Source organism: Bufo gargarizans, chromosome 6 (assembly GCF_014858855.1).
Source record: "Bufo gargarizans isolate SCDJY-AF-19 chromosome 6, ASM1485885v1, whole genome shotgun sequence".
Classification (NCBI taxonomy): domain Eukaryota; kingdom Metazoa; phylum Chordata; class Amphibia; order Anura; family Bufonidae; genus Bufo; species Bufo gargarizans.
The window spans coordinates 69,123,260-69,249,887 of NC_058085.1; the positions used below are offsets into that span (position 1 = coordinate 69,123,260).

Consider the following 126,628-nt stretch of genomic DNA (forward strand, 5'->3'; position numbering starts at 1 on the left):
GATGCTTGCAGGCCATGCAACATACTCCGTCTAGTATGTCAGTTAAGCGAATACATTTTAACCCCTTAACGATGTGGCCTATTTTAACTTTTTGGATGCATTTTTTTTTTTTCCGTTTCTTCATCCCCTGCCTCTGAGAGCCATAACTTTTGTTTTTCCAGACAGGTTGAATTTTTTTTTATGGCAACATTTTGGATTACATATAATGTACTGAAAAACTTGGGGGGCAGAGACAATACAGTAATTAGACATTTTGGGGGTTTATTTTTGGCTTTAATTTTTACAGTGTACAATAAACGTTTGAATAACTTTATTCTGTGGGTCAGTACATTATTGTTATTTGGCAATACAACATTTTATATCGTTTTTATGTTTTACCCCATACTTTCAAAAACATCAAAGTATTTTTATGTCACAATATTCTGAGAGCCATGACTTTCTTACTTTTCCTTTGACGGAAATGTGAAAGGGCTTGTTTTTTTGCAGGCTGAGTTGACGTTTATATTAGTACCACTTTGGGGTACAGTAAAGACTTTTTATTCCATTCTTAGGGAGGCGGGATGAACCATTTAAGTTTTTGTATAGTTTTGTCGTCCTGTGTTCACTGTGTGTTTATTATGGAAGCAGTAATACCAATGATGTGTATTTTAACACTAGATCCCCTATGATACAAATAAACTATATAGAGAAAAGTATTGGGGCACACATCTTAATCATTGAATTCAGGTGTTTCATTCAGTTTCATTGCCACAGGTGTATAAAATCCAGCCTAGCAGCCATGTAGTCTGCCTTTATCAACATTTGTGAAAGAATGGCTTGTTCTAAAGAGCTCACCGAATTCCAGTGCAGTTCTGTATTCGGATGCCACCGCTGCAAGAAGTCATTTTGTAAAAAGATTTCCCTGCTAGATATTCTACCATCAACTGTCGGTGCTATTATTGTAAAGTAAAAGGAAACCCAGCAACTCAGCCATGAAGTGGAGACCATTGTAAAGTTACAGAGCAGGGTCACCGAGTGCTGAGGTGCATAGGGCATAAGGTAGCAACGTACTAAAGACTCAATAAGTACAGACTCCAAACCTCCTCAGCCATAAACATCAGCACAAAAACTGGGTTTCCATGGCTGAGCAGCTGCATGCAAACCTTACATTTGCAAGCACAATTCCAGGTATCTGATGGAGTAAAGCACGCCAAAACTCGATTCTGGAGCAGTGGTAAGATGTTCTGTGGAGTGATGAATCACGTTTCTCTATCTGGCAGTCTGATGGATCATGGACAGGTGTGGGTTTGACGAATGCCAGGAGAACGATATCTGCCATTAGACTGCATTGTGCCAACTGTAAAGTCTGGTGGAGGATGGGTAATGCTTTGGAGGTGTTTTCAGGGGTTGATACTCTAGGCCCTTAGTTACAGTGAAGGTAAATCTTAATTCTTCTGTATACTGAGACAATTTGGACACTTATATGTTTCCACCTTTGTGGGAACAGTTTGGGGAAGGACCCTCTATGTTCCAGTGCACAAAGTAAGATCTATAAAGGCGTGGTTGGGTGAGTTTGGTGTGGAAGAACTTGAATGGTTCATGCAGAGCCTAGACCTCAGATACCTTTGGAATGAACTAGGATAGGAGGGGCTGGATCACAACTTCTGTTCAACATCAGTGTCTGACCTCAGAAATGTTCTTCTGGATCAGGCATCCTCAAACTGCGGCCCTCCAGCTGTTGTAAAACTACAACTCCCACAATGCCCTGCTGTAGGCTGATACCTGTAGGCTGTTTGGGCAAGCTGGGAGTTGTAGTTTTGCAACAGCTGGAGGGCCGCAGTTTGAGGATGCCTGTTCTGGATGAATTCCACAGACACCAAAATCTTGTAGAAATCTTTGCTTAAAGAGTGGAGGATGTTTTAGCTGCACGGGGACCAACTCTATATTAGTGCCTATGGATTTAGAATGGGATGTCATAAAAACCTCTGTAGGTGTAATGTGTAGGTGTCTCTATACACTCACCTAAAGAATTATTAGGAACACCTGTTCTATTTCTCATTAATGCGATTATCTAGTCAACCAATCATGTAGGGTTGTGGTCCTGGTCAAGACAATCTCCTGAACTCCAAACTGAATGTCAGAATGGGAAAAAAAAGGTCATTTAAGCAATTTTGAGCGTGGCATGGTTGTTGGTGCCAGACGGGCTGGTCTGAGTATTCACAATCTGCTCAGTTACTGGGATTTTCACGCACGACCATTTCTAGGGTTTACAAAGAATGGTGTGATAAGGGAAATACCAGTGACAGGTGAACCTAGTCTGGAGGCTCCAAAAATATCAAATGGATCCAACCGGACGTGATTCAAATAACAGAAAACACTACAAAAGGCGCCACTCCCAAGGATGTGAAGAGGATAAGTGTGGTGGATAATGCCCCCTTAGGCCGGAGGAAGATATTAGAAAAATTAAAAATATATGACAAAGGTCTCATGTTCCTTTTGAAGCAGTGGAGACCTTTGTGAAAAGACCCCTGAAGAAGGAGGATTATAAGACCTCCGAAACGCGTTGGGCTATTTTATTGTAATAAACTGCATTGATCAGAAGCCTTGTCGTTGGCTGCCATCAATTGATATCATCTGACATGAGATCCCGGCTAGGGGGGGCAGTTGGTCACGGGTGTCTTGAGCTTTATCCTGTGACTACCCCCCCTGTGAAGTGAGTACTCCTACTCTCATCCACAGGAATCTCCCCTTAGGAGAGTATTCTACACTTTTTTTGTATCCATTATATATTATCATATATTTTTAATTTTTCTAATATCATCCTCTGGCCTAAGGGGGCATTATCCACCACACTTATCCTCTTCACATCCTTGGGAGTGGCGCCTTTTGTAGTGTTTTCTGTTTTTTGAATCACGTCCGGTTGGATCCATTTGATAATTTTGGAGCCTCCAGACTAGGTTCACCTGTCACTGGTATTTGTCTATTGGGAATGAAAATATTTTTCATTTCCCTATAACACTTGTGCAGCCTTCCCCAAATAGTCATTGAACAGGCACGTAGTTTGTGGTGCTATTTTATTTTATAGTATATTTATACTTCTCCTTCTATCTACACTTACATCTTCTCCATCCCTCTGGCGCCTTTTCCCCAGGACCTCCAGTCCTGGTGGAACCACTCAACCTCTTTTTTCTTCTCTCTCATTGCATTCCACGTGATAAGGGAAAAACATCCAGTATGCGGCAGTCCTGTGGGCGAAAATGCCTTGTTGATGCTAGAGGTCAGAGGAGAATGGGCCGACTGATTCAAGCTGATAGAAGAGCAACGTTGACTGAAATAACCACTCGTTACAACCGAGGTATGCAGCAAAGCATTTGTGAAGCCACAACACGCGCAACCTTGAGGCGGATGGGCTACAACAGCAAAAGACCCCACCGGGTACCACTCATCTCCACTACATTGAGGAAAAAGAGGCTACAATTTGCACGAGCTCACCAAAATTGGACTGTTGAAGACTGGAAAAATGTTGCCTGGTCTGATGAGTCTCGATTTCTGTTTAGACATACAAATGGTAGAGTCTGAATTTGGCGTAAACAGAATGAGAACATGTATCCATCATGCCTTGTTACCACTGTGCAAGCTGGTGGTTTAATAAAATTCATGAAAAATAGGTTGCAAATGAAAAGTCACATCTCTACTGCACACAGATCCCAGCCTGTAAAGTAGAGCCCATACAGTCATAAATCTGTCAATTAAGTCAATACATTAGCTCTAACCTTTCCCTTGGTTAGAATAATGCTGCATAATATATATGAGCCTATGTTCCTTTTGGTGGCCATCTTCTATAGTCCTCAGAGCTCAGGCGGCCACATGGCACCCACACTGGTCCTCCAGTCAGAACATGTTACAGTAGTATGATCTTTTCCACATCACATCCTCCAGCAGAGAGAGAAAGCTAATTATGGGGCTGTATTAAACTGGGCAAACAGAAGGGATGTCAGGGGGAGTAGACCTCGCAAATATGGTTTTTAATGGGTTCTTCAGATGTAATAGGGTTGTACAATGCTATATAAAAAAAAATCTACTGTAATAGTCCAGAAACAGCGCCCCACTTGTTCATGGTCTGTGATTGGCATTGAAGCTCAGCTTAACTGAACCCTATTCAAGAGTGCTGCTGTTCCTGGAAAATAACAGCAAGTCCTTTTTGACAATTCTGGAAACCCCTAAAGGGAAAGTATTATGAAGAAATTGTGTATTGTATCAATCAGGTTTTTATGTTAAACAACTTTTATTTTTTAGAATTTCTGTGGTTATTTTTAATTTTCCCCATCACTATCCATATTTTTTGAATTCCTTTGCATTATTGTACTTCAAAATATGCCAATGTTTCTGATCTGTACAGATCACTTTTAACCTGTTCCGGACATAGGGCGTACCGGTACACCTTGATTTCCCGATCGTTAAGGACACAGGGCGTACTGACTGATACGTCCTATGTATTTCCGATCACCTCCGCTCGGCGGGCGGTGATCGGAACCCGGTGCATGCTCAAATCATTGAGCAGGCACTTTGGCTAAATGCGAGGGGGGGGTCCTGTAGGCGATCGCAGCAAACCACAGGTCAATTCAGACCTGCGGTTTGATGCATTTCCGGGTTATTCGGGTCTCTGGGGACCCGATAACCCAGAGAAGGATGGTGATCGGTGGTGTGATAATACGCCACCAATAACCATCCTTAGATCCTGAGAGGTGATAGTGACATCACCTCTCAGGATCGCTCTTATTGGTCGGCTGGGCGGGCGGTTCATTCAAATTATCGCAGCGCTCCTCTCCTCCTCCTCTTTTTCAGTCTGGAGGCCGAGGAGAGAGGAGTGCTGCATCGTGTCTCAGAGTCAGCACCCCTCATCTGTTTAGAGCCCAGGATCCAGCACCCCATCTGTGCCCCAGCATCCCCAGGTATTTAGGGAAAGGCTAGGGACAAGTTAGATTAGGCAGGGATATTTAGGGAAAGTTAGTTGAAGAAAAAAAATAAAAAATGTTTTGGTTGCATCACCCTAAATTGGGTGTCTGTGTGACTCTAGACCCCCCAGGGGTGCTGCAGCTTGCCCCTCTGCCCCGCCTCCCACAACTTTTTTGGGGACAAATTTGTACAAGCCTATGTACCTGGAAGGGAGGTCGCGGTTGATGAGTCTCTCATTGCGTTCAAGGGGAGACTCCTTTTTTTCCGCTAGTATGTTCCCTCTAAGTGGGCGAGGTATGGCGTGAAGCTGTACAAATTTTGTGAGAGTACCTCAGGGTACACTTACAAGTTTTGTGTGTACGAGGGGCGAGATTCCCGTATTCAACCCCCAGAATGTCCCCCCCACTCTGGATGTTAGCGGGAAACTTGTGTGGGACCTTATGCACCCACTGCTAGATAAGAATTACCACCTGTACGTGGATAATTTATATACTAGTATCCCCTTGTTCCAGTACCTGGGACTGTGCGTAAAAATGAACGAGGCCTCCCTACCTACCCCCTCCAGGTACCTATCCCAAGGGGTGAGACCCGTGCCCTTACCACTGGAAACCTGTTGCTGGTCAGATATAAGGACAAGAGGGATGTCCTTGAACTGTCCACAATTCATGGTAACGGCATCACCCCTGTCCCTGTGCGAGGTACCGCAGCAACGGTCCTCAAGCCCGATTGTATCGTCGACTACAATCGGTATATGGGAGGAGTTGATCTCTCTGATAAAGTCCTCAAGCCATATAACGCCATGCGCAAAACCCGGGCATGGTACAAAAAAGTTGCGGTCTACTTGGTACAGGTTGCCTTGTACAACTCTTTTGTGCTGTCCCGGAATGCTGGCAACACAGGGACATTACTTCAGTTCTATGAGGCAGTCCTCAAGGCCCTGACCTTTTCTGACCGGGAAAGGGCAGGCCGAAGTACTTTCGGGAACTGTAGGTGCCCGGATCGTTCCTGGCCAACACTTTCCAGGTGTGGTCCCCCATACTGGAAAGAAGGGATGGACCCAAAAAAAGTGCAGAGTGTGTCACAGGAAGGGAATACGGAAGAACACCACAACTCAATGTGACACGTGCCCCGATCATCCGGGCCTCTGCATTATTGGTTGCTTCAGGGTGTACCACACTTCCATGGAGTACTAAATTTATACCCCAATTTAGCCACTGACAATCGGCTAAAAAACTGGTTCTCAGACTTGAGACACTAAAACAAAAATTTTTGTTTTCTAAAATATTATTTAGTAAAACTAAAATAAATAAAAAAAGTTTACATATTAGGTATCGCCGCGGCCGTAATAATCTGCTCTATAAAAATACCCCCCCAACCCCTCAGATGAACACGGTCAAAAAAATTAAATAAAAACGGTGCAAAAAAAGGTATTTTTTTGTCACCTTACATCGCAGAAATTGTAATAGCAAGCGATCAAAAAGTCATATGCCCCTCAAAATAGTGCCAATAAAACCGTCCTATCATCCCTCAAAAAATGAGCCCATACCTAAGATAGTCAACTAAAAAATAAAAATAAAATGACTCAGAATATGGATATACTAAAATGTTTTTTTTTTGTTTATAAAAAGATAATATAGTGTAAAACATATTTTTTTTTAAATAAGTAGACATATTAGGTATCACCGCGTCCGTAAGAATCTGCTCTATAAAAAATACCCCCCTAACCCCTCAGATGAACACGGTAAAAAATTAAAAATAAAAACGGTGCCAAAAAAAGCAATTTTTTGGAAATTTTTCCATTTTAATTCTTTTTTTTTCCAATAACAAAGTAAGGGTTAACAGCCAAACAAAACTTAATATTTATTACCCTCATACTGCAGTTTACAGAAACACCCCCATATGTGGTCGTAAACTTCTGTATGACCAAACGGCAGGGCGGAGAAGGAAAGGAACACCTTATGGTTTCTGGAAGGCAGATTTTGATGGTCTTTTTTGGGGGGGGGGCACCATGTCCCATTTGAAGCCCCCTCGATGCACCCCTAGAGTAAAAACTCCATAAAAGCAACCCCATCTAAGAAACTACACCCCTCAAGGTATCCAAAACTGATTTTACAAACGTCATTAACCCTTTAGGTGTTCCACAAGAGTTATTGGCAAATGGAGATGAAATTTCAGAATTTCTATTTCTGGTAACCTTGCCTCACAAAAATGTAATATAGATAAACCAAAAATCATATGTACCCTAAAAATAGTCCCAACAAAACTACCACCTTATCCCGTAGTTTCCAAAAAGGGGTCACTTTTATGGAATTTCTACTCTAGGGGTGCATCGGGGGGCTTCAAATGGGACATGGTGTAAATAAACCAGTCCAGGAAAATCTGCCTTCCAAAAACCACACGGCGCACCTTTCGCTCTACGCCCTACTGTGTGCCCGTACAGTAGTTTATGGCCACATATGGGGTGTTTCTGCAAACAACAGAATCAGGGCAATAAATATAGCATTTTGTTTGGCTGTTAACCCTTAGTTTGTTACTGGAAAAAAATGGATTAAAATGAAATTTGAGAATTTAATTTTTTTAGCAAATTTTCCATCTCCATATGCCAATAACTCTTGTGCAACACCTAAAGGGTTAACAACGTTTGTAAAATCAGTTTTTAATACCTTAAGGGGTGTAGTTTCTTAGATGGGGTCACTTTTATGGATTTTCTACTCATGGGGTGCATCAGGGGGGCTTCAAATGGGACATGGTGTAAATAAACCAGTCCAGCGTCCAGCAAAATCTGCCTTCCAAAAACCATACGGCGCACCTTTCCCTCTACGCCCTACTGTGTGCCCGTACAGTACTTTACGGCCACATATGGGGTGTTTCTGCAAACTACAGAATCGGGGTAATAAATATAGCATTTTGTTTGGCTGTTAACCCTTGCTTTGTTACTGGAAAAAATGGATTAAAATGGTAAATTTGCCCAAAAATTTTAATTCTCAAATTTCATCCCCATTTGCCAATAACTCTTGTGCAACACCTAAAGGGTTAACAAAGTTTGTAAAATCAGTTTTGAATACCTTGAGGGGTGTAGTTTCTAGAATGGGGTCATTTGTGGGTGGTTTCTATTATGTAAGCCTCGCAAAGTGACTTCAGACCTGAACTGGTCCCTAAAAATTGGGTTTTTGAAAATTTCAGAAAAATTTCAAGATTTGCTTCTAAACTTCTAAGCCTTGTAACATCCCAAAAAAAATATCATTCCCCAAATGATCCAAACATGAAGTAGACATATGGGGAATGTAAAGTAATAACTATTTTTGGAGGTATTAGTATGTATTATAGAAGTAGAGAAATTGAAACTTGGAAATTTGCAATTTTTAAAAATTTTTGGTAAATTTGGTATTTTTTTACAAATAAAAATAAAATGTTTTGACTTCATTTTACCAGTGTTATGAAGTACAATATGTGACAAAAAAAACTATCTCAGAATGGCCTGGATAAGTCAAAGCGTTTTAAAGTTATCACCACATAAAGTGACACTGGTCAGATTAGCAAAAAATGGCCTGGTCCTTAAGGTGAAATAAGGCTGTGCCCTTAAAGAGTTAAGCAGTCACATCATTATGATCACAGGCAGGATTACAATGGAAGATAACACACACACATATATGACAAAAGTCATCATAGGTAATGGTCACGACTTGTCTACCATGACCTCTGCACAGAGCATGTCCAAAAACACGCTTCCATAGTCAATGGTCCATGGTCCATGTAGTGAATGATGTATGCATATTTCTGAATATATATCTCAAACATTCCCTCAAAAAAAAAAAAAAAAAAAAAAAAGGAAAATAGCTGAAATCTAATGATTTATCTCAGTCCATCTGCAACATTGTTTAGGCCTAAAAGACCCAGAGGGGCCAAGATGGTAAAACTCATTTAGAAATTATTGTAACATGTGGGTTTGTTAGATTGACTAGATCTAGTCTGATCTGGCCATCGGCCCATACAGCCAGCAGGACACAGGTCATTGTGGTGCTGGACTATACGAGCCAATACATGGAGTCAGCTTATGAATGGCCAGGTTTCTATGAAGGCCTGCACATGAATGGTTTGATTTATAAGCTGATTGCATGTTTATGAAGACCAGGTTGGTGACGATGGCTACCAGCTAAAACCTGTCAGCATGGCTGATGTGGATGGCCGGCTTTACTCTGTGCATGAATTACATAAATGTTTGTGTACAATTATTTCAGATTTACAGTTGCAAAACATGTGTAAGCGCTTATCGTCAGAGTCCTTCAAGAAGCCAGTAGTCTGAAAGAGATGAAATTAAGGCAATTAAGTGTTTGGCTGCCGAATTCAATGATATGTAGTGTAAAAGGCAAGTCTCTTGAAGACAACCTATTTGAACGTGAAGCAGGCGCAGCAATTAGCTGAACGCCACAGGTCTGGCTTCTCTCATCCCTGGCAATCATCTGTGATTGCTGAGGATGTTGTGCCTGGACAGAAATGCAATATTACTTGGTGGCCGTTCAAATGTAATTCATGTATGAGCTGGTTTTCCAGAGAGAGAGAGAGAGCTGCTCTAGCTTATAGTGGGGCATCCAGAGTAGGGTAACACAACAGCCATGATGTCCATATGCTCTAATAAAAATGTGTCCAGTTTTTAGAATCCTTATTGCTCCCAGTAAATGGCTGTAATCTGGGGAAATGGGTGTTGGAGACCTGGAACCAAGTGTGAAATTCCTCTGCAGCACCCCCACAGGTCAATCTAAGCATTACGATGGATAGTCTGTGCAATACCAGGACATGCTGGGTACTCCACACCAAGGCACCCTTTCTGTAGCTGCTTTCTGCAGTTATAGATATGCATTCTGACTGTGATGGTTGGATAAAGAAATGATAGGTTCAAAAAACGTGCATCAGCTATTCAGCACTTGCACACACTTGTCATTTCGATTGTACGCCATATTTTATAGAAGTTATTCCAGGCAAAGCTTAGATGATAAATACATGGTAACTGGGGGACCCATCGCTCACTAGAACAGGAGTCATGAACCACCACCACATTGAGGAGTCTGAATGGAGCAATCGTCATACATGCATCATCTATGGGGCTGACAGAAACGGTCAAGAACTTAAACTCCTATTTACTGTTGGCATGCAATGAGGAGGATCATTCTAGCGATCAGCCAGGGTCCAGCGATCATACACATAAGGCCTCATGCACACAGGTGTGCCGTTTTTTGCGGTCCGCAAAAAACGGGAGCCGTCTGTGTTGCCTTCCGGAATTTGTGGAACGGAATGGGCGCCGGCAATATAAATGCCTATTCTTGTCCGCAAAGCGCGGACAAGAATAGGACATGTTATATTTTTTTAGCGGGGCAGCGGAACGGAGCCACGGATGCGGACAGCACACGGAGTGCTTTCCTCATGTTTTGTGGCCCCATTGAAGTGAATGGGTCTGCAGCCGAGCCACCAAAACGGCGGCTCAGATGAGGACCCAAACAACGGTCGTGTGCATGAGGCCTAACACATACAGGAGCTTTCATGATATCTCTTTCTAAATCGATAGACATCAATATAGAGTTGGTGACCCCTTTGCTCTTCTGGGAAGACTTTCTACAAGATCTTGGAATGTGTCTGTGGTTATTTTTACCCCTTTATCCAGAAGAGCATTTTTGAGGTCATACCCTGATGATGGAGGAGAGAGCTTGGCTCGCAGTCTCTGTTCTAGTTCGCCCCAAAGGTGTTTGATGGGGTTGACGTTGGGGCTCTGTGCAGGCCAGACAAGTTGTTCCACGCTAACTAAGCCGACTATGCCCTTCTTTGTGCACTGGGGCACAGTCATGCTGGAACAAAAAAGGGCCTTCCCCAAACTGACTCCACAAACTTGGAAGCATTGTCCAAAATGGGCCATTATCCGCACAAGTGAGACATAGGACACGGAAACCTGTTCCATTTCAGTGGCTGCACCATACGCATGCTGCATTCAAAGGTCATAGCGGAGTACTGCCCAGTGGCACAACGGTATGAATAAATACCATTGCATACCCTACAGTATGTGTATCTGAATATAATCTATGGACATAAGCAACTCTGAAGAACTATTTGTATTTTTTTAGTCTTTCATTCGAGTGCAAACTCTACTGGTTTCTCTAGAAGCAAAGAAAGCGGTCAGACGTAGAAATGCTAACATGACATTATATTTAGAGCAGGAAATTACATGAACAAAGCTGACATACAAATTCTTCTATAAGGAAACAACCCTGTAGTAATCTGACAGCAATGTGGACGTCAGATGTTTCAGTACATCAAACCAAGTGGCCTCACGTCCTAAAATGCCCGGCATTTAAGTAACATCAAACAGAGGAACATGATGAAATCTGTGGTGGTAGTGAAAAGGTTAACACCAGCATCTCAAACACAAATGCTAGAAGCACAACACAGTGACAGGTCCCCCTCCCCTACTATCCGGGTGCAGGCAGCGGCCTCTGATTGGATAAAGACACAGCTACCTCATAAAAATATGAATAAATAGTGAGAGGTGTGGGGAATCTGTGCACACTGATCTAAGGAGCAGGACATCAGGTTTCTCTTAACCACCTATTCACAGTACAGAGCAGATATGTCACTATCTGTCAAGGAGAAGAATCATATCAGGCTGGTGTTCCTAGGAGCAGCAGGTGTGGGGAAGACCTCACTCATCCATCGCTTTCTGCAGGACACCTTTGAACCCAAACACAAGAGGACGGTGGAAGAGTTACACAGCACAGAGTATGAAACCACGGATGGGGAGCAAGTGAAGATTGAAATCTTGGACACCACCGGCAGCTATGAATTTCCAGCTATGAGAAAACTAAGTATGAGGAGTGGAGATGCTTTTGCTCTAGTTTACTCGGTGGACAACCCAGACTCTTTTGCGATTTTGAGAAGGTTACGAGAAGAGATCCTGGACATAAAGGAGGAGAAATGTCCACCTATGGTGGTAGTTGGCAACAAAAAGGACAACGTTGATGCCCAGAAGGTTTTTTGTGATGATGCTATGACTACAGTGGAGCTGGAGTGGAATTGTCGTATACTGGAGACCTCAGCAAAGGAGAACTTGAATGTGACTGAGGTATTCAGAGAATTGTTGAGAGAGGTCAACCTTCCCAGTCGACTAAGTCCTGCTTTGCGAAAGAGGAGAGAGACAATCCCTAATGAGCTAAACAGCAAACCTCCGATGAATAAGACCAATAGCTGCAGCATCTGTTGATACTTGACTCTTGTAAAGACTTTGAGGAGAAAAAAAAAAAACTAAGTGGAATGGGTGGGTAACAAACATATCTGGAAAAAGGCTGTCCATTCTAGAATTCATTGCCATAGAAATAGGTGGTGTTCGTAGACAGGGAAGGAGGCTCTGCCTACAAAACTGGTTTTCTCAAGGCGATGCCAGTGTGAACTTATTCTATGTCCTTAGAGAGATCAAAGTAGACATTTAGATAACTCATACCTTGTATGGGACTGCATTGTTTCATTGTTGTTGGTGTTACATGAGTAATGCTACATATCACTGTAATCACAATGTTCTAGCTGAAGAACCATGTACTTTATAATAAAGGGATTGGAAATGACCTCAGCATTGTTTCCTAGGAATAATATTGCAGGGTGGTGCGAGCAAAATAGATAATGTAGTACACTGCGATATGATTTCACATGGCTTGCTTAATTTATGGTGGATGACCTGGGAGTTAGATATTCATTTTGTATGAAATTGTAATGCCTCTCAAACCAAAAATGACATATTGATCCAAGTTGCAGCGTCAATAAAACCTGGAGGTTCTCGTTGTAGGACATAGATCAAGTGAAGAGCTGTAATCTGCCTCCATTACTCAATACAGAACGCCGCCATCAATTCCAAGGTGCAGTACCTCTAATAGGGGATGAGCATACATTCAGTATCATACCCAACCCTACTTAAAGGGGTTGTACCACAAAGCATAATATACACTTTTTAAACAGCAGAATGATATATGGGATTAAATGTATTCATTTAAATGTCTGCGATTTCTATGCTCAGGAGCCATGTATGCGGTGACGGTCAATGACAGTCTTATCAGTATGCCTGCTCAGTCACTAGCAGGACCGCTCACATGACGCCTAAGCACAGAGATTTAAATGAATAAATTGTCATACTGAATCATTTTCTATAGATCTATGCTTTAATTTGCTCAGCTCCTCCTGCTAGATAACATATAGCTTTTTCATGGTGACAGGTTGCCTTTAAAGGACATCTGTCAGCAGATTTGTACCTATGACACTGACTGACCTGTTACATGTGCACTTAGCAGCTGAAGACATCTGTGTCGGTCCCATGTTCATATGTGCCCGCATTGCTGAGAAAAATTAGGTTTTAATATATGCAAATGAGCCTCTAGGAGCAATGGGGGCGTTGCCGTTACACCTAGAAACTCAGCTTTCTCTGCATCCAAGTGAGATCACGTTTTCACTGCCTGGCCTTGTCAATTAAAGTGCAGAGAGAGCTGAGCCTCTAGGTGTAATGGCGACGCCCCCGTTGCTCCTAGAGGCTCATTTGCATATATTGAAACCTAATTTTTCTCAGCAATGCGGGCACATATGAAGATGGGACGAACACAGATGCCTTCAGCTGCCAAGCGCACATGTAATAGGTCAGCCAGTGTCATAGGTATAGATTCCCTTTAATTCCAAAGCGCTGTGTCACAGCCGTTAACTCTGGCTGTGACTTTCTGTCTTTGCTCTCACTGCAGTTCTGTTCCTGTGTGTTGTTTATGGTTCTTTATGGGTTAACTCCCCTGTGTGCCTATTAGGAGTTAATCCTCTCTGCCTGCTCCATGGGTGTGGCCTCTCTGCTGCACTGACGGAATCTGTATATTTGGCGGAGTTCCCCTTAGATCTGGGTCAGCTCTTCTAGTATGTGTTTGTCTTGTCCTTCTCTTGGTTTGTACTTTGTCTCTCATGCTGCTGACCCATGGGATCCGTGTCTGTCCATGTTCTGTGAGTTCGCCTTCTTGCTCATTGTCGTCCTTTCTCCTGTGTTTCTGTTATCAGAGTTGCCAGTTATGTTTGAGTTCCCCTGTGTGTATTATGTCTTTATGCCTCTGCCCTTATTTGTCTTGCCTATCTTGTATCGTGCCTGTCTTCCCCTATTTCATATTCGTTTCTCTGTATGGAGGGTTCTGTCTCTGCGTTAGGGGTTATTCTGTTCAGCAAGCCCTTGCTGCACCTTTCTTTGCTGCAGGTGCCATGGGCAAGGCCATGCAGTTTACTACTGGTGGAGCAAGTCCTCCTCTGCTCATTGCCACTCCTGGTACCTTGCGATGTACTCCTGCTTGTGTTATTAGTTGCCTTGTTTAGATGTGCCTGTCTATGTTATGTTTGCCTATGTACCGCCGGTACCTGTTGTCCGGTCGTTCCTGCTGTCACAGTCTAGTTCACGCTCCAGAGTGGACCCTGGCAACTTCCTGCTGCAAAGCCTAACCCTACCATCTGGGGCCCTAGTGAATACCAAGAGTTGCTTAGTCATGCCCCTCTGGAGTATTACTAGACAGTGGCACGGTGGGGGTTTTCTCCCACTGTGCTGACGGTACATAGAGCTCATGTTTTGTCTGTGCTGCCTTCTCTGGCCTTTTGTTTGTGCAATAAACTCTTGTGTGTCTGTACCTGATTTCCGTTTGTTTATTGCTTGACGACGCAGAGGTCTGTCGCTGGATCTCCAACTCGTGACAGAAAACACAGGAGAAAGGACAACAATGAGCAAGAAGGCGAACTCACAGAACATCGACAGACACGGATCCCATGGGTCAGCAGCCTGGGAGACAAAGTACAAACCAAGAGAAGGACAAGACAAACACATACTAGAAGAGCTGACCCAGATCTAAGGGGAACTCAGCCAAATATACAGATTCCGTCAGTGCAGCAGAGAGGCCACACCCATGGAGCAGGCAGAGAGGATTAACTCCTAATAGGCACACAGGGGAGTTAACCCATAAAGAACCACAAACAATACACAGGAACAGAACTGCAGCGAGAGCAATGACAGAAGGTCACAGCCAGAGGTAACAGCTGTGACACGCTGTACATCTAATAGGGGTATACATACATATCATGGATCTTATTTTCAGCAACAACAAAAAAAAGGACATGCCCTTGAGCTGCCAGCTTCTAGATTTGTTAGAGATTGTCATGTACTAGATGATGTCTGATTTTCATTTTTTTACATCAATCATGGGAGGACCTCTTTCAGTCAAAAGAAGCAAATTTCAGGAACTTCATCTATGTCTCTGCAGAACTGACAAATGTAATAAGGTAGTCATTAGAGAAGTTTTCTTCCTAACTAAACAATAGCTCTAAAATTTAAACTCAAAATCCTTATTCCGTCCCTGAACATCTTAGTGTACTTTCATAAAATAAAAGACAGGCACACACCAGCTGGTACGTCTATAGTAAATACTTTATGTTCATTAATATTATTTGGTTAAAATAGCATATAAAATATAATAAAACTTAAAATATAATAGTTATTGAGGTATCCACTGGTATGGACAACTTGGTAACAGAGGTTACGTTCTTGTAGGAAAACAAATAAATACCAATCTATACGCAAAATAATAAGTGTCTTATGATATCATATAAATCAATTAAAGTTCTCCTCTCCAAAGGTGCTCCTGCAAAAAGTCTTTGATAAAGACCAGTGAATAAAGTTTATAATGAAAGATTATAAAAAATGCAAATAATGCAAAAAGTGAAAAAGTGAAAGAAATGTGGAAAAATGTGCACATATACAGAAACTTGCAACACTTAGTTGTTTTCCGGCATCAGTAGTTGGTTTTGTATATCCAGTGACGTTACTATGCTCATACAAATGTTTCCAGATACCCAGTCCACACTCGCAATGTTCCAAGGTATAGATTAATAGCTGAAAATCGGGTTAGGTGAACGGGGCGTCCCCCTCTACCTCCACCCTCTTACCTTGTCTTCAGAGTGTGCTTGGACTTGTAACGTTACTTTATAACGCTTGTTGGATTTCCTTGTATAGTTTGTCCCGATACTTTGTGTCTGCTGGCTCTCAGCGTTCCACGTGGAACCTTTACCATATTGGAAGATAAGGGTGAGCCACGATATAAATTGTACCAAATTTAGTGTACTTTCACACTTGCGTTAAAGTTTTCCGGTATTGAGTTCCGTCCTCGGGGCTCAATACCGGAAAAAAACTGATCAGTTTTACCCTAATGCATTCTGAATGGAGAGCAATCCGTTCAGGATGCATCAGTTCAGTCCCTCTTACGTTTTTTGGATGGAGAAAATACCACAGCATGCTGCAGTTTTCTCTCCGGCCAAAAATACTGATCAGTTGCCGGATTCGGCTTTCCGGTCTGCGCATGCGCTGACCTTTAAAAATGAAAAAAAAAAAATTATACTGATCCGTTTTTCCGGATGGCACCGGAGACAGATCCGATATTCCAATGCATTTGTGAGACGGATCCACATCCGTCTCACAAATGCATCCGTTTGCGTCCGGGTTCCCGGATCCGGCAGGCAGTTCCGCGACAGAACTGCCTGCTGGAATCCTCTGCCGCAAGTGTCAAAGTACCATTAGATCTCCATTGTTAAGTTTCATTCAAGTAGATTACAGGGAACCTGTTAACATGATAATGCAGTGCAATCTGCATGCAGAATGCTGTAGAGCAGGAGGAGCTGAGCAGATTGTTATATGGGACTGATTTCTGGGAAAAGATTCAGTAAAACCTCTGCACTTTCTATACTTAGGAGTCATGATTGACAGACTTTCTTGTATGCTTGCTCATAGAGTTAACTGTCAGTAGGACTGCTCACATGGCTACTAGGAACAGAAAAAACAGAGATTTAAGAGGACCTGTCCCTCTCCAGACATGTCTGTTGTAACTACTTGCATTTCCCAGGACATAACTATTCTTATGATTCTATGTTGGGCCATTCCTCTGTTATTTCTACTAGAAGTTATGATCAAATTGCCAGTAGCTTGCAGTAAAAGAACAGATGGGTGTTACTAGTTGGAGGGGGATTGGGTCCTTGCACAGTCTGGCTCCTGCAACACTGATTGGACAGTCAGACACACCCGCTACTGGTACCACCCAACAGTACCCTTACTGCAGACTGCTAGCAATTTATTTGCAAACTTCTAGCAGGAATAATACAGGAATGGCACAACATACAGTCATAAGAATAGATGCTCCAGAATTGATATTCCATGGGGAATGCAAGTCAGGAAAGGTGACAGGTCCTATTTAAATTAATACATTGTACGTCATACTGAATCTACTCCTATAGTACTATGTAGGAGTCAGATCCTTCTGCTAGATAACATACTACCAGCAGATTGCACTGCATTGTCATGGTGGCAGGTTCCCTTTAAGGCTTCAATGGATCCCTATGGAGGATGTATAGCAAAGCAGGACCCAATAAACCCAGGGACGTTTATTACTGGTGTCTTGCTACAGCATGGCAGCACACAATTTGAAGGATCCATCTGCATGAGCCCATATTCTGTATGAGTGGATGTAACTCAAGTATTGTGAAAGAATGAACTTTATTTCAGATAATAGTAACTAAGATTGCGGCTGATGTTTAGCTCAACATGCCATCTTTCTGTACACTGTTCTGTGCATTATTGTGGGTTTAAAGAGGTTGTTGCTTCCTGGACCTACAGGAAATGCCCACTCAGCCAACCAGTGGCCACAGTGGTGACCTGTTTCAGCTGGTGATTGGCTGCAGGGACATTTCCTGTTTGTGAAAAGGGACCAGGAGAAAGAGGCCACAGGGAACCATCAGAACTGGGGCGGCAAGGGATTGATGGAGGTATCACTACTCCGTGAGCATTCCGTTTCCGTATGTCCGTACAGCCGTTCCGCAAAAATGATAGAACATGTCCTATTCTTGTCCATTTTGCAGACAAGTATAGGCAGTGTTACAATGCATCCCCTCAAAAGCGATGCAATACGGATGTCACGTGGACATCATCCGTGTTTTTTGCAGATCAGAGTTTGGCAGACCTTTCCTTTTCACAAAGCTGTAGTAACATAATAAAATTCTGTCTGCCTGCAACCACTTAAAAAAAAAAGGCTATGTGGCCCGACACATTCAAAATTACTTCTGCCACTTTTCTGCGTCTAGCTGGCGTACATTTAAGATTCTGCTGCACAGACCCGCTGTGAACTCTCGCCACCTCTAAGCAGTTAGATATGCCAGTCTTGATAAATCTCCTACTAAGCTTACACAGTCTAAAAATTAAGCAGTATTAGTAAAACTGCCATAGTCTTTCTTTTTCTTCTCCATTTAGCCCAGACTGCTATGACGACTTCTCCTGATGTATAAAGACATCTTTGGCACCTAACTTCTGCAGCCCATTACCACCCTCTATAGTAATACAAATACATTCTGATCCAAAAGCCCCAAAATAAATGCACTCTCTGGACACCCAAATAAATTCAGACCTCAGACCAGACCTATTAATAAATAGATCCTAGACTAAACCTCAAAATTATCCAGACCCAGACCAAAATCTGCATGAGGCTTCCTCATCCACCCTGCAATCATGACACCCCACTGACTGCTAATGCATATGGATTCATACTGCCAGCAGTGGTTAAAGGTAGTGAGATTTTTCTCTATTAGGCCTCATGCACACGACCGTTGTTGTGTTCCGTTCCGCAAAATGGGGTTCCATAAAGGAAAGTTAAAAAAAAGTCTAAGACAGGATTGCCATGCAAATGATAGGAAAAAAAAGCGGACGCGGATGGCAATCTTGTGTGCCTCCACGTTTTTTAACGGTCCCATTGACTTGAATGGGTCTGCGAACTGTTTTCCGCGAAAATAATTGGACAGGTTATATTTTTTTGACGGACTGGAACCATGGATTACGGACGCGGATGGCAAACTGTGCATTAGCCGAGTTTTCAACGGACCCATTGAAAGTCAATGGGTCCGCAGAAAATTACGAAAAACTGCACAACGAACACGGAATATGAAAAGTTAGAATTTTTTATAATCATCTAGTACAGTGGTGGCGAACCTATGGCATGGGTGCCAGAGGCAGCACTCAGAGCTCTCTCTGTGGGCATCCGCAGCCTGGAAAAAGTCTATGGTGTACCAATATGCCTTAGACTTTTCCTGCCATTCATCAGCGCAGGGCGCACTATGACGGCACAGGCAGCGCATTGAATGTAGACAGGCTATTATAGCTAAATGATAAAGTACATGAAAGATATACTATATTGGTATTCAGGTTAAATTGCCGTGTTGGCACTACTGCTGTCAACCGCCTGAATGCCCATAAAGTACAGTGTGTATACTGCCCTCTAGAGGTCCTGCATACTTAATACACTGTATTCAAAACAAAAAAACGAACTGAATTACAAGGATGAATCAGGAAATCTCTTCTACAGTTGTTTAAACCCATATGGCATATGTAAACACTGGCAATGGCTTCTCTTTATTGAATAAAAGTGGTTTCACACAATGCTTTTGAAAAAAAGTGCAACGTTTTGCCGTGATTTGTGGTAAAAACTGCTGCGGCCAGATGCTTGCTAATAGCTAGCAGAGAGTGATGAAATGCGCTACAAACAGTGCATTTTTATTTAGTTTTCTAGCGGGCTGAGGAGTTTTCAGACATATTCCTATAGACTTTACTATAGGAAAAAAAAAACTGTCCAAAAAGTGTGACAACAAAAAATTGTTGTAAAAAAACATGAATTTTAAGGGAATCTGTCACCTATTTTGAGCATATAGAACTGTTAACATAGCAATGTTCAATAAAGTACCTTAATTCCTGCATGTGTCTTCTTTCTTTTATTCAAGTTTTCATTTAGATCAAAAAGTGATTTTTCTGATATGCTAATTACGCTTCAAGGTGCCCAGAGGGGCGTTATTACTCTGCTTTAGTTCCCAGTAACGCCCCTCTGCAGTGCCCAGCCCGCCTTTCTTCCAAGCCCAGCACACCTCCTCAGAAATAAATTTACTCCCACATCCTTGCCAAACGGCACCGCCCCCTCTACTACATCATGTAATTTATTCACCCCCCCATCCTTGCGTCCTCCTTTCTTGCCCTCCGAAATCCCGCGCAGCCGCAGTATCGCTGACTGCCTCCAGCTCGTGAGGGCAACAGCCTCAATAGTGTCACTGGGCATGCGCCGAGCCCAGTGACGTAATCAGAGCGCTGTTGCCTCAGGAGCCGGAGTATCGTACAGGCGCAGGCAGTCAGCGATACTGCGGCTGCGCGGGATTTCGGAGGCCAAGAAAGGAGGACGCAAGGATGCTGGGGTGAATAAATTAAATGACGTAGTGGAGGGGGCGGCGCCGTTCGGCAAGGGTGTGGGAGTAAATTTATTTCTGAGGGGGCGTTACTGGGCACTAGAGGAGAGTAATAACGCCCCTCTGGGCACCTTGAGGCTTAATTAGCATATAAAAAAAATAACCTTTTGATCTAAATGAAAACTTGAATTAAAAGAAAGAAGACACATGCAGGAATGAAGGTACTTTATTAAACATTGCTATGTTAACAGTTTTATATGCTCAAAATAGGTGACAGATTCCCTTTAAGTTAATTTTTTTTGCAAAGCCCAAAAACTGGCATTGTCCCTTGAACGCAAGATAGGGGATAAGTGTCTGATCGACAGGGGTCCGACTGCCGTGACCCCCATTTTGTGTTCCCCTGTTTAACTGAAGCGGTACACACACACACACACACACACACATCTACCGCTCTATTTAACCCTATGGGACTGCCAGAGATTGCCAAATGCTTGTACTTTGCAATCTCCGGCATCCCCATATGTCTGAAGCTCCATTCAATCGGGGGACTATTTGAATGATCAGCAGGGGCCCATTCGTAGGACCCCTGCTGATCAGAAACGTATCTCCTATCTTGTGAATAAGGGATTAGGAATTAAAAAAGCTGCTCTAGCTTTATTGTACATAAAACATGGAGGCGATACTGCGTTTTACGGGTACTTATCCTCAGCTGAATGGGAAAACTGCTGACATTTCTGCTGTATTAGTTGGTGCTACTGCCGGGGTGTACACAATCTGGTTAATTTCTGTGTAGTTTATGGTTGGGCGCGATCACATAACCACATTGACAACATCTGCTGTCCTTCAAACCCTGGCCCTAACTTAGAGGTGTGTCTTGGTTACACAATCTCCTAAAGGCTATGACTGCCTTTGGAGAGAGATTTTTATTGCCTTGGCTGTATTACAGGATAACATCATATTTACAGTTGGTCTTTATGATTTTGCTCCGTTTGTCTTGTGCAGCCTGCATGTATTCTCATACACTGCAGGCTGCTCAGTCCTATTCAGTGTACAATTCTTCCTACAAGCTCACCGACGGCTCGGCAGCCTCTGTCTTTGCTCTATTAAATGAAAATCTATTCTGATGTCTTTACAACTAAATAAAATAAACTTGAATCAAAAGGATATAAACTTTGAGTGTTCAGGAGACTAGACAGAGAGCTTGTCCGAAGGATTTCACACCGAATGGGACTAAGCAAACTGCAATGTAAGAGAATACATACAAGCTGCAATTAAAAAGCCTCTACAAAAGGGGTCCATAGCCTTTAGGCTACCTGCACTTGGTTTTTCCTCACAGACTCGTGCAGTAAAACCGCAGCTTAAGGCTAGGTCTACACAACGACATTTGTCGCGCAACAATTTTTATAATGGCAGTCTATGGTGTCGCACTGCAACATGCGACATGCTGCGACAGCCGCAGAAAATCCATTCGAGATGGATTTTTCTGCGACTGTCGCGTCGCAGTCGCAGCATGTCGCATGCTGCAGTGCGACACCATAGACTGCCATTATAAAAATTGTCGCGCGACATTAGTGCAACAAAATGTTGCGCGACTTTTTGTCACGCAACAAATGTCGTCGTGTAGACCTAGCCTAATACAGTACCAGCAAAGTGTATGAGATTAGACAAATCTCATGCACACTTTTTTTTTTCCCGTGTGGAAATCCGCAGCATGTCATTTGTTTGTGCGGATCTTACCCTTTGCAATGCAGGGGTGAGACCTGTGGAAAATCTGCATCAAATCTGCACCTAAAACTGCAAGTAACATGTGGATTTTGGTGCGGAAACGCATAGAAATTTGCACTAAATTTCTGTTTTGAAATCTGCACTCATGTGCAGTTATCATTAATCCCTTTCTGACATCCGCCGTACATGTAAAGATGTTGCCCACCCCAGAGTGAGAGCCATAGTCACCAGATGCCTGCTGTTTCATATAGAAGGCACCTGTGGCTAATGTTCACAATCGGTGGTAATGCCAACCGTGGACATTTAACCACTCAGATGCCGTGGTCAAATGTGACCACAGCATCTTAGTGGGCAAAAAACCGGAAGAGTGCGCTTCTGGTTCAGGTGTACTTTCCCCCAGCAGAGATCTAATAATGAGCCGGAGCCTGTACTAGGCTTTCAGGCTCATTATTAGTATATCCCAGTTCAGGCCACTAGGTGGCAGCACTGAGCCGTGATATAGCGATTTCTATTCAGAATAATGAAGCAATTTCCATTATTCTGTATAAATTGTAATCTGATAATTGCAAGTTGCGGTCCACTTGGGGACCTAACAGAAAGTAAAAAAAAAAGTTTTGAAGAATAAAATCAAAATAAACAATTCAAAACAATAACATCATGGGCATCGCCGTGTGCGAAAAAGCCTGTACTATACAAATATAATGGGGAAGAAAAAAATTGCTGATTCGCAGTTTTTTCATCACTTTATCTCCCCAAAAAAATTGAATAAAAAAAGTGATCAAAAAGTCATACACATCCCCAAAATGGTGTTGCCAAAAACTACAGATGGTCCCGCATAAAATGAGCCCCCACACATTGCCGTAGACATAACTATAAAAAAAAGTTTCATCAGATCAGAACATGGCAATGAAAAGAAAAACGTTTTTTTTTTCAGTATTAAAACGCAAGAAAAACTATACATATATGGTATCGCCGGATTCGTACTGACCTAGAGAATGAAGAGCACAAGTCAGTTTTACCCCATAGTGAACGATGTTCCACCTCATTTAGAATTTTTATTCCCTTTTTCCTCTTCCCACTACATCCTATGTAATAGGGAAAGCTCTGGGAAAGCAGAGAGCGAAAAACAAAAATGCAAAAACGGAAAATCGCTATGTCAGGAAAGGCTTCTGCAATGTCACAAGATTTATTTCCATCCAGTGTTGCATTAATTTTTCACCAAGATCTTGCATTGATGATGGTAGAGTCTGACTGCTGCGCAAAGCCTTCTCCAGCACATCCCAAAGATTCTCAATGGGGTTAAGGTCTGGACTCTGGACTGTGTGAAAATGATGTCTCATGCTCCCTGAACCACTCTTTCACAATTTGAGCCTGATGAATCCTGGCATTGTCATCTTGGAACATGCCCGTGCCATCAGGGAAGAACAAATCCATTGATGGAATAACCTGGTCATTCAGTATGTTCAGGTAGTCAGCTGACCTCATTCTTGGAGCACATACTGTTGCTGAACCTAGACCTGACCAACTGCAGCAACCCCAGATCATAGCACTGCCCCCACAGGCTTGTACAGTAGGCACTAGGCTTGATGGGTGCCTCACTTCATCTGCCTCTCTTCTTACCCTGATGCGCCCATCTCTCTGGAACAGGGTAAATCTGGACACATCAGACCACATGACCTTCTTCCATTGCTCCAGAGGCCAATCTTTATTCTCCCTAGCAAATTGAAGCCTTTTTTTCTGGTTTGCCTCACTGATTAGTGGTTTTCTTACTGCTACACAGCTGTTTAGTCCCAATCCCTTGAGTTCCCTTTGCATTATGCGTGTGGAAATGCTCTTACTTTTACTATTAAACATAGCCCTGAGTTCTACTGTTTTTCTTCAATTTGATTTCACCAAACGTTTAAGTGATCGCCGATCACGATCATTCTGGATTTTTTTTTTCCCCGCCACATTTCTTTCTCAAATACGATGGGTCCCCACTATCCTTCTAGTTTTTAATAATGAGTTGGACAGTTCTTAACCCAATTTTAGTAGTCTCTGCAATCTCCTTAGGGCTCTTTCACATCTGCGTTCTTTTCTTCCGACATAGAGTTCCGTCGTCGGGGCTCTATGCCGGAAGAATACTGATCAGGATTATCCTAATGCATTCTGAATGGACAGTCCGTCCTTCTCAGGATGTCTTCCGTTCTGGAACGGAACGTTTTTTGGCCGCAGCAAATAGCGCAGCATGCTGCGCTTTTTGCTCCGGCCAAAAATCCGGAACATTTGCCGCAAGGCCGGATCCGGAATGAATGCCCATTGAAAGGCATTGATCCGGATCCGGCCTTAAGCTAAACGTCGTTTCGGCGCATTGCCGGATGCGACATTTAGCTTTTTCTCAATGGTTACCATGGCTGCCGGGACGCTAAAGTCCTGGCAGCCATGGTAAAGTGTAGTGAGGAGCGGGGGAGCAGCATACTTACCATCCGTGCGGCTCCCGGGGCGCCCCAAGCGCATGGATGACGTGATCGCATGGATCACATGATCCATGTGCATGGGGCGCTCTGACGTCATTCTGGAGCCCCCCGGGAGCCGCGCGGACTGTAAGTATACTGCTCCCCCGCTCCTACTATGGCAACCAGGACTTTAATAGCGTCCTGGCTGCCATAGTAACACTGAAAGCATTTTGAAGACGGATCAGTCTTCAAATGCTTTCAGTACACTTGCGTTTTTCCGGATCCGGCGTGTAATTCCGGCAAGTGGCGTACACGCCGGATCCGGACAACGCAAGTGTGAAAGAGGCCTAAGATGTTTTCTCTGCTTGATGCATGCCAATGCTTTGACCCTTCTCAAACAGAATAACCTCTTTTCCAGGACCACGAGATGTGTCTTTCGACATGGTTGTTCAAGAAATGAGAATCAACTCATTGCACTAGTTGGGGGATAAATAACTTGTTGCCAGCTAAACGATAATTGCCCATGCAGTAATTATCCAATAGGATGCTCATAACTATTTGCTTAGTTAAATCAAGGTGGCGACTTTTTTTTTTGGACAGCCAGTGTATATTATAACCGGCCACAACCACCCTGCATTTAAAGGAATTGTATGGGATTTCTATACAAGGGGGTGCAGTGTGGTCCTGCAGTCATAGCGTGGTTGCTAAAGATAGCTTTGCCAACAGATTTGGCTAAAAAATGCCTAGCCCCACTAATTGAGGTGCCCATTTCAGCCATATATCACATAATTATGATGTGGCTGAACTGATATTCACATACTGGGAGAAACATGGCTGCTCACTATGATAATTATAGCCAAATGGATTTAAAGGGGTATTCCAATCTTCACTTTTCATACTTACCTTCGTTGAGCGCGACGTTCACTTCCTGGATTCGGCTGGGCTCGAATGACGTCTTCTCCCGGCCGAGCTGCACTTGTGCAGAAGACTGAAGATTTTCTCCCGGCCGGGCAATATGCTGAACGCGCATGTGCCATGGTGACTTATTCCTGGCCTGTATAGTACAGAGCCGGCGTGCGCGGCTCTGTACTATACTGGCCAGGAAGACGTCATCATGGCACATGCACGGCGGCATGTGCGTTCAGGACATGGCCCGGCCGGGAGAAAATCTTCACTCTTCTGCGCTAGCGTGGCCAGGCGGGATTCGGCAGGAGAGGTGGCCGTAACTAGGGATCGACCGATATAGATTTTTTTTTTTTTTAGGGCAGATACCGATAACTTGTGAACTTTCAGGCCGATAATTTATACCGATATTATGAATGAGACAGTTATCTTCATTGGTGGCGCAATGGCCACAGCCCCTCCCCTCTTTTTGTCCAGTCCTTCCATTGGTGGCAGCACGGGGGGGAGGGAGACACTGCAGAGAGCGCTGTCAGCAGCACGATCTGTGTTCCCCATACGTTATTGGAATATCGGCAAAATAGATGCCGATAACGTTCAAAAATCCTCAATATTGGCCGATAATATCGGTAAAACCGATAATCAGTCGATCCCTAGTCGTAACCATTGGAGACGACAGACAATGATCAGGTAAGAGGGGACTTATTTTCTCAAAAAGGGTGGGAATTGGGTAAATAAATGTATTTACAAAAATGACCACTGTCAAATCATTAACAGATTTATTTTTATTTTTTGTAACCAGTGGGTGAAACTTGAAAAGTTAGAATATCATGCAAAGTTCATTTATTTCAGTAATGCAACGTAAAAGGTGAAACTAACATATGAGATAGACTCATTACATGCAAAGTGAGATATTTCAAGCCTTTATTTGTTATAATTTGGATGATTATGGCTTACAGCTTATAAAAACCCAAAGTCACAATCTCAGGTCCCCTTTGCTCAGGGGGTATGGATTAATTAGTTGACTAGAGGGTGACACTTTGAGCCTAGAATATTGAACCTTTTTTTTTTTTTACAAAATTCTAATGTTAAAGGAATCTGTCCCCTGCTTTTAGCATTTTAAGCTGTCACCATTGCCATGTTCACTAAAAGTATCTTATTTCCTGCAGTTTTCTTTTTTACTTTATTTAATTTTGGCATTTTGATTTAAAAAAAAAAAAAAAAAAAAAGGCGTTTTCTGATATGCTAATGAAGCTCCAAGGTGCCCAGAGGGGCATTTTTTTCCTCTGGTGCCCAGTGAACTCCCCCTGCAGTGCCCAGCCCGCCTTAATTTGAATCCCAAGAACGCCTCCTGATCCTTAAATAACCTCCCACAGCCCCGGCAAACAGTTCCGCCCCTCCCCACGTCATCTTCTACCTTCTAGAAATGCCCCGTCCTTCTTCCTGTCGGCGGCCAGAAATCTCGCGCAGGCACAGTACCGCCTGTGACCTGCGCAATCATCAACCTCCTCAGGACAACAGCGCTCAGATTACGTCACTGGGCTCAGCGCATGCCCAGTGAGACTTTTGAGGCTGTTGCCCTGAGAAGGTTGATGATCGCACAGGCAGTACTGCGCCTGCGCGAGATTTCTGGCCGCCGACAGGAAGGAGGACGGGGCATTTCTAGAAGGTAGACTATGACGTGGGGAGGGGGCGGAACAGTTTGCCGGGGCTGTGGGAGGTTATTTCAGGATCAGGAGGCGTTCTTGGGATTCAAATTAAGGCGGGCTGGGCACTGCAGGGGGGCGTCACTGGGCACCGGAGAGGGAAAAACGCCCCCTCTGGGCACCTTAGAGCTTCATTAGCATATCAGAAAAAGGGCTTTTTTAAAAAAAAAAATCAAAATGACAAAATGAAATAAAGTAAGAAGACGACTGCAGGAAATAAGGTACTTTAGTGAACATAGCGATGGTGACAGCTTAAAATGGCAAAAGCAGGTGACAGATTCCCTTTAAGTTGCATTACTGAAACAAATAAACTTTTGCACGATATTCTAATTTTCAAAGTTTCACCTGTATGTGGGGAGGGCTCCGATTCACAGTGCTGACGTCGGTAACTACTGGTACCGCTAGAGAGCATCGCATGACCTCATTTACAAAAAATGCAAGAAATAATCCCAGCAAACGTGTTGCTTTTTCAATCTGCGATATTCTTTTATTCCATGTTTAAGAGAATATATATATATATATATATATATATATATACACATACATACATACACACACACACCCAGAGTATACTGTATATATAGCTTATACATGGAATAAAAGAATATCATGGATTGAAAAATAAACACGTTTGCTGGGATTATTTCTTGAATTGTTTGATGGGGATTGCCCCTTCCTGCGCAACGTTTTTGGAGGATCGTGTGCTGTCCGATTGGTGCTTCGACTCATTTATAAAAAATGCACATCTCTATAGATGATGCTCCTTCTGACGCCATTTAAGGTGTTTGCTGGACATACCTGCTCCACTGGTGCCTGGTAGTTCTAAAAGGTAACATAATATACAATTAGTAAAAGTAATCTTTCCCTAATTTAAATACATTTAGCTATACTTATGTAAAAACGCCTTACATTAAAACGTAAATGTCTTGTGTTATATCCTACATCCTGGAAAAGAGATATCTGGGGAACCCTTTAGGCACACGACCGTATATATATTTTCTCTGCAGATTGGATGCAGACCCATTCATTACAATGGCACCACATAAAATGCTGACAGCACACAGTGTGCGGTCCACATCTGTATGTTCGGGGGGGGGGAACTGTTGTGTGCAGGAGGCCTTTAGCAGTGTGTGTGGTCTGCAGTATCTTCAGAGATGATCCAGTGCATTGGGTGGCACGACCTCTAGTAATGTCACCTCGCAGTGCTGGGTTTCCAATTTCTAATGCGACCAAGGACAACATCTGCATGGAGTCTGTATACTCTCCCCATGTTTGTGTGGGTTTTTTCCCAAACTGCAAGAACATACTGACTGATAGATATGGTGACAACTGCTGTGGAATATGTTGGTGAAATAATAAAGAATGAAAATAAGAATGTAGTGGTTTAGCTCCACTGAATGGAGTTAAATCGTGAGCGGACTACAGCCACCTCTTCCTGCAGGGTCTGTCCGGACAACACGCCAAAAAGGGACGCCCCTTCTTGGTGTGGTTGCAGCTTTAAGCTGCAGGTTGTCAACTTAAAGGGGTATTCCGGTAGGCACAAGTTATCCCCTATCCACAGGGGATAACAGATCAGTGGGGGTCCTACCGCTGGGACCCCCACTGATCACGAGAACGAGGCCCCATATCTCCTGCAGGCCCCTTGCTGCTCCCCTAAAATGACCGGAGTGGCCAGTCACACATGCGTGCGGCCACTCTATTCATTCCTATGGGAGTTCTGGAGATGGGAGTACAGAGCTCACCTATCTCTGGAACTCCCATAGAAATTTATGGAGCGGCCGCTCTGGTCATTTTAGGGGAGCAGCAAGGGGCCTTCAGAGGGTAAGGGGCCCCTGTTCTCATGGTCAGTGGCTGTCCCAGTGGTAGGAGCACCAGTGATTTGATAGTTATCCCCTATCCACACAAATTGTACCTACTAGAATACTCATTCAACTATAACAAACAACTACAACCGAACAAAAAACCCCAAAACAAACAAAACTGCAGTTTATTAAATTTTTAAGAAGCTTCAACATTTTTTTTGATAGCATCTTTTGGTGCAATTCATTAACAAACACATTCTAGGAGAGAGGAAAAAATAAAAATAAAAAATAAAATAAAACATTAATAAGCCACAAACATCCTCTTGTCCTTAAATTTCAGTTACAGACACCAACATAAAAAAAAAAAAAAATACACAAAACGCTTTCTTCTTTTTTTTCATCTTAAATTCAGTAACATGAGACTTGTGTGTCCTTCAATACTATATATTCCTTTATATATATTTATAGATTTTTATTTTTTTTCACATGGAAGAAATGTTCAAATGCCTTGTGTTTCTGGTACACAGAACTGTCCCCTGGTCAGTAAGCTGGGTTTTAACGGACACGCAGGGGGCGTCTGATGTGGAGCGTGTCGGTGGTGCTCTTCTGGCGAGAGAACCGCTGTGTAGTGGCATTTTCGCATTCAATTTTTATTTTTTTTAATCGCTCCTCACAACAGATGACAAAAAGTGCTCTTGAACCTCTTTTCTGTCAGGAAGGGGCACATTACAATACATTACTAGTGCACTGCATTGTTGGTTGCACTGGCAGAAAAGTGGTTAGCAGTTTACACCCCCCCCCCCCCCCCAAAAAAATAAAAAAAATAAAAAAAATATTACTTTTTGTCCAGAATTCCTGCAGACAAATACAGAGGAAAGAGGAACGGCAGATGGATGCGTCACACGTAGGAACAGTTAACATTTTCTTGTACACAATCAATAGCGTCATGCACTTTCCCGCTGTGTGCCCGCATCGGACAACCTGCCTTGCTAGTACAGTAGAACTTGTGTATTACCAAATAACCCTTTTGCAGCTAGAGAGATAAAGGGCAGTAAAACTTATTTTTTTTTTAGTTTTTTTTTTTTTACTTAAAATCTTTGGGACAATATTGCATCCAACAGAAATTAGTGAAACAAACCTTCTTTACGGAAAGAAGTCGTGTCAGACACTCCGCTCACTTTGTAAACCTTTAACCTTCTCGCCTTATACGTTAAAACAATATATCATAACAAGCACAAGTAAGCGCTGGAGAGATCAGCAACGTAATGCACATAGAGTATAAAAAAAATAAAAAATAACCTCGAAAAACCAATGGAGTGCCACAATTTTAAGGATTGTCCCAGTGCCTGTAACAGACAAATTCTAATTGTGTAAGAAGATGAGAGAGGAGAAGAACTCCCCCTCCCGTGTCACAGTCTGTCCCTCCGCCCGTCTAGGGGCAGTGTATGGCAGACAGAGGTAGCATTATGAAGTAACACATACAATATTAACTGATGAAGAAACCCCCACCCCCTCACACATAAAACGGGGCTACAATACACAGGTTGTACTGTCTGAAGTCATTGTCCCCATCTGCTTTGCCAGAAGGGGGAGAAAGGGACGTTCAATATTTGCACAGGACAAATTAGTTTTAGATTAAAAATCTAGTAAACTAAAGAAAACAAAGAAACAAAACAAAATGGTAGCTCTGTCTCAAACTTGGCTTGTGCATAGATCAGGATCCTATAAACTGCTCCAGTACCGCAAGGGATGGCGGCCCTGTTGAAACGGCCCACAAGGCAGAACAATTCATGGGCCGTTAGAGATGGCACCAGCCATAGCAGAGATCCAAACCATACATTTCCACTTAAAGCCAAATCGCTCAAAGTCCATCTTGCCCATTTAGTGACACCAAAATGGACCATCCCCGAGAGAAATTGAAACGGGAAAGGTTCGGCCTCCTTTGCGTTACAGGCTGTGTTTGCAATAAAAGGTATTTCCATCAGCTCCTCGGAAAAGTATCTTATTCTTATTTTTTTTGTCTTTCTTCTAACTTAGAGACAAGAAAATCAGTTTTTGATTCAACATAAAGCAATATTTTTTTTTCAAACATATAAAGCACTCTTGAAACATTTCGAGTCCATTATTTGGTAATTAGGTAACTGCTACAAACAGGGATTGTTTGCCTTCCTCTTGTACGTGTTCCGTTCTTTCCCCCTTCCATTTTCAGTGCTTGAAGCCGGGTAATCTAGTTTTCATTTCATTTTTTTTTTCATTTTCTTTTCATTTTTTTTTTTAAATACCTTTTTTTCCTCCTTTTTCTTAAAAATACAATGAAATGTTTTTGTTTTTTTTGTCTTTTTTTTGTGGTGTTCTACTCCTCTGGAAATGTCACATTTTCCTGAGAAAGATATCCACGATGTGCAAGATAGTGATTTAAAAAAAAAAAAAGGTTTTGTTTTGTTTTTTGACTTTCGTTCACGTCAGGAAAACAAAAAAACGGACAAAAAATGTAAAATATAAAAAAGGGGGGAAAAAATAAAATGCTGCACAGCGATGGCTAAAGTTATTTTGTTTTTCTTTAATAAAACACTGGTACTTTCCCCGAGATGTAAAGGAATAGCTATTTGAAAATAGAGATTTTAAATTCAATGGAAGTAATTTTTTTTCCTGTTTTTTTATTTTACTTTTTTTTTGCTTTTTTTTTTTTAAAGTCTTACTATTTTTTTTTTTTGGAGAGAAAAAAAAAAAAAAAATGAAAAAGCAGGAAACACAGTAACATAAAACAAAAAGAGTTTTGTAAACAGGTTAGAGCCAGGAGAGGCTTCTGCATTTAGACGCAGTTCAAAACCTGCATTCTGCAGTGTTCCTTTTGGGGATCTGCTCGTGGCGGCTGCTCCAGTTTACAAGTCCAAGAGCCAAAGCAAATGTCCCCCTCCCCCAAGTAGATACAAGTGTCCATAAATATGCATTACCCCCCTCAAAGAAGAATCATTGGAAAGGTAGACAACTGTTTGTGAGTTTTTCTTCAGAGATAAGCACGCTGCAATTTTTTTTTTCTTCTTCGAAAAATAAGTCCTTGAGTAAACATAGATACGTGTTAACTCTGTCCCTCTTTCCACGCTCTTCGAATATATCTATATGTGTATATGTATTCACAAACAGATATATCATTATACATATATGTTTTCCGCAAAGGTCTGGATGCGGCCTTGAAAATTTCAGTGCAAAGGTGAAGATAAAAGTATATAAGTACAAGATAAATCTATTTCAAAACTGACCTAAAGCATAAAGCAATAATAAACTCAATATAACACACAAATAAAAAAATAAAAATAAAATTTCCCCCCTGAACTGCTCCTAGATTTGTTGTGCACAGAACTGTGGGTGGTAATAGCAAACAGTTATATAGGGGGAGAAAATAAAATAAAAGGGATGGATTTCCGAAAGGAACCTGTCCACACATTTATACTGTATGTCACTTTTTGGAAATCATGCGACGTGTCCCTTTGAAAGTGCATAGACACTTACACAAACTGTATCGCTGAGGCCCAAAACCCTGACAGAAGCCAACATGGAGATCTGCTAAATTCAAGTATATCTAATGACTGATATGAAGCTTTAGTTTTGAAGTTTTCGAGGGGGCTGAACGAAAAATAAAACAGGAGCAAAGGCTCTGGACAAGGGGTATGTGCATAGGCAGATCCAAAAGGGGGGGGGGATGTCAAACTAGAGCCTTCATTCCTTGGTTTCCGTACCAATATTGACTTCATACAGAATGACAAGAATATGCAGATCTTGCTTCTGCCCCTTTGACTGAAGGGCCCCATCTGATGTGCATAAAAAGGACCAAGGCTTGTTTCAAAATAGGCTTTTATGATCCCACCCTACTACTCAGCCCCTGCCCTAAAAACAACCCTCTCCAGCCCTGTCATATGAAAAGTGCCCTTACTTTTGAGTCCCAGCAAAAGCAGCGTTGATCATTTTCTTTTTTTTTTTTTAATCTTCTTTGAACACTTTAAAAACTTAAGAAAATTGCTTGACCACTTGTACTAAGAGACAGACCCTTCCCCTTCCTCCTGAACCCTCCCCTTCCCCTCCTATGCCCCCATACTGTTTCTCTGAACAGTTCACAAGGGTGCGGTGGGGAGGATGAGAAGATACTGCATGGAGAGAAGACGTGGGTCTGAAGAAGAAGTCTTCACAAAGCCTGGACTGGAAAGGACTGGATATTATTGGTTTTGAAGTTTTCAGTTCGTGCTGATGATTTAGAAATTCATAGCATCTAAGTGCAACGTTTCTTCAGATGGATTCCCCGCTCAGCAAGTCTCCTGGGAGCAGAGTGTTGAGAGGTGTCGGGCTGCGAATGATCCTCGCGTCGTCTGACCCTGGAGGGCCCCACAAACTGCTGGAGTACTGGGGGACACTGCCCCAAAGAAGATCATTGTTTCCCTTGCTGCTTAAACAAGGAGGGTTCCAGTGGGGGGTGTCATTGCGCACCATGTTGTGAGAGCCCCCGCCTCCGCCCAGTCGAGCCTGACTATTCCCAGTGTTAGATTGCCAGCTGGAAGTGGGGGGCAAACATTGCCCTTGTGCCAAGAAACGATTCACCTCTTCTTCACCAGCAAACTCTGCCAGAATAGTAGTGTTACTCAAGACGCACCTGCACAGAAGAAAATCAGGTTCAGTCATGTCGGTTGATTGCACAAGGTTTTCTCTACTGATCAACAATGGTAAATTCTCACTAGATCAAAATATTCATTAACCCTGAAGTTCAATGATACACATGTTCACATAGTCATCTTTATAGGAGTTGTCTGGCATTAAAAACGAGCATAAATTACCTTTCTTCCCAATTCCTGTTTGTTTTATTACCGCATCCCCAGTCGTAACCAGTGGCTGTGTTGTTCGCAGCGCGTTCATGATGTCATACAATGGCTATCTTCACCCACCCGTCCATTCAGTATTGCACACTCCAGTCCTTCCAGGTTCTCTGGAATAGTCCTGCGCAGACTAGGTGTAATCCAGCTCTTTTTTCTCCTACCCCATATTGCATCATCACTCGTACTGCGCAGGCGCTGCAGGAAGTGTCCTGCACATGCCCAATCTACTACTGCTCCGTTTGTTTATTTGCAGTCTTCAGTCATATATTTGACTGCGCAGACTTCCTATGAAGCATTCGGCACCTGCACAGTCCAAGTGAGGATGCAAGATGGGACAGTAGACAGCGGACCTTGACTCTTCCAGAGAGTCTGCGCAGTAAAATGAAGGGCCGGAGCGTGCAATGCTGAATGGAAGGGGGGGGGGGGTTAAAGGGGTATTCCCATGGCGCCTTTTCATACTTACCTGCTGCCAGCGCGCCGTTCACTTCCTGGATTCTGGCTGGGAGTGGGCTTCATCTTGATTGACGTCTTCTCCCGGCCGGGCCGCGCCCTGGACTGAATGCGCAAGCTGCTGCGCATGCGCCATGGTGACTTACCCCTGGCCAGTATAGTACAGAGCTGGCGTGCACGTTCGCGGCTCTGTACTATTCTGGCCAGGAAGAAGTCACGTGCGCGTTCAGGACATCGAGCGGCTCGGCCGGGAGAAAAGGAGTCTTCTGCGCAAGTGCGGCCACAGGGATTCTGGAGAAGAGCGGTGGCCGTAACCAGGGGAGACCGAATGACAACAAAGAGGAAGTGGGGATGGATTTTTTAATCAAATATATTTACAAAAATGATCACTGTCAAATGATTAACAGATTTAACAGTGATCATTATGACGGGAATACCTCTTTAAAGGTAGCCATCCACAGCGAACAGCGCCTTCACTGTTTAAGTGACAAAACAAGAAAAAAAAGAAAAAGCAGCAGCAAAATAGGAATTGGGAAGAAAGGTAATTTCTGCAATGAAAACATTAAATAACAAAGGAAGGAAACATAAAATTATATAAAAGTTGCCAACCCCTTTTTTGCATTTTTTGTGTGGATGAGATGTATTATGCATGCTAAGCATAGTCAGCCCACCAAGCGTGCAGATTTTATTATCGGTGCTTAGCAGCTCGAGGCAGCCAGGATACATGTAGTACAACACAGATCGCCAGCACTGGGATGTTTTTTTACTGTCTGTATGTACTGTATGAAATAATTAAGAATTGAATTATTTGGCATTTTTATTCTGCAACTTGCATGTATGATGATGTATTGCAAGCTGCAATACTCTATTCAGTCTAAACCCCGACATTTATTAGAAGAGAGGAGGGGTTGGACCCGTCTCAAATCACAGATTTAAAGAGGACCTGTCACCACAAAATGCAGTGCAATCTGCAGGCACCATGTTGTAAAGCAGGAGGAGCTGAGCAGATTTATAATTATATATATATACACACATACATACATACATATACACACACACATACATAAATATATACATATACACACACACACACACTGTATTTTTGTAGGAAAAGATTCTGTTAAACTTTATACTACTATTAATACCAGGGCTGTGGAGTCGGTAGATAAATGCTCCGACTCCGACTCCTCAGTTTTTTGTACTTCCGACTCCGACTCCCCGACTCCGACTCCTCTGTATTTAATATGCAAATGTATTTTATACATTCCTTGAAGGAAAGAAAGAAGTTCTTCTAAGCTCTTCTAGCACAGAGAGGTAGTTGGGCAGAAGCTGCTACCTTCTCCTTTGTGGGCTGATCTTCTGCTGAAGATAGGGCAGTGGGAGGATCCAGGAAGGGACATTTATTTTAAAACATGATTTCCCTAGAAGAATCCCATAGTCATGTTTAAAGTTTAAGATAACATTCTGAGTTTACACGTTTTATAGCCTTAGGCCCCATGCACACGGCCGTGTTTCACGGCCGTGTGCGGGCCGTGGAACCGCGGCCTGGATCCCTCCTGAGAGCAGGAGCGCACGGCGTCACTGGTTGCTATGACGCCGTGCGCTCCCTGCTGCCGGCACAGTACAGTAATACACTGGTATAGATCATACCAGTGTATTACTGTACTGTGCCGGCAGCAGGGAGCGCACGGCGTCATAGCAACCAGTGACGCCGTGCGCTCCTGCTCTCAGGAGGGATCCAGGCCGCGGTTCCACGGCCGCACACGGCCGTGAAACACGGCCGTGTGCATGGGGCCTTAGCTGAATGACAGCAGTTTTTCCAATGGTTTACAGCTTCAGTCTTGAACTATTGACCCTCCATTCCCTTCACTTATACAAGTGTCTCTAGTCCTGCAAAACACATATTTACTTAATCCCTTATCAGTGAGAGGCTAGGTAAACCATGGGCATTGTGTTCCCTGTAACATCAGAACACAACACAATGGAAAGTATATGTATTGCCACTCCAAATTGTGCATTGCGTGCCATATAGTGAAGCATATGAAAAGCATGCTTCTTCACATCACTGAACGCGTTTGTTTTGCGGTTACGTGAGGCACTGCATGCATTGGCCTTTATTCTTACAGTAGAGAAGTCATTAATTATAACTGTTTATGAATTCGGACATTTAAACTTGCTTTTTTTTTTTTTTTTATTCCAATTTAAATTTTGTAGGAGTCGGAGTCGGAGTCGGTTCATTTTTTGCCGACTCCGACTCCGACTCCAGGTACCCAAAATTGACTCCGACTCCGACTCCTCGACTCCGACTCAGACTCCACAGCCCTGATTAATACTACTGTATGTAATGTAGGCTATTTTCAACTTAAAGGGGTTGTACTACTAATATAAATGTATCCCATCCAACAGATAATCGCTGCTATATCACTTTCCCCAAATGCCTTATTCCGGTTATTAGCTTACCATTGCTCCCTGTGGCAGATCAGTTTTGATTTTCATTGCTGTTGGTTACGTCCTGCATTGGAGCCTCACAATGTAGGACGTAAGTAGTCGCAGTGGTAAGAACAAGGGGTGTGGTTAGTCACATGATCTCCTGATGTCAGAACACATCTCACTGCTCTAAAGCATGATGGGACAGCAGACACCTGACAAACCAGGAAGTAGGACTGAAGCATGGGGGCTAAGAGAAAACTGAAAATGAGGTAAATAAAAAAATAAAATAGAAATAAAAATCCAAGGAGGATAGAGAGCTAAAGTAATTACTGATGAGAATACACTTCAAAGCAAAAAGTAGTTTAGGGCACAAACCCTTTAAGACCACCCCCCTTATCAGCCCTCAATACACGGGAAGGTGTTATAAGGGATTCAATTTGATAGCATTCTCTGAATAAGTGTGTATACATAGTTGTCAGTCAATGATAACACCTCCCCTGTGCACCGAGAGCTCTTCATGAGGGTGGTCTTAAAGAACCTTTCACCGGTTCTGAGATTACAATATTAATACCTGCCAATGTAGGGCATGTCTAGATGTTATATCCTTTTTTTTTTTTTTTAGATCCGCTGCTCCATTGCGCCCCCTGTTCTGTTTTGGCACCCTGTATGCTAATCAATAGCATCAGTCCAGGGATGAGGAGACTAGCGTGTTTCTAAGTGGGCGTCTCCTTCTCCCTGGCTGTGAACGGTCCAATCACAGTGGACCACATTGAGGGGAAAAAAAAAAAAAATACTCCTTTTCCCTGGCTCGCAGCCAGGGAGGAGGAAACGTAGCGGTCTCATCCTCCCTTTACCCATGCTATTGATTAGCATACAGTGCACCAAAAGAGACAGGGGGCACAGGGCTGCAATGGAGCAGCAGATCTGAAAAAAGAAATAAATAGCGATATGACATCTCTTAAACATGCCCTACAGTGCCAGGATAAATATTGTAATCTCAGAGATATAAATGTATAATTTACAAGCTTTTCAGAATTTTTTCCAACAAAAATATATACCAATCTGCTCAGCTTCTCCTGCTCTGTAATGTGGTTCTGCTTTGCAGATTGCACTGCATTTTGTGCTGACAGGTGATAAGCTTTAAAGGGAACCTGTCACCTCCAAAAACCATCCCAAGCCGCCAGCAGTACCTGACAGTAGTCAGCAGCATGTTTCTGACGATAATTTCCTTCCTGAAGGCCGATGCGGCTAAAGCTCAGAAAACTTTGTTTTATTCCCTGCCGGCGCGCTTCTCTAGTCATGCTTGAAGTCAAGGGGGCAGTGGCCTCCTTCTTCAAGTCACGGTAATAACCACACCCCCTTCCCTGCCCCTTCGCTGTGACTGACATGCGCTTATGAAGAGAGTTCGGCAAAGCAAGCTGAACTGCCGGCTGTCAGTCACAGCGAAGGGGCAGGGAAGGGGGCGTGGTTACCGTGACTTGAAGGAGGCTGCTGCCCCCTTGACTTCAAGCATTAGAGAAGCGCGCCGGGTAGGGGATAAAAGAACGTTTTCTGACCTTTAGCCGCATCGGCCTTCAGGAAGAAAATTATCATCGTCAGAAACACGATGCTAGCTACTGTCCGGTACTGCTGGCGGCTTGGGACGGATGTTGGAGGTAACAGGTTCCCTTTAAGCTTATATGCAAAATTTATGGGAGGAGAGAGAAGGACTCCTTCTAGAAGTCACAAATGAACTGCAAGCTGTACGCAGTGAAGGTCCAGGTGGGAGTGGCCAGATAGGGTGTGTTCCTGCACAATCTGCAACTAACAGCACTGATTGGATAGTGTCAGACTTTGCAGGGACACCCCTTCAACCGGTAACATTGATCTGGACCATTGCAAACTGCTAGCAATTCATTCATAACTTCAAGCAGGAATAATAAAGAAATGGCACAACACAGTCAAAAGTATAGATGCTCCAGCATTTTTATTACTTGGGGAATGCATGTAGTTGCTAAAACAGACATGTCAGGAGAGGGGATGGGTCCGCTTTAATATAAAACCTGAGAAAAAGAGGGTAACTAAAAAGAAGAAATAAGCGAATAAACTCAGAAGTATACCAATGCACACTCACATATGTAGGGACTTCTGGGCTTTTGCGGCTTCCTCCTTTGAGCTGTACCTGACCACGGCGTTGCCTTGAGTAAGGTTCAGATGGAATGTAATCAGAGGGCCATGCTGCAGACACAGGGTCCTCAGTGTAGAACCATCAATCTGTTTAATAAGAGTAATGTCAGCTTTTGGTTTTAATAACTAACCCTAACAGCCCTCGCATACTACGACAGAGAGAGAGAAAGAGAGAGAGAGAACTACTGCAACTTTCCACGCCACAACTACAATTAAATCCTTAGGAATTCTAAACCCAAAGCCTAAGAACCAATACCCATGTGGTTGCAGGTTTACCCAGATCACTGCTCTGTGTGCACGCCGTAGCTCAGATTTTATTCCGTCAGGACTCTTGTTTCTTTGACATGATCCATACACAGCCATGACGATATGGTCCAAGTGCCTCCATGAAGAATCCGTGTCAGCGTCAGACTAAATACTCTTGGGCCCCACCAGAGGAAATTATTCTGCTAGACCTTAGCAGCTCTGATTTATAATGAGTCTTCTTTTATAAAAGGACCTATTACTGTGTCAGAGCTTGGGCACATTGGAGGATCCTCTGGTACTCTAGTCCAAAACTGATCTATGTAGGACAGATCCATAATACAGCAACTATAGCCTAGTATGGGCCCAAACTCTGTAGGGGTTTTTTCCTCACTGATTACGTATACGGTATATCCATGAGGAGAAGAATAAAAACTGTGGCAAGACGTATCACATTGCATCTAGTGAGTACATAGGGAAACCATATGTTGGCACAATAGCTCCAATGCTAGTGTGATATTTAAAGGGGTATTCCCATCATTGACAATGGGGGCATATCGCTAGGATATGCCCCCATTGTCTAATCGGTACGGGTCCCAGAGGCGGCAGAGAACGGAGCGGGGAGAGTGGTGGCTGGAGGACCCCAAGCTCTCTCTCCATACAAGTGAATGGGAGCGCACCGCGCTTGTGCCGCCACCGCTCCTATTCATTTCTATGGGGCAGACGGAAACAGCTGAGCCAGTGCTCAGCTATTTTCGGTGGCCCCATAGAAATGAAAGCGGGGCGGCTGCGCATGCGCAGTGCGCCCTCTGCCACCTTCCCTGCCTTGTCCTAGCAATATGCCCCAATTGTCTGTGATGTGAATACCCCTTTTAAGTCTCTTCCCATTTATGCACATATGCATGCAGACCCGCTATATATCTACATACTTACTGCAAACCATGTATGTACAGCATAACACACTGTATTCTGTAGCATCTCAGTACCTGGGGTGTAAGATTGCGTAGAACCAGCCAGCTACTAGATCTTCCTGAACTGTCTGTGCTCCAAGTAGAACCTGAAACAGTGGACATGCAAGTCTTTGATATAGTTTGAGCAATCTTATTTCCTTAATTTTCCAACTACGATCAGCAGTACTACAACATATTAAAGCTATTGAGAAATCTTTATAATCAGTAGAAGGGGCACATTTGTATGGCTTCAAATGCCTACCTGATACAGCAGATATAGACCACTTTACTGGACCAAGTCTTTAAAACCTGCGCATGACCTACATACTAAATGGGTTTAAGGCTGCTGCCCGGGTGATTGGGCGGCTGAATGTCAGGTACCTTGCTGCGAGAGACACGTGGGTACCCTAGAGAGTGGTTTTCACCACTTCTGCCTTCTCTGTTCTCACATTGAGCACTGTGCATGGAACAGAGGAGGCAGTGCTGCCGATGCCTCAATTTATCTAGGTGATTTGACTGGTTATGTGATCACTGGGATTCTGGTTCTTAGAGGCTGCTTCTGGGTCCAACAAGACCCAGCACAGCCCTGGCAGTAAAAACTGTATGCAGTGCAGCCCTAGTTACAGTGAAAAAGTATAGTGTAAAATAAATAATAATAATATTATTCCTTAAAAAGGCAAAAACTAATTTTTTGGGGCGATTTAAAAAAAGGGTGAATAAAGGGTGAATAAAGATCCACAACTTTTCACCTACGGATGTGCTGCGGTGTTTCTTCCTATTTTATATATATATAGATATAGATAGATAAGCTGTGATATTACTTATGGTCAATGGTGGATCTTACTTGTCTTATCTATATAGAGGTATTACTTGTCATTGTAATCCTGCCTGTGGCGATAATAGCTACTGAAAAGTGAGGCTGAGTTCACACTTCAGTTATTTCCAGTTTTTGTGATCCAAAACAAGTAGTTAAGCCTACTCAGAGATCAGGTATAATGGAAAGATATTCACCTGTTCTGTGTTTGACTCGAACCTACTTTTGGATCACAATAACTGATGGAAAGAACTGAAGTGTGAGCCTAACTTATACAGAACAGGAAATCATGACCAATTATTAAACTTAGTGACCAGTATAAAATTTCAGGATTATATAGATTATTTTTAAAATCTAGATTAGGACAAAGAAAAATGTAAAGAAAAAAAACACGATTTAAACAATACCCCATTTTCTGATTACACATTCTCTTTCACACATAACATAAGCATAAGCATAAGACCTGTTGAGTACGAGCTGGTCCAGCCCAGTTGGTTTGAACCCCAGGCAGAGGAAGGCTTGGCGTTGGTCAGCCCAGGTGGAGGTCGAGTTGGGGCTGTAGTGTTTCTAGGTACTTTCCACAGCTCATGAGACAAGGACGCTTGAGTGTGAGAGATGGGGCTCGACGACCAGGTTGACTTTATATCAGACAGTTTTGCTATGGAAGAAGAAAAGGCTTTCACTTTAAACCTTAAACCCAGCGCTATGTGACACACACGTAAAGGCTTGATCACATAAAGACTGTGATACCTCCACTCTTCAGCAGATAGCGGTTTACATCCTGGATGGTGGTGTTAATGGTGGGTCCAGTAGGGACACTTCCAGGGGTCACATCAGGATCATTCTCAGGGTCGATACTTTGCAATCCTTTCCAAGGCACTCCTGGATGGAATTCTGTAGAAACATTCACGTTTCAGTTCATCACAACACACCGAGGTTTCTTTGACAATATTTCAATGTAAGACATTGGTCTATACTGGTATTCTGGCACCTACCAGGAGGCCAGTTAATACTGGATCCATTGGAGATTTTCTCATTTTCAGATTTGGCACGTGGCCAGCTATCAGGAACAGCAACAGGGGGACTTGTTGGGGATTCATTGCTTGGGAGAAGATCGTACCGGCTGTAGGAGTCCTCTATAGATGGCTTTACAGGAGGGCCAATGGTTAGGTTCCCAGGCAGGTTACCTGAGATTACCATAGAAAAAACTGATTTACATACATATATATTATACTTAACCTGCAAAGGGGTTGTCTTGGTAAGATAATCACCTAAAATGGGTTTTCCGGGACTGGCCAATCCTCAGGATAGGTAATCATTATTAGATCGGTAGCGGTCCGACACCAGGCACCCCCACTGATCAGATGTTTCGGGCAGCTACCAGTGCTGGACAATATAAAATAGACAGGGCCGGAAGCAGAAGGCTCCACCCCACTGTGCTGGGGTACTGCAGCTCAGCTTCAATTCAAATTAATGGGAGCTGAGATGCAATATGTGACTGTCAAAACAACAGTGAAGCCTTGTGCTTCCAGATGCATCCACTGTATAGTTTTTGATGATGGAGGCTGTCTGAAAAAGCTGATCCGTGGGGGTGCCACCTGTCGGCCCCTACAATCAGATTTTAATAACCTATCCTGTGGACAGGTCATCAATATCCAAGTCCTAGAAAACCCCTTTAACTACTTGGCTTAAAGGGGTTCTACAGTTATTTTAAACTGATGATCTATCCTCTGAATAGATCATCAGCATCTGATTGGCGGGGGTCCGACACCTGGGACCCCCGTCGATCCGTTGTTTGAGAAGGCAGCAGCGCTGCAGCCTTCTCACTGTTTACCGCAGGCCCAGTGACGTCGCGACTAGTATCAACTGGCCTGGGAGTGGCTAAGCTCTGTTCACTTGAATGGAGCTTAGCCCCGCCCAGGCCACTTAAAATAACTGCAGAACCCCTTTAAGAGTCTCCCCATGACCACTGACAAGATACACATACTGTAAATGAGGTCTGGCTATTCCAAGGAATTAAACTTTCTTGCAAGGAGATCGATAAGACTAATGTCTAATTATATAACACAAGAATATATATATAAATATAAATATATATATATATAAATGTTATATAATTAGACATTAGTGTCTGTGGAGGCATACATACACATCTCTATCTATATGTGATATTATATATAGTGTTGAGCTATAGATCCGAAGTTGATTAGGTCAAACACTTCAATTTTAATACTGTCTACATGGAGTCAAACTTCGTTTCACACGAAGTCGCACAAGAGTTTGGTGAATGAATTCAGTATTAATTTCTGCATCTTTAAAAACATTTTAAAAAAAAAACAAGGGACTATACAATTCTAAAAAAAGCTTGTAAAAAGAAAGAAAATCTATTGTTCTGATTAGAATAGAAAACTACAATAAAAATAATCTAAAAAAATAAAATATCTTTAAATTTATGAATCCAAAGTCGGGTTTGGTACTGGCTGGTACCGAGGTACCAAACCCAACTTCGGAATCATAACTTTAAATGTTTTTAAAGATGCAGAAATGAATACCGAATTCCTTCACCAAAGACACGTGAAACAAATTTTGCCTCCACAGACATCATATATTTTAATGCTATACAGAGAAGGGTCTCCAGACAGCATTAAAACTGGTGTTTGAACGAATCGACTTCGGACCTAAGATTCGAAGCTCGATTCGCTCAAGCCTAATTATATACTGTGGTCCTTCAAGATCCTCAGGATACATTATTTTCAACTTACAATGGTCTTTTCTGGGCAACTGTAAGTTAAAACTAGACTCCACATGTAATGACGCAGACTCCGATCCAACCAATTAATATGATCATTCCTCTGCTAAAACATCTGTATTAGTCTAGTAGCGCCTCCTTACAGTACAGTGCGGTACTACATGACCTGCACTGCTCTCTGTGCCAGGATGAACAGCTCCTTAGGACACCAGTTCCAATTTATTCTTCTGGGACCCTGAAGAAGCTCCTGCCCTCACCACAGCAGCTATCCCTGTCTGTTATATAGAAGGACTTCCTTTATCTTAGTTAGCTACATATTTTCCTCTTATCTTGGCGTTGCATTTAGTGGCTTTGGAACCAATGACTGATTTCCCATAGAGTTATGGACTCAAGTTAAAAATGATTACAACATACAATAACCGTCCCAGAACCAATTGTAGTCTGAGGAACCACTGTATATCTGTACTGTGACTGGATCTTATGGATTTAGTCTTACTCTGTTTGCCAGGACTAGGGTCGAGAGGTGAAGAAGAGTTTGCCAGGCTGTCTATTGAGTTGGGGTGAGTCCACTGAGGCAGACGAGACTGAGACTGGGATGTGTCCTTCACTGACAGACTGCCAGTCATGTCCATAGTGCTTACATTCATGGTGGGATTTAATCCAGGAACTGAAAAGAAGGAATAGGTTTGTATATTAAGGGGTATACTTTCACTATAAAAAAGGCATAAATTCACTTTAAAGGGGTTGGCCACCTTTTGGGAAACCCCTCTCCTGGCCAGACCTGCAAAAGGAAGGCATATTTACCTGCTCCCCGCCGCTGGTCTTCGGCTGCCTTGCTGGGGTCTCCCAATATAGACATCCGCTTTGATACTGCAGCAATGGTGATTTGACTCCTTTCCATCACATGGCCAATTGGCATGACGCAAGGGGGTCAGGTCACCGCTGCAGTGGTGTCAAATCGGATGTTTACAGCGGGGGACCTGAGTGAGGCAGCTGAGGCCGGGGAGTGAAAGGGCCAGGATCCAGCAGCGGTGAGCAGGCAAGTATGCTTCACTTCTGCAGGTCTAGCTGTTAGGGTGCTTTGCCAAAAAGGTGGCCGGCCCCTTTAAATGTATTGACTACTTTATCATATGGCCAAATCATTTGCTTTGATTAATTTCTTAATACAGCCTTATGGTGGTTGAAGCCCCATGGTTTCTAAGTAGCAGAGCTTCGCATTCCCAGACAGACAGCAGTCCTTTTACGGACCTCCATCTGGAATTGACAGTGGACAGCCTCTTTAAATATCTGTTTATTTGTGGGCTTTTAAGCCTTCTATCAGAAAAAATGGAGCTCCACCAAACTTTTAAGATCTTGTGAGAAATTAAAGTAGACTGGTCGGCTCTACTGACATGTGTTTTTGTCTACAATTGTATTTCCCATAAAACAACAATTCTAGGGCATCCTCTTATTACTGTACTGTTCCTCTGTCATTCTTGCTGAAAATATGAATAAATAGACAACTGGGTGTTACCAGGTGGCAGTTTAATACCATTTAATCTGTGATGACACAGACAAGGAGAATGGTAACATCCAGTTGTCGATTCATTCATAATTTTCTAGGAAGGAGAACAGAGGAACAGCACAATGCAAAGTTATAAGAAAAGATGCTGCAGAATTGTTATTTCTAAGGGTATATAAGTATTTAATAAAACAGAAATGTTCAGTATACTGACCGCACAGAATTTTTTTATCATTTAAAACGGATTGAGTTTTTTTGGCGGCATTAGAAGTAAACTCACCAAACTGTCCTAATAACTAACTATCAAAGGAGGGTTGAAAACTACCGGTAGCTTCCGATGAACCAAGAACAAGAGATCTGCTTTACCGATCCTGGACACACCATGCGGGGAATTACACATACCCAGCTCTCTATATAAAACAGCGTATTCATACATACCAACTGGGTATGGAGAGTAGGTATTAGAAGAAGGCTGCTGTTCTTTGGTGTGCAGGTCAGTCAGGCTTGACCCAGCAGGGTGGGGGGAGAAGCCGTCCAGTGCTGACTTGCCTGCAGGAGGATGTAATGGCGGATGAGGATGGGGAGGCTGCTGCTTCATAAGCAGGGCCTGGGCTAGCTGGCGCTGATGTTGCTGTATCTGCTGCTGCATGTTATTGATTGTACGTGCAACCTGCAACAAAGGAGCAAGAGAATGAGATGGACAAGATATCGAATCAAGCAAGGAAAGTAATCCGTATACAAATCTATATCTGGAGATTAGTAAAGTCTGCAATGCGATGGGTTCATAAGCTAAGACATGTGTTGGTTTTATTGAGAAATCTTCAATTTTTCTGGAGTGCGCCTAACAAGCAGTGGCTGTTGATCTGGTGGATTTGAGGCATCTGTGTATTACATGAACGTCTCCCTTACACCACCCTGTCAACAGAATGTCAGTGATCATGTGATTATTTTGTGTGCTGTGTAACACGCATGAGCGGACCCAGCAGACAATAGGTGGATCAATGCATGCGCACCGGAAGCAATTGCCTTTATTTTACCACGATGGAGGGGCACTGGGTCACTGCATGGGGTACGATGACTGGGACAGGTCCTGGGCAAACAGTAAGATAATAAAACAAAGTAATTGGGGGCGGGCAGTGAAACCCAGCAAAGAGCCGAGAAGTGGGTGCTGGGAATTTTTGTATCAGCATGAAGCTGACACTACTGACATCCCATCAAGTCAAGCTCTGGGACGTAAACAAAATGGATGGGGCACAACAAAAAATTGGCGTCAATAAGCTGCATACAGGAGAGAAAAACTATATTTTTTCTGAAACTGGAAAATCCCTTTAGGCAAAGTTGGAAAGGAGTGTTAACAAAGTGTAAGGACTGGTTGTGTTAATGTGTGTCAGTGGCCAGAGAGATCATAACTGATGGTAGGATCTGCTCACAATCTGATGTATATGGGGGGGGGGGGGGGATAAGTTATGCTCAATCCTGCGTTCCCAGGAGATAGAAGGGGCGAGGAGGAGGTGTCTGGCAGCCTCCTCTCTTATCCCCTACAACAGGCATGCAACCTTGAGGCCGATCCAGATGTACATTTATACTGAGGGAGTCAGGATACGTGTCAGCAGAATCCTCCTTCTGCCAGCGGCTGACTTCCAACAGACAAAAAAGGCAGGCATTTCCACAGTGAAGAAGATATATTTATCTCCTATTTCTAACAAGTCTGTTTTCCACTCGGCAAGTTTATGAAAACAAGGTAGCAAGAACATTTTACTGGAAAGAAATAATTGCTACCCGAGGCAATGACGGAGCCAAGCCAGACATCTGCAGCTACAGGCAGTCACCACTAACGCTCACGTTTACAGACAGAGCTGGGCACAGATAAGGAGGTTTGACCTACTTGCTGCTCCTGTTGTCTCATGGGTCCGGAAACATTACGCTGAGCCTGTAACATCTGCTGCTGGAGTTGTAAACGCTGATACGCCTGCAGGTGCACGGGAAATGGGTCAGAGTGAAGAAAACACTGAAAATACTGGACGTGTAAACTGCGCCAGTCATCAATCTTCATAAAAACAAAAATAAGTGGCACAAACTGCATCCTATTTGACTACAACCTCTATCAGTGAGGGAGGGGTCACGTCACTTTTTTGGGGGCAAAATGTACAAAAACTGTATACGTTCACCATGGAGTTCCAATGAGCTGGACTTTTACGGGATAGAAAAGCGTGGTGTGCTACGCTTTTGTATACTCCCCCCAATGTATACTTTAAACTAGGGGTGCATAATGTTTTCTGGTTGGGGGCCACATTGCCAAACTGAACCAATGACAAGGGCTGAAAATAACATTTAAAGGGGTATTAACAACTAAAATCCTGTATTTATGGCATATTGAACACACAGTATATACCATTAATGTCTAGTTCCAGTTCTCCCATCTAATGGGAGAAATACATGAAAAATACATGTGAGCAGCCACAAAACATAGACATACATGTCTGTTACCAGATGGTTGGGGGCAGCACAGAATGGTATCAAGGGCCACATGTGTCCCCCGGGCCAAAGTTTGTGCACCCCTGCTTTAAATGGATAGCAAAAACGTGATGTGAACCCACCCTTAGAAGTAACCCCGTAACCATATGGAAGGAGCCTTGCGCCTGCAACAGACTACGCTTCAATGTGGCCTGGGCAGAGCAAATTCTGGAGGGTCACACACGAGGGCACAGCACATGTGGACACGGATATCAGACATGAGAAGTGTGCTAGGAGATATTTTGTAGGCAACATACGACGGTTCTAATGATAAGTACTCACCAGCTGCAGCTGGTAGAGCTGGTTCAACATGGTCATATGCTGAGGATTAATTGGCGAGGTTAATAGTGCAGGGTTGAGACCAATGTTTTTTGCTGCAAACTGCAAAAGCTGTGCTTGAACCTGCGGGATAAGAAGACACAGGAAAGCCAACATTATTTACTTGCACTTTAGTAATGTAAATGAATGTTACTTACATATGCTCAGAAGAATGTAAATTCTCAGCACCAAGGGAAATTAATAAGTGTTAAGCTTGTTGCTTCCAGTAATACCCACAGGTTTCTTAGCAGCATTCACGGAACATAAAACTATACATTATCAGTAAGGACCGACTATAAAACAGCAGCAATAGTTTTAGTGCTCGAGTTAAGCGTGCAACAGAGAACAAGATTATTCTGAAAATTCCCCTTGTACCCTCCTGGGACAGTCTATGGGGGTAATTTATCAAGACCGGCATTTCATATGCCAGTCTTGACCTGCATGCTGGTGGGAGGATGCGCCTAAATTTATGACACGCACACGCCTCACCATAAATTAGGTACATCCTCTTTTAGTCTTTGTGCCTGTAATAAAATCTATGACAGCTCATAACCGGCGTAGATCTCAAGCAGAATGTGGGCCATGTCCTCTTTCCGGAGGTGACAATGTCTATGTAGAAACAGCATTTAAAGGGAACCTGTCACCTGGATTTTGTGTATAGAGCTGAGGCCATGGGTTGCTAGATGGCCGCTAGCACATCCGCAATACCCAGTCCCCATAGCTCTGTGTGCTTTTATTGTGTAAAAAAAACGATTTGATACATATGCAAATTAACCTCTTCTCTGGTCACACAAGTAAGATATGACTCTTATGTTAATTTGCATAAAAGGCGGGAAGTACAAAAATGCATAATACTTATTGAATTTGTCTGCAACTGAAATTAAAAGTGTAATTTATATGTTTAGGGTAACACAGTGAACATTTAGAAACGCTCAGTGAAAGCAGCATAGTAGAGGTGACAGGTTCCCTTTAAAAAGTTTTTGACTGGAGCAGGGGGCATAGTAAATGATGCCCTATGTCTGAATGCCTATAAAGGTGGTTTGGTTCAGCATCAGAGCTGCAGTTTTTGCTGCTTGGGTGCAGACCCATTAAATTCAATGGGGCCGCAAAAGATGCGGACAGCACTCTGTGTGCTGTCCGCATCCGTTGCTCCGTTCCGTGGCCCCGCCCAAAAAATATAACATGTCCGTTTTGCGGCAAATTGCGGAAGGCACAAGGGCGGCTTCTGTTTTTTTGCGGATCTCAAAAAAATGGAATGGTCGTGTGCATGAGGCCTACGATTAATTGCTAATTTCTGCTCAATGGACATTAGCAGATTTATTTTTGGAAGAAAGATACACTTTTGGGAGAAAATCCTTTTTTGTGCTGGACATTCAGGTTGTCCTTTGGTGGCTCAAGAAGGCTGTAGGTTTATTTAACTTCATTAAGAATATGCCAATGACCTAAGGGAGACCTCGAGCTGCTGGACTTAGGAATTTACTTGGAGGTATTGGCGACGCTGAAGTTTTTCTCTTTGGTGTCCTGCCTCTTAAAGGGGGCTTCCAGTTATATTTACATTTTACGCAATGGACCCAGCCTGCTTCATGAAAAAGAAGATTCATACTTACACGCCTTATGTTGCTGTGGTCCTCCTGGATGTCCATTTTCCAGTCCTGCACAGTGTTTACATGCGGCTGGCTATGGACATGATCACATGTAGCTCTCCAGCCAATGACTGGCTTCAGCGGTGAAGGCTTGTGGAGGTGCATGTGATCATGTCCATGTACCACCAGAAGAAAACATTGTGGGGTCCAGACGATAGAGACAGCGCCGAGGACATGAGCATGGTGGAGCAAGCAAGTATGAATCATCTTTTTCAGGAGACAGGCTGGTGGCACGACTTAAAATATAATCATAACCAGAAAAGCCCTTTAAGCTGTCTGCAGATTGCCTGTTCTGCCGACAACTATTCTTCCAGACATATGCATGCTTGGCCAAGCATGCCTCTATTTTTAATAGGCAGAAAGGGGACAATTCCCCTTCAGCGGCATCAAATGGCCCATGGGAACAAAGGATCCTGCCATTTCATTGTACCTGATCACTGTCTCCTGCAACATTTGCCTTTGGGGAGGAGTTTGGTGACCACCCTACACCTTGGATAGTCAGCTAATCCTGCTGAAACTGACCAACATTTGCCAATGGCCACTTTACTATTCATAATACGTCCTATTACCTGTATCCTACTGATGAGCAAATATTAAAGATACCCATAAATATGAAAATAAAAAGTATAATAAATGGCATAAACTAACCTGAGGGGATAAAAACTGAGGCACTTGAGCACGAAGACTAGGCTGGGATGAGTTGAGAGGTTGCACTGGTGGCTGCTGTGGCTGTTGCATGGACCTGGCTTGTGCTGCTCCACTATTGCCAAACATGCCCAGATTGCCACTCTGTATCTACATGGAGTTTAAAAAGGTTAGTAAGATATGACCATTGTATGCACAGATAATTATATTATACACATCTATTCCACCAGAGGATTTAGACGTACCAATAATCGTCCAGATTATCGGGAATAACCGTTCCTGCGAAGGCTCGCTCCCGACAATCTGCCCGTCTAAATGTGATGCCGATCACCCGATGAACGAGCAAAACGCTCATTCATTGAGTGATCCTGTCGTTCATGCAGGGATACCAATTATGTTTTCTAGGCAGTAGATCGTGCTGTCTAAACAGAGATCTGTTGCCCAGAAACAATGATTCTGACCCACAGATAAATGTTACCTGTCTAGAGGAATTCAAGTTCTGCATGTTTAGGCCTGGTGTCATGCCACCAATGGCCTGGTTAGGGAGTGCGCTATTTGGATGGGGGAGCTTCAGGCTTGGTGAAGGCAAAAATGGTGAAGTAGAGGGCTCTTCCATTAGGCCGCCATCCTGATTGGAGAGAGAGATGGTGAGCTGGAGTTGGTCCATCAGCACCAGAGAGAGGAGGCAACATGAAATTAGTGGAATGAACAACAAGACAGTGACTAACAAAGAACGGAGAGCAGTTATCAGACTAGACTTCATGACACCAACAGTAGTTATAGCTAATGACAAATTGTACTTCTAGATCGGGGAAAGTCCTTCTAGCTTTTAAATGGTAGATTTTCTAGACACAGAAAGGGAAAAGATAGGATGCTAATAACACAATGAAACCAAAAATACAGTGGATATAAAAAGTCTACACACCCCTGTTAAAATGTAAGGTTTTTGTAAAGTGAAAAAATGAGACAAAGATAAATCATTTCAGAACTTTTTCCACTTTTAATGTGACCTATAAACCGTTCAACTCAATTGAAAAACAAACTGATTTCTTTTGGTTGCATAAGTGTGAACACCCTCTTATAACTGGGCGTGTAGCTGTGTTCAGAATTAAGCAATCACATTCAAAAAGGAGATTTTTGTATAACTTACCAGTTAAATCTCTTTCTCGCTCTTCCTTGGGGGACACAGACCTTGGGTATAGCTCAGCTCCCTAGGAGGCGTGACACTAAGTAAAACTGTTAAGCCCCTCCTCCATCAGCTATACCCTCAGCCTGGAGATAGAGGCTACCAGTTGCGTGTCCAAGTAGTGAAAGGATAACAACCAATAACGGAAACAACCAGCCAGCAACCCAACGGGGCGCCAGACCATAACCCTGTAACCAAACACAGAAGGGTGGGTGCTGTGTCCCCCAAGGAAGAGCGAGAAAGAGATTTAACTGGTAAGTTATACAAAAATCTCCTTTTCTCGCCCATTTTCCTTGGGGGACACAGACCTTGGGACGTTCAAGAGCAGTCCAAGAAGGGAGGGACCACAAACCCAAGGCGGAACACCACCAGAGCATCAGGAAACCGCTGCCTGCAAAACCAGGCGGCCCAACGCAGCATCCGCTGATGCATGCGTATGCACCCTATAGAACTTTGTGAAAGTGTGCAGAGAGGACCAAGTGGCTGCTTTGCACAACTGTTCAGCCGAGGCCCGATGCCTCTGCGCCCAGGAAGCTCCGACTGCTCTGGTGGAATGAGCAGTGACGCCAAAAGGCGGAGGTCTGCCCTTGGCTCGATAAGCCTCAGACACCGCCAGTTTAATGAAACGGGCAATAGCCACCTTGGAGACCGCCAACCCTTTGCGCGAACCCTCCGGAACCACAAACAGGGAGTCCGTGCGCCGAAAGGACCCGGTGACCTCCAAGTAAATCCTCAACGCCCTGACCACATCCAGACGGTGCAGTTCCCGTTCTCTGGGGTGGGAAGGAGAGGGACAGAGCGACGGAAGGACGATGTCCTCATTGATGTGAAAGGCGGAGACCACCTTTGGCAGGAAAGTCGGGACAGGCCGAAGCACAACCTTATCCTGGTGGAAGATCAGGAAAGGTTCGGAGCAAGAAAGAGCCGCTAACTCCGACACCCGTCGGAGAGACGTGACGGCCACAAGAAAGATGACCTTGCAGGACAGAAGGCGAAGGGAGACCTCCCGTAAAGGCTCGAAGGGGGCTGATTGGAGCGCCGAGAGCACCACATTCAGGTCCCAGGAAGGAACTGGAGGGCGGTACGGCGGAACAGAGTGAGCCACCCCTTGTAAAAAGGTCTTAATTGGCCCTAGAGGGGCCAGGGGACGCTGGAGAAGAATAGACAGCGCCGAAATCTGACCCTTCAGAGAACTGAGGCACAGCCCCAGGTCCAGACCCGACTGGAGGAAGGACAGGATTGTGGGAAGAGAAAACCGGAGAGGTGGGATGCTCCGGGACTCACAGAACCCCAGATAGGACCTCCAAACCCGATAGTAGATCCTAGAGGATACGGGCTTACGAGCCCGGATCATGGTGCGGACTACGTCCGCGGAGAAACCCCGTCGCGTTAAGACGGCGGTCTCAATAGCCACGCCGTCAAACGTAGCGAGCCTAAATGCTCGTGGAAGATCGGTCCCTGAGAGAGAAGGTCTTCCCTGGAGGGCAGTGGCCACGGTGCGTCTGCCAACAGCAACATTAGGTCGGCGTACCAAGACCGGCGGGGCCAATCCGGGGCGATTAGAATCGCGGGGACGCCCTCTGCCGCGATCCTCCGAAGAACCCGTGGCAGGAGGGGAAAAGGAGGAAAGACGTACAGAAGGGAGAATTCGCGCCACGGAAGGACGAGCGCGTCGGCGCCGTATGCCTTCGGGTCCCGTGCCCTGGCCAGGTATAGGGGGACCTTGTGGTTGAATTTGGAGGCCATGAGGTCCACGTCGGGGCGACCCCAGCGAAGACAAAGGGCTTCGAACACCTCTGGGTGCAGGGACCATTCTCCCGGGTCGATGGTGGACCGGCTGAGGAAATCCGCCGCCCAGTTGTCCACCCCCGGGATGTAAATCGCAGATAAGGCCGGCACGTGCGTCTCCGCCCAGAGGAGAATGAGGGTCACCTCTTGCATCGCTGCAGCGCTGCGAGTGCCTCCCTGATGGTTTATGTATGCCACAGCCGTGGCATTGTCCGATTGGATCCGAACAGGGTGGCCCCTCAGCAGATGGGTCCAGTGTCTGAGGGACAGAAGAATCGCCCTCAGTTCCAGAATATTGATTGGAAGTCTGGACTCCGATAGAGACCAAACGCCCTGGACGGACCGGGGAGGGAAAACCCCCCCCCCCACCCCCGTAAGCTGGCATCTGTGGTAATCACCAGCCAGTTCAGTGGAAGGAAGGACTTCCCCCTTAGAGGGATATGCAACCACCAGCCGAGGGAAGCTCGAGCCAGGGGAGGCAGAAGAAAGGTCCTGTCCAGACTCCTCAGTGATTTGTCCCAGGCCGACAGAATTGCCCTCTGAAAGGTGCGGGATCGGAATTGTGCGAACGGCACCGCTTCGAAACAGGCAACCATCTTTCCCAACAACCGCATGCTGGATCTGAGGGAAGGGCGGTGATGACGGAGGAGACTGCGAACCGACCCGCGAAGGGCCAGACGCTTGTCCGACGGAAGGCGGACCTCCGCCAACTCTGTATCCAGGAGCATCCCCAGGAAGATCAGCCGTCTGGAGGGGGTAAGGGAAGATTTGGGGTGGTTGATAATCCAACCGAACCGCGTCAGGGTCTCCAGAGTGAGTTCCACACTGCGGGATGTCTGAGAGAAGGAGGGTGCCTTGACCAGGATGTCGTCCAAGTATGGGAGAAGAAAAACACTTCTTGAACGTAGAAGGGCCAAGACAGGGGCCAGGACCTTGGTGAACACTCGAGGAGCAGTCGCCAGACCAAAGGGAAGGGCGACGAATTGGAAGTGATCGTCCCCCACCGCAAAGCGCAGGAAGCGGTGATGACATGGAGCAACCGGAACGTGGAGGTATGCATCCTGAATGTCGATTGAGGCCATGAAATCCCCTCTTTCCAGGGAGGCCACTGCGGACCTGAGAGACTCCATCCGGAATCTCTGCAGTCGGAGAAAACGGTTCAGGCGTTTTAGGTCCAAGATCGGACGCACTGAGCCTTCCTTCTTGGGAACCACAAAGAGGTTCGAGTAGAACCCCCTGAACCTTTCCGTCGGAGGCACGGGGGCGACGACACCCTTGTCCATTAGAGAGTGAATGGCCGCGAAGAAGGCGGCCACTCGTACGGGATCTCGCGGAGGACGGGATCGGAAGAAACGGTCTGGCGGAATGGACGCAAATTCGATTTTGTATCCGCAAGATACAATCTCGAGCGCCCATGCGTCTGAGATGTGGGCCCGCCATACGTTCCTGAATAGGAGAAGGCGGCCCCCCACCCGGGTGGGTGGGGGCGCACCTTCAGGCAGAGGGCTGCTGGCCTGTGGGAGCCCGTGCAGGCTGGGACTTGCGCCAGGTAGGTTGCGTCCGAAAAAACGGCTTCTTGCGTCTATCCTGGGCTGGGCCAGAGGAAGAAGAACTGGCCGCGGGTCTAGACCCGGTGGGCTTGCGAAAGGACCGAAAACGGGACGAACCAGCGCGACCACGGGGGGCGCCCATTGGCCTGGACTGGGGGAGGTGAGTACTCTTCCCACCCGTGGCCTCTGATATAAGTTCGTCCAGACGGGTTCCGAACAGGCGGGAACCCGTGAATGGTAGGCCGGCCAAAGAGCGTTTGGAAGCGGCGTCCGCCGCCCAAACCTTCAGCCAGAGTTCCCTCCTGACAGAAACTGCCAGGGCAGAGGAACGGGCAATGAGGGCACCCGCATCAAGGGAGGCCTCACAGACGAATTTTCCGGCCTGAACAATTAGTTGGGCTAAGGAACGGAGGTCCTGAACAGGGACGTCCGACCCTAACTCCCGTTCCAGTTGCAAACCCCATTCAGAGACCGCTTTGCCAACCCAGGCGGAGGCAAAGACCGGTCTAAGGGCCGAACCAGAGGCAGTAAATATGGCCTTGGAGAGGGATTCCGTACGACGGTCCTCAACAGACTGGAGGGAAGATCCGTCCTGTACAGGAATAGTAGTGCTTTTGGACAGGCGAGCCACGGGAGGATCAACCTTAGGCGGGGATGTCCACGTGGTCACAGAATCCGCTGGAAAGGGATAACAAATGTCCAGCTTTTTGGGTGTAATAAAGCGGACGTTAGGCCGAGTCCAAGCCTTGGATACCACAGAAGAAAAATCAGCGTGTATGGGAAAAACCTTGGAGGCCTGTTTGGGGCGGAGAAAGGACACGCCGGCCTGTTCAGAGCTGGGGGGGTCATCGTGTAGCTGAAAGGTATCACGGATGCTAGTGACAAGATGCCCCACCGCGGACGCCAATTTGGACGGAAGCTCTGAGTCCATGTCCACGTCCGAATCCGCCAGTTCTCCCTCAGAAAGCGTATCCCTTTGAGAGGATAGACTTGACTGAGCTCGCACGCATGGCGGAGAGAGCGAAGCATCTGGAGAAGATGTGCGCTCAACCCTTGAACGTTTCTGAGTATGCCGGGCCCTGGAAGATTCGCTGGGAGGCAGGGAACCAGTGGGGGCGGCAGAAACGGTAGTCCCAGCGGGTGCGACAGGGATTGTGGCAGCCTGCGGGAGAGGCGGTCTATCCACGAGACGGCCCACTACGTGTGTAAGGCTTTCCACCGCCTGAGACAGAGACCTAGCCCAGTCAGGGGGTTCAGAGGCACCGGGGGGCGCAGCGGGAAGCGGGCCCTGCACCGGGGCCTGACATGCAAGGCAATGCGGCTCAGATTGCCCACGCGGAAAAAGTTCCTTACAGGCGGTACAGGCATGGTACCAGGGTTTGGGGGCACCTGTGGGATCTGACATGCTGAAGTGTGGTTGTACTCTAATATAGAGACCACAAAGGGTTATAGCAGCTATGACCAGGAGGGTTAGGAGAGGGTTAACTGTCCTACCAGTGCCTCAGAAGAACGTCAGGAGATGGCCCAGATCAGCAGCAGCAGAGAAGCAGTGAACAGCAGAGAGCAGCAGAGAGCGCCCACAGAAGCCGAGCGATGTACACAGGAGGTTAGAGTCCCCCACCGTGTCCCAGCTTCCTGTCAGGAGTGAGGAAGCGCGGGAAACCTCAGCAGAAAGCGCGGGGAACAAGCTCCGCCCCCTCCAGCGCTTGAAATGTCTCCTGTGAAGGAGAACGTAGCTCCGCCCCCAAAATGACGCGCGGAAGCCCCGCCCCCCTGCCGGGACCGCTAAGCCCCGCCCCCCGTTCTCGGCGGGAAGGGGGAGAGAGAGAAGAGAAAAATGGAGTCAGCCCCGATGAGGGGGGGGGGGGGGGGGGAGAAAGATAGCAGCGTGGGGGGGAAAAGCGTGGGGGTGCTGAGGATGCTGCTGTGCTGCATTGTCCTGCAGATGAGCGCTCAGAATGAGCGACCACGGGTGCCCCCCTTACCCAGAGGGGTAGATGCTGCAGATAGGGACGGGGTATGGGCTGGAATAGCCATCTCACCGTGCGACGTCTTCACCCTCAGTCCTTTCCAGCAGGGTCGCCCCTTCAGCCACTGGCACCGCAGTGGCAGGAAGCTGGAAGAGGGGCTTGGCGTGCGGGCGACCCCCTAGCTGGCGGGATGTAGGGGAGCCATTGCTGCCCAGATCCTCCTATTGCTTCTGTGGGGGAGGCAGCAGTGCAGATAAGTTGGCACTGGCGCAGCTCAACCCCGGGAGAGCAGAGAGGTCAAATGCGTCTCTGGTATCCCTAGGAAAAAATAAAATAACAAAATTAGAAGAAAAAGTAAAAATAACAAGGAGAAAACAGCCCTGCAGTAGCAGGGAGTGTCTTGCCTCCTTGGACACTAAGCTAAAACTGGTAGCCTCTATCTCCAGGCTGAGGGTATAGCTGATGGAGGAGGGGCTTAACAGTTTTACTTAGTGTCACGCCTCCTAGGGAGCTGAGCTATACCCAAGGTCTGTGTCCCCCAAGGAAAATGGGCGAGAAATCATGTTATTAAAGTGCCTCTGATTAAGCCCAATTAAAGTTCAGCTGCTCTAGTTGGTCTTTCCTGAAATTTTCTTAGTCCCACAGAGAGCTTCCAAAGCATCAGAGGGATCTCGTTGTTAAAAGGTATCAGTCAGGAGAAGGGGACAAAAGAATTTCCAGGGCATTAGATATACCATGGAACACAGTGAAGACAGTCATCATCAAGAGAAGAAAATATGGCACAACAGTGACATTACCAAGAACTGGACGTCCCTGCAAAATTGATAAAAAGACGAGAAGAAAACTGGTCTGGGAGGCTACCAAGAGGCCTACAGCAACATTAAAGGAGCTGCAGGAATATCTGGCAAGTACTGGCTGTGTGGTACATGTGACAACAATCTCCTGTATCCTTCAAAAGTCTGGGCTATGGGGTAGAGTGGCAAGACGAAAGCCTTTTCTTAGGGTACTTTCACACTTGCGGCAGGACGAATCCGAAAAGCTGTTCACCCTGTCGGATCCGTCCTTCCGCTATCTCGCCGTGCCGCCGCTCCGTCCCCATTGACTATAATGGGGACGGGGGCGGAGCTCCAGCGCCGTACGGAAGTTCGCGGTGAGAGGCCGCCGGACTAAAAAGTCGGACATGCAGGACTTTTATTCTGGCAGCCTTTCGCCGTGAACTACCGTGCTGCGCCGGAGCTCCGCCCCCATTAAAATCAATGGGGACGGAGCAGCGGTCCAGCGGCACAGCGAAATAGTGGAAGGACGGATCCGACAGGATGAACAGCCTGTCGGATCCGTCCTGCCGCAAGTGTAAAAATACCCTTACGAAGAAAAACATCCAAGCCAGGCTACATTTTGCAAAAACACATCTAAAGTCTCCCAAAAACAAGTGGGAAAAAATGTTATGGTCTGATATAACCAAGGTTGAACTTTTTGGCCATAATTCCAAAAGATATGTTTGGCCCAAAAACGACACTGCACATCACCAAAAGAACACCATACCCACAGTGAAGCATGGTGGTGGCAGCATCATGCCAAGGGGCTGTTTTTCTTCAGCTGGATCTGGGGCCTTAGTTAAGCTAGAGGGAATTATGAACAGTTCCAAATACCAGTCAATATTGGCACAAAACCTTCAGGCTTCTGCTAGAAAGCTGAACATGAATAGGAGCCATCTTTCAGCATGACAACGACCCAAAGCATACATCCAAATCAACAAAGGAATGGCGTCACCAGAAGAAGATTGAAAGTTTTGGAATGGCCCAGCCAGAGCCCAGACCTGAATCCGATGCAAAATCTGTGGGGTGATCTGAAGAGGGCTGTGCACAGGAGATGCCCTCGCAATCTGACAGGTTTGGGGTGTTTTTGTAAAGAAGAGTGGGCAAATCTTGCAGAGTCAAAATGTGCCATGCTGATAGATTCATACCCAAAAAGACTGAGTGCTGTAATAAAATCAAAAGGTGTTTCAACAAAGTATCAGTTTAAGGGTGTGCACACTGATGCAACCATATTTTATTTTTATATTTTTTCTTCCCTCTACTTCAAAGATTTCGGTTTGTTTTTCAATTGAGTTGTACAGTTTATAGGTCACATTAGGCTCCTTTCACACGGGCGAGATTCCCGCACTGAATCCGGACCCATTCATTTCTATGGGGCTGTGCACATGAGCAGTGATTTTCACACATCACTTGTGCGTTGCGTGAAAATCGCAGCATGCTCCTCTTTGTGCGCACGGTTGCTAGGAGACTATTGGGATGGGGACCCGATCTTTATTATTTTCCCTTATAACATGGTTATAAGGTAAAATAATAGCATTCTTAATAAAGAATGCATAGTACAATATGGCTGGAGGGGTTAAAAAATAATAATTTAATCCACTTGATCACGCAGCCCGGCTTCTCTTCTGTCTTCTTTGCTGTGTACAGGAAAAGGACCTGTGGTGACGTCACTATGGTCATCACATGATCCATCACCATGGTAAAATATCATGTGATGGACCATGTGATGAGCGCAGTGACGTCATCAAAAGGTCCTATTCCTGTGCACAGCAATGATGAAGACAGAAGAGAAGCCGGGCTGCGCGAGCAAGTGGATTAAGGAGAGTTAAATTATTTTTTTTTATTTTTTTTAACCCCTCCAGCCCTATTGTACTATGCATTCTGTAGTAAGAATGCTATTATTTTCCCTTATAACCATGTTATAAGGGAAAATAATATAATGTACACAACACCTAACCCGAACTTCTGTGAAGAAGTCCGGGTACCAAACATGCCGATTTTTCTCACGCGCGTGCAAAACGCATTACAATGTTTTGCACTCGCGCTGAAAAATTGCGCATTTTCCCGCAACGCACCCACGTTTTAGGAAACAGGCCTTAAAAGGTGGAAAAAGTTCTGAAATGATTTATCTTTGTCTCATTTTTTTACATCACAGAAACCTGACATTTTAACAGGGGTGTGTAGACTTTTTATATCCACTGTATATATTATATATAATATTTTTTTTATACACTCAACATTAAAATTGCAAAACCAAGAAGGAAAAGCCATGGAATTACAGAAATTCACGTGATTGAAACATGTTAATGATGCAAATGATACAAAAATGGAATGGTATGATATCAATGAGGCTATTAACGGTTGTCTGAGTAACGTTCTGCCACGCTGAATGCACTTGGTCACGCAAATCAGCAAAATCCGCTGCTGCCAGCTCCCTTTGCACTTGCTGATAATGTCCAGATGTGCTCAATAGGAGACAAGTCTGGAGATGCTACAGGCCATGGCAGCACTTTTAGGCCACGCAGGTTGCTCACAGTAGCAAAAGCAACATGCAACTTGGTGTCAATGTAATGCTGAGGTGTTGGGTTACCTGAAATGTAGACTAGAGAGTCCCAACTAATGTACATTATGCCACCCCACACCATAATCCCAGGAGAAGGACCGGTGTGATGTTCCCCTGTAAAGGCCTCTCCAGACCAATCACCAACTATCACTGCATCAGAGACAAGCGCCTGACTCCTCGCTGAAGAGGAAATACTTCCAATCCTGCCTCAATTGCAGTCTTACTGTGCACCATGGAAGCCTTTGAGAGCGTCAGCATGAGGTCAATGGACACCTGTAGCTGGATGTCTTGCTCATAGCCCAATGTCATGCAAGCTCCTTCTGACAGTTTGTATAGACACTGTTTGCCGCCCTAGGCTTGGGATGTGACGTCCAACTTCACTTGCAGTACAGAACAGATCACTAAGCAACATTCTTCTAATCAGAGGCTCGCCTCTGTGCACCTCTTGCTGTCATTTCAGTTCACCGTTGTTCTCCTAACCACCGGGAGACAAAGTGTTGACCAGTGCTGAAATCTCGGCCTAGGCATGTACCGATCTGCTGGAGTGATAAACCAAGGTCTCAAAATACAATGATTCTGTTTTGCTCAGTTTATGGCATGCATAGATAATGGGCACATTGATGAACAGGAGGCATTCCAATCATCCCACACAACTTGATCTGATGTTCGAGGTTTCACGTGGCTAAGAAACTTTTTGGTTTCAATCTGGCTTTTATGCCCCTCCCACATGCCACAGACTGGAGCTAGGCGTCTGAAAATGTGATCATCTGCACATCTTAGTGACAACTGCTACTTCCTCAATTTGCATAACCTAGCGGCTTGTCCTGTATGATGTTGCAATTTCAATGGTGAGGAGTGAGTGTGTGAGAGTGTGGGTGTGTGAGTGTATATATATATATATATTATATCTGTAACACTTTAAACTAGGACCCACATCGATGACGAGAATGGAGGGCCTGTGCCCTCTAAATGAAGGGAACGACAGGACTAGCAGGCACACTAACACTCCACATATCTGTATGGCTATCTCCAGCGGTCCTATAGAGAATGAAGGCAGTGGGCATGCTTCATCTGCTGCTTCCTTTATTTTAGAGGTATAGCGTCCTCGGTCTTGTGATCTGTGGGTGTCCTAGCGGTCACCGTCACACCAATACTGATCTAATAGAACATATCGTGTCTAATATGGAAATCCCCTTACACACTTATTAGCAATCTATCTAAACACATAATAGCCGAAGGGCCCTTTTCTGGATGGCCTTTATAGTAATGTTTAACATATTCTTAACAAGATCATTTTTTATTTCAGACTACATATGAACGACAACCGCCATATTATTTCATTACAATATTCAGGCTCATCCCTCCTTTCTGAATATGAGAAGAAAGCGTTAACTGCAGCCCGGGAAGTCAACAGCGCTCTGCCAGGGATTTCTCATGACCTAATAGCTTTGCTGACATTTAGGAGAAGACAAGCACATGGCCAGAAGTCTGTGTTTTGCTACAGCTCAGCTGTTCACTGTGCAGAACATTAATCCTCTGCCTCACCCCCACAAACTAGATTCTGCAGGACGGCAGACATCAAGTTATATCAGAGCGTGAAGCCAACTCAAGTATCTGTGACACCACCAAATGCACAAACAGCACCAGCCAATAATATCCCCTGTCGCCACTCGTACAGAACGCAGCACAAGGAAACGCCATGTAGTGCAGCATTTAAAGCAGACGCGCTATATACTAAATATTTCAGTTTGATGCATTAAAGAAAACATTTCTACATCCACTAGAAAAAAAATCAACACAAATCTAAAAAAACGTAGAATACAAAAATGTTATAAAACCTCTTTTTTCCCCCCCAACTACCTTATCTAGGAAAGTGGGGCGGTCCATGGAAGACTCTTTGGAGATCGGTGGTGGGCGGCAGCTCAGGGGCTTGGCGACCATAGCATTATAGTCAGCCATTCCCAATCCACGCTTGTCCATTTCCACCTTCTTTTCCAGGAGAGCACCTGCAAAGTAATGGATACAGAGTGCAGCAGTCACAACAGGCGTAAGACACCTCAACATGTTCCAGTGTTGGGTTTAAACATAATGGACCCGATTTATCATTGGGATACACACAAACTGCAGGTCTGCAACTTTTTCAACGCCACTTGTGCAAATTTCGTGCACAAGTGGCGTTCATCAACCTCGACACTTTCCGAAAAAGGGGGCATGGTAAGGTCGGGGAGGAGCTGGGCAAGAGTCCATGTTACATTTATCATTGAAATCCAGCCCCCTGGCTGACATAGATTGCAGACTGCTGGATGCTGCGACTGGCTATCATAGCCCGGAGGTACGCTGCCAAGCTTACGAGAAATCTCACATAGTGACAATCTATTTCTGGCTACATTAGACATTTGCTCATACCGGCCATATACATGAAATACCACCAATTCTGAGGTGTATGAGGGCCTCCTTACTGTCTCCCAATTGCAGATCTTTTTGTTCTTGGGGAGATAAGCCATTGCCAGAGGCGTCTAGTAGTGGCTTTCTCCGCTCTAGCTTTGGGTTGACAGCTGTCTAATGAGTATGGCCAACTATCTCTCTCTTCTCCCTCTTGTCTTCCCCATACGTATTTGGCTGAATCGAATGTGTAGGTGTATGCTTTGGGGAGTGCACAGAAAGCTGCTGCCAGGCAGTTCTGGCCACGGATTATCTCCCCAGAAGAACAAAAGGATTGGGCGAAAATACTCGTTTTGCCCAATCCTTCTCTCCCCCGACATAATCTGTCAGAGGAGAGTCAAAAGCTCCTCGCACATATTAGTGTGCCAGCCGATTCGGCTGTTCTCGACAGGTTCAGCCAACAAAAGTGTAATGTGTATGGCCCCCTTTAGTCTTGAGCTAATGTATCACAGATCTGTATAGTCTTTCTTAGCTGGGAGAGATCAAACCTCCTGACTGCTGTTCATTCATGAATACTCACTCATGGCCTGGTCCAGGTTCATGTTGTTACTCTTCAAGGCCTCTTCTGCAGGCTCTTTCTGTGGAGAAGACACCAAGTGTCAGTAGTGAAAAAGCACAAAAACATTAAACTGTTCCATCAAGGACAAAAAAATTAAATAAAAAAGTCTTATGTTAGGTTATTCAATAGGCAGCCATAAAAGACACTTGAAGTGACACGTTTTCTCTTATTTTAAAGAACAAAGTGTATTATCATTTTAAACTAAATATAAAAATGTTTTAGATTTTTATTAAAACATGGGAGTCAAAGTCCTATGAAAAAAATATTCTCCATTTTTCACATCTGCAGCTGGATCTCAAAACTTTTGCATGTAACTAAAAATGTTGTATAGCCAAGGACTTGTTCAATAAAACGCAAATGCATCTGTATAGTGGTACCTGCTCTTTGTTCTTTTCCTCATTTCTCTATCCACCTCAGTAATATCGATGAGGTGGTCGCACATGCTCATTTCCACCCCAAACTGCCACCAGATATATCTACTGTTAGAAAATGTGACAGTTACAGGCAGAGAGCCGCAGCAGAAAGGACACACTCCCGGGCCATCATGGGATAACCCCTTTAAAAAAAATTTAGCCACCACTTTATGATCTGTGGAGGTCCAACCTCCACCGATACTGGGAATGAAGAGGGCCACAGAACAGCTTTAATCTGTGTCCCCTTAAAATTTCTCACGGCAGCACTCCAAGCCACTCGTCCGTACAGGGCTAATGTAGTATTGTGGGCACTTCATTGTTAATGTCAGTGTAGGCCCAAGTGATTGGATCTCTACTGATCATTAAAGGGGTTGTTGTCCCAATAGAACATTTAAGGTTGGGTTCACACGGGCGTTGTGGGAACATGCGCGATTTTTCCCCGCGAGTGCAAAGCGTTTTAATGCATTTTGCACACGCATGAGAAAAATCGGCATGTTTGGTACCCAGACCCGAACGTCTTCACAGAAGTTCAGGTTTGGGTTAGGTGTTGTGTAGATTTTATTATTTTCCCTTATAACATGGTTATAAGGGAAAATAATAGCATCCTTAAAACAGAATGCTTAGTAAAATAGTGATGGAGGGGTTAAAAAAAAAAATAATAATAAAAAAAAAAAAGTTTAACTCACCTTAATTCACTTGTTCGCGCAGCCCAGCTTCTCTTCTTTCTCCTTTGAGGAAAAAGGACATTTGATGACGTCACTGCGCTCATCACATGATCCATCACCATGGTGATGGACCATGTGATGTCATCAAAGGTCCTTTTCCTCAAAGGAGAAAGAAGAGAAGCCGGGCTGCGCGAACAACTAGATGAGGGGAGTTAAATTATTATTATTATTTTATTAACCCCTCCAGCCCTATTGTACTAAGCATTCTGTATTAAGAATGCTATTATTTTCCCTTATAACCATGTTATAAGGGAAAATAATAATGATCGGGTCCCCATCCCGATTGTCTCCTAGCAACCATGCGTGAAAATCGCACCGCATCCGCACTTGCTTGCGGATGCTTGTGATTTTCACGCAGCCCAATTCACTTCTATGGGGCCTGGGTTGCGTGAAAAACGCACAATATAGAGCTTGCTGCAATTTTCACACAACGCACAAGTGATGCGTGAAAATCACCGCTCATGTGCACAGCCCCATAGAAATGACTGGGTCCGGATTCAGTGCGGGTGCAATGTGTTCACCTCACGCATTGCACCCGCGCGGAAATCTCGCCCATGTGAAAGAGGTCTAAGGCATATCAATTGGACATACTATAAATGTCCAAAAAGTGTAGGTCCCAACTCTGGGACCCGCTCTTCCCTCAAGTACAGGGCCCCAAAAGCTGGCTTCGAAATCCCATAGCGCTGAACAGAGATGAGGATGCACGTGCAACTGTCTGATGTTTGCAACCTCCACCTGTACATTTAAAAATGTTGGCAAAACTCACCAGAAAGCCCATGTCAGTAAGCTGTTTAGTCAATCTGGTCATAATCCAGGCCTCATCAGACTTATTTGGGGTCTTCATGCCCTGTTTTATTAGAAGTGGCAAAAAAGTAAAAAATTAAATAAAATCCACCATAGATTCTGTCATTAATCTACCAGCATCTATTACTACCCGGACACTTACCTTGGAAAGTCCTTTCTTGGGGCCGTTGCCCCAGGAATTGCAGGAGGAGTTACTGTCTTGGGAAGCAGCATTATTCCACATATCATTTTCCTCATCCTCCCACTGGCTGAGGCCCACTTCCTCTCCTCCACTTCCCCAGCTTTCTTGCATAGATTTTGGAGCTAAAATTGGAGAACCATTAACACCTGTGATTAAAGGGGTAGTCCAGGAATTTGCTATTGACGGCCTATCCTCAGGATAAGCCATCAAAATGTGATTGATGGGGGTCTGACACCCTGTCCATCATCTGTTCATAAGTAGCTCCAGCACCAAAACCACACAGATCTGGCACCAAAACCACACAGGTCTGTTTATTGTGTAGTGGACGAAGCTGGTTACTGAAGAGAATCAGATAATGATGGACCATCCTGAGGATAGGCCATCAATAGTAAAATCCTGGACAATCCCTTTAAAAAAACAATGGCCAATATATACAGATGCAAATATTCACAACAAATGTACAAAAACCAGAGATAAATCTGGCAGATTCCACCATGCTGTAATAAAAAGACCTGACCTGTCCCGGTCAGTTATTTTTTTCAGATGCCACAAAAAAGATGACCTGCGAAAAGTGAAGCAAACCTTCATGCTGTGAATAGTCACGCTGTCTGGTTTCCAACTCAGCCCCTCCAGTCTGGACTGACCTCCCTCTTCCAGCCACTACCAGGCGCCTCTAAGTCTTCCGTATGCGCAGTACAGTCAGGTGTAGTGATGAAGTCGGGGACGGTACACCCTTGCTGTACTGCACATGCCCAGTGGGTATAAGGTAACTGCGCATGTGAAAACGCTTGAAGGAGCCTTATGCTGACTACAGAGGCAATCAAGACTGGAAAGGCAAGGGTGGAAACCGGACAGCACGACTATGTACATGGCTTTTCACAGGTTATCAGTATCAGTATTTTATGGCTTTTGCTGGACTGGGGCAAGTTCAAAAAGACAGTCAGGTTATGAGTTACAGCGTGGTGATGGTTTAGGGTGGTAACATCACCTGACAAGTTCCCTTTAAAGCAGGTAATGCCCACTATTAGTTTAACTAGGACCTTGTCTGTTTTAGTGATTACTTTCATTCCCCGGGTAATTTACAATTCTGCAGCATCTATTCTTTTGGCTCTATGTTGTGCCATTTCCTTATTATTCCTTCTAGCAGTATGCAATAAAGGTCCACCTGGGTGTTACCAGTTGGGGGGGTGTGCCTGCACATTCTAACACTGGAAGCAGTGATTGGATAGTGTCAGACTGTGCAGGGACACCCCCCCCCCCCAACTGGTAACTCGCAGCTGGACCTTTACTGCAAACTGTTAGCAATTAATTCATAATTTAAAGAATTATTAATAAAGGAACGGCACAACATAGATCCATAAAAGTAGATGCTACAGAATTGTTATTACGCGGAGAATGCAAGTAGTTACTGAAACACGTCTGGGCTTGTTACAGGTCCTCATAATCCAGTAAATCCAATCCAGATTATTCACAGACACCTCATATGCAGTGTGAATATAGACGGCAAGGTGACCTTGGGAAAAATATAAAAATACAAAACTAACATAGGAAAGTACCTTGATTAAGGGTAATTTTACACATAGAGATGATCAGGCAATTATCAGGAACGAGGCAGACATTCCTGATAATTGCCTGATCATCAGTGGAAATGAGAGCTGCATTTACACGCTGCAATCACCTCCGCTGTATGGGGACAAGTGATTGATTACAGTGATTGCTTGTCCCCAGAGAAATGAATTATTCCTGCGCAACAGCTCCTTGTTTAGACAGTACAATCTGCTGCACAGGAATGATGATTTTCAGTACTGGCAGAACGACACGCTCACCCGATAAACCTGCGTCTGCCAACACCTTTCACACAGGCAGATTATTGGGAAACGAGCATTTATACAGCAGATTATTGGGAAACGAGCATTTATACAAACACTCAACCCCAATAAGCTGCAGGATCATCTGTCCCTGTCAGGACCTTTACTCTAGAACTAGAAAGACACTACTGTCACAAGTCAGAACACCATGCAGACATACCAAGGGTATAGGCACCGTGCACCTGCACACTGCTTGTGCCAAGTGGTTAGACAAGTTCACTGAAATAGCCCTAAAATCCAACTTAAAAATCGGACTTGCGCACCTGGTTTGCACAGCACAGGGGCAGCAGTCTGAGCACTTGTCCTTCTATAGGATCCAGGAGATTCGGCAGAGCCATCCACCCAACCAGAACCACTGTTAGAAGGCTTGCCCCATGCTGAAGTCCCATTGTCAACTGCAGCAGACGGAGAAGGAGGTTCCCCCCAAGAGGCTTCAGTCTTTGAATGGACGGGAGGTATGTCTCCCCAGCCTGCAAATCAAACAAAATAATTAAATATACTATATACTATATTTTTTTTTAACTATTTATCTTCATTTACTCCTGTATTTAGGGACACAGGCGAAGTCTGTGCTACCTGAGCATCCAGAAAATAATATTTTAGGTCACATTGGTAGGTGCATCCAGAAGAACCAGCAAAGTCTCTTAGACATAGAATTTTAGTAGGATTCCCCCCCCCCCCCCGAAGCTATACAGGGTCAGGTGCAGCTACGTTTTTCATCCATAAATTCCAGCTTATCATGCTTCAGTTTGGATTCACAAATTCTCAGGAATCCTGCAGTCATGTCAAAATTACACCAGAAAAAACAACGTGCACACAAAAAAAAAAAAATCCTCGTGGTTATAATACATCTGGTCAGACATCTTAGGGCTCATGCACATGACCGTAGGTGGCATGCTTCCATTTTCTTTTTCCTTCAATAGAAGTGTCTTATCACTGTCTGCAAAATGGACAAGAATAGGACATGTTCTATTTTTATTTTTTTTGCAAAGCCGCGGAACGGACATACGGATGCGGACAGAACAAGGTGAAATTAATGGGTCCAGATCGGATGCAGACCAGATATACGGGTCCAAGACAGGAAGTGACTGCTGAAAACAGGAAGTACAGAGAGTGGCAGAGGATCAGGAAGAGACAGGGGATCAGTTAGGTTAGAGTTTCTTCTTTTTTTCATATTATAAGCATGTTTTACTTCTTACATGGCTGGCCAACCCCTTTAAACACACGTATGACCAATGTACGTTGGGAGTCCGCTGTGCTTTAAGGATTATCCTTAGGCTCGGTCTACATTAATCCTGTGTAAACTAAGGCAGTCTAGATGAGCCAGATGCCGTGGCTGAAGCCAACTTTACCATGGTTGACATAATTTTGTGCCAGAATTTGGGCACACGTTGTCACATCTCAAGCCACGCCCCTTTCCCTGTGTAAGCCACCGCCCTCTTCTCCAAGCAATGCACAGTGGAATATACATTTTGACTAATTTGGTTAAAAAGTTTCTAAACCAGATGTGACATTTAGCACCAGATATTGGTCCACAATAAGAAGTATCCATAGAACGTATCCATAGAGTCCCACTTACCTGGTGGATGCGCAAGCATCCTATCCTCCTACCTACCTCTCTCTTTTAACTGTAGTCTGCTGCGCTATCCTATACAGAGGCATCCTAGAAAACCTTATACTGCGTGGTATATGTGGGAGCCTAGGGGCGACATATGCCACTGCTTGGGAACACAGTGGCATCAGTAGGCACCTTTCGTTGGACCTCTACATCAGGAGATACTTCCACCATATAAATCTAATGGAAGTGTCCTAGGAGATGTGTACAGAGTAATTACTTGGGAGGAAAGGAAAGCAAGGATCAGTCTCAAACAATGGATCTTTGTTCTTCTGCATGTGTATGGGCAGCTCAACCTACAGAACCACATGCCACTCGGGTCCTCAAGGCGGTCACTAATCTTCAGATGGCACACAACCTTTGCTCTGGGCGTGACCTTCTCTCCAACCCTCTAATCACCTCCGTGCACTCACATTTCCTTCTTAATGCCATCTGCTGCTCACGAGCCCCAAAAGGAACTGACCTTTGCTGACAAACTTACATCCATGCTGGCCCAAGGCCTCCTCTGCCACTGATCCAGTATGATGTGAACAAATAAAGACCATCTTCTAAAGGCGGGCAGTTGCTGCAGCCCGGGTGGGAGATATATATTTTATTGCCAACATGTCTTACTAGGTGTTACATGGGGTCTCCCCGCCAACATGGCCACAGGTTCTTCTCTACCTGATACATGCTGTGTTTGTGTAGTCTGAGATCAATCTTCTCCTTGCTCTCCGATTGGCTGGTGCCAGTCATGTGAGCAACACCGGCCATTCCACGGACAAAGGGAGCGTCTCTGACTACCCGATACATGTAACATTTGTATCGTCAGAGACACTCCTCTTGTCCTTGGAATGGCCAGCGTGGCTCACATGACTGGCACCGACCAATCAGAAAGCAACGGCAGTGTCAGCAGTAGTCAGAAGCGCTGCGGCCATGTTAGGGGAAAGGAGTTGGGCCGGGGAATCGGTGACACCATGAATGAAAAGCAGGACACCTGAACTTTACTAAGCATTTACTAGATAATGTTAAAGGGAACCTGTCACCTGGATTTTGTGTATAGAGCCGAGGACATGGGTTGCTAGATGGCCGCTAGCAAATCCGCAATATCCAGTCCCCATAGCTCTGTGTGCTTTTATTGTGTAAAAAAAAACGATTTGATACATATGCAAATGAACCTGAGATGAGTCCTGTCCCTGAGATGAGTCACGTACAGGACTCATCTCAGGTTCATTTGCATATGTATCAAATCGTTTTTTTTTACACAATAAAAGCACACAGAGCTATGGGGACTGGATATTGCGGATGTGCTAGCGGCCATCTAGCAACCCATGTCCTCAGCTCTATACACAAAATCCCGGTGACAGGTTCCCTTTAAATATTTTTGTGACACGGGAGAGAGTCGTTTTAAAGGGGCTGTCCCATGACAAACACTTATCACCTATTCAAATAGAGGATAAATGTCTGATAGGTGGGGGTCTGACTGCTGGGGCCACTGTCATTCACGTTCCTGTTTGAATGGAGAAGCGATCACGTAAGCACTTTGCTGCCCTATATAGAAATAGCAGAAGACAAGCAATCAAAAAAACATAAAATTAAAATGGAGCAGCAGCGTGCATGCATGACCACCACCGTGCATACGGGTGAACACGGGGCCCTCCTTGTGATCGGCAGGAGCCCCAGCATTCAATGCCCCAAAGATGAGACTATTGGAGAAGAGGGGAAGTATTTGTCATGGGACAACCCCTTTAAGGGATTAAAAAGACTGTTAAACCTCAGTGTTATTGATAGACTATACTAGTCTTGCAGTCAAAAACACTGGAAAGCAGATGTACCGGAAAAAATGGTAATGTGAACAGAACCTTAGTCAATATGATAATCCAACATTCGGAAACAGCAGTTTCCTTACGAGCCCCGCCGTGGCTGGAGTGCCTGTGTATTATTCACACTGTCTGTACAGGCACGGATAGAGGAGTGAACGCTGCGGGCTTTGGTCGGCTCTACTGGGACAACATTCGGGTTGTATGCATTAGTGGACAATCAGAACAGGGCATGGTCCAGAGGTTGAGCAGCACCTAGGTTAAGGGACCAGATCGGTATGGATGCGGAGACCGACTTTAAAATACAATTCCCATTTTAGACAGCTTGGGAAGGACACTTAAGCCGGCTCAGAACAATGAGGTAGCGTCTTAATAAGCAGATCTACCTTTCTCTAATCCTACCAGTGCTTTGTGAAGAGAACAGACGGCCGGGGCCTGTCACTATGGAGGTGACATTGATACGCTGGCCACCTACACATCACCTGAGGCGATTCGAGTAAAGACAGACAAGCTGCTGCTAAGGGCTACGGCTCGTCTTGTAGGACAATTACAAGGGTTTGTCAGGTCTGGTAACCCCCAACCATCTTTCTCGCCAGTTTGGTCACTTTCACACTGGAAAATGTTGGTATTTGTAAACCAAAAATCAAGAGGGAAAAAGGTAAAATAGAAAGGTTGGCACCTCTACCATCTTTTGGACCCGCTCGTCGTTTTGGTGGGTGGTTCCCCGGTTTGTTTGCGCTCTGTGCCGCCCAGCGCTAAAAAAACGTCTTCAGATCAAACAAATTAGAGGAGAAATTACATTTGCCCGGAATGAACAGTGAAAGGGGCCCTACAGAGCCATATCCTCTGCACAGAAGTCAATGGGGATCTAAAAATACTGCTCTGCACTTTCATCACAGATGTCCCTGGCGTTGTATTACACATGTGTATTTTAGGCCCCACTGGGCATCATGAGAATACAGATCTAGAAGTCTCTGCGCCTCATTGGAAACTATAATTACAGATGTGCGGTGGTTAGCGGCTGATCTATGTAACCTTTACTGCAAACTCTTCAATCTATAGGGGAAGAGTTTGCCTGAAGCAGCTGGACATGCAGGTTTATACAGGAAGATAAGCTGCTGCCATAAACCCCTTATCGTCAAGGGCAGGGATCAGCAACCTCCGGCACTCCAGCTGTTCTGAAACTACAACTCCCAGAATCCTCCTTACACTTCTACGGGAGTTACAAGCAGAGTAAGTGTCCATGCTGGGAGTTGTAGTTTCACAGCAGCCCGAGTGCTGATCCCTGTTCTAGGGGAGGGGAATAAAGAATTGGGAGAGTAATACCTCATTAATGCATACACATTAGATTATCGGGTAAATCCCATATTGGTGAGATATGGTAATAACAGTAAGCGCCGGCCAAGAAATTCCATCGTTTACAATGAGAGCTAAGCAGTATGTGCGGCACAGCAAGTAATTCCCGAGACTGGAATACCCCCTTTAGGCTACCTGCACACATTGCTGATTAGGTGCTGTTTTTCCACGTGTACAAACCTCAGAGTAAGGCTACATGCACACGACCGTTTTGTGTTTTGCGGTCCGCAGATTTTGCAGATTGGATGCGGACCCATTCACTTCTATGGGTCCTCAAAAAAAATGTAAAAAAAAGCTGACAATACACTACGTGTCCGCATCTTTAGTTTCGTTCCACGGCCCTGCAAAACAAATAAAACATGTCCGATACTTGTCAGTGAAAATCAGGACGTGGTCCCATTGAAGTCTATGTGTTCGCAAAAATGCGGAATGCCATCCATTTTTGTGTGGACATGCTGGACTGTCCACTAAAAAAACTGATCGCATTTTTGCGGACAGAAAAAAAAAACCACACATACGTCCGTCTGAACGAGGCCAATACTGTATGACAGACAAATCTCATGTACACTTTCCCTTTTATTCCATTCGGGAATTGAGCGGCCATGAGGATTTAAAAATCCATAGCATGTCAATTTGGTTTGTGGTTTTTGGTGCAGATTACACCCTTTTCAATGGAAGAGTGAGGTCAGCGGCAAAACCGGGTCAGATCCGCAACAAAAACTGTTTTTGGCACGGAAACGCAAGAAAAAAAAAAAAAAAGGGGGACATAAATTTGTGCACGTCTCCTGCATGTTTACCCGCACCCATGTGCAGGCAGCCTTGCAGATTTCGATGTCTATGGCCGTGTCCAGACTCTAGGGGGAAAGAAGAATTGGGCACACAGTAAATTTTACATGACTGATCCTTCCGTTTTTGGGGGGACAATAAAGTGTCTACTAAAGTTTCTGGCAGCAGCCTTTTTCCCCTCTATCCATTTAGAACACATGCAAGCTCGGCCACGCCAAGTGTGCATGTGTATGGGGAGTCTGGGGAAATAGCTGTCAGACAAAACAAAGTGTATGGGCAGCATTATGGGCTGTTAACCACGTGTTTGTCCCACATATTGGGGAAAAAAGGCTGCAAAAAAGTGTAGTACCCCACGCTTTCCCATCCTGCAGAACCTGGCAAATAAAAAATAAAAAACTTTTGCAATGGAGACCTGTGTGCCATCCATGGAATAAAGACTACGGGAGCCCGAGACAAACGCTGAGGTTTATACAATCAGCGATGCCCCTCGTGATCCCCCCCACCGCTGCCACAAATGACATATCACATCGAGACAACTCCATCTTTCTACCACACTGAATATTTTTGAAGCCACAAGGCGCTGTAACATTTTCCACAATGCAAGTAGAATTCTAGAAGTTGGAGAAACTGGAAATATGTAAGAACGCCGAGTCTGTGGAGAGAGACTTTCCTGCAGACTTCCTGAGAAGTAATCCAAACAAAGCAGACTGCGGGCTGCCTCTCCTCCGCCTGAAATGGCAGCTAAGTAGCTTTCCCTTTCCCTCCGGACAGATTTCCTCTACAGCCCTTTACTCTTCGGAGCCATTACGTCGCTCACAGCTCTTACAATTGAACTGTTTAAGGGAAATATTTTAATTAAAAAGGGGTATTCCCACTCCCACAATGGTGCATTCTGAGTGTGTGGTATTTAATCTCACACCCAACGGAGACTGTACATACTGCGGACATGCAGGACCACTAGATTTTACCAAGATCTGCGATATGGATCCATCTTAAGGAAGACCTGTCACCTCTCCTGACATGTGGACAATTCTGGAGCAGAATTCTGTGCTGTACCGCTCCTACGTTATTCCTCTTAGAAACTGATGATTGACAACTGGGTGATGCCGGTTGGGGGGGGGGGGGGGGGGGAATCGGGGCACTGTCCACCTAAGAGTAGACTTTGCAAGGTCACACCCTTTCGAAAAGGAGAATGACAACACCCAGTTTTCAATTTGTTTATACATAGTTAATGGTACAATAGGTATGAGAAAAGATACCCTAGAAATGTTTCATGGTGAATACATGCATTTTGTCTGACTGGAAAATGGCATCTCTCATGTAGTGAAAGTCAATACAAGGCACTTACTAATGTATTGTGATTGTCCATATTGCTTCGTTTTATTTATCACATTACACACTGCTCGTTTCCAGGGGTTTTGACCACCCTGCAATCCAGCAGCAGTGGTCGTGCTTGCACACTATGGGAAAAACCGCAGGCCTAAGTGAGCTCCCACGGTCCGAGCCACCAGACGTATCGCTTTTTCCTATAGTGTGCAAGCACGGCCACTACTGCTGATGGATTGCAAGGTGGTCATAACCCCTGCATACGAGCAGTGTATAATGTGATAGAAAAATGAATCCAGACAGCAAAGGAGGCAATATGCATAATAACAATACATTAGTAAGTGTCTTGTATTAACTTTGTCTACATAAGTGCCATCTGCTGAAGTGACAACCTCTTTAGGAGTATATTGGCCGGAACATCCACCACATAGCCTAGTAGGGCTTGCTCATTTGTATAAAACTGTACCTTCCATTAGTTGCAGAGAAAAAGCCCTTTTATTCTATATGTGAAGGATATGTTAAAGAGGTGGGCCACTATACATTAATAGCTACACATGCGCTGGGAAACATGCATGCAGCTAGGAATCGGCATTAAGGGGGTTCTCTGGGCTTTTTCTATTGATGACCTATCCTTAGGATAGGTCATCAATATCAGAACTGCGGTGGTCTGACACTCTGGCCAATCAGCTCAAAGAGGAGATGGCACACGCAGTGCGCACATGCAGTCTTCCTTCTCTCTTCCTACTCACTGCTGCTTTGCCATAGACAGCAGCAGTGGACAGGAAGAGAGAAGCGAGAAGCAACGTGTGCACATACAGTCTCCTCAACCAGCTGATCGGTGGGGGTGTCGGGGGTTGGACCGCTACCGATCTGATATTGATGACTTATCCTGAGGTCACCAAAAGAAAAACCCAGACAACCTCTTTAAATTGTCAGCATCGATGTCCGATAATTTAATATGCAAAGTTGCACAGGTCCGCTAACCTGCTTGCCGATGCTGCGCTCAGAAAATGGCCACTGATAGGGGGTATTATCCACCATCGGCCTCCATTCATTTGCACTGGAGTTGAACTGCACATGTGCAGCTAGTAATATATAGTGGTCTACCCCTTTAAGTGCCCCTTGGTGCACACTAACTCCGTTGCTTTGCAAGCCCCTTACACTGATTGACAGGACCAAGATGTAGAATCGCAATCTCACCTGTCCCTGTAATCTTGTGCCTGTACCACTCATTTCAACCTTGGCGCATGTGCAGTACAGTTCTTTTTTGCCTGTCAGGGACAATGTTCTGTACTGCGCATGCGCTTAAGTTGAAACAAGAAGGCGCACTAGCGAGATTACAGGGCCATACGCGATTCCACAGTCTGGTCCTGTCCGCCTATAGAGGGAAGGGCTTGCTAAACTAAGGAGCGGAGCTAGGATGCATCAAGGGGCTCAGGTCCGCCTTCAGCTCACTTGCATAAAGTATAAAAATGGACAAAAAGACACTAACCTGGACCTAGTAAAGGGGATCGGCTTTGCTGGGCACTTGACTGATGAGGTGGCTGTGGTTCAACCAAACTAGTACTTGGAGGAGAGATTGGGGTGGGGTTGGAGTTGGGGGACTGGACAGTCTGAACCACGGTGTTATTTCTATCCCACATATTTACAGTTTTACTGTTGTAATTGCTCGGGTCTCCCCAAGCTGAGGTACCATCATCGATTTCCATTTTACGGCGTATGGACGGTGGTGAAGGCTCCTCCCAGCCACTGGACTCGGCATTTGCATCCTTTTGCTTAGCTGTAGGTGGTGATGGCACTGGTCTGCCAACCCACCCAGATCCAGTCTGTTTTACAGATGCAGCTCCTCCCCAACCACTCACATTGTTGTCTTGGGGTTTGTTGCCCCAGTTTTGCTGAGGAGTTTTCATGGGTTCCCCCCAGCCTGTACCCGGATTTGCCTTAGTGCTTGTGCCATTTCCCCACCCACTGGTCCCAGACCGTGAATTTTCACTCCACCTCGTTCCAGCCTTTCCATCGGCATCCCATACAGCTGCATTTTTCTTCCCATCAGTCATGTGTGTTGGAACAGGAGGCACATCATTCCAGTCTCCCCCACCAGTTGGCCAGCTGGGATTTGATTTCTGCCCATCACCCCAGCCTTGGGGTTTGGACTTGTGAGGCTCACTCCAAGTAGGAGACTTGTCCTCTTGATTAGTGGACCCGCCCCAAGCGTGACCACTTTTGGCAGCAGCATTGACGACAGTAGAGCTTGCAGGATCTCCCCAACCCACTGGACCATTTGGCGCTTTATTTTCTACCCAACTTGCATTTACAGGAGCAGATATAGGTTGGGGGCCGACCCATCCTGATACTGAAGAGGTATTTGTACTGTTCATGATGGACCCTTCACTCTTCCCCCCTGAGTTTGAGGGCTGTGCGTTTTTACAGGCCCAAGCTTCAGTCCCAATAGTCTTCTTGTCAGGCCGCTGAAATTCATCATATTCCCATGCAATATTTTGCTTAACCGGGACCTGTCCCCAGCCTGTGTTGGAGAGGACCCTTGGATCAAGGTCTTGTCTTGGCAACTGTATCTGCCCCTGATCTGGCAAACCCTTGTCTCCTCGCTGAGATTCTCCCACCTTTCCTTCATTTGGATTTCCAGTACTGTCATTTGACGATGTCCCCGATGAGACAGATTTGGCCCTTGAGTTCATTTGATCACTTCCCTGCTGAGGAGGATTCTGAATGGTAATACTATCCCACCCTGTAGATCCCTTTCCATTGATGTCATTACTGGAATGCTGGTTTGGAGCCTTAACCCATTCACCATTCATGTTGCTGCTTGTGCCACGGTTTTGTTGAGCCCAAGGTCCAGAATGCATATTTCCATTGCTTCTCCCTCGGCCCCATGCCAGTACTCCTGGGCTGGTAGGTGGTCCTGAATCCCATGCACTAACCCCTGTGCCATCTTTCTGAGCTACACACCCAGATCCGTTCTGTTTAGCGTTTACGGCTGTACTAGCAGTATCTCCAGTTTCCTGATTGAACCCAGAACTGCAGTTTCCAGAAGCAGGGACACCTGGTGATAAACCCCAGACTGAACTGCCTGTGCTGTCGCCACCAATCCCACTGACTTGAGAAACTGAACCATTAGCACCAGGAAGGCTTTGCAGGTGTGGTGGGATGATGCTCCCCATTCCAACGGCCATTCCCCAGTTAGGCAGTCCATTCGTCTGCATTGCATTAATGGGGTTTGGTGAAGAATTCATGGGGTTAGTGTTATTTGGTCCATCAGTGTTAAGGTTCTGAGGTTGTATGCTGAAAGACACATTCTGAGAAGTGGACGTTTGTGGTTCTGTGCTCTCTTGTGACTGCAAATTTCTCCAAGCGTTTCCATTCTGGTTGCTGATATTCTGACCTATGGCACTGACTGGACTGCAAATAGTTGAGGGGTTACCTCCGCTTAAAGTCCCTTCATGTCCAAGCACAGGCCAGGCAGCTGGATTGGCATTAGGGTTAAGGTTAAGATTAATGCCGGTATTTGAGTTGGAAGAACCCCAGCAGTTTTGACTCCTACCCTCTCCAATCATGCTGTCCACCTTTCCTTCCCCACCACTGGAGGAGCTGTGTGTAATGCTAGCGTTGGAGCCAGATGCTGAACCCCAAACCCTTGCCAAGTTTCCATTCCCATTTGCTCCACCAGCTCCAATGGCACTCTGGTTAGAAGTGCTTTGGATGAGTGCTCCATTGGCGCCATTATTGCCATTTGATTTCTTTGTATGTCCAGTGAAGTTGCCTTGGGCACTCGTTGTAGCCATGCTACTTTTCTCTGAGCCACAGTTGGAGGCAGAGTCAGTGTCTGTAGTACATTCTGAGGCAGATTCAGTCTCAGTTCCTGTAATGGAAGGCCACGCTTCCTTGTCAGTCCTGTCTATTATCACTTTATCCCAGCTATAACTGGTTTCACCTCTGAGTGTAGGCTGCGGTCCCCAATGGGAATTTTCATAATGGTCTCCGAGACCACTGTGACCGAGATCTGAAAGGGAGAAAAGGAAAATAAATGTCAGAAAAAGGTACAAAAGAGGGGGAAAAAAAACTGATTAGTGAAGATTTCACAAAGCCATTGGTAATAGAATAAAAGACATCACGCAGCCTAGGGAAATGCCAAATACGGATAATTCCTACCCTTACAGTTCTAATGAACCTTATAAGACTCCTGGTAGTTCCCCTTTAAAGGGTCACCCAGCTTTCAAAATCTTTTGATAGAGAGTCGACATGTCAGAGGTTATGATTGGTGGCGGTCTGAGTACAGAGACCCCCACCGATCACTAAAACGAGGAGAGAGAAGGGCTCACACACCACCCACTCTCTCCTTGCTGCAGGAGATGGAGGGGTGTCTATGGGGCAGTCTCCATTCAGTCCCCTCCATAGAGATGACAGAGCGCTCTGTGTGAGTGCTTCTCTCTCTCCTCGTTCTAGTCATCGGTGGTGATCTCAGCACTCAGACCCCCACCGATCAAAACATCTGATATCTCACAAAGACATATCAAAAGTTTTTTTAAAGCAAGTGACACCAAGTTTTCTGCCCATACATCGTGACATGCTATGCAGGGATGTGAATGTGTTCTCCACCCCATTCTAATGCACTTTCTACACTGGCACATGCCAAGGCAAGAGGACCTTCATATATGTGTGTGTAATATGCTATTGGCGTGTACTGAAGGGACATTAAAAGGGTTTTCTGAGACATACACTGATAAGCTATCCTCTGGATAGGTCACCAGTACCCGATTGGTGTGGGTCCAACACCCAGGACCCCCGCCAATCAGCTGTTCAAGAAGGCACTGGAACTCCTGTGAGCATCACAGCCTTCTCACAGCTCACCAAGCACAGCACTGTCCATTAGATAGTGGCTGTGCTTGGAATTGCAGCTTAGCCCCATTCACTTCAATGGGACTGAGCTGCGACTAGGCCATGTGACCGATGAACATGACATCACGCAGCCTAGGGAAAGCTGAGATAAGGCCCCGGCGCTACTTTAAGGGTCAGTACCTTCTCAAACAGTTGATTGGCGGGGGTCCCCGGTGTTGGACCCCCATGATTAGATACTGAGGACCTATCCAGAGGATAGGTCATCAGTATAAAAGTCCCCGAACAGCCTTTTAAGTTGAACTTCCAGCGCTGTAGACATGAGAGGTTCTAGAAGGCCATGCCTGCATTTTCTGGAGCCCCTCGCATCTCACAACCTCTACAATACAACTTGGCAGAAAGCCACGCTATTGTTGCCTCTTCCGTTCTCAGCTTCGCCACACAGGTAGACGCCGCAGCACTCTGCAGGGCACTTGCACAAAGTCATTTCAATGATATTTTTGATTGCTGAAAGTAATTTGAAATGGAGACATTTTTGCATTAAAGGGGTATTCCATTTATATTAAGTTACCCCCTATTTACAGGATGGGGATAACTATTAGACTGAGCCCTGTATCCCGTGGAGGGCCCTGAAATGAAGGGGGTGGAAAGTCAGGCATGTACTCTACCCTCTCCAGAGCTCCCATACAAATGAATAAAGCAGCTGCGTGTATGCCAGACTGCCCGCCAGGTTTACTTTGGGGAGCTCTACAGGGTACTGGACCACAGATATCATGATCGATGGGGAAAAAAAAAAAAAAAAAGACAATGCAACAGCACTCTGCAAACCAGATAAAGTACAATAATGCCATAGTCACAAAAAATATTATAGTGCTAATGCTACGCTTATTTATAAAGCGAGATGCTTGGCAAATGCATTTTGTACAAAACCATCTGAGCATGTCTGCCGGACGTTAAGGCGATCTCTGTAAGACGGGAACCTAACAATAAATACTACCTGTTATGCACCATAATGGCTGCCATAACGTTCAGAAAGTGTTAGATCCACACGCATGCTGGATCCACTCTGCTTTTTACCATTTTTGGTGCCAAAATGGCCTCCGTTACTTCCAAGGGATGCAGGTACCAACATGCATGCTGAGCCCACTCCATACCTTTCCTTGTGCCAGATGGCTTCCAATGAATGCAGTGAGAGCAGGCCACAGCTCTTTACGGAGACCAGTTAAAATCAGCCTATGGGGCAGACAGGCCCTATCAGGAGTGCACGACTCGCTGGAGTGCCACATCTTCAGCACTGTAAATCTGGGGGTCACAGCGATCTAATAGTTATCCCCTATCCTTTGGATAGAATAAAACCGGAATACCTCTTTAAATCACACCGTTTACAATTCTCAAATGGGCAGGTGAATCATTCTACACCATTCATGTAGATAGCCCAGTGATCTCTGCCAAGAAACAGAAATCCAGTCTAGTGGCATGGCTGGTGGAGTTGGCAGTCACCTAGGGAGTCATTGACGAAAGGGGGTGCAATTCATTGAGCTAAGGCTACTTTCACTTTAGCATTTTTAATTCAGCTATTGAGATCAGTCAGAAGAAAACGCTTCATTTTTGTCCCCATTCATTGTCAATGGGGACAAAACTGAACGCACCAAAATGCATTCCGTTCTGTTTGGTGGCACTCCCATCAGCGTTAAAAAGGGGTGTCTGAGCGTCTATTCCCAAATCATATGAATGGACTACAAGGACATCTGCTCGAGATGCAAGTTAAAGGGGTTACGCCATAATTCTTAGAAAAAATGAAAATCACACAATATATAGTAGGACTCTCTGTACCTCACATAGATCCAGAGATCATTCATTGCTCTGCTTTACTTATTGTAAGAGGATAGTGGAGGGTGCGTGCCCTTTCTGCTGCCACTCTCTCCTTTTCAAAGTTCCAGGTTGTGTTTGTTCTAAGGGGACATGTCCTTTCTCCTGCAGCGCTCTCCCTTTCACACTTCAGGGGTTGTGTTGTTTCTCAGGGGTCATGTCCTTTTGGCTACAGCTCCCTCCCTTTCACAGTTCATGTGGTGTGTCCTTTCTTGGGGAGGGGGGGGGTCCTTTCTAAGGGGGCATATCCTTTCTGCTGCAGTTCTCTTCCTACCACAGCTGAAGGGGGGGGGGGGATGCATGTCCTTTCTGCTGCATCTCTTTCCCCTATAACGTGACAAACTCAAACATGTGTGTCAGAGAAATAAGGAAAAAGAACAAACAGCAGGTGGTGCTATACAAATAACTTGACTATACTAAATGTTTAATTGCGCACAATTCCTAAAGTATTTAGATCCATGTGGATCTAAATGGTTTAAAAAATTGAGTTTTTTTTTTTTTTTGAGGGAGAACCCCTTTAAATAGGAACATAGATTACACGCTCAGCATTGCAAAGACCTGCCTCTGAAAAACCGAAAAAACATAAATGGACGAGCGGCGGATTTAAAGACCAGAATAATGAGTCCAATTCCAGAGATTATTTTTCCTGAGCATGTTGTTGAGAAATGGCGAAATCTCCTCCACTTCGCTTTTACTGCAGCATGCAGCGGATTCGCCGTCCCATGTGAACATACCCTTACAGATAGTGACCGCGCACTCTCCTGGGATCAGTCTTCAATGATCAGACATATTTATATAAAATAAATGGATGTGTCAGAGTTAAAACAGACTGTCCTGCGAGGGTCCAGATACTGAGCAGGTAATCGTACACTACTCCGAGTGCTTGCCTGTTTTTTTTTTCTGAGCACCAAAGTATACAGGGACCTGCACTAGACTGTATTATACTGGAAACAGGGACCACCGAGGGCAATAAACACAGCCCTACAGTGTTAAAATGCAATAAAAAAATAAAATAAAAACCCCTTATATCCGTAAGTCAATTAACCATCAAAATGAATTGTCTAATCATTTAAAAGGTTAATAAAATGCATCCTGCTAAATATTACAAGGAGCGATAAATCATGCACATAACCAGACGGTAAAATAAATGTCTGACGCTAATTGCTTTCTCGACTGTAATGACATCGACCCCCCGTACACAGGGACGCTCGCTGTGAACGTAGCGGCACAGACGCAACTTACTAATGGTGGGAGCTTTCAAAAGGGAAAAAATAATAATAAAAGATGCAGACGGCTATACGGGAAAGTGGATGTTAACTCGTGGCACCCCAGCAGACGCACGCGTTTCGGAGCTGAAGGAAATAAACATTGGCTTTCCCCTGTCACAAAGCCTGGAGGCTGAGTAAACAAATATGACGCTGGCGTTTGTGGTTATAGGGGAAAGGACTGTGAAAGCCATAACCAATTAAATCAGCACCGGCTTATTAAAGGAAGGTAGCACATAATCTCTCCGGTTTATTTTCAGGATTCCCCCCCTCCCCTGCGTACGAGTGGAAGCAGCTCAAGCTTGTGAAGACGCCATTTTCTCCAACCTGAACCGGAGCCAAAAAAAAAAAAAAAAAAGCTCTGAATGCTGCTGCCTCACAGAGACGTTATGTAATATACAGATTTCAAGCAATTTGCTAGCAATATTTCCGTGGCCTCGGGGGCAGAGGAAGGGAGGGGTGGCTGGGGAGGGCTGACAGCGAGTGAAATACCTGAGGAAAGGTGACGCCCAACCATCCTAGGAGACGTTACATTGTGTGCAGAGCCGCCTCTCGCTGCCACCAGGCTCTCGGCTCCAATATGTCGCTGGTGCACGGTGTAAGCCTCATCCTGTAGCTCTACCGAGAAGACCTCCGTGCAAGCCTGGGACCGGACAACCTGCAAGCTCATTTGGGCCTTCGCTGCACTGGATTTGGAAATGCCCTTACAGGGAGGTTCCCTCTCGCTCCCCCTTGCTCGCTCGCACACACACAACACAGTCACTCCCCCCCTCCCCCAGATTGGGTGAAGGTATCAACAGCCTCAGACTCTTTAGGCTTTGATTATGTAATTGCATCTGACACTAAACCGATTCCTTCTGAATTCTCTCATGTGTCACAAAACGTTCTCACTTCAGGACCTCGTTACAATTAACTCTGCGTTTCACGCCCCCGCCACTTTGAAAGTCAGCCAAAACGAGAGAGGTATGTTGGTGGACTGGCGTCCTGCTAACATGCTGCTCGCTCAGCTTCCCTCTACGGTGCCCCCCGCCCTCGGAGGCTTCCCTGCAAGCAGCCCCAGAGTCAAAACGCAGCAATTCTAGCTTTAACATTCGGAACGAGAGCCACACGTAGACGCATGCTGGCGGCGTGCCAGCCACTTTAATTACTTCCCAGCCTCCATCTCCCAAGTCTGGAGCAGCACAACACGAGGGCATTAATCAAAGCCGGGGTTGTTTATACATGTGCAACATAGAGGCGCCTGAACAATGCATGGCCGCCTGCGCGCCCCAACGACGGGGCTGCAAAAGTACAATGGCATCTGACAGCAATATGTCGCCGGCAGCCATCAAAACCCAGTACTAAAGCAATCCCTCTCAGCGTTCATTAGTGTCAATCATAACGACATCTTCACGGGTCAACTAGGGTGCATGCAAATCACGTGCAGTGTACACGACCATACTGCGGTCTGCAAAATAACGTCTGTATGCAATCCGCATTTTTCTCACTCCCATTTCTAGAAATGACTGTTCTTGCTCGTAATATGGACAAGACTAGGACACGTTCTATAATTTGCAGAACGGACACCCGGATGTAGCACATGGATAACATCCCCCCTTTTTTGTGGACCCATTGAAATGAATGGTTCTTTGTGCTTTCTGCAAAAAATGCTAATCGGACACAAAATACAGGCGAGAATGACAGAGAAGGCCGCCAATTACCGTACTGAGAATACCGCCATCTACATTTAAAGGGATATTCCAAAAAAAAATATATCCCGCAGTTTTCAAACCAGCGCCTACATCTGAGTACTTTAGTTACTGCATGTAATATAAATAATTAGTATAGCCACAGAGTTATTCAATAAAATGCAAATGTATAGCGCCACCTGCTGTTTGTTGTTTTTCTGATTTCTCTGTCCACCTCACTGAGGTGGATGCACATGCTCAATTCCATCCTTTAACTGGCTTCTGAACTGAAGAGAGCTTCAGCAGAGAGGACACGCCCGCTGGACTGCAGCAGAAAGGACACGGCTGCTGAGCTGCCAGCTTGATATAAATCTAGAAGAACAACTGAAACACTGAATGGGGAGAGCTCCATGTGCGGTACAGGGCTGGTTCTGGCTTTGTTAGAGATGGTCAAGTACTATATGATGTCCGATTTTCTTTTTCACATTAATCAGGAGATATCCCCTATAACTGTACAGTAACTCACTAATCACTACACAAGACTGTGTTCACACCTGTGTTGGAGGCGCCAACATTTATAACAGTAGCCACAATGCAGCGCCAGACGATCCGTATGGTGGATACCACCTTCACCTGACAGACCCTATTAAGAGAGGGTATTAACTCCCTTTTCTACCCTACAACACCAAGAAATACAATTTTAACCCCAGTCTACTCTAGACCACCAGTGAATCAATAGATCGCCTCATTCAGTACCCTAGACAACCAGGGAATGAATAATTTTGCTCATTCATTACTCTAGACTACCAGAGAATGAATAATTTACCTTACCATTCATTTCTCTTGATCAAATATAAATCAACTATAAAACCCTCTTGTGTACCCTAGACCACCAGGGAAAAAATAACCCCATTTTCTACCCAGACCAACACCAAGGAAGGAGAATTAACCAAGATCACCAGGGGACATTAAATATTAAAGGGTGTCTATCATCAGGCTTATGCTGCCCTATCTGAAGGCCACATATAGTGAAGAGACCCTAAATCCAGTGTTGGGTCAATCACTCTTCGTGCCGTGTTACAAAATTACTGTTTATCTGCTGCAATGGGAGCTGTGGCTAGAGTCCTTGCAATCCAGTTCTCAAACTGTGGAGTTCTCAATATTCATGAACTGGTGAGAAAGGCCGGGTTCACATCTGCGTTGAGAAATCCGGTCCTGTATTCAGCCGGACAAAAAATCCTACAGGCAACATTTTTTGTCAGGCTGAAAGTCAGCATATATGCTGGAAAGCGGCCGGATTACCGTCGGATCTCATTACAGTGAATGGGGATCTGGCAGTGGTATCCGGCTATGCAGGACAGTCTATTCTCCAATCGGGACAGACTGTCTGAGTTCACAGCGCAGATGTGAACCCAGCCTAAACCCATTCAAGTGAGCAGGAGCTGAGAAGTAGTAAGCTAGCATGGCCAGAGAGAAAAACAGCCGTCTTCTTCCAGCACTTTTTTTTTTTTTTTATGTTTTGGTGGCTGTGAACAGCTCATCTGTGGGGTGCCTTTTATCAGACCCTCACCAATCTAGTATTGATGACAGGCCCTAAGGATAGGCCATCAATATCTGAAGCCCAAAATAACCCCTTTAACCTCCTTCACTACTCTAGACCACCAAGGAAATCAAACATTAACCGCTACAGTATCCTAGACCACCAGGTAAGCAAACATTAGCCGCTACACTGTCCTAGACCACCAGGGAATCAAACATTAGCCGCTACACTGTCCTAGACCACCAGGGAATCAAACATTAGCCGCTACACTGTCCTAGACCACCAGGGAATTCTTACTTAGAAATAGTTTTCTTATATTCTGTTGTATAAACTTGGGTGTGTCTTATAGTCTTGATACCCTCCAGTGTGATATTGTGAAAACGAAAAAAGTTTCACTGTAAAACTGACTGATTTACCATCCAGGAGACCGGTAAAGCATGGAAGCGCTAACCAGATATAGATTTATCCAAGAAACCACTGGAAAGAATTTTTAAATCAGAATTTTTTTTTTCAATTTAAAAAAGGGGAAATGCTGCACAATTCTGAAAATGTAAATGACATACCACATGTAGCCTCTACAATACATATATATATATATATATATATATATATATATATATATATATATATATATATATATATAAATACACTGCAAAAAGTAAATATGGATACATTCCATGTAAAGGAAATCTAACAACCCAACCCTCAGCCTGATAAAATATACAGTAATCATTTCTTCTTCAGCGATCTCTCTCCATTCATTTCTTTACGCGACACCTAAATCTAAAGCTTCACTTTCGATGATAAGCTCACAGGTAAAATCACTTTGCTTTATTTATGGCGATGTGGCTCGACAATGTTAAGCCTCTCCATTCGCATTCAAATCTGTAGTCAAATTTATGGCCACTGCCACCAAGAATCCAACAACACAGGGTCCAACGTCACAGCCGAGAAGCACACAGACATACGCAGAATTATGGAAAGGCCTTGCGAGGCTGCATGCATTATGCTTTCTGATGCTAACACTACAATGCACTACAGCGGAGCATTTTCTATATAGACACCGACTACAAGAAGATCATACAGCCCAATAATCCAGCACCATTAGAAATGCAGCTTGGGAGGTGAACGGAGAGCAGAACATCATTTCAATATAAATAAACCATTGCAAAAATGTTCTTAACGTTATGTGCAGCTTTTAAAAGGAGATTTCTTACCTGCAGAGCTATCCTCTAGCTCAGGGATCAGCAACCTCCGGCACTCCAGCTGTTCTGAAACTACAACTCCCACAATCCTCCTTTCACTTCTATGGGAGTTACAAGAATAGCCAAGTAGGTGTGCATGCTGTGAGTTGTAGTTTCACAGCAGCCGGAGTGCCGAAGGTTGCTAATCCCTGCTCTAGCTCATCACTATTTGATCGTGAGGGTCTGACATCCGGGACCGATCAGCTGTTTGAGAAGGAAGCAGCTCTCACAGTAGCGCCACGACCTTCTCTCAGCTTTCCCTGTGCCAGTGATGTCACGTCCAGTGGTCACATGGCCTAGGCCAATGATGGCTAACCTTGGCACTCCAGCTGTGGTGAAACTATGACTCCCAGCATGCTCCATTTATTTATATAGAGTTCTGAGAGCAGCCAAGCAAGCGGGGCATCTTGGGAGTTGTAGTTTTACCACAGCTGGAGTGCCAAGGTTGGCCATCACTGGCGTAGGCGCAGCTCGGCCCCATAGAAGTGACTGAGGCTGAGCTGTGATATCAAACAGAGCTACTATACAATGTGAGAAGGTTGTGGCGCTTCTGTGATCGCCAATGCCTTTTCAAACAGCTGATCAGCGGGGGCCCTGTATGTCGGACCCCACCGATCAGATACTGATTACCAGAGGCTAGGTCATCAGTTAAATTTTTTTTGGGGGGGGGGGGGGGGAAACCCCTTTAGGGCTCATGGACACGACCATATGTATTTTGCGATCCGCTGAACACGGATTCACAAAAAAAAATAGGGATGACGTCAGTGTGCATTCCGTATTTTGCGGAACGGAACAGCTGGCCCCTAATAGAACAGTCCTAGTTCTTTTTTTTGCAGAACAGACATACGGAAACGGAATGCACACAGGGTAACTTCCTCTTTTTTGTGGACCCCTTGAAATGAATGGTTCCACATACAGTCTGTAAAAAAATAAAATTAAAAAAAATAAACAACGAATGGACACGGAAATAAAATACGTTCGTGTGCATGGCATGAGCCCTTAACAAGGAACATGCACAGTACAGGGTGTAAAACACTTAAAATTATATTACAAGTCAACTTCAGAAAAATACTTAATAGGTAGAAACCTAGAGGTCCCGCCTATTAGCTGTGCTATAAGATCCGATAGATGGGACCTCCCTGTGAAGCAAAGAACGAGAGGTCCCCAAGTCCCCTCGCTGAATGGGGCAGTAGTGCAAATGTTGGTCCACCGCTGCCATAGACGAAATTTGCAGTAATTCTAACAAGTAATATGCAGGCATACATAATGTTAAGAGGCTGCAATTTATTCAGATAAAACCAGTAAAAGTAAAAAAGACAAATCTTTATTCTGACATCTATAGATATTTCATATTTCCATCTACAGACGTGTGGGAGGGTTTATTTTTGTGCGAGTTGTAGTTCCTATTGATACCATTTTGGGATACAGAGGTCTTTTTGATCACTTTTTATTAAAGGGAACCTGTCACCAAGATTTTGGGTATAGAGCTGAGGACATGGGTTGCTAGATGGCCGCTAGCACATCTGTAATACCCAGTCCCCATAGCTCTGTGTGCTTTTATTGTGTAAAAAAACCTGATTTGATACATATGCAAATTAACCTGCGATGAGTCCTGTCCCTGACTCATCTCACATACAGGACTCATCTCAGGTTCATTTGCATATGTATCAAATCAGGACCTTGTGATTTTACTATTACTGGATTAGGGAGCAGGAGCCCCTAAACCCTCAGATGCTGCGGTTGCCATTTACCGCAGCAACTGATGGGTCATTTCTGATTCCGGGCCATCACTTTTTTTAAACACTGTTTTATAAATACACACTACAGGAACAATCAAGTGACTGCGTGGTGCGCGCGCATGTGTGTGGGGACCAAGCAACTACCCGGTCTAGACTGGTAAAAGGAATTAAAAAGAAAATAAACAATGAAAGTCAAATAAAATGTCAAAGATATTTTAAAAAAATAATAATAATTCCCAATTAACATTTTTTTTATGTAATAAAACACAAAACAATAAAAAAGTACACATAATTGGCATCCTTGCATCCCTGACCAAAGAGCACAATAAATCTCTGGTGCAATGGTGACATTTGATAAGGAAGAAGAAGAAGAAGGAGAAGAAGAAGAAAAAAAAAAGACCGAATTACGTTTGTGTGCCAGGACGGATCAGTTTGGCTCAATTTTCGTCAGCCTCCAAAGCGGAATGGAGACTGAACGGAGGCAAACTGATGCATTCTGAGCAGATCCTTTTCCATTCAGAATGCATTAGGGCAAAACTGATCCATTTTGGACCGCTTGTGAGAGCCCTGAACGGATCTCAGAAACGAAAAGCTAAAACGCCATGTGAAACTAGCCTAAAATGTAATTAAATATATTTAATGTACTCCAAAATGGCAGCAGTAAAAATTAAAACTAGTCCCGCAAAAGACAGTCATCGAGTCATAGAGTTAAGTTGACAAAAATATATATAAATAAATATATATAAAATAATTGCTTTTCAGAAAGAGAAAAAAAAAAAAAAAAAGCACAATTTTGTAAAAATTAAAGTCCTCCATATAAATTCTTCCACGTCAGGCTGGATTTCCAATATCCACTGACAACAGCCATTAGCGTCACCCAGCTTGTTACTTGCCTCCTTCCTGCTGTGTAAGCGCCACTATATTTCATGAACAGGGAAGCTCAGGAAGGACAGTGCTATAGTTCCTCCCCACAGGTGGGGGCGCTGTAGCTGACTGAATTCTGAGAATACATATAAAATATTTGTCTATAGTTACTGTTGCATTTAGTCACTGCATCTTTTAATGGCTTTTATACAATTTGCGCCTTAACCACGCGCCACATTATCACTGTGTGGAAATAGTCAATGAAGTGGAAATGAAAACCTGCGACCCTGCCGGTCTCCGCCGCCCCCTCCTCTCGTCCTATTAATATCTGGGAGATGTTAGGAGTGAGAGTGTCGGCCTGCAGACTGCTCAGTTGCTGCAGGCCAGCCTCTGTCTTCCTTTCTGCTCGGCTGCTGGAGCGAGACCTTCTAATAAAAACCCTCGCCGCCGCTCTCTTTGTTTGCCTTGGCCTTTTTATTTGCAGCCCTGTCAGAATTTCCATCTTGTTTTTCGCCTCTTCAGAAAGTCAGCTATTTCCTCAAATAATAATAGCCTTGCGAACGGGATAAAAGTGGCAGGTTCGGCGCCAAATGAGAGCTAGCGGAGCATTTTCTGAACCCCATTCATGGCTGGACGCCATTGTTGGGCTTTAGTACTTACTTTAGTGAAGATGAAATCAAGGGCTAAACACGGAGCGGCTTATTAAGAAGGGGGTCTAGAACGGACGTTGCAATGCCCCCAATAGAAACTAGCCGCTGCCCTCTTTGCCAGCCTTCCTCTGTGACACACATACAACATGCGGCTACTTTTAAACACCACATCTTTAGTATTACACACCTCGGCACAATCTCCACCCATTTTACACCTTGCAGCTCCATTTTATTACATTTTTCACCCATGTTAGTTTAGGATGCCTAGCAACTGCTTTACTTCCTGTTACAGTGACCACCTTTCCAGTGCATGCAGTAACAGAACATTAAAGGGGTATTCCAATTCGAGAAAGTTATCCCCGTACCCCATTCAGCCCCACTGAAACAGACGCAGCGGCTTGTTAGAAATGTGTGCCGCCACTTCATCAATTTCTATGGAAGCGCCAGAGATAGCCGAGGGCGGTAATAAGCAGTAGGACCCCCACTAATCTAATAGCTACCCCTTATTCTGTGGGTAGGGGATACCTTTCTCTAACCGAAGTATCCCTTTAATACTACCTCGCCACACCAGGATGGAGCAAGGTTGCTTTGTATCCAAGCCCAAGCTTTTAGAAGCATTTGTTCCCGATGTTCAGCATGACAGCTGACCACGTCACTACCCCCTTCCAGTCATTGCTATTGTGATTTATAATATATAGTCCCCGTTTCCTTACCCCTCCCACTTTCTCAATGCTGGGCTACGTTTCCAAGTTTATGTGCGAGAGATGCCATTTCCTCGCCAAGTCACTAAAAGGAAACACTACCAGGACTGTGGCCAACATTATCAACCACTTCAATTGAAAATATAAAGAAACTTAAAGGCGGAGGGGCACATTTCAGACGCCGGTCTTAATAAACCCCTAAATTGGCGGTGGATGCGTCAGAGTTATGAAGAAGGACCGGCCTCTACATAACTTCAGCTGATCCACCACCGCTTCCAAATGTAAGACAGCTTCTGAGCTGTCTTAGGCTACTTTCACACTAGCGTTTTTCCTGGATCCGGCAGGGCTCAGCAAAAACGCTTCCATTACCAATAATACAACAGATTGATAATACAACAGATTGCATCCGTTATTAACGGATCCGGTTGTATTATCTATAACATAGCCAAGACGGATCAGTCATGAACGCCACTGAAAGTCAGATCCGTTTTCTATTGTGTCAGAGAAAACGGATCCGTCTCCGTTGACTTGCATTGTGGGTCATGACGGAACAGTCCGCATCCCATGACGGAAAGAAAACTGCAGCTTGCTCTCCAGTATGGGAATGCAACAAACGGAACGCTTTTTGGAGAATTCCGTTCTGTCCCCATTGACAATGAATAGGGACCAAACAGAAGTGCTTTTCTCCAGTATTGAGACCCTATGACAGATCTCAGTACCGGAAAATAGAAATGCTAGTGTGAAAATAGCCCTTTTTGGACTTTTTCTACGCCTTAAACAGGCGTAGAAAATGGTAAATAAGACGAGCCTGCAGGCCCGTCCTCTTCCCTACCCAAACCACGCCCACTTTTTTAGACCTGGCGTGAGCGGGGAGAAGTCAGATTACGGCGCAAGTAGCAGTTGTAATATAGGCGCATTTCAGGTTCATAATCCACTAATTGTGCCCCTCTCTCCATGGCGCCCTAGGTACTTGCCTATCCCACATCCCATCCATGCGTCACAAAAACAGGTTGGTATTAGGTCCCCGTGGTTGTTATAGTGATATTTTTAAAGAATCAGGGAATTCTACCCAACAAACAGAAAAGTTTCCCTTTTATCCTGACCCTATGCCTGTCCCCTGACAACATAGTTATTAGAGTAATCATTATTGCGTTTTTCACAGTGCGAACGGGTTGCTCTGTGGTGGCCTTGCCTAAAATGGAATATTAAACCTTAAAATGGGTTGTCCATGAAAAATATTCTACAATTTTCACACCAGCACCTGGATCTGAATACATTTGTAATTGCATGTAAGGAAAAATTCAGTATAGCCACCGAATTTATCGGTATAACCCCACCTGCTGTTCGTTATTGTTTCTTATCTATTTGTCCAGAACACTGAGATGGCCGCACATGCTCAGTTTCATCCTTTAACTTCAAATAACACTCTGGGGTCCTCCCTCCGTCCTGGAGGGAGCTTGAGAACACACAGCATGCTGTTTTTACAACACAGTATGCAGCAAGCTCCCCCTAGTGGTGACTCCAGGTAGCATCTTTCAAATATATGTCCGTGTAGGAAATCTGTGGCAGAAGCTGGAGCTCTGGCTGCTCTAATGATATATCAATAAAACTCTGCACAGAATTTTTAGAGACAGAAAAAAATCAACGTGATGAAAGTGGACATTAACGTTAAAGTGGGGTCATTTGGTTGAACTGCAGTCAAGGAAGGTATCCTTTACCGTCTAGTGAAAGATACTCCTTTTAAAGTAGTATTCCCATCTGAGACATTTATGATATTTCCAAGGGACAAACCATAAATATCTGACAGATGCAGCTCCCACCTCTGAGATGTGCCCCTATCTTCGGACCACAGTCACCCCTGGGGAGGGCAGCTGCCACATCCAAGCAGAGAAGGAACACAGACACGCTCACAACCCTCTCCATTCACTTTTATGGGAGTTAGCCACCCAAGCGTGCCAAGCTGCTTCCATGACTCCCTCAGAAGTGAATGGAGAGAGCTGTGCACATGCGCGGCCACCTCTAGTTTCGTTCTGCCCCAGGACATGGCACTATGATGGGGGAAGGAGGTCTATCTCACCTTTGGGCATTAATGGTGGTGCCATTAATGCCTCGGATTGGAATACCTCTTTCATGAACAGAAAACCCACAATGAAAAGTGCTACTGGTAACTTGTGTACGTTTTTCTTTTACATTAGAGTTATTTTAATGTATTTTGTTCTTGTTTTTTTAGAACCTTGTTAAATAATTATATGTGTGGTCAGTAGAATAAGTTATAATATCGCTCTATAAAACAGGATAACTTGACAAAATGTCAGGCCGTATCCTGGCAAAGCCCCCAGTCCCCAGCTACAGACTTCTATTTCACCAACATCAGCAGTTAGACTTTACAAGCTGTGGAGCCCCCTCCCATCCCCCTCAATATTAACCCCTGCACTGCAGAGTAAGCTGGGGACGGGGCTCTTTAAAGCTCTAGGTCAGGATGTAAAAGCGCCTAATGGCGATACATATAGCTGATGGGATCAGCCAAGCCAGCAGGAGGTAGTCTGGGAATATACTTATGTGGAATTAAATTGGAAACTATCGGGGGATATTTATCATCTTCCTGCTCCTCATTTTTGGCGTAAAAAAAGGAGATTTTTGTATAACTTACCAGTTAAATCTCTTTCTCGCTCTTCCTTGGGGGACACAGACCTTGGGTATAGCTCAGCTCCCTAGGAGGCGTGACACTAAGTAAAACTGTTAAGCCCCTCCTCCATCAGCTATACCCTCAGCCTGGAGATAGAGGCTACCAGTTGCGTGTCCAAGTAGTGAAAGGAAAACAACCAATAACAGGAACAACCAGCCAGCAACCCAACGGGGCGCCAAACCATAACCCTGTAACCAAACACAGAAGGGTGGGTGCTGTGTCCCCCAAGGAAGAGCGAGAAAGAGATTTAACTGGTAAGTTATACAAAAATCTCCTTTTCTCGCCCATTTTCCTTGGGGGACACAGACCTTGGGACGTTCAAGAGCAGTCCAAGAAGGGAGGGACCACAAACCCAAGGCGGAACACCACCAGAGCATCAGGAAACCGCTGCCTGCAAAACCAGGCGGCCCAAAGCAGCATCCGCTGATGCATGCGTATGCACTCTATAGAACTTTGTGAAAGTGTGCAGAGAGGACCAAGTGGCTGCCTTGCACAACTGTTCAGCCGAGGCCCGATGCCTCTGCGCCCAGGAAGCACCGACTGCTCTGGTGGAATGAGCAGTGATGCCGAAAGGCGGAGCTCTGCCCTTGGCTCGATAAGCCTCAGACACCGCCAGTTTAATGAAACGGGCAATAGCCACCTTGGAGACCGCCAAACCCTTGCGCGAACCCTCCGGAACCAAAAACAGGGAGTCCGTGCGCCGAAAGGATCCGGTGACCTCCAAGTAAATCCTCAACGCCCTGACCACATCCAGACGGTGCAGTTCCCGTTCTCTGGGGTGGGAAGGAGAGGGACAGAGCGACGGAAGGACGATGTCCTCATTGATGTGAAAGGCGGAAACCACCTTTGGCAGGAAGGTCGGGACAGGCCGAAGCACAACCTTATCCTGGTGGAAGACCAGGAAAGGGTCGGAGCAAGAAAGAGCCGCTAACTCCGACACCCGTCGGAGAGACGTGATGGCCACAAGAAAGATGACCTTGCAGGACAGAAGACGAAGGGAGACTTCCCGTAAAGGCTCGAAGGGGGCGGATTGGAGCGCCGAGAGCACCACATTCAGGTCCCAGGAAGGAACTGGAGGGCGGTACGGCGGAACAGAGTGAGCCACCCCTTGTAAGAAGGTCTTAATGGGCCCTAGAGGGGCCAGGGGACGCTGGAGAAGAATAGACAGCGCCGAAATCTGTCCCTTCAGAGAACTGAGGCCCAGCCCCAGGTCCAGACCCGACTGGAGGAAGGACAGGAGTGTGGGAAGGGAGAATCGGAGAGGAGGGATGCTCCGGGACTCACAGAACCCCAGATAGGACCTCCAAACCCGATAGTAGATCCTAGAGGATACGGGCTTACGAGCACGGATCATGGTGCGGATTACGTCCGCGGAGAAACCCCGTCGCGTTAAGACGGCGGTCTCAATAGCCACGCCGTCAAACGTAGCGAGCCTAAATGCTCGTGGAAGATCGGTCCCTGAGAGAGAAGGTCTTCCCTGGAGGGCAGTGGCCACGGTGCGTCTGCCAACAGCAACATTAGGTCGGCGTACCAAGACCGGCGGGGCCAATCCGGGGCGATTAAAATCGCGGGAACGCCTTCTGCCGCGATCCTCCGAAGAACCCGTGGCAGGAGGGGAAAAGGAGGAAAGACGTACAGAAGGGAGAATTCGCGCCACGGAAGGACGAGCGCGTCGGCGCCGTAAGCCTTCGGGTCCCGTGCCCTGGCCAGGTATAGGGGGACCTTGTGGTTGAATTTGGAAGCCATGAGGTCCACGTCGGGGCGACCCCAGCGAAGACAAAGGGCTTCGAACACCTCTGGGTGCAGGGACCATTCTCCCGGGTCGATGGTGGACCGGCTGAGGAAATCCGCCGCCCAGTTGTCCACCCCCGGGATGTAAATCGCGGATAAGGCCGGCACGTGCGTCTCCGCCCAGAGGAGAATGAGGGTCACCTCTTGCATCGCTGCGAGTGCCTCCCTGATGGTTTATGTATGCCACAGCCGTGGCATTGTCCGATTGGATCCGAACAGGGTGGCCCTTCAGTAGATGGGTCCAGTGTCTGAGGGACAGAAGAATCGCCCTCAGTTCCAGAATATTGATTGGAAGTCTGGACTCCGATAGAGACCAAACGCCCTGGACGGACCGGGGAGGGAAACCCCCCCCCCCCACCCCCGTAAGCTGGCATCGGTGGTAATCACCAGCCAGTTCAGTGGGAGGAAGGACTTCCCCCTTAGAGGGATATGCAACCACCAGCTGAGGGAAGCCCGAGCCAGGGGAGGCAGAAGAAAGGTCCTGTCCAGACTCCCCGGTGATTTGTCCCAGGCCGACAGAATTGCCCTCTGAAAGGTGCGGGATCGGAATTGTGCGAACGGCACCGCTTCGAAACAGGCAACCATCTTTCCCAACAACCAGCATGCTGGATCTGAGGGAAGGGCGGTGATGACGGAGGAGACTGTGAACCGACCCGCGAAGGGCCAGACGCTTGTCCGACGGGAGGCGGACCTCCGCCAACTCTGTATCCAGGAGCATCCCCAGGAAGATCAGCCGTCTGGAGGGGATAAGGGAAGACTTGGGGTGGTTGATAACCCAACCGAACCGCGTCAGGGTCTCCAGGGTGAGTTCCACACTGCCAGATGCCTGAGAGAAGGAGGGTGCCTTGACCAGGATGTCGTCCAAGTACGGGAGAAGAAAAACACTTCTTGAACGTAGAAGGGCCAAGACAGGGGCCAGGACCTTGGTGAACACCCGAGGAGCCGTCGCCAGACCAAAGGGAAGGGCGACGAATTGGAAGTGATCGTCCCCCACCGCGAAGCGCAGGAAGCGGTGATGACACGGAGCAACCGGAACGTGGAGGTATGCATCCTGAATGTCGATCGAAACCATGAAATCCCCTCTTTCCAGGGAGGCCACTGCGGACCTGAGAGACTCCATCCGGAATCTCTGCAGTCGGAGAAAACGGTTCAGGCGTTTTAGGTCCAAGATCGGTCGCACTGAGCCTTCCTTCTTGGGAACCACAAAGAGGTTCGAGTAGAACCCCCTGAACCTTTCCGTCGGAGGCACGGGGGCGACGACACCCTTGTCCATTAGAGAGCGAATGGCCGCGAAGAAGGCGGCCGCTCGTACGGGATCCCGCGGAGGACGGGATCGGAAGAAACGGTCTGGCGGAATGGACGCAAATTCGATCTTGTATCCGCAAGATACAATCTCGAGCGCCCATGCGTCTGAGATGTGGGCCCGCCATACGTTCCTGAACAGGAGAAGGCGGCCCCCCACCCGGGTGGGTGGGGGCGCACCTTCAGGCAGAGGGCTGCTGGCCTGTGGGAGCCCGTGCAGGCTGGGACTTGCGCCAGGTAGGTTGCGTCCGAAAAAACTGCTTCTTGCGTCTATCCTGGGCTGGGCCAGAGGAAGAAGAACTGGCCGCGGGTCTAGACCCGGTGGTCTTGCGAAAGGACCGAAACCGGGACGAACCAGCGCGACCACGGGGGGCGCCCTTTGGCCTGGACTGGGGGAGGTGAGTACTCTTCCCACCCGTGGCCTCTGATATAGGTTCGTCCAGACGGGTCCCGAACAGGCGGGAACCCGTAAATGGTAGGCCGGCCAAAGAGCGTTTGGAAGCGGCGTCCGCCGCCCAAACCTTCAGCCAGAGTTCCCTCCTGACAGAAACTGCCAGGGCAGAGGAACGGGCAATGAGGGCACCCGCATCAAGGGAGGCCTCACAGACGAATTTTCCGGCCTGAACAATTAGTTGGGCTAAGGAACGGAGGTCCTGAACAGGGACGTCCGACCCTAACTCCCGTTCCAGTTGCAAACCCCATTCAGAGACCGCTTTACCAACCCAGGCGGAGGCAAAGACCGGTCTAAGGGCCGAACTAGAGGCAGTAAATATGGCCTTGGAGAGGGATTCCGTACGACGGTCCTCAACAGACTGGAGGGAAGATCCGTCCTGTACCGGAATAGTAGTGCTTTTGGACAGGCGAGCCACGGGAGGATCAACCTTAGGCGGGGATGTCCACGTGGTCACAGAATCCGCTGGAAAGGGATAGCAAATGTCCAGCTTTTTGGGTGTAATAAAGCGGACGTTAGGCCGGGTCCAAGCCTTGGATACCACAGAAGAAAAATCAGCGTGTATGGGAAAAACCTTGGAGGCCTGTCTGGGGCGGAGAAAGGACACGCCGGCCTGTTCGGAGCTGGGGGGGTCATCGTGTAGCTGAAAGGTATCACGGATGCTAGCGATAAGATGCCCCACCGCGGACGCCAATTTGGACGGAAGCTCTGAATCCATGTCCACTTCCGAATCCGCCAGTTCACCCTCAGAAAGCGTATCCCTTTGAGAGGATAGACTTGACTGAGCTCGTACGCATGGCGGAGAGAGCGAAGCATCTGGAGAAGATGTGCGCTCAACCCTTGAACGTTTCTGAGTATGCCGGGCCCTGGAAGATTCGCTGGGAGGCAGGGAACCAGTGGGGGCGGCAGAAACGGTAGTCCCAGCGGGTGCGACAGGGATTGTGGCAGCCTGCGGGAGAGGCGGTCTATCCACGAGACGGCCCACTACGTGTGTAAGGCTTTCCACTGCCTGAGACAGAGACCTAGCCCAGTCAGTGGGTTCAGAGGCACCGGGGGGCGCAGCGGGAAGCGGGCCCTGCACCAGGGCCTGACATGCAAGGCAATGCGGCTCAGATTGCCCACGCGGAAAAAGTTCCTTACAGGCGGTACAGGCATGGTACCAGGGTTTGGGGGCACCCGTGGGATCTGACATGCTGAAAGGTGGTTGTACTCTAATATAGAGACCACAAAGGGTTATAGCAGCTATGACCAGGAGGGTTAGGAGAGGGTTAACTGTCCTACCAGTGCCACAGAAGAACATCAGGAGTAGAGATGGAGCAGATCAGCAGCAGCAGAGAGCAGCAAACAGCAGTGAGCCAGCAGATAGCGCCCACAGAAGCCGAGCGATGTTTAGAGTCCCCCACCGTGTCTCAGCTTCCTGTCAGGAGTGAGGAAGCGCGGGAAATCTCAGCAGAATCGCGGGTAAACAAGCTCCGCCCCCTCCAGCGCTTGCTCCGCCCCCAACATGAAGCGCGCGCGTAAGCCACGCCCCCTGCTGCCGAAAATGCTCTCAGGGCTAAGAAGAAGCCAGATGCCAGAAAATAAAGGGCCCGCAGGCCCCTAGAGTGCGGCGATTTGCCCAGGTGGGTGACCTTCTGCCACCAAGTCCCCTGCTCCGCCGAGAAACGAGCTCCGCCGCGATCTGCCCATGTCGGACATAAGCCCCGCCCCCCGATCGGAACGGAGCAGGCGGCGGCGGGAAGGGAGAGAGGGAGAGAGAATGCCGGGCTGAAGAAAGCAGCGTGGGGGGAACGGCGTGGAGGAAGGCGGCCCCCCTGCTGAGGATAACCTGAGGGGAGCTGGCGCTGCAAATAGGGACGGGGTATGGGCTGGAATAGCCATCTCACCGAACGACGTCTTCACCCTCAGTTCCTTCCAGCAGGGTCGCCCCTTCAGCCACTGGCACCGCAGTGGCAGGAAGCTGGGAGAGGGGCTTGGCGTGCGGGCGACCCCCTAGCTGGCGGGATGTAGGGGAGCCATTGCTGCCCAGATCCTCCTATTGCTTCTGTGGGGGAGGCAGCAGTGCAGATAAGTTGGCACTGGCGCAGCTCAACCCCGGGAGAGCAGAGAGGTCCATGCGTCTCTGGTATCCCTAGAAAAATGTAAATATCAAAAGTAGAAAAATAAAATATCAAGGAGAAAACAGCCCTGCAGTAGCAGGGAGTGTCTTGCCTCCTTGGACACTAAGCTAAAACTGGTAGCCTCTATCTCCAGGCTGAGGGTATAGCTGATGGAGGAGGGGCTTAACAGTTTTACTTAGTGTCACGCCTCCTAGGGAGCTGAGCTATACCCAAGGTCTGTGTCCCCCAAGGAAAATGGGCGAGAAAGGAGGTTTGTGACTTTTTACATTTTATCGCAAGTGCCGTTACTGTGCTGCCCTCTCCGCTTTCTAAAAAGGGTGTGTGGTAAGGGCAGGGAATGGATGGGTCAGCCACATTTATCATCTGCGGCTGTTTTCAGGTGCAAATGAGGACAGAAATGTATGGCAGCTCTATAGATTTATGGTGAACAGCCTGCCAGTGGAGGTGTCTGATTTATGATAAGGCCTGTGCCAACGGCAGCGCAGGAGATTTTAAAGATGGGCATAAAACGCCTGTCTGATAAATCTACTACATTATGTTTAATGTGAATATGGTACATATAGGATAGTATGAGCGCGACCCCTCCAACAACTAGCTTCACTTCTAGGCTCCACAGCCATAAGACCAGTACATAGCTCCACACTGGTCTCACTGGTCACTTGCTGGTTCCTGACAGCTTTGATCCGTGCAGACAGCTGCTGCTCCCTTCCTTATGACATTACAGCTAAAGTGTCACTACCTCAACACCAGGGCCAGAAAAGACTGCTGGTAGTAGTGATTGGCGGTATTATGTGCGTCTATCTATAGTTTATATACAGTGGTCCCTCAAGTTACAATATTATTTGGTTCCACGACCATTGTATGTCGAAACCATTGTAAGTTGAGTAATCGGTTCCAAAATGTCATCCAAGATGAGAGAAAACTAAGATTTAAGAAAAATAAGAAGATAACTGATACAGATAAAACAAGTCCTTACATATAACAGTCAGGAATAGCTGCTAACTAGCATCTAATCCAGCTATTTTACCATTGAAGGGGCCTTGATTGGTTGGGTCAGAGTCTGAGGCATTACATATCTGGTTTCAACTTACGATGGGTCAGAAAAGACCATTGTATGGTAAAAATATTGTATCCTGAGGCATCACTGTATATTAATACAATGGGGAGAAGTCTACAACATGCAGGCTATGGAGGGAACATACCGATCCATTTTCACCAATTTTCTGACATAAAAAGCCCAAATTTTTGTGCAAGCTATACTCGAGCAAAGACTTGCAAATTTTTCCTTCCACTCTTGAGCAGAAAGGGGGAGGAAATAGTCGGCTAATTATAAAATGATAATTTATGGGAGAAACCGGCATTAAGCCTACATGCACACGAACGTATGAGTTTTGCAGTCAACATTGCCTTATTCTTGTCTGCAAAATGGACAAGAATAGGACATGTTCTATTTTTTTTGCAGGGCTACGGAATGGAGCAAAAGATGCGGACAGCACACAGAGTTCTGTCCGCATCTTTTGCGGACCATCGAAGTGAATGGGTCCGCAGCCAAGCCGCAAAAAAATGCAGCTTGGATGTGGAACCAAACCACGTTCGTGTGCATGTAGGCTAATTATAACACAAATGTATGCACATGGCGCCAGTCAAAGTGAATCTCATCCACTGTTTTTCCACTACTATGGCTGCTCAGGGAGGTAATAACGCTCTTTATATAGTGCCAACACTTAGTGTCAAATACAGCCAATTATCAATCAATTCTATCAATAAATTGAATAATAAAAACAGACAGAACAAACACAGTGCACTGTGATATTCTGTGAGGGGTTATCCAGAAATCGATAACGATGTTCTCGGGATAGGTCATCATCAAGACATCAGCGGTCTCAATCCCGGCATCGCCACCAATCACCTCTGGTGAGTGCGGTGGGCTCCTGGAAGCTTACCAAGCACAGCGCCGTACATAGTATAGTGGTTGCACTTGGTAATGCAGCTCAGCCTCACCAACTGCAACTAGGTCATGTGAGCGATGTACGGCGACATCACATGGCCTCTTCTAACAGCCGATCGACGGGGGTCTAACTCCCAGGACCACAGGATGGGGTCATCAATATAAAATTCCCAGATAAGTCAGGGATCAGCAACCTTTGGCACTCCAGCTGTTGTGAAACTACGACTCCCAGCATGCACACTTAGTCATTATTCTAACTCTTATCGAAGTGAAAGGCGGATTCTGGGAGTTGTGGCGTCACAATAGCTGGAGTGCCGGAGGTTGCTGATCCTGGCTTTAGGAGCTGACAAATATTTTAAAGCTGTACAAGACCTAACTGATGACGGACAATCCGCAACTAATATCTCCTGAGATGTAAATCCGGTACTACCAGTGATGAGGCACTGCGACAGTCCTACATTACTGTGTCTGCACCATAATGACTGGGTAGTAGCCATAGGAAATGCACATTAAAACTTTTTGGGCGCTTCCTTTCATTAAAAACACATTGTGCAACTTGGTTCCTTTTTTATGCTTCCAATTACTGGTGCATCTTATAGGCCCGATGCATCCTACAGTCTAGAAAATAGGGCATTCAGGTCTATAAATTCAAAAGGGGCTGAAGAATTTAATTATGGAATTATACAAATATTGGGGGAAATTTATCAAACTGGTGTAAAGTAGAACTGGCTTAGTTTGCCCATAGCAACCAATCAGATTCCACCTTTCATTTTCCAAAGGAGCTGTGAAAAATGAAAGCTGTAATCTGATTGGTTGCTATGGGCAACTAAGCCAGTTCTACTTTACACCAGTTTGATAAATGTAAATTATTATATTTTTTTTTACCTATCATGCTATGAGTATTGCTATAATATCACATAAGGCAACTGCCATTTATGCAATTCTTTGATATATTTAAAGGGTGTCCATCAGCTTATTTGTATGTTTGACACTGGCTGACCTGTTACATGTGCACTTGGCAGCTGAAGGCATCTGTGTTGGGCTCATGCTCATATGTGTCCGCATTGCTGAGAAAAATGATGTTTTGATTTATGGAAATGATCCACTGTGAGCAATGGGGGTGTTGCCATTACACCTAGAGGCTCAGCTCTCTCTGCAGCTGCCGTTCCCTCTGCAGTTTCATTGACAGGGCCAGGTATGATGACATTTTCATTGCATGGCGTTGTCAAAGTGCAGAGGGCACAGCAGAGAGAGCAGAGCCTGTAGGTGTAATGGCAACGCCCCCGTTGCTCCCAGAGGATCATTTCCATGTATTTTTCTCAGTAGTGCGGGCACATATGAACATGGGACCAACACAGATGCCTTTAGCTGCAAAGTGCAACAGGTCAGCCAGTTACAAATCTGCTGACAGATTCACTGGGTTAAAATGCATCTTTATTGAGGAGGTAAGTTCTAGACTTGACAGCGGCGAATCAATGGATGTCGTATATCTGGACTTCTCCAAAGCATTTGACACTGTACCACATAAAAGGTTAGTATATAAAATGAGAATGCTCGGACTGGGAGAAAGTGTCTGTATGTGGGTAAGTAACTGGCTCAGTGATAGAAAACAGAGGGTGGTTATTAACGGTACACTACTCAGATTGGGTCACTGTCACTAGTGGGGTACCTCAGGGGTCAGTATTGGGCCCTATTCTCTTCAATATATTTATTAATGATCTTGTAGAAGGCTTGCACAGTAAAGTATCAATTTTCGCAGATGACACTAAACTGTGTAAAGTAATTTACACTGAAGAGGACAGTATACTACTACAGAGGGATCTGGATAGACTGGAGGCTTGGGCAGATAAGTGGCAGATGAGGTTTAACACTGACAAATGTAAAGTTATGCACATGGGAAGGAAAAAATGCAAGTCAACCGTACATACCAAATGGTAAAACACTCGGTAACACTGACATGGAGAAGGATCTAGGAATTTTAATAAACAGCAAACTAAGCTGCAAAAACCAGTGTCAGGCAGCTGCTGCCAAGGCCAACAAGATAATGGGTTGCATCAGAAGGGGCATAGATTCCCGTGATAAGAACATAGTCCTACCACTTTACAAATCGCTAGTCAGACCGCACATGGAGTACTGTGTACAGTTCTGGGCTCCTATACACAAGGCAGACATAGCAGAGCTGGAGAAGGTCCAGAGGAGGGCATCTAAAGTAATAACTGGAATGGGGCAACTACAGTACCCTGAAAGATTATCAAAATTAGGGTTATTCACTTTAGAAAAAAAGACGACTGAGGGGAGATCTAATTAATATGTATAAATATATCAGGGGTCAGTACAGAGATCTCTCCCATCATCTATTCATTCCCAGGACTGTGACTGACGAGGGGACATCCTCTGCGTCTGGAGGAAAGAAGGTTTGTACACAAACATAGAAGAGGATTCTTTACGGTAAGAGCAGTGAGACTATGGAACTCTCTGCCTGAGGAGGTGGTGATGGTGAGTACAATAAAGGAATTCAAGAGGGGCCTGGATGTATTTCTGGATCGTAATACTATTACAGGCTATAGCTACTAGAGAGGAGTCTTCCTCTGGATCAACTTGCGGGATAACAGGCCGAACTGGATGGACAAATGTCTTTTTTCGGCCTTATGTACTATGTTACTATGTTATTGCCATATGGAAGATGAAAGAAGCTCCAGAGGTTTTTGCTGTTGCACAGATTTAGTGGCATGTACCCAAAGAGGAAAACATGGCATTCTTACCAGAGTGAGTCTTTGCAGGGTGATGAGCTCCACCAGCCCCCTGCTGTGGAGGTGGGCTTGCCCCAGTTTGTCCAGTATCCTGTCCTGTATTAGCACTGGTCAGTGTCCCAGTTGGCAGTGGCTGTCCTCTTTTTAATAATTGCTTCTGTTCTTGCTGGCGGAAGCGAGGAGGCACCTCTCGTGGCAGGTAACGGGAGGCCGCGGTTTGCTGGCCGTTGGCAGGTGCTCGCTTGCCATTGCTGTTTTGGACAGTGCTGGTGGAAGTACTGGGAGCAGCAGACTGGGGCTGGTTGGAATTGATCTTGATTGGTTCTGGCACTAAAGACAAAAGAAGGGTGTTAGTTTGGCTCCGCACATCATGACATTGACAGAAACATGAGGCTCTGGTCAAACCTATTTCTACAATACATTCATTTGTATATTTGCTGAGACCTCAAACCAGAAAAACAAAAAAAAAATTATAAACAGGTACAAGCGTCCAATTTTGCCATTGACTTGCATTAGCAAGGTTTTACCGATCCCCCATTTTCCGCACCAGTGAAGCAGCACTGCGGCCCACTTCCACCCATGAGCCCTTGTGGCTCCGTGTACGGGTCTGTCATAGGTACAGTCCTCTACCACCTCATCAGATCAATGCTTCCAATCAGGGAGTCCTGAGGATGCTTAGAACGGGAGGGGTGGGGGAGATCGGTATGAAGAGTATGACTTATTTAGACTGAGTTCCAATGAGGACAAACACCAATGTGACTGATTAACATCCCTATACAGTGCTGAGGGAATATGTTGGCACCATATAAATAGTATTTTACAACGTTCTGAACTTTTTATAGAAAAAGGTTTCCCTCCCCTTTAAAGAGGACCCGTCACCTCTCCTGACATGTCTATTTTAATAAAGAATTGTATTCCATATTAAAAGGTGGTGTCCCACGAAAAATATCCTGCAGTTTTCAAACCAGTACCTGGATCTGAATACTTTTGTAACTGCTTCAGTATAGCAACCGAATTATTCACTTTAATCTATCGCCACCTGCTGTTTGTTCTATTTCCTGTTTCTTTGTCCGGCTCACTGCGGTGGACGCACATGCTCAGTTTCATCCTTCAACTGCCTTCTGAGCGGTGATAGGTAGAGCTGTCAGCTTGATATAAATTTAGCAGAGCAATGAGTGGGGAGATCTCTGGATCCATGTGAAGTACAGGGCTGGTTCTAGCTTTGTTAGAAAGAGATTGTCATCTACTATGATGTCTGATTTTCATTTTTTACATTTATCATGGGATCACCCCTCTAAATGGGCAGCACAGTGGGTCAGTGGTTAGTGCTGGTGCCTTCCAGAGCTGGGGTCCTGGGTTCAAATATAACTAAGGACAACATCTGCATAGAGTTTGCATGTTTTCCCCGTGTTTGTGTGGGTTTCCTCGGGGTTCTTCGGTTTCTTCCCACTTTCCTAAGACATACTGATAGGGAACTCAGATTGTGATCCTCACTGGGGACAGTGACATAACGCTACTATATTCCGCAGCATAAAAAGTAAATGACCGTTCGAGCATCTACTCTTGACTCCAAGTAGCCTTGTTCCTCTATTATTTCAATCAGAAGTTTCCGAATCAATCACCAGATGTAAAACTGTCTAATGATGCTGCCAGTGACAGACGTTGCAAGGACACAGCACCTACTGGTAATAGCTAGGTGCCGATTCATTCATAAAATTCTACTAGAAATAACAGAGGAACGGCTCAACCCCTAGTTATATGAAAAGATGTTCCAGAATTGTTATTACATGGGGAAAGTAATGTAGAGACTAAAACAGACTAGTCAGGAGAGGTTGCAGGATTCTTGAAAGCGCCAACGCTCTATTACACCAAGAGTCACTCCACCGTCACTATAACGAATTCCCACACACAAACAGCGCCGGTATCGATGGCTTTATTCATTAAAAAGCTCACTTTTTTTGGCCTGAGGTATTCCCATTATCCAGTTACTGCCCTTTTACGTAAGTTTGGGTTGATGGTCACACATTTTTTAAAGAAAGCCAACAAATCAATGATGACCGAGAGGTACTTGCTGAAACTCATTACAAGCCAACCGGAAAATAGCTGCCGCCATGCAATGAGCCTCCTCCGGGCTCTGTATTACAGGCACACACTCAGTCATTCACCCTCTAAAAGCTGAAAATGCTTTGCATTCCCGGGTCCCAAGGCCGTATGTGATGGATGAAGGATGCAATACGCAAGGACCTGTAGTATGACGTGCACTGTATGGAGAATGAGCACGATAGGATTAGGTCCAGCTTCTGGGCAGATTCAGCTGTTATCCTATCCTATCGTGGCTGGACCTCCACTTTCCCCATTTAGAAAGAATAGAAATAAATATGGATGGTGTTTCCTCAGGACGGGTCGTCAATATCTGATCGGTGGGGGTCGGACTACTGACACCCCCACTGATCCGCTGTTGGAAGGGTCCACAGTGCTATAACCTTCGTCGTAGATCTAATAACTATGTATAACTATATCAGGGGTCAGTACAGAGATCTCTCCTATCATCTGTTTATCCCCAGGACTGTGACGAGGGGACATCCTCTGCGTCTGGAGGAAAGAAGGTTTCTACACAAACATAGAAGAGGATTCTTTATGGTAAGAGCAGTGAGACTATGGAACTCTCTGCCTGAGGAGGTGGTGATGGTGAGTACAATAAAGGAATTCAAGAGGGGCCGGGATGTATTTCTGGAGCGTAATAATATTACAGGCTATAGCTACTAGAGAGGGGTCGTTGATCCAGGGAGTTATTCTGATTGCCTGATTGGAGTCGGGAAGGAATTTTTTATTCCCCTAAAGTGGGGAAAATTGGCTTCTACCTCACAATTTTTTTTGCCTTCCTCTGGATCAACTTGCAGGATGACAGGCCGAACTGGATGGATAAATGTCTTTTTTCGACCTTATGTACTATGTTACTATGTATAGTAAATCAAGCACAGCGCTGTACATTGTATAGCGGCTGTGCTTCGTAGCTCCATTCACTACTGAGCTGTACATAGGTCATGTGACCGACAGACATGACATCACAGGCCAAGGAAGAGGCCGCGGCCCCCTCCAACAGCTGACCTGCAGGGGGGCTCGAGTTGGACCCCCACCGCTCAGATAATGATGACCTGTCCTGACGATGGGCGACCCCTGCACTCCTAGAAGAGTGTATAAAACATTAAAATTACAGCTTAAGTGTTGGGAGTCTATCACACCTGTACCCCAGGTAAAAGTGGGGAATAGCTGGGGTTCTCCTACTCTCCTTTGACCCCATTTTGTCAAATATTGCAATAAAATAAAATAAAATAAATAAAAATGTAAAAAATAAAATCTGTGATCTGCGATTTAGCGTCCTCACAATCCTGAGACGAGCGGCACACAGAGTCTCCACCACTGCTCTGTCTGCAATAGGACTCACAGGAGGTTAAACCCACCCCCGCCTATTGGATAACTTCCACTCGAAACACTGCAAGAATTCTGTAGTAGCAAAGAGTGATCAAGATTATATTTGGCTTACGTTTATCATTAAAGGCTATGGAAATCTTGCACTATTTTATTGTAATGCAAAATCAAGCAGCTTTCTAAATAGTTCCCCCTCTATGCAGAGTGTGTGCAAGTCCTCCATCTAGTTGTCGGTGCTGCTGAATTCCGTCAGAGCTTTACTCCTGGCTCTGCTCTCCCTTCTCTCTCATGTCAGAGACAGCACCAGGAGGAGAGGAGAGAAAGCATCCAAGCACGCAGACCACACATGCACAGTGTATGACTGAGAGGGACGTGAACAGATTATTTTCAGCCATTAATTTCTAGTTTGTTACATAAAGAGAAGGTTCAACATTCGCCAAGATGAAATTACTGGGATGTATGTGCCGTGGGGCCCCAGGAACACTAGAACGAAGGGGTCTGCGACACTGCTCTGAGCACTGTGCCCCTTTGATGTGCAGGCAACACAGCATTTGCGGACTATAGTACACATTAGTAATCACAAGTCTTAGGACCAGTTAACACAGACTTTTTTTTGGCGGTGCTTTTGGAGAGTTTCTGCCTCAAAATCGGCTCCAAAAAACACCTCCCATTCATTTCAGCGGGAAGCAGCATTTGCTTTTTTTCCAACAAAGAAAACTGAAGCAGCACGCCCCAACTTGGCGCAGAAACAGCCCTGAATCTCCCATTGAAATAAAAGAGAATCATAAAAAAAAAAATATCTGTATGTGTCTATCTTTTTGGTGGGGATCCACAACAAAAACCACTAGTGTTGAGTGAACTTGTGGTTTCAAGTTCAGCGTACAAGGTTCAGGTTATCAAAAAATTCCGTTATGGATTCAGCTAAAACGGACCATAAGTAATGGCAGCGGAATCCATAACGGAATTCTTAGATAACCTCAACCTTGTACTCCGAACTTGAAACCACAAGTTCGCTCAACAATAAAAACCATAAGATGAAAATTCAGTTTTGTATTAAAGTAAAGCATTGAAAAATTACATTAAAAATGTGCAAAAAATAATAATAATAATTTATACGCTGTGAATTTTGTAGGCGGACGAGGGTATGTTCGTGTGAACATACCCGTGGGGTTTCTGTTATGTACGAAATATTAAGACACTTAAGAATCACGGGCTTAGGGTTTAGTCACCGTCTCCCACACTGGAGAGGGGATGGCCCGCATGAGACATGGCCAGATAACCCACCACTACTTTCTAGAAATTATTTTCAGCCTGTCCTAAAAAAATTAAGCAATTTTGGAGCTGATGTAATGCAGATAGCCACCGAGAGGCAGTGGTGCTCCATGAATCCGTGTATCTGGGGATATTCAGCCACCACCGCGGTGACTTGTACTAATGCTACCGGATCAGATGTGCAGAGCGTCTGTCATAACAGACCTTCATAGAAAATGCATGTTCTGGCCATGAAGGATGACCACAGCCAAAAACTTCACTGCTCAGGGGGTTGTGACACGGAAACGCTGAGTTTGCTCAAGAGACACAGTAATGGCGTGGACTGATTACATATGAATGGCTGAGCCATCCGCTATAGACAATATTACATTCTTTACGGTACTGGAGTCGGCTATTGGTTCCATGCTACACCCTCCGCATCTACTGACACAGGGGCACTAACCAGAGGAGCTAGAATGGGGTCTAATGAAGAATATATATATATGCGCTTCACATCAGGAGGGAGAGTATATTGGTAGGAGTGAGGCGTCTAAGGCCCTGCTGGAATCTTAAAATTCTGCTGTGGAAAATCTGATGCGCTTTGCTGTGTGTGGCCGTACCTCGATGGCGTTTTTGAAGCCAAAACCTGATATATAAAAAATTTTTTATTTACCTCTCAGTCCTCCTCACTTTAGGATTTTGGCCTCAACTCTGCATGTGTATGGGAGTCCTTAAAGGGGTTGTCCGGGTTCAGAGCTAAACCCGGACATAACCTTATTTTCACCCAGGCAGCCCTCCTAATGTTGGCATCGGAGGGCATGGGCTCCTGTTTACAATAACACACTGCTGGGCAGAAACTTCCGCCCGGCAGTGTGTTCGGTGATTTCATCAGCTCTGATGGGCATGCTGTAGCTCTGCCCTAGCCGTTTTACTGGCTAGGACAGCGCTAAAGCCCGCCCATCAGTGCGCGGTGACCTCACCGGGCTTCCTGGCAGCTCCATGGAGAGCCCAGTAAGTCACCTGAACTCTTGAAAATGCCTTTGCCCTGCGCGATTTAGAGCAGGGCAAAGGAGAACATCGGAGCATGAACTGCTCCAATGATCAAGTCAGGGGGGCTGCCTGGGTGAAAATGGAGGTATGTCCAGGTTCGGCTCTGAATGCAGACAACCCCTTTAAAGGGCATTTGTCAGCAGTTTTGTACCCATAAAAACTGGCTGACCCGTTACATGTGCACTTGGCAGCTGAAGGCATCTGTGTTGGTCCCATGTTCATATGTGGCCGCATTGCTGAGAAAATAATGTTTTATGTTGCTGTTACACCTAGCGGCTACGCCCTCTGTACTTTGATTGGCAGGGACAGACATGATGAGGTTTATACAGCCTGTTGCTGCCAATCAAGGTGCAGAGGGTGCAGCAGAGAGAGCAGAGCCTCTAGGTGTAATGGCCATGCCCCCGTTGCTCCTAGAGGCTCACTTACATATATTAAAACATCATTTTTCTCAGCAATGCGGGCACATATGAACACGGGACCAACATAGATGTCATCAACTGCCAAGTGCACACGTAACGGGTCAGCGAGTGTCAAAGGTACAAAACTGCTGACAGATGCCCTTTAAACGAGAGATTTCTTAATCCCCTTAAAACGCTGCCAAAAAATAAATAAAAGTATATACACATTACACATACCTACAATTTAAGTGTTATACAAGGGGAATAGGCTACATGCATGTGTAATACAATCCACAGCCAGAATATAGACATTCTTAGCAGACTTACTTAAACATCAAGATGTTAGAGATAAACTACAAATCCCACATCGTATCACAAGAATTGATTTTTGGTAACAAATAGGCGCAGATCATGGGCAGGCATCAGATCAGGTGCCCTATGAATCTCATTGAAAAGGTTCACGACAGGCAGTGCGGCCTGGCATACAGACGTCTGACAAACAAGCCCCATCTGTCAGTGTTTGTGGAGTGACGGGCGTCCCCTCCGTGCGCTCAGCTATGCTCCAGCATTTGCTGCCTTGCATGACGGCTCTCGTTCGTCAACCCGTCGCCATGGAAACCTCTAAGCCACTACTCACAAGCATCTCGGCGAAAGCAAAGCTAAATGAACTTGCTGCGCGTTGCCAATGAGGAACGGCGGGGAGAGGGGTCATCTTCTGCAGGAATGTCTGGTGCAGCCACCGCGCCAAATTGAATTCTACTAATGAAATGCCGCTCCCAGTCCATCACACTTCGTTAGGACCACGGTTAAAGGAAATTAATTAAAAAGGAGGGCACACATGAGGCTGAGTAACAGTTATTACTTCTCCTACAGGCTTCGCTGTCCCTCTGTAACTACATTCTGACTCCATCTACCCCACAGCGCCTATTATTACCACCAATATATAGGAAATTACAGCCATGGATATCAATACTGGGCTTGTGGCCAAAAGCAACCAATCAGCTCTCTGCACTGTCATTGACAGGACCAGGCGCGATGACGTTTACACTCCCTGGCCCTATCCAAGTGCAGAGGGCGCGGCAGTTGCAGAGTGCAGAGCCTCTAGGTGAAACAGTTACGCCCCGTTGCGCCTAGAGAGACTCATTTGCATATAATAAAACATCCTTTTTCTCAGCAATGCGAGCACATATGAACACGGGACCAACACAGATGTCTTCAGCTGCCAACTGCACATGTGGTCAGCCAGTGTCATAGGGACAAATCTGCGGACAGATGCCCTTTAAAATGATAGGACTATGATAGGGATTCTGAAGCTGGCCAAACACATTAGGAAATTGTCTGGGTCAGCATGCTGGATTTCCAAATGCCTGATCCTTTTGATCCCAAAGGAGATAAGCCAGTGAGTGCCAGAGGCCTCTGTGTTGTGCACGTGACACATTGCTGTGCATGTCGGTTGCGAGGGGCAACGCATTTATGTCGGCTTGTATGTGCCTTTCTCCCCTTCTCCTGGTTCCTCCCCTGTTTGGTGCTGGAGGGGTTAACTACCTTGCTGGGTGTGGTTACTAGGTGCTTCTTATACCTGTGTCTTAAGGTCAGGAGTCAGTTGTACTCCAGGCTTGGTGTGTGCTGGAGTTATACTCTTTTTCTGGATGTTCCTTCTTCCAGTGTGAGGGCCACCTAGTGGGGCATCGATGTCGCCAGTGATGTCTTCCCATTCTATCCTCCATGTTCTCCTAGCTTACCTGTGTGGGTTCTCACCTTGTTGTTGTTACATGTCTGGCATGTATGCAAGTCGTACCCCGTTTGTTGTTTGTCCGGAAGGGGGCTCCATGGTTTCCCGGAGAGGTGAACCAAAAGTCTAGTCAGTGAGCTGTTGCTGGAGTGCTGGTTCCTGTGTGTCAGTACGTACTGAGTCCGGTATGGTGTTCGGATGTCAGTACGTTTGCATGGGTTCCAGTTCACCTTGGTGTGGTCTTCTATTGTGCCATCCCGTAGCTGCAGCACGTAAGTCAACATGCCTTCTTAAGTTCTTGGTTCAGTGGTTATCCCCACCACTGGATACTTACCTGACGTTCCACTTGGCTTTTCTTTGCAACTAGGCCAGTTGAGACTCGTGTTCATCTGTGTCTTGGAAGAACAGGTCGTCTCTCCCCTGCTCCTATGTGAGGGATTATCAGGGCGACTAAGGGTCCTAGGTATTCTGGGTATGAGCCGTCCTACTATCCAGGTCCGCTCATACGGTGAGGAGTTAGGGCGAGGATTAGGGACGCTTTAGGAGATGACCTGCTCCCTTATCCCAGCATTCTGGCCTAGCTGCTTCCCCGCATCCTGGCCTAGCTGCTTCCCTGCATTCCCTTTATCATATGGTGGGGAGTTTCCACCACTCCCATCAGCTGGCGTTGTTCCTTGCCATAAGGGAGCATGTCTGTGTATTGAAAGGGGTTTGATGATACATATACATTATATAAAAATGGTCTCCCCGGCAATTTAAGATACCTTACCTATCATTTTGACTTTTCAGAATCCACAGCTACACGACTGCTTACAGGAGACACTTCTGGCTACTACAGCAGCCGGCTGTGGGTTCTTACTACACTTCCCATGATTCACTGTGTCGCCCTTCCTGCCAGCGCAAAAACCAAACTTTATTTGCGTGCACGGGAGATAACTGAGCCCCTCCATTTGGTCTGGCCTCCCCTTTGGAGCGATGTCCCTCTGTCCTTCTGCACCATTTCTGGAGAAGGGTCGTTGATCAATCTGATTGCCTAATTGGAGTCGGGAAGGAATTTTTTTTCCCCCAACAAAATAAGCAAAATGGTCTTCTACTTCAGGTTTTTTGTCTTCCTCTGGATCAACTTGCAGGAGAACAGGCTGAACTGGGGAACATCACAGGAAGCTGCGGAGGGTCACGTGAACGGACTTTGGGTAAATAGGATATACTGAAATTATGGTGTTTAGGGGGTGCTTGTGTGGATGGATGTAGTGAACTTCTTTAACAAAAGTGAAAAGGCATCTAAAACTACCTAAGAAAATGAGCTCATATGTTATTCCGGGTCGAGCTTTTCAGAGAAAAAAAACCCAAGGTTGGCAGACGGAGAGCTGACCTTCTGCGGCAAGGATATGTCACCATGGAAATAATCAGAGAAGGGCGCCATGTTCCTATGGTATGTTTCCATTACAGCTATCGGATGGCACAGAAGAGAACAGAAGCCATCACATTACTGCAATTTACTAGATGGAACAAAAAAGTCTAGTATTAACATGTAAAATCCAGCATACAACACTACGGATTAGCGTATGATTTTTTTGATTAATTTTGCTTTTGTGCACCCCCCATTAACATAGTGAAGATACTCTTAAAGGAGATGTCTCACGTCAGCAGATGGCACTTATGTAGACAAAGTTAATACAAAGCACTTACTAATGTATTGCGATTGTCCATATTGCCTCCTTTGCGAGCTGGATTCATTTTTCCATCACATTATACACTGCTTGTATCCAGGGGTTATGAACACCCTCGAATCCAGCAGCAGTGGTCGTGCTTGCAGAAAAAAGCACCAGCCTATGTGCGCTCCCACGGTCCCGGCCACCAGAGAGGCAAGGGTTTTTTCTGTAGCGTGCAAGCATGACCACCACCGCTGGATTGCAGGGTGGTTGTAACCCCTGGATATGAGCAGTGTATAATGTGATGGAAAAATGAATACAGCCAGCAAAGGAAGCAATATGGGTAATACCAATATCCACAACCCCTTTAACACTAGAGATCAGGACTCCCACTGTCTCTCCTAGGACTTCTGGCAGGATTTACTCTGCTCCAATCATATAAACCTACACATCCCAGTGCCGAGCTTCTCTCCCTAGGCCATATCCTGATCTCAGATGGAGCAGTAGAAATCACCTGACAGGGAACAAACATCACATTTCGGAGCCGTCTGCCTAAAATCAATGTAATGTCTCGAACACATCAGTAGTCTAAAAGTGACCCTTCATTGCAACGACTGGAGGAGTAAAACAGTATTCCAAGTCCAAGTAGAGGGAGCCACATGCACTGGGTGGGAGACTTCTTACACTGGTGTGTCCTTCCCAGGGATTAGGACCACCCTACAATCCAGCAGTGGTGGTCGTGCTTGCACGCTATAGCAAAAAGCGCAGTCTTCTCTGGTGGCCAAGATCAGGGGAGCGAACATAGGCATGCATGTGAAGCAGATTCCATCTTGGTCAAGATGAAATGAAAAGCAGACCTATGCAGGAGGGCCTGAGACCAAGCATGCATGTCCTATTAACAGCTTTATAGTATACGGAAAACACATCTTTCACTGCATTCTCCTGTGAAAAATCTACACCGCTGAAATAAAACCTGAAGGGGTCATTTATTAAACAGAAATACGCCTAAAGTATGCATATTTCTGGGGAAGATTGCAGCGCAAAATGTCTTTTGCGCTGTAATTAGCAACTTCTTCCTGCTCACGCCAGGTCTAAAAACAGTGGCATGGGTGGGGAAGGCCGTCAGTCCCATCTCATTTACCATTTTCTACGCCTGTTTTAGGCGTGGAAAAGGGTCTAAGTGTAAGACAGCTAGGAAGTGGTTGAGGATCCGTCAACGTTAAGGAGAGGCCTGCGGCTGTTCATAACTAAAGGCGGATCCACAACCATTGCAGTGCTTTATTAAGACCGGAGTCTAAAACATCGCTCTTAATAAATGACCCCCTCAGATTTTAAAAAACAAACCCGGATAGAATCATTTTGATTGTAATACCCATATTAAGCAAATAAATTAGTTTCCAACATAAGAAAAAGTGCAGGGATGAGGAGATGACCACAGACATTAAAGAGGTTGTGTCAAGGTTTTAAGTTATCCCCTATCCACTGGATAGGGAAAACTAGCTGTTTGGTGGGGGTCCCAGTGGACGGACCCCCAAATCTGATGGCGCAGCAGGTAGTGAATGCGTCCTGCTGCTCCATTTATTCTCTATGGGATCACTGAGTGCTGCATAGAGAGTGAATGGAGTGGCAGTGCGCATTCATGACCTGCTGTTCCCTCTCGTGATTGGTGGAGGTCCCAGTGGTTTGACCCCCAGCAATCAGCAAGTTATCCCCGTCAAGTGGATAGGGGATAACATAAGAACTTAGCACAATCTCTTTAATGTTTCAGCCGATGGTTCTTGTAGATGGAGACAGATGCTCTGCATGTAAGCCCCTGGTAAACACAGGGCTGAAGTTTACTGTGAGTGAACCGGGTAGGAAGATGGATGGCTTGATACAGCAGAAAATGGCAGCCAGACAAGCATGAAGGCTGCAGGCTCCCTCACCATCCGCGTACTGGCACGGAATTTCAATGAGGGCAGGGACCCCACTCTCAGCAGTGTCAGACAGGCAGGCTGCAAGATTGAAACGCAGCAGCTAGGGAGCTCACAAGACATGGATGTGAATGCTGCAACAGACAGAGGAGCACTAACCTTTGGTTTTTTGTTCAGCAGCCTGAAACAGAAAGAAAGAAAAAGTGTTTAATTAAAGGGCAAAAACCACAATGGGAAAAAGTGAGAGAGAAAATGACACCCCAGAAGAAAAAGACAAGGCAGAATGAGAGAACATGAGAGAAAAGACGAGAAAGATAGAAGAAAAAACACATGAAACAAAGAACACAAGAGAAGGAAGACGAGACAGAAGAAAAAAACAAAAACACACAGACATAAAGAGAAAGCATAGGACAGCACGAGAGGGTAAAACGATACAGGAGACAGAGAGAACACATTAGAGAGAACTATACAGGAGGCAGAAGAAAAAGAAAAAGCATAAAAGAGAGCAAGAGAGAAGAAAAAGAACACACAAGAACACATTAGAGAGACAGGCAGCAAGAGACATCAGAAGAACACCCCAGAAAGAGAGCACACCCGAGAGTGATTGAAGGGAACGATAGCATGAGACAGACAGAGAGACAGCCAGACAGAGAGACAGCCAGACAGAGAGACAGCCAGACAGAGAGACAGCCAGACAGAGAGACAGCCAGACAGAGAGACAGCCAGACAGAGAGACAGCCAGACAGAGAGACAGCCAGACAGAGAGACAGCCAGACAGAGAGACAGCCAGACAGAGAGACAGCCAGACAGAGAGACAGCCAGACAGAGAGACTTAGGGAAAAACAGAAAAGGAGAGGGGGACTGGAAAGAAAGAGCACAACTGATTGGAAAGAGACCGCAAGAGAGACTGAGGGAAAAGAGCATGAGAGACACCGATGGAGAAACAGAGCACCCAAGAGAGCAACTGAGGGAAAAGAAAGTGAGATACAGATTGGAAAGAGCAGAACTGAGGGGAAACACTGAAAACAAAAGAAAGTAGAGGACCCATAAGAGAGTAATTGAGGGGAAAAAAAGCACAAGAGAGTGACTGGAAAGAAAGAGAGCACAAGTGAGGGGAAAGAGCACGAGAGAGACTGAGGAGAAGACAACTGAGGGGAAAAAATAAAAAATAATAAAAAGATCACAAGAGAAACTGTGGGAAAAGAGTGAGCACAACTAAACAGACAGCACAAGAGAAGAGAGACTGAAGCGAAGGTGAGTGCACGAGACAGACTCCTTGGGACAACTTGGAGAGGGCAGACAATGGGCACTTCTCTGCTAATTGCCTCCTTCCCACCACTATGAACAGTCCGTTTCCCATAGGTTCCTGGCAGGTTCGGGCCGTACTACCATCGGAAAGTGGCGTTTTAATTAGAGGGAAATTGTGCCAAATACAATGGCCGAAAAGAAGTGAACCCTGACCTTTTTCTGGGCACCTTCCTTCTTCTTCTTTTCTTCCTGCTTTTTCTTTTTCTTTTCTTCCATCAAATGTTCCTCTTTTTGAGTCTCCGGCTCTATGTCCCTGGGGGAAAAAAAAAAAAAAAAAAAGAAGAAATAATTGTAGATCCACAGTGAAGAGCCGCATCCATACAAAATACAGGTTAGACGCAAAGACAACATGAAAAAATAAAGAAAGAAAAAAGAAGAAGATGATCAGAATGGCTTAAAAAATCTTTTTTGCGGGGTTGCAGAACGGCCCCTTTGAAATGAATGGGTCCACATCTAATCCACACAATTGTGGAACGGATGTGGACAGAAAAATAGGGTCTGTGCTGAGCCAGTGCTGGAGACTGTAAACTGCGGTTCAAGTGAATGGGTCCGCATCTGTGATGCAGTGCACAAATGGCCAATGCCCGTATATTGCAAAACCGCTGTCTGCAGGCCGCAATACGGACACTGCTGGGCAACAGCCATATACATGAGCCCTTGGTATGTGCCACAGACACAGCCTACGGGCTCATTCAGACGGCCGTATGCTGTCCGCAAAAATACTGAATGCTATCCTTTTTTTGCGGATCCGCAAAAAAACGGATAGCATTCAGTATTTTTGCTGACCCATAGACTTCAATAGGGCCATGTCCTGATTTTCACGGACAAGTATAGGACATGTTTCATTTATTTTGCGGATCCTTGGAATAGAAAAGGGCCTCATAGAAGTGAATAGGTCAGCATCAAATCCGCAAAAAAACGGATCCGCATTTTTGCGGATAGCATACGGCCGTCTGAATGAGCCCTAAGGCTGGGGTCACACGGGCGTCACGTTTTGGCTTCGGATGCTTCCCGGGTGCATTGCGGCAAATTGTAGGTACGCAATTGTAGGTACGCGACTGCGATTGCGTTCCGTTGTTCAGTTTTTATCGCACGGGTGCAATGCGTTTTGCACGCGCGTGATAAAAAACGGACTGGTACGCGAACTTCTTCACTGAAGTTCAGGTTTGGGTTAGGTGTTCTGGAGATGTAAATATTTTCCCTTATAACATGGTTATAAGGGAAAATAATAGCATTCTGAATACAGAATGCATAGTAGAAGGTCAATTAAGGGTTAAAAAATACAAAATACAAAATTAACTCACCTCCTCCAATTGATCGCGTTCTTTCTTCAGGACCTGTGGTGACGTCACCGAGTTCATCACATGGTCCATCACCACGGTGATGGACCATGTGATGTGACGGCACCACAGGTCCTTTAGCCGGCAGCTCATGATTAAAGTAGTGAGAAGAGATCGGCAACTACGCGATCAAGAGGAGGAGGTGAGTTAATATTTTGTTATTTTTTAACCCTCAATTGACCTTCTACTAAGCATTCTGTATTAAGAATGCTATTATTTTCCCTTATAACCATGTTATAAGGGAAAATAATACAGTGAATAGACTTTCATCTTAGCAACCATGCGTAAAGGAAAAAAAAAAAAACACCACATCCGCACTTGCTTGCTGATGCTTGCGATTTTCACGCAGCCCCATTCACTTCTATGGGCCTGCATTGCGTGAAAAAAAACGCACAATATGGAGCATGCTGCGATTTTCACACAACGCACAAGTGATGCGTGAAAATCACCGCTCATCTGCACAGCCCCATAGAAATGAATGGGTCCGGACTCAGGGCGGGTGCAATGCGTTCACGTGACACATTTCACCCGCGCGGAAATCTCGCCTGTGTGAAAGAGGCCTAAATGTGCAGTTATTGTACAAAAGTAGTGTTAAAAAAAATATAATATATATATACATATTTGGTATAACCATAATCGTACTGACCTACAGAATAAATATAATTCACTATGCTAGTGTATGTTGTAAATTTAAAGTGCACAAAACTTTTTTCCCCCGATTTCTAAAAAAGGTAAGAAAAAAAAAAAGTTAGTACGATATAAGCACTTTAAAAGTGTGTCAATAAAAATACAATTCTCACTGCAAAAAGGAAGCCTTCATACGGTAACATTAACAGAAAAAGAAAAAAAAAAGTTACAGCCAAGGAAAAAAAAAAAAAGCTGCCGAGAATCTTATTTTGTACTCCTCTGTGGTTGCAAATACTCCTCAAAAATGCTAAGATGAGTGCTTTTATTCTTCCGGAAAAACTACTGCGGCCTCTGCTTCTGGGTTCAGTTCCAACCAAGGACAACATCTGGAGTTTATACCTCGTGTTTGTGTGGTTTTCCTCAGAGAACTAATGTGTATGTGTTTTGGGACAGAGAATTCAGATCATCAGATGAACTGTACAGCGAAGAGGAATACCGTAGGTTAGCGCTTATGTGGAACTGAATGTCGGTAATTTTGCAACGATTTACAAATTAACACCTAGAACAAAGTTACATAACTGTATCAAAATGACTAAAATAGTAGAAAAAATAAAAAGATCAGCCCCGCGTCATGAGCAGCATCATGCGGTCCAACGCTACATAATGCTTTTGTTGTCTGATAAAAGGTTGAGTTGCACCTTCTGCAGCCCTCAGGAGCAATCACCAGACTGCGGCGCAGTATAAGGGGAATGCAATCTGGGCAGGGAGCCAAACAAATGCCAGAAGGCAGCTCAAATAGCTTTCTCCAGCTCTCAAGGGTCCTCCATGCTTGTAGATCAGTTGCTAAGGACAATAAGTCAGTTTTGATAGATAAATCTTCCCCAATGTGTGACATTTGACAAATTTGGTGCAAATTACAGTAAAGCAGAGTCCTGTAAGGGCGCCTTCGCGTGCCGTACATGTACGCAGGGCTGTGGGATCGGTAAGCTAGAGCCCCGACTCCTCAATTTCCCCCGAATCCCTCATACATGGCGCATGTTTAAGCAATAACTTAAAGGGGTTGTTTGGGATCAAAACTTTTTTTTTAAAAAAGGTTTACTCACTCCTAATAGCCGATTCAAAGTCCCCACATATGTTTTTTTGTATTTTCTCCTCTTCTACAGGGCTCCGACAGTCCCCCACTCATTGTTGACATCGATGTTTAGGTTAGCGCTAACTTCCTGCCGCACATAGTCACCTCCTCTGTGCATACGCCCCCCTGAATCATTCTTTCTCCAGCCTGCTGCAGCATTTGCCTGTATTTTACATAGGAGGCGTTTACTATGCTAAGTAGCATAGTGCTCTGCCTCCTTCATTCAGAAGAAAGCGCACTGCCTGGTGACGTCACCGGACCAGAGGGGCGGGGTTTAGCGTCATGTGTTGCCACCTAGTTTCCACCCCTCAGTGCGCTCTGCATACTCACTGAGCGCACCGCGGCTGACGGTGACGTCACCGGGCTCCCTGCGAAGCGGAAGCAGAGGCTTCGCTCTGCAGTAAGGGACCCAGTAAGTTACTGAATATTTGAGAAGCGGCACTTCCGGCAGAGGATTTATGATATGAAAACAGGGCATTAGAAAAAAGTCTGGCAAAGGTAGGACAGGAATGTATGTAATATTTATGTGCTTGGTGTTTACTTGTAGCAATGTCCCCAATCCCGGACAACCACTTTAATTTAAGCTTTTTTGTATTGTGTATTTCTGAATTTGAGATGTTAGAAAACCGTTTTCCGCCTTCTATTCTATGTATAGCATATAGAAGCCATCAGAGCAGCTAACCTCTCCAAACATGAAGCATCCAGAGAGAACACGCACCGGACTATTGATTTATGCACAGTTTATTGAAAGTTTAGATATACTAAGGGTACTTTCACACTAGCGTTTTTATTTTCCTGCACCGAGTTCCGACATAGGAGTTGAATACCGGAGAAGAACTGATCAGTTTTAGCCCCATGCATTCTGAATGGAAAGAAATCAGTTCAGGATGCATCAGGATGTCTTCAGTTCAGTCACTGAACAGCGTTTTGGACGGAGCATGCTGCGGTATTATCTCCGTCCAAAATTCCGGATCAGTTGCCGAAATGCCGGATTCGGCATTCATTTACATTGAAATGTATTAGTGCCGGACCCGGCATAAAAAATACCGCAATGCAAGATCCGTCCGTCCTGTCTGCGCATGTGCAGACCTTTAAAAAGGTGAACAAAAAATATAGAAATGAATCCGTTTTTCCGTAAGACAAAATGGACAGACGGATCCATTCTTGCAATGCATTTGTGAGACGGATCTGCATCCGGATCAGTTTACAAATGCTGTCCGTTTGCATGCAGATTGCCGATCAGGCAGGCAGTTCTGCCGCAGGTATGAAAGTACCTTAAGAAGTACCATTGATGCACTGGCTGACAGGCAGTTTGTGGTCTCCTCAGGCTGTGGGCGGGTCTCCAGCAGTTGTTAGCATATTTCAACTTAGGCCTCTTGCACACGAACGTTTATTTTTCCCCGTTTCCGTTCTGTTTTTTTTTGTGTTCCGCTTGCGGAACATTTTTTTTTCAACGGGTCTGCAAAACCAACGGAAGGTGCTCCGTATGTCTTTCGTTTCCGTATTTCCGTTGAAAGATAGAACATGTTCTATTGCCTGCAAGTCACGTTCCGTGGCTCTATTCAAGTCAATGGTTCCACACACAAAAAAAAAAAAAAAAAAAAAGCAGAATGCATCCGTCTGTCTTCTGTATCAGTTCTTGAGGAACCATCTATTGAAGATGTTATGCCCAGCCCAATTTTTTTATGTATTTACTGTTTAAACATTATTATATGTTTCTGTTGGCATTCCCCAAAAAACGGATCACAAACGGAAACCAAACTGAACGGCAAAACTGAACGGAAGCGGACACACTGCTGAAACAAAAAAGGAAAAACTGATCCGTTTAAAACCGACTGCAAAATACAGAAAAAGCCATACGGTGGTGTGCAAGAGGCCGAGCAGGAGATTTTGATCACTAAGGGCTCTTTCACACTTGCGTTGTCCGGATCCGTCATGTACTCCATTTGCCGGAATTACACGCCGGATCCGGAAAAACGCAAGTGAACTGAAAGCATTTGAAGACGGATCCGTCTTCAAAATGCGTTCAGTGTTACTATGGCAGCCAGGACGCTATTAAAGTCCTGGTTGCCATAGTAGTAGTGGGGAGCAGTATACTTACCGTCCATGCGGCTCCCGGGGTGCTCCAGAATGACGTCAGAGCGCCCCATGCGCATGGATGACGTGATCCATGCGCGTGGGGCACCCCGGGAGCCGCACGGACGGTAAGTATACTGCTCCTCCGCTCCGCACTACACTTTACCATGGCTGCCAGGACGCTCTTCAGAAAAAGCTAAACGTCGGATCAGGTAATGCGCCGAAACGACGTTTAGCTTAAAGGCCGGATCCGGATTAATGCCTTTCAATGGGCATTAATTCCGGATCCGGCCTTGTGGCAAAAAGCACAGCATGCTGCGGTATTTTCTCCGGCCAAAAAACGTTCCGGTCCTGAACGGATTCATCTCCATTCAGAATGCATGGGGATTATCCTGATCAGGATTTTTCCGGCATAGAGCCCCGACGACGGAACTCTATGCCGGAAAAGAACAACACAAGTGTGAAAGCCGTGTTTCTCAGTCCTCACAACACTTGGACCTTTTGCTTACTGCAGGTAATCTTGCTAAACCTTCCAAGTTCCCTCAGAGCTCAGTCCAATCACTCCGCGGGGGCGAGGTCACTCCGGCTCTCAGCTAATCAGGTCTGCAGGTTACCATAGAAACCTGTGTGCAGTGAGCAACCTGCTGAACTGTCTAGACTCCATAGTTCATGACTAAAGTAAAATCTACTGACCAATGGATTTAGAAAATGTATTTTTTTTTAACTGTTCCTTTATGTTGAAAGCTAATCTTTGTAACTAGTGAGAATTCTCAAGCAGATCTGAGATGAGTGCAGCCATTCCTTCCCAGCTTCACTACGGAGCATCTACATAAAGGGCGGCACACATTCATCTCAACTAAAAGCCTAGATCCTTAGATCAGGAATAGAACAGACATTTATAGGACATCATTTTCCCAAATTCTTATGAAAATATATTCAGCACATACTGCTTTAAACTAACTGTAGAAATGTATTATATTTTTGGAGTCAGGAATAGATCGAGGCACCTGTGGAGTTAGCAGAGGGATGCAGCTCCCCCTGACTTCCGATTGCAGCCACCGCAGTGAAATCGCAGGGCTCCGATCAGTTGCCATGGCAGCCTGGACGCTGCTGAAGCCATCCATGGCAATCTCCATACTGAGCTATGGCACGCGGCATATCTCAGCAGAGAGACTGTAAAAATCCTATTCACCCTAATAGATCTCTATTAGGGTGAATAGGAGAAGGAATCAAAAGATCCCAGGTTCTAGTTCCCTAATGGGGCCTAAAATTGTTTAAAAAAAATAAAAATAAAATATTGGTATCGCCGCGTCCAAAAATGTCTGAACTATTAAAAATATATATAATAAAATACTGTGCAGATAACACTAAGGCTTCGTTCACATCACCGTGCAGCCTTTCCGTTCTCCTGCTCCATTTAGGGGCAGGAGAACGGAAAGGACGGATAAGCACATAACTGACGCCAAACTGAGTCAAACAAAGCCCTTAGGACCCCATAGATTATAATGGGGTCGGTTATGTTTCCGCTCATTATCTCCGATTATTTTTAAGTGGAGACAGAAGTTGTGCATGCAGGACTTTTGTCTCCGCTTAAAAATCATCTTCTGAGCGGAAACATAACGGACCCCATTATAATCTATGGGGTCCTAAGGGCTCCGTTTGACTCAGTTTGGCGTCAGTTATGTGCTTATCCGTCCTTTCCGTTCTCCTGCTCCTAAACGGAGCAGGAGAACGGAAAGGCTTAACGGTTATGTGAACGAAGCATTTCAAAAGTTTTTTGTTTTTTTAAAGCGCAATTCACCATTTTTTTTTTGTCATCTTGTTCCCCCCAAAATTTGAATAAGTGATCAAAAAGTCATATGTACCACAAAAATGGTACCAAGGAAAACTACAGTTCGTTACGCCAAACAAAATTTAATAAAAAAACCAAGCCCTCATACAGCTCTGTAGACCAGAATATAAAAAAGTTATGGCTGTCAGAATACGGCGATGCAAAGAAAATTTAGATTTTTTTTTTAAGTTTTTATTTTTTTTAAGTAACTAAACAAAATAAAAACTATACAAGTTTGGCATCACCACAATTGTACTGATCCACAGAATAAGGACGTCAGGTCATTTTTAGCATATAGCGAATGCCATTATGTCAAAACTACAAAAACCTTGGCGTAATTCTGTTTGTTTTTTTTTCAATTTTACCCCCACAAATAATTATTTTTTCATTTTCCAATAAAAGACATGGTACATTAAATCTTGGCATAAAAAAAAAATATATATATATATATATATATATATATATATATATATATATATATATATATATATATATATATATATTAAAAATAATACTACATCTTGTCCTATGTGAAGAAAAAAAATAAAAAATAATTATGGCTATTGGAACGTGGGGAAGAAAAATCCAAAATACTATGCTGCAGTATTTTCTCCGGCCAAATACCGTAAAAGGGACGAACGGAAGACATCCTGATGCATATTGAACGGATCGCTTTCCATTCAGAATGCATTTGGGTAAGGATCCATTCACACGTCCGTAGAATGGGTCCGCATCCGTTCCGCAAATTGCGGACCCATTCATTATCTATGGGGCAGGAAAAAAAATAGAACATATCCTATTCTTGTCCTCAATTGCGGACAAGAATAGGCAGTTATATGGGGTGGCCAGCCGGGTGTATTGCGGATCCACAATACACTACGGACGTGTGAATGGACCCTAAAACAGTTTGTTTTTTTTCGATATTGAGCCCCTGTGATGGAACTCAATAACTGAAAACTTTAACATTAGTGTGAAAGTACCATTCCAAGTATCAGTGCCCCCTGGGATCAGTCTGTAAAATTATGGGCAGACTATGCCCACACACAGCTACATGACTGGCACACTGCCCCTGAGCTCCTACACGCCACCACCAGTGCCACACATTTCAGGGGGAACTGTACAAGACAGCACATGCGCAGGAAAAAGCCGAAACCTGACCGTACAGGTCCAGTGAACACCAGGGACGGCACTGGGCACTGCACATGCATGACCACCGATTGCAAGGGTCGCAGGCAGACATAACCACCAGCAACAGGAATCATAAATATCTGAGCACGCGGCGCAGGTATGACAGTATCCTTTGAACAGCGCATTTTCCATAATTGATCGAACAGACATTAACATTTTATGATGCCCTGATGAGTTAACCAGATTTATGTTAGAGGTAAAAGCCTCTTAAGCTGGCCGCACACTGGAGATGTCAGTTTTCTAGCAGTTGTCATTCGGGATGACAAGGCCATATGTTAAAAAGACAATGTGATGACCGGGGCTTCTATTGAGAAGGGGGGGGGAAATCTGCTGTGTGATACAAACATCTTCCAAGTATTTCCAGCATCTGACAACAGCCGAAGCAAGTTCACACATAAAGGGTAATGGATGGCAGTAAGTGGCCGAAATCAGTCACTATGGATGACAAGTCGCTGGGGCAAGGGCAGCTTCAGCTAATTTATTCATGTAGGAGGACGGGAGCCTCCCTTCTTGTGTCTGGTAACAGAATGAGCAGCATGTCCTCCCCTCCCCTGCTCCTACACAATCCCTAACAAATGGAGGTTTTCCTGGATATAATGTACATATAAAAGTATAACTGGAAAGGTAAAAAGAAAAATGAAGGAAAAACGTCTAAAGCGTGTGTGGGGTGTTGTACACGAGACATGTCTGTCTGAAATGCTAAATGTAGAGAAGGACCAAGACCGTGGACTTCTCCGATCCTAATGGAGGGGCACAGATCTTGTGGGTCAAATTCAATGGCGTTCATACTAAATATATGCCGTTCTTACACTGAAGGATATCCAGGTACATAAAACGTGTTCTCCAAAGTCCAGTCCTACAGACCGGTCCAGAAGAGGTCATAGAACGAAGGCATCAGCGGAGAGAGGTAACAGGGGTGTACCCCAGTCTGGTAGAAGAGCAGTGAACCCCTAGAAACTATTTATTCCTAAACTTTCAGAAACCTCAAAAAATTTTAGGGTGACGCGTCAGAAATTTGAGATTCAGGAGACACAATTGGAGGTAGCGCTGCCGGTGATTTCAAGCCGGCATGAATTTTCATATACATGTGGGTTTCTGCAGCCAAACCACATCAAAAATTTTAACTGTTTTTTTGGTGAGGAGTTGGCGCGGTTTTGCAGCAGATTTTACCCTCCGTTAGAAAAAGGGTGAATCTTTATCTAAAACCACAAACATAATTGACTTGCTGCAGATTTCTAAATCCGCATGGAAAACATCCGCAGAAAGACCAGGCGTATTCCGCTACGTGACTAGCGCGGAGGAACTGAGAGACAGGGCGTTACGTGCCACCATAAATTCTAAAAAAAGAAAGACGTGAGACAAAACTGCCCCATGACAATTATATGCCTTATACACAGGGTAGTGTCTGAATCACTGATCACAACAGGGTGTTTCCACGTCTGAATGGGATGGCAGTCACCTCTATGGGAGTACAGGCAGAGTCCTGTGGAGAGGTCGGTCATGGAACAATCCCACTAATCTGGACACAGACACTACGTTCCTGTGGACCCTAAAATCAATGGTGCCTGAAAGATCCTCAGCTGAAAGCAGGCGTTTGTGGCCTCGGCTCCACCGCAGATTCTGTCACAATTGCCAGATAAATTAACGTAGCATGCCACACCATTATGTTTGGCAAGATGACGGACGTAATGACAGAACCCAAGAGACCCCATTATAGTCAATGGGGGGTCAGTGGTGTCAGTCATGTGATGGGTCAGTCTTTGGTTTGGATTCTGAATGGAAAGCCCAAAAGACATCTGAATGAAGCCTTACTTACTAGAGACAACTACAGAGGACGGAATATACAGTATATTATACCAAATAATATTTTGCATGGATACCATAAAGGGGTTATCCCATGACTAATGTAAAAATTAATAATAATAATAATAATAATAATAATAATAATAATATGAAAATCAGACATCTTATAGAACATGACAGTGTCTTTCTAACAAAGCTAGAACCTCACATGGACCCAGAGATCTACTCTGCTAGATGTATATAAAGCTGACAGCTCGGGGGGGGGGGGGGTTTCGCTCCTTCTGCTGCAGCTCGGGGAGGGGGGGTGCGCTCCTTCTGCTGCAGCTCGGGGAGGGGGGTGCCTCCTTCTGCTGCAGCTCGGGGAGGTGCGCTCCTTCTGCTGCAGCTCGGGGAGGTGCGCTCCTTCTGCTGCAGCTCGGGGAGGGGGGGTGCGCTCCTTCTGCTGCAGCTCGGGGAGGGGGGTGCGCTCCTTCTGCTGCAGCTCGGGGAGGGGGGGTGCGCTCCTTCTGCTGCAGCTCGGGGAGGGGGGTGCGCTCCTTCTGCTGCAGCTCGGGGAGGGGGGGTGCGCTCCTTCTGCTGCAGCTCGGGGAGGGGGGTGCGCTCCTTCTGCTGCAGCTCGGGAGGGGGGGTGC

The 126,628-nt window shown here is 45.4% G+C and overlaps 2 protein-coding genes across 7 annotated transcripts; one reads left to right on the forward strand and one right to left on the reverse strand.

Moving 5' to 3' along the window:
• Window positions 1-11,548: 11,548 nt before the first annotated feature.
• On the forward strand, window positions 11,549-12,394 carry LOC122942471 (ras-related protein Rap-1b-like). Its single transcript, XM_044300113.1, has one exon. It carries the CDS (start codon window positions 11,549-11,551, stop codon window positions 12,176-12,178), a length of 630 nt encoding a protein of 209 aa, XP_044156048.1. The 3' UTR covers window positions 12,179-12,394.
• Window positions 12,395-28,966: 16,572 nt separating this feature from the next.
• TNRC6C (trinucleotide repeat containing adaptor 6C) lies at window positions 28,967-116,251 on the reverse strand. Of its 6 annotated transcripts, none has more exons than XM_044298774.1 (21): window positions 116,153-116,251; window positions 114,851-114,872; window positions 103,279-103,596; window positions 75,321-77,846; window positions 67,210-67,416; window positions 65,040-65,200; window positions 64,860-64,940; window positions 62,917-62,974; window positions 61,815-61,960; window positions 50,561-50,710; window positions 50,086-50,232; window positions 47,759-47,878; window positions 46,848-46,931; window positions 45,401-45,632; window positions 43,958-44,128; window positions 41,708-41,899; window positions 41,463-41,606; window positions 41,176-41,370; window positions 39,935-40,005; window positions 38,653-38,792; window positions 28,967-33,439 (listed from the first exon to the last, which is right to left on the reverse strand). In XM_044298774.1, the coding sequence occupies exons 1-21, from the start codon at window positions 116,213-116,215 to the stop codon at window positions 33,079-33,081; spliced, it is 5,589 nt and encodes a 1,862-aa protein (XP_044154709.1). In that variant the 5' UTR covers window positions 116,216-116,251; the 3' UTR covers window positions 28,967-33,078. The 6 variants fall into 6 exon arrangements, with proteins under 6 accessions (XP_044154709.1, XP_044154708.1, XP_044154710.1 ...); XM_044298773.1 differs by having other exon boundaries at window positions 41,176-41,388; XM_044298775.1 differs by having other exon boundaries at window positions 41,176-41,388; window positions 45,512-45,632; window positions 50,561-50,734.
• Between the last annotated feature and the right edge of the window lie 10,377 nt (window positions 116,252-126,628).

Bases quoted from the DNA above. Each gene is read 5' to 3' on its own strand.
- TNRC6C (XM_044298770.1), bottom strand. From the start codon at position 116,215: ATGGAAGAAAAGAAAAAGAAAAAGCAGGAAGAAAAGAAGAAGAAGGAA. The intron at 114,873-116,152 runs GTCAGGGTTCAC...TTTCTGTTTCAG, and splicing joins AGGAAGGTGCCCAGAAAAAG to GCTGCTGAACAAAAAACCAA. The intron at 46,932-47,758 runs GTGAGTACTTAT...GTGCACCTGCAG, and splicing joins AGCTCTACCAGCTGCAGCTG to GCGTATCAGCGTTTACAACT.
- LOC122942471 (XM_044300113.1), top strand. From the start codon at position 11,549: ATGTCACTATCTGTCAAGGAGAAGAATCATATCAGGCTGGTGTTCCTA.